The sequence below is a fragment of the Centrocercus urophasianus genome, unplaced genomic scaffold (genome assembly GCF_019232065.1).
Source record: "Centrocercus urophasianus isolate 14NV4802_14NV808 unplaced genomic scaffold, USGS_Curo_1.0 seq_16, whole genome shotgun sequence".
Classification (NCBI taxonomy): Eukaryota; Metazoa; Chordata; class Aves; order Galliformes; family Phasianidae; genus Centrocercus; species Centrocercus urophasianus.
Window position 1 is genome coordinate 42,193,625 of NW_024884711.1, and position 144,179 is coordinate 42,337,803.

General features: G+C 43.8%; 2 protein-coding genes across 2 annotated transcripts; both read left to right on the forward strand.

Annotated features, from left to right (window-relative positions):
* Positions 1-37,830: 37,830 nt before the first annotated feature.
* ACVR2B (activin A receptor type 2B) lies at positions 37,831-58,494 on the forward strand. The gene is made up of 11 exons (XM_042817432.1): positions 37,831-37,872; positions 38,600-38,826; positions 42,443-42,552; positions 43,851-44,002; positions 45,814-45,957; positions 46,994-47,137; positions 47,995-48,143; positions 52,885-52,999; positions 54,167-54,305; positions 55,948-56,078; positions 57,528-58,494. Exons 1-11 carry the CDS (start codon positions 37,831-37,833, stop codon positions 57,720-57,722), a joined length of 1,548 nt encoding a protein of 515 aa, XP_042673366.1. The 3' UTR covers positions 57,723-58,494.
* A 9,083-nt stretch (positions 58,495-67,577) lies between these two features.
* On the forward strand, positions 67,578-87,626 carry EXOG (exo/endonuclease G). The gene is made up of 6 exons (XM_042817250.1): positions 67,578-67,767; positions 67,910-68,059; positions 70,334-70,473; positions 71,808-71,884; positions 74,736-74,850; positions 86,101-87,626. Exons 1-6 carry the CDS (start codon positions 67,578-67,580, stop codon positions 86,560-86,562), a joined length of 1,134 nt encoding a protein of 377 aa, XP_042673184.1. The 3' UTR covers positions 86,563-87,626.
* The last annotated feature ends 56,553 nt before the right edge of the window (positions 87,627-144,179 follow it).

Here is a 144,179-nt window from a genome sequence, read left to right on the forward strand (position 1 = left end):
ACTAGGAGTGCTTTAGCAAAATCTGTTTCTAAAAGCAGAGCAAAACCAAAAGTGTAAAACAACAACGACCACAACAACAAAAAAAAACCAACCAAGGAGTGGCATCACTATCCCTTATTTTCTTTTCTGGCTGCTCCAAAATGGGAGTGTAGAATCATAGAATCATAGAATCACCAAGGTTGGAAAAGACCTAAAAGATCACCCAGTCCAACCGTTCACCTATTCCCAACAGCTCCTACTAAACCATGTCCCTCAACACAACATCCAGCCTTTCCTTGAACACCCCCAGGGTCGGTGATTCCACCACCTCCCTGGGCAGTCCATTCCAGTGCCTGACCACCCTTTCTGAAAAGTAATACTTCCTCATGTCCAGCCTGAATCTCCCCTGCCGTAGCTTGAAACCATTCCCCCTGGTCCTATCACTGATGACACGAGAGAAGAGGCCGACCCCTCTGTGTACGACAGCATGATGGTGCACAGAGTTCACGATTCACAGAGTAGCACCCAGGTGGAGGAGGAGATGTAAGTGCATGCAGAAAGAGTGGGATTATTTTGAGCTTTTCAAAGAAAGAGGCCATCTGGGTTGATGGTGTGATTGGTTCTTTCTGCCATGTGCATATGAAGCCATTTTGTTTGGCTCTTGGTGTGACTTTTCCTTTGGCACCCAATGGGGTTTGTCCTTTGTGGCTCTGTGGACCTTTCCAGACTTTTGCTGCAGATTTACAGATCTCATGGAACATCTTTAATTATGTTGACAACATATTATTAACTTGTTTCCTTCCATCAGTAGTCCCTGCTTCCTTCAGAGACCATGCATCAACAGTTTGAAACTCCTGATTCTGTGAGATAACTCAAAGGTGGTGTCTCAGATGGGTTCATGCTGCAATTTTTCCTTTAAATGCAGAGGAAAACTGGAAACTTTATTTTGTTACAGAGGAGTCGTGGCAACTTTCAGCATGACTTCTTATCTCACAGTGGGAGCAAAGATGCTGGACCATGTAAGAGAAGTCTGAGGGCAAAGTGGGTTCTCAGGTGCCTCGGCTGGATAAAGGTCCTGGTTGTTTGCTTGCTGTTGGCTCTTCTGCCTATCTTCTCTGTGTATTAAGAAAAACTATTAGGAGGTGGTTCAAGACTTTGCAATAACCACGCTGTTTAGAGAAAGTGAGAAAATTAGATAGTAAGTAAGAAGGTGAAAGACAGTGTAATGAAGCACTGGGCACAGCATGGCCTGATGGAAGACTAAATCCTTCCTTGCTCATTGCTTTAATTACAAATATCTTGCCAATTCTCTTGTTTACATGGGGGCAGGTCTCTATCAGGAGCCTTTTGACCATATGTTGGAATGAACAAGAAATGTGACCTACCATCACCTTTTGTTCTCAAAGATATTTTCAGCGAGTGTAGGTTTTGATTGCACCATGTCTCAAAAACCCCTGCAGCAGTCTCAACTGGTGGGCTCCTGGAGGATGGGAAGGCCTTATAACCATTTCCTCTATTTTATTTTCTATAAAACTGCAAGCATTTTAAAGAGAAAACCTGACAAGTCATTTCCTATCATGCATTGTAATTATCTATTATAATAGGGAATAAAGGATTAATTAGTTTTCAAGCTGCAGATATGATTTAATTAGTTTTCAAGCTGTATCTGAAACACCTGTCTTGGTAAAATCAAAGTGATTTCAGTTAGGAGAATAAAAAAATAAGGGGAAAAGGAGAGAAAGAGAGGGGAAGTCCAAGTCTGGCAGCACTCACCCACTGCAGTGCTGACCACAGCTCCATCGTGGGCAGTACTTTTCCACTAGGATTAAATATTACTTGGGAGAAGAATGGATATAAAAGGGAGGTGGGTTTTACCATGGCGTCACTGTGAGCATCTGACCCTTGGGGGGAAAATTACTGCCCTGCTGCAGCTTTGCTCTGCACTGAGTGCAGTTGCATCTTTCTTCCAGAATAATAATAATGCAATTATCCTGCAAGAAAATAAGGTACTTATAGAATTATAGAATCATTAAGATTGGAAAGACCTCTAAGACTATCTTAGTCCTACCATCAGCCTATCCCCAACATGCCCACTAACCGTGTCACTCAGTGCCACGTCTCCAGTTTTCTTGCGCACTTGATGGTGACTCCTCTGCCTCCTTGGGCAGCCTGTGCCACTGCATTACCAACTCTATCTGAGAAGGATTTTTTCCTATTATCCAACCTACTTCTTCCCATTCTCTCCCCAAAAAATCAAATTTCTGGAAGAGATTTCCAAAGGAACAAGACTTGCATCCTTGGGATGAGAAGAAATGGACCGGTCTTATTTTGGGGGCAATATCAAAAGACTTTTCATGCACGTTTTTTTTTCTCCTGTTTCTCCCCTATGCATTTATTCTGAATCCTGCCTCGCTGAGCTGCGGGCTGTGCTGCAGCACGCTCTCTTCCTGTAGTAGTAGTAAAGGTCGCTCTTCCCCACGGTGATTTTTATTTTTTGGCCAGGTTATTTTTATCTGGGAGCAGCCCAGCCGTGTTTCTCCCCTCCCTGCAGTCGCACCCGCACACCACGCGGCCGATGAGAGCCGAACCACAGCCCAGCTCCGTTTATTTTGCTCTTGTTGTTGTTGTTGTTATTATTATTATTATTATTTTATTTATTCCTCTGGAACCGCTGGGGCTCTGCGGTGGAGTTGTGCCTGGTTGCTCGCCAGCAGCTATAAATAGCGTTGTGTACAAGCAAGAAGCGCCTGAATGAGGTTGAGCGGCAGGAAAGGAAAAGCCCCTTTTGGCTTCCAGCTGGCTGCCGGCCAAGCAGAGCATTGCTTCAGCAGCAGAGCGCTCCGAGGTAGCGTGGGAAGGAGAGAGATGGTCGTTCTCCGGTTCGAGGTGCTGGGCTCCATTTAGGAATGGCACAGCATTGGGAGGAGGGGGGAAGGGGGGGAGCTGGGGGGTCCCGTTTTCCACTCAGCTGGAAGTCCTGAAGGTTTTGGGAATGGTGGGGAGGGTTTCCGACGTGGCAGTGCTGGGAGGATGCTGGTGTGAGTGGGACTGTGCAAATGCACAAACCCTAAGTATTTGTATGTATTTGCTTTAAAGCATAGATATTTCTTACTTTAGAAATCTCCTATATATGCATATATTTAAAAGAAAAAGGTACCTTTAAGTGCATAGATTAAATGACACTGTTACTGTAACTGAGAGAGCTGGGCTTTTTCAGCTGGAGAAGAGATGGCTCTGGGGATACCTCATTGCAGCCTTCTGATACTTAAAGGGAGCTTATCAACAGGAGGCACATCAACTTTTTACATGGGTAGATAGTGATAGGACAAGGGGGAATGGCTTTAAACTGGAAGAGGGGAAATTTAGGTTATGTGTTAGAATGTCTTTTTAGGTTCTCTTTACTCCGAGGGCAATAAGGCAGTGGCACAGGCTGCCTAGAGAGCTGTGGGTGCCCCAGGAGGAGCTCAAGACCAGGTTGGATGGGGCCTTGGGCAGCCTAAACTGGCTCCTGATGTAGTAATTGGCAACCCTGCCTGCAGCAGGGGGGGTGGAACTCGATGATATTTGAGGTCCCTTCCAACCTGAGCTATTCTATAATTCTGTGATTATAAGGTGAGTGTGTACCAGAATGCTCACATACACTTTTTCAGTGGAAAATGACCTGGTCTGGGTAAATCCTGACTTTCTCGTGTGCCATTCTTACAGACATCCCAATGGGCTTTCTAGGAATGATTGCCATCAGTAATGGGTAGATTCATGGGAGGGAGCAGCTGAGAGAAGAGGTTGCTGACTTCTAAGCTATTACAAATAGTGATGAGAAGTAGAAATACCTAGGGAATTTATTCATTCTTCCTTCTCCCTATTATCTCCTTATTATCAGCAAACATAATGAGGAATGTTGAGAAAAAAAATACATCCTTCAGGAAGTATGGCCAGTGGTTTATTTGACTGGGTAAGATTTCTTAAAACTTCAAAAATGATGAATTAGCACTGCAAGGAAGCTATCAGGACACGAGGGGATCAGCTGCTATGCTGATGAAGGCAGCGTTAGCTTTTAATAGCACTGGTAATGCATTAATAACTGCTTCTGTGGTGGCCCAGTCCATTGCAATGTTTGTGGTCATCTTTGCTGTGCGATGACAGAGCTGTCACTGGAACTGTCCCTGCTCCAAATATTCCCAGATCCTGCAGAGTCTGCTTCAGTAGAGCCATGTGCTGCGTGTTGTTCTGTCGTGGGGACTTTTTCCTTTTGAGTGCTTCATGCTATTACATCGACGATCCCACAGTGCAGATAGCGCAGCGGTAATTTAGTTAATAAATAAATCTCCTTCTTTCTGGTTTCATACCTATTCACTTGCTATCGCTGCATTATAGTGCTGGATAATTTTTTCTTCTATAATTGAATAGTCTCAAAACGCAGAAATGGCATGCTATTTATTTGAAATGTTTAGAGGGAAATTAATCGGCCTGTTTTTACGACTGGCCCTTTGTGTCACAGTCATATTTTTAATGGGCTGATTTATGAAGCTAGAGTAAGTGGACCAAAAAATGTCTCCCTCGCATGGATTGCTGAGGCTTCTTTTATGGAGTTCTAGGTTTGAGTTTTGTAGTTTCTGCTTTTGTATCAGAAGGCAGAAAGCTCTAGAAGCGCTGTAGCCATATCTGCATGTTCTGGTTGGCAGAATGCAAAATATCCTTGTTTTCCCTTGTGCTGCTGTAACCTGCTTTGTCCTCCTATGGTGAAACATGAGATGCTGCAAGAGGAAGGGATACTTGGGAGACAAAGAGGCTTCTCCAGCCCCTTGCATTCCTTGGGGTGACCATTTCAGAGGGGACCTTCTGGAGGTAGGGGCTGGGTTTGGAGCTGCAGCTGGAAATGCCATTAGGGGCATGGGAGTGATGGAGAGCAGCGGAGCTGCAGGAGCCTTCCAGGATGACACTGAGAAGTGTGGACGGGGATTTTTCCCTTGTTCAAAGCAGGTAATTTGTTATACTTGGTGGGATTTGCTCTTTGAGGTTAGAGACCAAATGCGAAGGGGCTCTGAAAGCGATAGTTCAGGGTGCCTGCAAAGAAGTGAAGGTGGAAGCACTGCTTGCTGTCCCAAGGCAGCTTCGAAGACTTGTGAGCTGTGGTTTCTGGCACCGTGTGTGGCTATGGGAGTTTTCCACCCATGCTGCGGAGGAGCTTCTCCACGCCAAGACCTTGCTACCCAGGGAAATGCTCTTATCTCTGTGATAAAATTCTGCTTCTGTTGTTTTTGGCAAGCAGCCCTCTCTCCCCTGACCGTCACCATGACTGCACCAGTTAAACTGTTTGGAGCAGGACAGATGTTTTCAGGATCCTGAGCAAAGCAAGGTGATTGGAGTGCTGCTGCTCTACTCCCTGGGCTCTCCCTCCTTGGGGCATCTGCATGTTTGTGGCAGCATGGGCTGTTGATGGGGAGGTGTTGTCCTCTAATAACTGAGAGATAACGGATAAGGACGTTTAAGTGGTGGAAGGTGCTGCATGAGAAACCAGCACCGAAAGCACTCTGGCTTCATGCAGAGCTCAGGGCACTCCTGGACTGTGCAGTTGGAAAATGTGGGTTAGTAGGAGTTAGTGCTAGCTCTGAGGCTGGAATTTGGCTTATTATGTTGCAACACCTCTACATTTTACACTTTTTTTTTTCTGACTGTATGGAGAGCTCCCAGTTTGTATGCATAGAAAGCGCTGCACTGGGAAGCTGAAAATAATACAGTGTTTGTAAGATATTCAGACTGTAACATGGAGATTATGTGTGCATCCAGCAGGTGCTACCTGAAATTAGCTCCTGGTTATGTGAACAAGAAATTGCCATTGTGCTACAAACACATGTATATAAGGTGCTCATTTCCCTAAGTGATCAGATTGCATCACTTTGGGCAGGGCTGAAGGACTGCCAGGTCATGACAAGCATGTTCAGTATGCAAAGAACAAGATTCATCATCCCTGATCAGCAAGTCTTCATTAGTACTGTTTTTCTACCATACTACTGTACTTCTTGTGTATATTTATACGTACGTGCATTGCAATCCTGGAAAGGGTGCTAGAGGAAGTTCTTCACACAGTTTTTTGGGGTTATTTCAGGAACAGAATACTGTAAGTTCACATAAGAACTCCTATAGTCACTGGAGAGACTGGGCTGCAAGCATTCCTACAGCATGTTTGCTTTCACTATTTGAAATTCATACCATAGTGTGAGATGTACTGAGTTGTCTTTCTGAGAGATGCACAGCAGTGTATTTAGGTGTGCAGCGTAATTAGCAGTGTAATTACCCTCCTAATTAATGGTTTTGACATCAGAAATAGTGGTTGGAAAGAGTATGTGTCAGTGTGCTGGGTTCACAGTGTCCCTGCTGCCTGCTCTGAGCTCTGATGGCTTTGGGGACTGGGGCTGAGCTGATGTGAATCCCCGATGAGATGTGTGGGGCAGGGCCAGCAGCCATTAGGAGGGTGGAAGTGGAGGTGAAAGCACGGTGGCCTCATGCAGATTGACACTAAACCTTGCCAGATTAAATGTTCAACCTCTCCTCTGTCAGGGGTTGCATTAACCAGTGGTGTAATTAAGAAAAAAACCAGTAATTTTGCTTTGAGAGACAGTTGAGAGGGGTCTTGTGCCTTGAGTTGCAAAAGCGAGTCACAGTGATGCCAGTCGGATTCAAGAGCTCGTACTACCAGAAATGAGGCAGTAGGGAGTTAATTCCATTGCTAAGCAGAATTCAAGTTCCTGCTGCAAAAAAAGAAATATATATAAAATAAAAAAGAAGTGGAGAAGATGGAGTATGGTTAAAAGGAAAAGGAAAGACACTTTCCATTAGTGGAATGGCAATAAAAATCGGTTGCTCACTGCTGGTCAGAGCTTTGGCTGTATTAAATGGGCACAGGTTCAGACTGTGCCTTCTTGTTATTTGTTTTTACAAATTATAACAAAAAGCCCCCGCACAAATTAGCACAGCACACATTTTGATAAACAGAATCACAGAATGGCTTTAGCTTGGAATGGACCTTAAAGATCGTCCAGTTCCAACCTGCTGGTGCAAGCGGACCCTCCTTTAGTTAGGAAAAACAGATATTGATGCCTTGCAGGGTGGTCTCCTGTGTGGGCTTCCCGTGGTCTGCAGCTCTTGAGGAATTGCTCTAACATGGGCTTGTACCATGGGGCCCATCCTTCAGGAGCTGCTCCACAGGCGTCCATTGTCAGCAGCTGCTCCAGCCCTCCTGCCCCACTGTGGGCTCCTCCCCAAGGGCTGCAGCTCTGGCCTGAGGCTGCTGCATGAGGGGCACTCCATGGGCTGTGCCTCCTCCAGGCCACCTCCATTGCTGCACCATGGGCTCCTCCATAGCTGCAAGCGGAGATCTGCTCTGTGTAGTGCCCATGGGCTGCATGGGGACTACCTGCTCCTTTATGGGACTCTCCTGGGCTGCAGCCTCTTTCTTCAGTCTGCTCTCCCAGAGGTGTGTCACTCATGGCTCAGCTCTGTCCAGCAGTGGATCCTTTTTGGGATATCTGGAGCTGGCTCTGATCTGACCTGGAGCAGTAACCCAGTAGGATTTTGCTTACAGAGACCACCCTGCAGCACCTCACTACTGAAACCTTGTATTTTAAGCTTGATTCACGCAGTCACAAGTCTCCAGATATTTCAGTCCCCTAGTTTAGCATCTCAAGTGCTGTGTTCAGTGTCACTACAAGAAGACATTGAGGCCCTGGACTGTGTCCAGAGATGGGCAATGGAACTGTGAAGGGTCTGGAGCACAAGTGTGATGGGGAATGGCTGAGGGAGCTGGGGTTGTTCAGTCTGGAGAAGAGGAGGCTCAAAGAGACCCCATTGCTCTCTACCTCTCCTGAGAGGAGGTTGTGGTGAGGTGGGGGTCAGCCTCTGCTCCCAGGTTACAGCAATAGAATGAGAGGTGATGCCTTAAGACGTGTTGGGGGAGGTTTAGATTGGATGTTACGAAAATCTTTGAAAGAGTGGTGATGCAGTGGCACAGACTGCCCAGGGAGGTGGTGGTGTCACTGTCCCTGGTAGTATTCTCAAGGGTGAAGATGCTGCGCAGGGTTAGTAGGCATGTTGGGACGGGTTGACGGTTGGCATTGGTGATCTCAGTGGTCTTCTCCAGTCTTAATGTTTCTGTGATTCTATGATAAGGCCACAGCACTCAGCAGGGCCTTTCCATGAACAGCCCAGCAGTGCTGAGCCACTTGCGAGGAGCCAAAGTCACTCCCTGTAGCGCTGCTGCATCACGATTCACTTGCAGCAAGCAGAAAGTGTCAGCAGTTCTGTTTACGAGCCACTGTCCTTCCTCTGTAAGTCATTCCTGACAAAAGGAAGTTTAAACGCTCGCATTGATTCCTGGCTGGGAGTGCAAAACATCCGCACACAGCAGCGGCGCTGAGATTTTTCAAAGCAGTTTGAAGGATTTAAAGTGTTTTTAACATCTCCGGCACAGTGCTCCCAGGCCTTGGACCTTTGCTTTTAAGCATCTGTAAGTCACAAGTAGACTTAGGAGATAAAATGCTGGAGGCTGTTAGTCATCGCAGTGCGTATTTTTGTTATTATTTCTTATAAGGAGAGCAGGTGTACTAAATTTATCCTTCTTAATGTTTGGAGATTGATAGTTACAGATTTGGCCTTTCTAAAAGCATGTTGAGTTTTGTCAACAACGCGATGACTTAGAAGCGAGATTTCTGGAGACTTTTTCATAAGTCTCCTCTTTGGCACTGAATAAACTAACCAAGATGTAGTCCTTCTGGTTTAACACATGCAAGACACCGAGATGCTTTTAACAATTTCTACTGAACCTGTTTTATATGTCAGATATTTTGGCATTACTTATCTTCTGTTAGCATGTTCATCTGCAGAACACCTACTCAGATAATGATTGCTGCTCTGCCAGGTTGTTACCTGGCTCCATGCAATGCCCCCATGTCATGCTGCTGTGAAAGAGCTCATGGGAGATTTCTCGTGGGTCAGCTCTGTTGCGTGTTACCAGCTTGTCAAGGATTTGCTTGACAAATTGAAAATTAGCCGAGTGCTTTTCCAAGCCAAAAGTAGCCTGAGATGATGTGTATGCTTCATACCAAAGAGCTGGTTTTAGTTCTTTAGGTGATTGACTCCAATACACATCAGATTATTAATTGGGCCCTAATAAACCTGGACAACGATCCTATAAATTTCTACATGTTAGGGGTCAAGGAGCGAAGTCAATATTAATTAATAGTCAAATGCAGTGTTTTATTTCGTGTAATCAGCCTCCTGACAGCCTGAGCATCCTCAGAGGTTCGTTATGCTTGAAGGATGGGAGCGGTGCCAGAGCATCCCATTCTCCATTGTTATAAAACAGTAGATGATCTCAAACTGTTCGATGTAATTGCTGCAGATTTAATATATCACCTCTGTGGTGTGTGCCTCTAGGCCCCTTCATAAGGGGAGATGTTCTGGCAGACCTCATGGAGGCTTTTCCTTGCCCTTTCACCAGCTTGCACCTCACCTACTCAAAGCCACAGACCAGCACAATGGAGCAAAGTGACATAAGGTATCACTGAAAGCTCTCATACAGTGACTGCAGAATGTTGCTGTAGAGGTTGCATCGGCACGTTGGGCAGTTGAGGAAGCAATAGGGTCGTACTGGAGAGACTAAGAGGGAGAAGCAGGCTTGTGTTCTTGGGCATAAGGATGGACTGGAGAGGATGGTGGGCTAGCAGGCATAAGCTAAGAATGTTTTTTATACCTTTTTTTTCCCCTGATTTCCTGCCTCATTTTCTCATGGAAGACACCAAAATTTCTGAGGAGAAAGCAGTAGGGGCAGGAGGAAAGAGAAAAGCAAGGAGTGGCTAGGATCAAGTGGGACAGAGCAACCACAAAACGTTGGCTTTACCAGGATGGGAAAGGAGTGCAAAGATCTGGGTGTCAGGTTGGGTGGTTGCTGGCGTCAGTGACTTTGTGGTGGCAACTCCAGGACAGAAGGTTGCAGGAAGAAATAAAGGGTGTATGGAGAAGCACTGGAGGAAGAGGAGAGGGTCTCCAGAGAGAGCAAAGGGAATGCCCCTTATGGAAACACACCAGTTTCCAGAACAAACTAAATGGCTTCAAAATGGTTGAACATCCACTGTAGAAGATAAGTAGAGGATTTAAGGTCTTTTTAAGGAGGAGTGGTGCTGCTTTTGTACCAGCATTATCAGACCACTGAGCTCAAAAGTAAATCTCTTTATTTGGAGGAGCAATATATAGATTTCTCTGCCTTTCAGTAGTTTATCTGCAGCTCCTGGACATTCCCTATAAACTTTCCTCCTGTAAAAATACCCATAGTGTACCTCACATGCACACTTTCATCCCCTCCTCATCCCCATCAAAAGAAAGGGTGAGTGGAAAGAAAAAGGAATAGAAAAGGCAGAATAGTTTCCAGGCAGATGTGCAGATGCCTCTCAGCAAAAGATGTTTGACAGCGCCAAGATTAAGGTTTCATGCAGGTATTTGTGTTTTCTCTCTAATCCATTATTACAGTGAATTAGGATACCTTTTGGCTGCCATCTCTTCTCTAAGTGGCAGGCTTCTTATAAGTTATTTATGTGGGATATGTCACCTTACTAATTGTGTTCCTATATAACCTTATGGTGCTGATGCAAAGCATTCCCCCAGTGAGAAAGATGCGTGTGTGATGGAGCCAGGCTGGATCCACAGCCCTTGTCTCTGAACGTGCACCATACTTCATTCATGCTAAAGAAAAGTAAAAATTTGAAGAGATTTGTGGCCAGTTACCCAGAGCAATGCTTCATTTTACTTGAAGAAAAAAAGAGATTTGTGGCTGCCTAAAGGTATACTATTGGATTTTAAAAAGATTGCGTATATACACATGTACACATAAATACAATATGTGAATATAAAATAAACACATTCTCACTGCCAGCGCTACTTATGGTACATTAGCGTTTTAATTCAGCTGAAATATGTTGTGTCTGTCATGCTGCTGCAGTCAGAGTTGCATTTTTGGGATCACAGCATCCTCAGTGAGGGATGGATGATCCTTCCCTGCAGGGCTGCCTGGTGCTACGTCCTCCAAGGAGCCAAGCATTTTGCTTTTTCCAAGACAAAATTTCTTTCTTTACCTTTTTTTTTTTTTTTTCCTCCCCACCATTGAAGCCAATTGTTTCATTCAAAGAAGATGAGATTTTGATTGAAAACTTCCAGTGTCCCAGTTTTGGGCCCAGTTCAGTGGAGCACATCTTGCGATTCTAGTTTATACCCATCGTATACTTATATATATTGTCCAAATGTCATGTTTAAAGCCTTTACCTGAAAGATATGGACTAACACACATCTGAATGTTCTTCTGAATCTGAGTATTTAATAACATCAGCCAGATGTTCAGCAGGCTGTTTCTGAGGTGCATGTGCAGATGGAGTGTAGGAGGGAAAGCTCTTCCTATCGTTCTCTGCTTTTCTAATGCTTACAGACATGGTTTTTCATCTTCCACATTTGTGTATCCAGATGCAGATGACAATAAAGGTTCTGAAAAATCACAGGGTTTTTTTTGACAAAGTTGTTGAAATAATTTCTTGATAGTTTGAGGTTTCGCTCCATGACTGTTTCTTATCCCAAGAGGTTTCCTAGAGGCATGTTGGATGGTAGTGCTGTGTGTCCACCTGCTCTGGTCCCGGTGGATGAATTTTATGAAGGCACCATGTCTTTCTACATTAACCCTGAGGAAGCAAAAAAAAAAAAAAAACCCAAAAATTGCTGAGTTGAATGAGTTGTGCTCTTGCCATAATTTGGTCAAATAGTTTCTCCTATCTGGATGTTTTGAATTGTAAACCCTACTGTAAGCGGACAGATCAGGAGACCTCTTGCTGATGGGATGCCAGCACTGTTGCAATGCCACTGGCCTTTACACGATGCCTTTTTCTGTGTGTTTGGTTTGCTTTTTTTTATTATATCCTGTTGTGACTCCATCTCTGGGCATACTGGGTTTTGTGTGTTTTAGGAGACAAATGGATGAGGTTCACCTGAAGGTGCCCACTATGGGCTTTTCCCCATGCCAGCGGTGCTTTCTGCCTCTGAGCTGGGTGATGTTTAGCTGCAGCATACAGCTTATGAGTGTATTTTGTTGAGCATGTTGAAAATGTTTCTGGCTGGCAAAACGTGTGTGCCTGCAGTATGAATTCCCCAGCACTGCAGTGGATTTTCTTTTTTAGCCAACTGCATCAAAAAGAGCTTGGCTGCGACTCTTCTTGCTGCATTAGTGTAAAAGCAGGAGAAAATATCCTTAGATTGTTTGGGAGACTGGTTTGGGCATTGCTCTGTGTTTTTTTATTTGGTTTGTTTTTTTTTTTTAAGTTGTTTGATGGTTTTCTTTTAGTCCATGGGGCCAAAAATTGCACTCGTATTCAGAAAGATGTGTTCCTGCAGCATGGCTTTAGCTTCAGCTGCAATCTGGTATGTCTTTCCCTAATAGGAAAGCTGTCTGCCTCCTCTCCCCCATAGCATTTCTTGCTCTGTTTCTTGTTGGTTTTGCTCTCTTTAAGTGTGCTCCTTCTACTAAGCCCAGCAGCTGAGCGTCTCTGAGTCTCAGTTAAGCATGTGCTTATGTTGCCTTGGAGGGGAGGATTTTGCTCCTTCTGAACTGTCATGTCACTTCCCACACTACGCTGATGTTCCTGGAATTTCACTTGTAGCAGACATGTAAACCTTTCTGCTCCATCTGTGCTTACATGGCCAAGGAGTTGTACTGTGTCGTTAGCAAGCTGCACAAATTCAGTTGATTAAGTAGCTGCTTTATGAACTTATTCCTTTATTGTGCGGTATGTCTGAACGGATGGAAGTGAACTGATGCCTGTTCTTCTGTTTGGGTGTTTGTGCCTACTCGTTTTTATGAAAGAACTGTCTTTAACTGGTGATGTGTTGAGGTTGGGTAACAGCAAGAAGCAGAGTGACTGGGGCCCAGGGTTCTCCCTTCAGTTGCGCCCTGTCCTCCACAGTGGGAAAGATGCTGTGGACCTCCATCCCCAAATAATCATGTGAATGTCGTGTTGTCTTGGCGGATGTGAGCCTTCCAGCTGGCTTTTCAGAGGGTGTTGCTGAGCATTGGCTTTGATGATATCTGCCAAGGTATATCCACATTTGAGCTTGGTCCTCCATCTAGCTGTAGATGTCCCTGTTCTTTGCAGGGCAGTTGGACTAGATAACCTTTAAAGGTTCCTTCCAACTCGAATGATCCTATGATTCTTTGATGGCCATGCTTGCTTTTTACTGAGTGCTAAGAGGCTTGGGATGTGACATGTCTCCATGTGGGTTTGTATTGTATCTGCAGAAGGGAGCTCTGCAGTCATACAGGCAGAGACGGGATTCAAGTGACCTGTCCTAAATACAAATGGGGCTCACTGGACTGCTCAGCTTTCTATTTTTTATGGCAGAGCAATGGAGATGTCTTGCCCTACTTTGAAGTGAGAGAAAGGGAATGTGTGAGGGGAAGCAGGAGCTGAAGTTGCTAAGGAAACACGAGCAGGAATGCTTCCAGGGCTCTCACCTGATCCCTGCTGCAGTCGCTCCTCGGTGCAGGTTGCTTTTTATGCAAGTGTCATGTAGCCTCCTGGGTGAATTCACAGTCACACAGCCTGCTGCAGGTGTCCTCCCTAGGGCTATCGGGGCAGCCCAGCACCCAGCAGGATCCCAGGAAGATGTGGTCAGCACCTGGGGTATCATGAGGATGCAATGCCTTCATGCAGCATTCTGGTACCCGCTGGGCTTCTCCCCAAGGGCTGCCTGGGGAATGAGACAAGGGGGGATATTTTCCTCCTGGCATGGCTTCAGGGGAATCGTCAGCTTTTCTTCCATAGGAAAAAGTGCAACAGGTTGGATGGTTTCCATTGTTGTTCCTATAGCATGGGACAGGGGACACTGCTAGACCCATCCCAGTTGTCCCTGCTTCCATTGCTCTCACAGTTGTAGTTCCCACGTCTCTCTCCAGACTACAAATCCCAAGGTATTCTGCTATTTGAATAATCTCTGCCTGGTGGCCTGCCTGATGCTTAGCACCATCCATAACAAGAAAGATGACTTTCATCGAATTTATCATTATGCAGGTATTTTCCTTCCTGCAAGTGTTTTATTTATTGCAGTGATTATTGATAGCTGCACTTAGCAATTCTGGTGAGGCAAAACAACCTTCTGCAGCTTGGTTTTTTGTTTTTTTGTTTGTGCAGAATAAAAATCAATCCTGGCTAAATTTGAATATCTGGATTCCTCTCAGATTGTTTTATTTTTTCCTTCCCTGTAAAATTTAACAATGCCGTGTAAACGTGTTCATCAGCTTCTCCCGTGTTCTTTAATTGAGCTCAGATGAATCTCGAATGACTGGGTTCTGTGCGGCTGTGGTGCTCGCGTTTCAGCAGCAATCCATTCAGTTTGAGCACGGAGCACTTTTGGATGGTGGATGGGGGACTGTTTGCAGTGTGATCATTTTCTTACATTTAGAATTAAGCAGTTGAGGAGTGCAGCAATTGAAACTTTCTCATAGCGTCTGGCTGCTCGGGAAGCAGTTTGCTCCGTGTAGGAATTGGAAGCAGCTGGCTTTGCTTTATAATTAATCAAGGGAGTGATTATCTTGTGATAATCGTGCCCCCTTCATCTCCTGTTGCATAAGTAAACAGAACTTCAGCTTGTATAAATTGAGTTTTGGCCTTCCACCTTTTGCTACTAGGGGCAAAAATTGAGGCATGCTGAGCAGCCCTGCCCAGCAGCCCTCCAGCAGCCCTGCCCAGCTGTGCCCATCTCGGTATCCACACTGTGCTGGGGCAGAGCAGGGCTCTGCCAGGAGCATGCAGTTAAGCAGGGACCACATGTCACAGCCTAGGAGGCACATGGGATAGGTGTGCATAGTTACTGTGAGAGCTGGGCTTTCCAAAGCATCCAGGGTGCTTTTTTTTTTTTTTTTTTTTTTTTTTTTGGTAGAGGCTTTGAGATGCATCTGCTCTGCATGGGACAGAGCCCTGGTACAAGCTGCCCAGAGATGGTATGGGGTCTCCTCCTTGGAGATCTCCAGAAGCCACATGGATGTGGGCCTGGGCACTCTGCTCTGGGTCACCCTGCTGGGGTGAGGTAGGACCACAAGGAGCCATAGGTCCTGCCAGCCTCAGCCAGTCATTGTGATGCTGTGCCCTGTGCTTGGATGCTTCAGCGTCTCATTCAGCTTGCCTGTAGGTTGAGTTCATTAGGGTGGCTCTGGGCGAGATGAGCTTGGATTAGCTGAACTTGTGTCCTTAAGAGCCTTGGCTACAGCTGAATTCCAAGCACAGCTGGCACGCAAGTGGCTGTCAGGCTCTGCCTGGAGCAGCCCTTTGGCTGGCTGGCCCTGATGCTGCAGGGGACATGTGATACCAGGCGTGGCATTGACACGATTACCAGCATTCCCATTCCCATGCTATGGCCCTTCCAGATTGCTTTCATAGAATCACAGAATTATTAAAGTTGAAAAGACCATTAAGACCATCTAGTCCAACTGTCAGCCCATGCCGACCTTGCCCACTAGCCGTGTGCCTAAGTGCCATATCTACCCTTTTCTCATAAACCTTTAGGGATGGTGATTCTGCAACCTGCCTAAGCAGGCTGTTCCAGCCTGTTCAGGTCCTGTTTGAAGGGAGAGAAAAGGCATATCTAAATAACAAACAGAAAGCTCATTTCTGCTTTTACTCCTTGCCTTTCTCTGCTGTATCATCCCGGGGATAAGTGAAACCATGAGCTGGAAGGAAGCAGCTCCATGCTGGTTACTCAGCAGCACTGGCACAGCCTGTGTGCTGGCCCAGAGATGCTCACAGCTCACTCCTGTTCAAACACACTTGGTTTCTAAATTAAGAGAGGGATTCTGCAGAAATACTTGGCATAAGTGAGTTGGAAAAAGGTTTTAAGGGTAAGCAGGTTATTTATACTCTGCCTTGCGTGCCCAGCCTGCATTTGCACTGCTAAGTCATTTGCGTGTATTTTATGGAGGAAAATCTCTGCCATAAATACTCCTTAACCATCATCGACTGCAGGGCATGGTGGGCAGCTGAGACACTGGAGAGGCTGGGGAAGAAGCTGACATGGGATGCAGCCCGTTCCCAAGGGACTGCATAGAAACATACAATCATTAAAGTTGGAAAAGATCACTAAAACAATCCAGTCCAACCATCAGCCCATCCCCACCATGCCCACTAACCTTGTCCCTCCATGCCATACCTGCATGTTTTTGGAATACATCCGAGGACAGTGACTCCACCACTCCCTGGGCAGCCTGTGCCAATGCATTACCACTCTTTTGAGAAGAAATTTTTTCCAACCTAAACAAGTGCAACCTCCACTGTTCCCATCCCTGCAGCAGCTAGGAGAGCTGGGCCGAGTTGGTTTATGGATGGGAAACCTGGAGCAGGGTTAGACCTAAGGGCATCTTTGTGTTGCCCCCAGCCTTCTCTGACCCATTCTAACTTAAGTTTGAAGAGTGCTGTTTAGTACAGATGTACCTCCTAGGGGCACAGGGATGAATGGCCAATTGGGCACTGAAACAAGTGAAAGGGGTTTGGAGGTACTTGTCGGTTAAGGATGGAGGAAAAGGGATTACAAGAGCTGAACCTTGTGAGGCATTAAAGGAAATCCCTATCTTCCCATTAAATGTCTGCAGTGATATTTATCCTCACATTTGTTTCATGAAAAGTGTTAAATACCAGCTTAAATATCCGCTGCTGCAAAACTCCATTGTGAAAGGCAAGCAGAGGAATCTCTTCAAGGCTTCTTACGCCTGCAGGTAATTTCAGCTTAGTGTTTCCTTTATTCTCCTTAAATCTATAGTGGGGGCTTATTGCTGTCATGACAGAGAGAAAATTCATCCCTCATTTGTCTCATTGAGGCAGTGCAAAGTTGTATGCGAGGATGGGGATGCCGTGTGCTAGCTGCTCCCAGTCGCAGACAGATATTTTAAACAGTGCTTTGCATTGTGAAAGTAACCCTCCTCTCCTCTCTTTTCTTTCTTTTTCCCATTTTCTTTCATTTTCTTCCTTCTTTTTTTTTTTTTTTTTCCTTTTTGCATTGCTGGCTGGTCATTCGCCCACCGCCCCATTCCCAATTGAGACCTGGTGCAGAGGGGCAGATGAGGCAGTGAATGCATTGAGCCCGATGATTTCCACATGAGAAGGGCTCTGTGCTGGTGAAAGACGTGAACTCATTGCAGAAACCTCCCAAGGACAAAGCTTTGGAGAAAGGATCAACCTTATTAGCACATTTCAGGAGAAAGGGGGTTTGTCACTGTATCAGTTTATGCTTCAGCACATTAGAGCTGTAAATCTCTTTGTGGAAGGATTGATTTAAAAAAAAAAAAAAAAAGGCCAACCCGTATTTGCTTTACTCCCTAAAAACCCAGGAAGGAAAAAAAAAAAAAAAATGAAATCCTCATCACCTTAGTTGCTGTAAATCTTTTAAACAAAGTTTATGGGGTTTGATGGTTTGAAGCCTCCTGCAGTTAAAGTGATTTTTTATTTTTTTTTTTTTTCAAGGGATCTTTTGGTTTCCCAAGTATTCTTCTGGCCTTTTCACTTGAAAAGGAAAGGCAAACTTTCATGAATTGAGCAGGGGCACTCTTTGAATGAAGCCTGGGTCAGTGCTTCTCCGGGCTTTTCTTTCCATTGTTTGAAGAATACACTGAGGATGGTAGGAGCAGATGTGCTGCTTCTATCCAGGCTTATTCTACTGCTGTTATGGGTATGAGCTGCCTTTGCATTAATTCCTCCAATACTTGCTGCAGTTTAATCTACCTTACCGATGCGTTGAGGCTGTTTGTAAGCAAGGATTGGAGCAATTCTGGTGGGAGTCAGTGCTTCCCTTTGACACCATCCCGTTTTTAAATAGTGACAAAAATAGGATGACAAGTATTTATAGAAGCAAAAAGGAGCAGACAAACCTCTCGGTTCGTCAGTGTATGCTGCTGGGTGTATACCCTGCACGTGTGACCTGTCCTGGTGAGGTGTGTCTGCATATTGTCCTGGCACAGCTGGAATGGGAAAACAGCCAGCTGTGTTAGTGCTGAGAGCTGAGCTAATGCAGCATGCAGACATTGACTACTGAACCCGAAATACTCATAGTACCTGCCACTGGCATTTAGTTACAGAAAAAAAAAAAAAAAAAAAAAAACAAACCCCCAAAAAACAAAAATCCAACGTGGAAGGTGAAGGAGGTTGCTTTTAAAATAAGTCTACAGGAATGATTTCTCTGTGTTTTATGATATATAGAAAGATTAGCTCTGCCAGCGCTTTGAACGCTGGTCTGTTAATGGCTTTTGTTTGGCTAGTGTCTCTAAGTGTGCTTTAAATGAAATGGAGAATGAATGCTTGTGATCACAAACGTTTGATTCTTAGTGAAAAAAAAGATGTTTTTGTTTTTGTTTTTTTATTTGGGTGGAGGTAAAGCAGAGTCTGGCTTTGGAGCATCCAATGCAGGCTGCCAGCAACCTGGAAGGTTTTTTGCTTTTGGCTTGAAATCTCCCATTAGGGTGAGAGCCTATGAACATAACGCCCCTTGTAGTGAATAAAAAAGCCTCCTGAAGTAGACCCCAACCACCAGATGCCCTTTATTGGGTCCTGAATTTTAACCCTCACCCTCTCAACTGGTCATGGTTGTTTTTCATAGGCAGATCTTTGCAGTCTATCCATTTCTTAACATAGAGGGCAGCTCTCCCACTCCTCTGGTCTTGCCCACCCATTATAAAAAGCTTGTAACACTGTCATAGTATTCCAGCTGTGTGATTCATCCCCACCATGTTTCTGTGATAACAATTAAATCATAGTTTTCTAATTGCAGCACATTTTCAGTCTCCTCCTGCTTTTTTCCCATGCATTCATTGGAGTAGACTCAACTTCTCCTGGTCAACTGCATCCCATTCAACATCAACATGCCCAGTCTCTCGAAAGTTCATCTTTGATCATGTAACCTAAAGCCTTGAGCATGACACCATCAATGCTTCTGTTCATTCAGCTGGTCTATAGTATTCCTTCTGCCTGATTCCCATTCTCCGATCAGGTGGATCAAGGAGAACACTACCTGTGCTCCTGATCCCTTCGACATTTTCCCTAGGGATGTAAAATCTTTTAAAGTCTTTTATAATTTCCTTGTGTGACTCAGCTTAAAAGAGATGGAGCAGGCAGTAGTCCTCTGGTTTTATCATACCTGTAGCCTCCTCTGATGTTCCAAATGCAGTCCCCAGGCAGGCAGCAAACTCCTAGAGAGGTCATTGGGTTGCGGATGGGTACCTTGATACTCCTCAGCATAGAGCCCTCAATTGGACCATCTTAGCACAGTTGTCCTTTTGTCAGTGCATGGCGGTGTCTGGATTTCTGCTGTTACAATATCCCTCAAGGTAGGTTTTGTCTCACAGACACACATCATTGCAGCCATCGTTTCAAGGACTGTATCTCTTTCACAAGGACTGTATCTCTTTCACCCTCTGCATCTCTCATCCTCTTGAAATTGAGCAGTTGTTCGGGTGAGAATGTAGAGTACATGCTCATCCTTCCCTGCCAGTAGTGATGGAGGTGGATTATTCTGGTTGGAAAAAAAGGACAGAAAGAATAAAGATTACTCATCTACTCCCTTTCTGCTCCTTTCTCTTTCTTTGTTCATGCTCACAGTGGGATGTGCCCTCACTTGGGAGAGAAGGATGTGTATTTCTCACTTACTTTGTGGTAAGTACATTTTAAAAACAGAGCTAAAATGCAAGTGATCAAGCTTACTCCATTCTCTGGCCAACCTCAGTAAGAAAGATCTTAAGATCTGTGTGCTTGGAAGACTCCATGGCCATCCTAAGCCATAGGTCGACCGTTTGGGGAAGCATTCAGATGACAAAAGGAGAAGCTTAGTACAACAGACTTGAGATTTTGTAGACTTAAGGTTGTTGAGGAGGGCTGTGATGTATTAATTGAACCTTCTACATAGCATGAAGGATTTTATCATTGGATACCTCAGCCTGCCTGTTTTCTGCACAGTATTCTTCAGGTTTTAAAATCTGTTCCAAGATAGCAATCTTCTTAAGCCTCTAAGATTGCTTAGCATTCTGTAGAGCTACAAACAGCACGGTTGGCTGAGGAGCAAAATGATACTTGGTGTATCAGTTCCAAATCCCGTGGGGATACCCATGGTGTGGCAGAGGCAGTTGTTGCTGAGGCGAAGCTGTGCTGAAGGAGTAGGACCAAGAAATCTGACTGCAGTGAAATCTAATATCCGCGCTGGCGTTTGAGTTAAAAACAGTCTGGTTGAGCTCTCCTGCTATTCCAGCAAGATAAACCTGTGTGCTTCCAAGAGGAACCGTGCAGGAGTTGTGTCGTGCATCTATAAATGGAGAATGGAAACAAGGATCAGGAGGTAGCAGTTTTAGGGTAATGGGGCTAAGATGAGTGTTGCTGCTGGAGGAGATGCCTGAAAGGCACATCTGGCTGCTGCATATGACTTCTTTAGGATGAAAAGAAAAGGCAATTCCTAATCTCCTACTGAGGATGCACTGAGTTTGGGATTCCTGCGGTGCTGTAGAAATCACACTGTGCCTTCATCGAGCTTTACTGAGCATTGAAATGCATGAGGAAGAGTCCCTTGCTTTCAAGCACTGCTGTGCAGTGCTCGGTTCTCGCTGTCCCTTAGGCTGATGACTTGCAAGGCGGGATTTCCTTAAAGCGCTCGGGATTGAGTCAGCCCTGCTTCCAGCAGCCAGGGGAGATAGCTGCTGAGGGCCATGGGAAACCCCTCCCAGAACTGCTCAGGTCTGCAGGGATGTGCATGCACGCTTTGATCAAGCTGCACGCTGCTCTTTGAAACCACAATTTTGTGTGTAGCAGCAGAGAGGCGGGATTCCTGGGGGCTTTGTGCTTCAGTTCTGCAGCAGCCTGTTTGTTATCCTGCTGCAGTGATGATGGCTAGGAATGAAAGACCTTGACTCAGTGCAACTTGGACACCATCTTGTTTGGCTGTATGGTGGAAAGATGCAGTCAGCATCCCTGGAACTGGGGTTGGGGTTTCCTATACAGATAAGCTCTGGGGAGCAGTGGGTGTTTGTATGCTCAAAGCTGGTGACCTGACATGCTCTGTGTAATTTGTTGTGATGCCTGGAAAGGCAGTAGGGTGAGTCACAAAGAGTGCCTTAACCCAGGGAAACAGCACTGGTAGAAGTGTTTGGAAGACTCAGGAAAATAAAAGCCCAAGAGCTGTGTGCTTTGTTCTTAATTGGCTCTGGCCTTGATTTAGCTCAGCCTAGCTATGGCAGATAGCCTCGAGTGATGTGCTCTATGGTGTCTCTGTGGGAGCACCACTGCTGCAGTGAGACCAGGCTGCTGCAGCCTCATTGTGAGCTGCCCTCAGATTTCACCAATGAACTGATACTGCTTCCCTTCTCCCCATCCCACCTTGGCTTTGCTCCTGGAAGGAAAAACTTGAGCATGTTACGTGTGTCACATAACGTGTTGCTGCCAGAAATGCTTTGGATGCTGCCCTAGGAAGAGCTCTTTGGACTGCTGTTGTAATGTCTCATTCATGTTTGCCTACCTGGTTTAAAATGTTACTAGTTCCTGAATGCAGAAACTATTAGCAGGAACTTGTTCCCTTCCCTGCTCTTGAGCACTGAAGCCAATGATTCGATCAGATGTGCTATTGAAAATAAAATGCAATATGAAATAAATGGGTAAGCTACTCCTAAATGACTATGCAAATGTGGGCTTTCTATTTTTAATCTGCATTATTTCATTGCAATCTATCCACGGGGGTAAACTGCAACAAAACAGCGTTGTTCTAAAATAAGCATGTTTGCTAGTGGATATTCTGCTCCTGCTGCAGCCCCACGTGCACAGAAGCTGCCGAGTGATTGCAACCAGCAATTGTGGGCTGCAATTTGGAGAGGGAGTCCGTGATATGGAAAATCCCTTGCAGCTGATGTGTCAGTCATATCTGAGGACTTGGAGGGAGGGATAATAGCACCTTTGCTTTCCAGTTGAGGGCAAGCAGCTTGCAAAACACCAGTGATTTCTACATCCAGCTGGGAGTTACCCGAGCTCAGAGCTGCAGTATTTTTCTCGTGGCTATGTAAGGTGGCACATAGGCTGGGTGCTAAGGAGTATCCGTCCCAGTGCACACAGCAGAGGTCACAGCTGGAACCAGCTGAGAATGAGGTGGCACTTCTTTTCTTTTCTTGGGGGATTTTGTATAAATTGCTTTTACAAATTGGAAGAACCCCAAGAGCTTGTTCTTCAAAGCCACAACCTCACTGCAGAAGGGTGCAGTTACCCAGGCTTTGCTGCCCTGGAGAGGAAAGATTTCAGATGTCCATCCATCACAGTGTGAGTAGTGGGGAACGAGCAGAACTGGAGGAGGTGGAAATAGAATCCAAGAATAATAAGAGTCATCACAAACCCCTGTGACATGTCCCTGCTGTAGGGGAATGGCTAATTTTGGCTTAGTAAAACCTGCTGGGTGCTTTCGCTGAGAGCTGCCTGGCTGGGCAGAGTGGCACCACGGTGGTGGGATGATGCTGGTGGCCCACCAGGTGTATTCTTTATTTCAGTACTGAGCTGCTTCACATCCTATAGAAATCCTTGCTTTTCATCTGGCCTCAACACGATGTGCACTAAAACAACTGCTGATCAATGTGACTTTCCCCTGAATTCAGGGAAATCTCAGCAGAAGGCTGAAGCCCAGCAGGAAGCAGCAGCAAATGCCATCTCTCCTGCTAGAGAAAGAGCCTCCTCCTTCCTCGTTAAAAAAAAAAAATTAATAGTCCTGAAATAACTCCTTTGTACTCATAGCTGGTCAGAAATAACTCAAGCATCTCAGGAGTCCCCTCATGCATTGCTGAAAGCTTTGCTCAGGATGCAGAGCTCACTCTGTTCTGCAGTAAGGAAAGTGTTCTTTGTTGGGAATGATGTTGTAATGACCTATTGCTCAGAGTGGGAAAGAGGTCCAGGTGTAGTGGCTTTGTCTGACCCTGGAGGAATTTAGGAGATGTGTGAACATAGTGGTAAGAGATGCAGTTTGGGATCAGGTAGCCCAGGCTGATGGTTGGTCATCTTGAAGGTCTTTTCCATCGTAGGTGATTCTGTGCTTCTATGATTCCGTGTCAAACTCTGCAGCAGGTTTACCTGGTTTACTTGGTTTAATGTGCACTGTGCCTCGACCAAGTGGCTGAGGCATCTTCCCTCTGCTAGCAGCTTATCCCACATGAGGTGGAAAGGAAAAATTCCGTGTGAGAACAGAACAAATTCTGTCTGCACCTGGGAGAGCTATGGGGCCATGCTTCCCCATAACCCTTGTGAGCTCCCAGGTCCATGCTTTGGCAGCAGGTATCTGCTTCCTTGCTAAAGCCACGGTGGGCATGTGTGCATACAGCATTACAAAGAGCCTGGGGCTGTGTTTCTGTAAAGCTGCAGCTGCTCAGTTTGGGAGGATCTGAAATGAAAGTGAAGAGATTTGGGTGTAGGTAGCGTGCTGGTCCAAGGGTGATGGGAACCAGCACTGAAATGTTATGGAGGGTGATTCACGATCTCAGGCAAATGAGAAGTGAAGGTAAAAGTTCCTCAAAGGTGTGTGCTTAAACAAATTAAGTAAAAGCTCACAGAAGTGTAGTGCATACCTGAAAGGTCTGAGGATTTAAAGGAAGAAAATATGCTTAAAAAAACCCCTCGAATTGTTTGAAAGGCAGGAGATTTAGAAGAGCCATTGGCATGTGTGGTATGTTCTGAAATTGCTTAGGAGAGAACACTGAATTATGGGGGGAGGGGAGAGGAGAAGGAATGGAAAGAGAGACTAATTATATATAATCTTAAAATGAATTAGGTGATATAAATGTAATGAAAGCAAATCCTGTTCCTGGAGAGAGTTTTCAGTTTGCATTTTGCTATCCTAGGGCAATGGCATGTTGCGCTCTGACAGACAACCATTTGATTTGGAAATATGTGAATAATTGGGAAGTGGAACCTCTTTGAATTTGTTACTTTCCCCTCTAGCATCTGAAGGACTAATTATAGGAAGAGCTGCAGAATGCCCTATGCGGGCATGCATGCAGCCAATTTTATACTTTGCCGGTTGCATGAGTCATTGCACTGCATCCTGTGCTCTTTGATATGTGTCCTTGCTTAGAATATTATATATTTATTTTAAAGATGGAGAGATGACGGCATTACATCCTATGTTGCTGAGCCCCTGCAAAACTCCTTACAAACACATGAAGTTCTCTCCCAGCAGAGATGATGCTCACCACATTCATGGGGCGACGCAAGGGCAATTATAACGAGGGATGGATATAAAGCCATAAATCTGTGGGCGACAGCTGTACTTCCCAAGCCATGTTAAAGTGTCTTAAGTTAAGCTTTTGTTGACTGGATAGCATGGAAAGTTTGGGATCTTCTGACACTGACAGGTCAAATGTTCCTACTGGCTCATTCCTGATCCGATGCGTAACATTGGGCTTGGAGCTGCGCCGCCTCCTCCCGTTCTCCGCACCCGTGACAGCAGCGTAAGGACACATGCTGCCCTTTGTAAAGCAGTGCTGGGACAGAGAGCTGCAAGGGGAGCACGGAGGTTCAGATGGGGATGCAGGAGGCAGTGCTCGATAGTGCTCCAGGCTGCGAGATATGTGGAGGATCCTTTGTCTCACCCTGTTCCAGCTATAGCCTCTTTGGAAGAGACTAACACAGTGAGGACCAGATGTACGTTAAGCCCTTGGGGCCATATTGAAATGCAAATGGAACTGGAATAGTGTATTACATCCAAAAGCAGCCGTGATGGTGCAAAGAGGAGAACCCTGTGTTGTCAAAAGGGGAAAGCTAGGGATTAGCCCTGACAATGCTTTGTGCTGTTGGGAAACCTGCATATAATGCAATGTTGTATTTGGGGTTCTGAGGTCATTGTTACACAGATTATTTAAGCCTGGATGCATTTTTAGCTGGACTTTGTCTAAAGAATAAACATAGCCAGGGCTGTTTTCCAGTCATCAGCTAAACAGCTAGATTGAGGGCTTGAGTCAGCTATCCTTGCAAAACATTTCTGGCTGTCTTCAAAAACATTTCCTAACACTTTTTTTTTCTTTTGAAATTATAATTGTACAGTGTAAACGGTTGCACATGTTATTCTGCTGCCTGGGCTTTGTATGCATCTTGCTTCTGCTTCTCACACGTATGCATGGGGCTCTGCTTCATACCTGCATCCATGTGTGTCTGAGGATATAGCTTAAAGATGGGACTAGTCCTCTTCTAAGAAGAGAGATCTTACTTATCTCCTTCCTAAAAAACAGTGGCACCGTAAATTTGCACTAAATGTGTGGCGCATATCAGCACAACTAACATGTAGTCCTCATCCTACTGGAAAGAAAGTCAGATGGACACTATCCAGTCTGAGACATTCTGAGCTTTTTTAGTCCCCCTCAAGAGTCAGACACCTTTTTGAGACAGCTGAGGCTGGCTACCCTGCACAAGCATCTTTACTCCCTTTCAAACTCTTGGCCAGCAACCTGACCAACTCTTGGCCAGCATCTTCTTCCAGGATGCATTCAGGTGGGCACAGGTAGCTTCCTCAGCTTCAAGGTAAAGGTCATTTATGATGTGATGTTAATGTATATTGCACTGTTGTTGATCACTCTTGCACGCTTTCCTCTTTAAAGGAGGAAGGACCATCCTGCCGCATAGAACATTAAAAAATGTTTAAGAAGAAAAATGCCAGTGAGCAGTTGAAAATCCCATGCAAAAGCTCTGCCCACTGAGAAGCTGCCCCAAGCCTTGGTCTGAAGGGGAGCGGAACAAACTATGTAAGGCAGCTCGTGTCCTTACTTCAGCAACTGGTGTTTTTCAGTTAGAGGACTTTGAGTAAGGCCAAATTTATGTTGGCCAGAATGGACTGGAACAAAAACCCACCCAGCCCAGTGGCCTGTTCCCATCTTATTGCCATAAAGTTTGTCCAGTGCTCCCCTGAGCTCATGTAAACCTGCAGCAGTGCATCCTCTAGGAAGGGGTTCACCACGTCACCTGCCCTTTTCCTGAAGAACAACTTCTCCTGATCTGTTTTGAACCTGAATCCCACCAACTTTTACTGCAGCTTTGTTGGCTGCTTCAGCCTTACAAAATAAGAGCCAACTCTGAGACGGAGGAGGTCAGTAAGAAATGTTATTCTCCAGTCTTTATTCCACATTAAGAAAAGAGCATATCTTTGAACTCACATGAAGCCCTAGGATAGCTGTAAGAATTAGATTATGTTTTGCTGTGGCTGTAGTACTAAATAGTGTAAATCATGTGCTACAGTATTTACATTGAAATATTTGGAGTGTGATGGATACCCATGGGAAATGACCGCATGTGTCAATGGGCTGAAACTCTCCCATGGTACTATCTTTCCTCTGACCTTAGAAAGAAAGATATGGAAAGATGCAGAGCTTTCCATATGCTGCAGTGCCCGGAGCTGCTTGCTTGGGTCAGATACATTCACCTGCTTGTCCATGTGAAACAGATGCACAGTGCTGCTCTCTCTGGAAAGTTATCTAATGCTTTGTTTGCTTTTCTTGGGTAGCTGTAGCGCATTACCAAAGTTCACAAAAATTGGCTGAAAAACCATATGTTCAAACCTAGTAACTGTCTGCTTTTATTGCTCAACTGGCCGTTGTTGCAGGTCAACTTTTGGCGTTTCCTTGGAATTTTATTTTATTTTTTTGTAATTTAGAGAAAATTGAATTTATTGGCGCTGTGTCTTCCATTTCGTTTCCCTCTGAGTGCACAGCAATGTCTCGTACTGTGTCTTTGTATTAGAGAAGTGGGAACATTATGCATGTGTGTGTCCCTGGGTGTGTGTGAGCTTGGGGAGGCAGTGAGGTGTTCAGGGTTGGAGTTCTCTCATCTACACGTGGCTGCCAGACCTGTGTGTACATACTCCTGCAGGCGCCTTTCCCATTCATGAGAAATCAATGAGTGATGATTGCATTTTGCTGATGATGCTGTTAAGGAGAAAGGAAAGGATTGAGCTGCACCCTAATACGAACATCTTGCATGTTCTGGAGGGAGTAATGATTTTTGTGGTATAGTTTAAACAGGAAGGAATTGGCCCTTGGTTCCCTTCGTATTGAATTCTGGAGAATTGAGAGGGAAGAAAATGTCAAATATCTTCAAGTTTGGAAATAGTTTGCCTTGTTAAGGTGTGACCTGCTCTCTGATAGCAGGAAAGGTCTTTCCACTGACTATTCAGTTTAGAGGGAAGATTTGTGTGCAAAACAGTAGTTTGGAAATCAAGCCACATCTTATGTAGTGCTTCACAGATTAATGCTAGTTGATGTATATACAGGTAAACCAAGGCATGGCAGGAAGATGGCTTAGGGCAGCTGATGCTTTGGTGGAACTTGGCAGCAGAGCAGTGCCAGTAAAGCTGAATGTAAGGTGAATCACAAGAGATGAAACCTTGTCATTTCACAACTACAGCAGTTGTGCAATGAAGACTGCCAACTTTGTTATTTTCCTCTCAGAGACCCAGCTATCTGTACCACCTGGGTTCTCATTGCATTTTCAGTGCTGAACCCTTCCAAATACTCATGGTATTCCTTTAAGTGCCCAGACAAGACCACCTCCATTTCCTTTTTCTCATATGTCATCATCTGAATATGTAGGAGCAGCTTCAGAGATCGTAGAGGCTCACAAATCTACCTGTGGTTTGAAAGTCATCTGGGACTGCAGTGTTGCATTGTCTTTTATTGTAATTTTGGGGCTTAGTCACCTTGGGAAGGGGCAACCTGGGGGAAGACATCTCCAGTTTCCAGGGTGGAGCTGTAGAGCTCACATCATCCAGAAAGATTGGCCGCAGATGGAAGGTGAATGTTCCTTCTTCCATGCCATGCCATCACATGCACTGTGATCCAAAGTGTTTCAATCTTTCCTACGACTTGAAAACACCGTAAAACAACTGGGAAGGAAAGTAACTGTTCAAGAGTACAGTTATTTTATTGCTTTCTGTCTCTGGAACAGGCAGAGTTTCAGCTCTCTAGGACAACTCTGCTCAGAAATGTATTTATTTCAGAGTGCAATCCAGATGCTGGTGAGTGTGTAATCAAGATAAAAGCTAATAAGGTGATTTATTTTTTTTTTTTCTCTTCACATAACAACTCTTCAGCATTTCTTGTATAACTTGTCTTCAGAGAATCTGAAGTTATCCAGCCGTTTCTACTGTGCCTTTCATTATTGTAACAGAAACAATCAGTGGAAATTGCATGATGCTATTGGATTGTGCTACATTCCTTCCTCAGGTCATTTGATGGTTGCTTTTTTTTTTTGTTTTTTAATAGACACAAAGGAGAAAGGTACATTTCTGTAAACACGAGACAAGTCCTAGATGTGCTGTAGTCACTCGGGAGATACTGCATTGTAAAAGAGGCTTTTGAAACTGCTCATGTGGGATTTGCCATTAGGAGTATAAAGACTGGAGAAACCGACTTCTAATTCAGCTGACAACTGGCTTCTCATCCTGTGAAGAATTTTAGGAATGTCTTTACTTCCTTTTGGAGGGCTTAAGGCTAGTGTGTGATTGCTAAGGCTAGAGAGTCACTTTTCTTCCTGCCTCCCTTTTTTTCCTCACTAGGCTCAGCCTTCTCCTTCTTCACTTGAAGCTTGTTAACTCTTCAAATACCAGTGCACTCTGGAAAAGAGGCTTTCAAAAGACAGTGCGTTTGTGTTCTGTTTGTTTCTTTGTTTTGCTTCGGGTTTATTCATTTTATTTATTTTATTTAATTTTGCAAAACCTGAACGACATGAGCATCTAGGAAGTAATGTAAAAGATATCTTTTGCTTCAAGGAGCTGTCAAGTGCTTTCATACGTACTGTTGTGAGCTGTACTGAGGAAAGTCTGATTGGGATGTGGTAATGAATTGTTTTCCTTTCTTCCTTGTAACACCAGTTATAAATCGAGCTATTGCTTTGTGTCATTTTTTTAACCTTTGAGATAAAGTGTAGGAGGTCATTGGAGCATCGGTGATTGTTCACTCACTGGTGGTTGCAGGTTGACCAGCACCTAAAACTCTGAAACATAAGTATGAATGCAGGAATTTAGTTGTCCTATATGTCTTATGAGAATACTCTTTGCCCCAGAGAGCTTAATTACCCATTAAAGCACTGACCATGCAGATCCAAGCAGGCTGAGGGAGATGTGGGCTTAGCTGCGACCAATGGCTCTACATAAAGATCCTCTGCGTGATCCTGCAGCATTTCTTCTTTCTGAATCCCTTTGTGTCTCTGAAAAAGAAGTCAGGGATCATCTTAGGAATAAAGTGGAGACTCCAGGTGAGATCAGCCTACCAGTGTTCATCATCAGAGTAGAATAGAGGCTGGACGTTATGCACTGGAAAGGGAGAGACCTAGTAAGACTTTTACTCTTGCCATTCCCTGCCCTTCACCCGGCTGGTAAGGAGAAGCTAAATACCAGTAAGTAAAGCCAAGGAGAGCAGGAAGGCAACCTTAGAAACCAGATTTCTAGATAAATCATAGAATGGCTTAGGTGGAAGGGACCTTAAGGATCATTCATTTCCAACGCTCCTGCAGTGGGCAGCCAGCTCAGGCTGCCCAGGACCCCATCCAGCCTGACCTTGAATGCCTCCAGGGATGGGGCATCCACAACCAATGCGGACAGTAGTCCCAGTGCCTCACCACCCTAAAATGAATCTAGTAACAAAGAATTATGAAACTGATTATTTCATTAATTCAACACTCACTCGTCATCTGCTGACAAAGCGAGTCATCTCTACAGTGCATTTGGATTTTGGTTGGTGATGGAGCTTAAAACTGATTTTGAACTCTGTCCTGGCAGCTTAGAAAGATTGTAGTATTTTATTTTCTTTCTTCTTCCATCCTGCTGAGAAAACTTCCCAGCTCCAAGCTTTTGATTATTCAAGTGGAAGAGGGTGACAAGAAGACAAACAAACATCATTTAGTTCTTGGGGGCATGCTTTCCTGATGTCTGACCTTTTGGACTTCCCACATCATCTTGTCCATTTACATGCATTACAGTTTTTCCAATTACCAGTGAATTAAATTTGGAATTGTGGTATTTGGAAATGTCAAGCAGAATCAATAGAAAAGCACTTGGGGCCCAATCTTAGTAGACTCAGCACATTTTAAAGCATATTTGAAATGTCCCTGCTGCTAAATCTTAGAGGGCCACATGTAGATGATGAATCGAGGTGCTGCTGGTTGAGGACCAAAATTCTTAGCAGGTATGATGTTCCACCATTGTATTAGGTGTATGTGGCATGTTAGACACATCAGCCCCTGTCTGCATGAGACCTTAGAAATAAGGAGCTCTGAAAGGGCATTTCCACAGATGACAGCGCTCTCAGATGTTTGGTCTGATTTTGGGTAGTCCTGTGTGGAGCCAGGAGTTGAACTCGATGATCCTTATGGGTCCATTCCAACTCAGCATATTCTGTGATTTTATTAATCTGAGGGAGGATGAAGATGGTGGGATGGAGCAGGCACATGTGAAATGGCTTGGAAAGAAGTGGTTGTGGTTATTGCTGCTCCTGATGTCTCTGTGCTCCACAAGGAGATGCTCCCATATCTTCATCCCTTTGCCTTGAAGAAAATGGCTTGAGCAGGTCTTGCTTTGTAAGCTTTTCAAAACTTCAGTGTGTTGGGAGAACATATTTATGAACATACATGATTTCACTTCCTTCTCCCATGCTCTTTCGAGACCTCACACTGTCTCCCCAGGAACATGGAAGAGAACAAATGATTGTGTTTTAAATGACATTTCAGAATTTACTGCATATTTTACTTAGTGATTTGTGCATCTGGCCAAAATCTTATCAGGGGTATAGTTGGAAATATCGTTATCTTGTCACTGAAAGTCTAATATTTTCTCACTTAGGCTGAAAAGTTTGAGGGCTGAGACAATGTTCTCACTAGGTTATTTGCACAGTGCATACCCCATGAGCTTCCTTTTTCATGCCAGAGAGTAGTTGTCACTACCCTAAGCCAAATAAACGGGCTGCTTAATGCACAAATTAACGCATTAATGCTTAATGTGCAAATCTATGGGGAAAAAAATACCCAAAAAACAATGTGCTTGTTCAAAATGTCACGGTCTGGAGGGAAAAATGGAACTAACCACAATGGAAATCCTATAGGGAGCAAAGGATTTCCTTGGTGTGGTTGTATGGAGGTAGCAAGGAGGTGTCTCCTAATGAGAAGGGTCAGTGTAGGAACAGTCTGCATTCACCAGGTAGGATTTGTGATGAGGATCTTGCACATATATTTGTTTTGAGGTGGTGACATGCTGGGGACAAGTGGCTTCATACCTAGTCATGCCCAGCAGGGACTTGAGGCCAATTTTGGTGCAAAGCTTTGTGTCGATGATGATGATGTTGATTGAGGCTGGCTTCATTTGCATCAATGATGGAGCTGTAGGTATCCCTGTTCATTGCAAGGGAGTTGACTTACATGGCCTTTAAGGGTCCCTTCCAACTCAAGTGATCCTGTGATTTTATCTTCCTGGGCATAGCACAGCAATGTGTGCATGTCTCTCTCTCTCTCTCTCTCTCTCTCTCTCTCTCTCTCTCTCTCTCTATTTTTTTTAAAGGGCCTTTTTTATATATTGTTACTAATCCAATTTGAGCACTGCTGCCCAAATTACCTCATTTGTGACCCAGAGTGCATTTAAACATGAAATACAGAAACACCATGGCATTAAATGCTTCTGATTGATCTCCCTGATGGCTTTATTAAAGAACTAAAACATTTTTGGGGAGACAAACGCAGTTAGCAATGCAAAGGAAGAAATCTAATTACATTTTGGCTTTGTCCTTAACTGAGATGATACAAAATAGGATTTTTCTAATGGCTAACTAAAATATCTATCCTTTAGATAAAATATAAGAATGACCAGCTAAGTTCAAGTAAAAAAAAAAACAAAAACACTGCTTCCAAAAATTGATTAACTGCTGGCAATGTTTCTGTCCTGCTGCATGCCAACCCCGCCTCTGGCCTGGCCAAACCTCCTCGGATCCCTCTTGGCCAGAGAAATGATTTACAAAACCTTTTCCTGAGCAATCCTCCCCTTTTGGGCCAAGAGATTCATCTCATCATCTGCACACGTGTGTGTGCATGCTCTGTATCTCAGAGAACTGAGTAACACTCATCTCACTCAGTTCCACCCCTGCACGAGAACCTGTCTGGTGTTGCGGGCTTGTGCAGAGCTGGGCTCTGTGTGTCCTTCTCCAGATCCTTTTTCTATCCATTCCATTCAATCTAAAGTACCAGGGAAACTATTTAGAAGAATTAAATATGTACTGCATTCTTTCCCCGAGTTGGTGGTAATGACTCGTAAAGCATGCTTCTATCATAGAATCATAGAATCTCCAAGGTTGGAAAAGACGCACAAGACCATCCAAGTCCAACCATCCTCCCATCACCAATAGCTCTTCCTAAATCATGTCCCTCGACACATCCTCTATGCATTCCTTGAACATTTCCAGGGTTGGTGACTCCACCACCTCCTTATGTTTTACAGTGCTAGCAGTCTGGGGGAAAATTGCAGTAAAGACCTAATTCTTTGAAATAATTTCCTTGTTATCTTTTAACCGACTTAAGCCCAAGTTAAAAAAGAGATAGATGGGAAGGGGATTGCTACACAGATGTCCGTGGAAGCTGTGAAGCGTGAGTCATGGTGTGAATATAGAAGCCCTGAGCTGTCATCCCTGGTGAGCAGGAGGATGTATTTCTTAATATTAAAGTTCCTTTTTTAATTTTAAAAGAAAATGACTTAAATCCTCCTGTCCTTTTGAGACTGGTTGTCAATGGCATCATTGCAGGTTACCATGGCAATAGATGCTGAGATAATAGATTAACAACCATTGATTGACTAGAAAACTCCAAGCTCTTTTATCGTGGGATATGCCAAATCTATTGACAGAAAACAGAATTCAAAGTAATATCCTCCCTTGGCGTGATGTTCTCAGTGCTTCATGGACTGGTTTTACCTGATCGGGCTTAAGAGCCAAAACATTTTGGAAAAAGTTGTGGGTTTTTTTTTTTCTTACCAGGATATTTAATTAGCCGAGGGGCTGCCCTTTCCTGCCCTACAGGATCTCCCACACCCGTGTGGCCAGGAGAGGTGAGCCTGAGGTTTGTGCCTGAGTGTCCACAGTGATGTGGATGGGCTGCCAGCCCAAAGGTACAGTGAAGTTTTGGCCGGAGCAGCTCATTTCTGGTACGCGGGGCTGTGCTGCTTCAAAGCTTTGTGAAAGAGCCAGGGATATAAGCAGTGAGTTTTTAAATCCTCATTCACAGTTATGTACTTAACCACAGATGTCATCGCTGGTTTGATGCCTTGCCTAAAAACGTATTTAGGCTTATTGTTTAAGTACAGCAGGAATGAAATCATTGTGCTCAGGGAATAAGTGCTGGAGCAACGCGTACTAATTGTGGATTCATTATAGGCTCTGCAGAGATACAACTGGGTGGTCTCTCTAGAGCAACGTTTCCCAAACTTTCCCAGTTGCGAGCCTTCCTCTGGCTTGATTTTGTGATCTGAAATGTTATCAGCAACAACTTGAATCTCTTTAAGCTGCAGTCTTGCATTTAACTTTTGGGTCAGTGAGGTGGGGACGCGCTGAGCATCCCTGCAGGCATGTGGCCGGTGGGTGCTGCTTGGCCAGGTGAGCACCAGCTGCATTTCCTTCCCCAGCCTATCCAAATGCTGCTGTGGTTTGAGGGATAGTTCTTGAAAACAAAACCAAACCTCAAACAAAGGGCCCGACTTTCATAATCACACATGCAAGAATGCATCTGCAGTTGCTTAATTGCTACATGCAATTACCCTCCAAATTAGAGGGCAATTACCCCAATTCAGTGTACAATCTCTGTCATTTTATATTATAAAATTACATGTACAAATAGCTATATAGGGACATAACCAAGTGTTTGCAAATAACTTCAGTTGCATACACAGTTTTGTGTATAAAGCCCGGTGGTTTTGACAGTTAGGCAAACAGGCTGTCTGGGAAATCACTCTGTGTTTGTGCAGACTATTTTGACACATCCCATCTTCTCGTATATACTTTCATTTTAGTTTTTAAAAAGGGGACAGGCAGAGATAAAGAGCTGAGATTTATAGCAGCCTTCAGCCTTGGGGAAGATATTCCCTGCGTGTCTAATTATGAGCTAGGAGCTCAGCAACTGCTAACACCTAGACCCAGAGCTGCTACCTTGGATCCTGGCTATAATTTAGCAGATGTCGGATAATGACACAGCCCCGCTGATCTGTTGGCAGCTCCACGTTCAGAGAGCAGAGTTTGAGTCTCGGATCAACAGCAAGGTCCCAAGGCTGGAGTCCTGGGGTTCAAGAGGACCCTTTTTAATGAGCTCCCTCTGTGCTTGCAGCTCCCATGTGCAGGAGTGGTTGCACAGTGCTTCAGTCCTCTTCCCATCATTACCTGCCTTGATGGGTGCTGGTCTTATTCAGAAAAACCCTTGTGATGCTGCACTCTTTTGAAGCAGACTTGAACCCAAGGGAACCAACCTCACAACAGCTTCTCAGGGCTGCATTCAAGAAGTTGGTGGTGGGTGGCTTCCCTCTGTCATCATAATGTTGGGATGCTGAGTGTTGTTTTGGTTTGGTGGTACATCATCATCCCCACTCCGCAGCATCCCTAAAGCTCCTCCTTCATGCAATGGGATGTCAGAAGCACAGCTGCTATAGTGAAGCCTTAATTCTTCCTTGATTTCAGGAAGGATTTAGAACCATAGAATATCCTGAATTGGAAGGGACCCATAAAGATCAAGTCCACCTCCTGACTCCACACAGGATCACAAAGAAATCAGACTACTTGAGACTTTATTCCTGAAATGAGTGAGTCATGGGATTAGAACCAGTTGTTGCTGCTGTGCATGGGGGGACGCCCAGCCTGCTCCAAGCCAACCCTTGTTGCATTTATTCATTAGATGTGTGTGAGTGGAAGGTCAAAAATGCTTCCCGTGCCCGTTTTGAGGCAGTCCCATCCAGTTCTTCTTGTAGACCTCTTGGGGCGCTGCTGTAATGGATACAGATGTCCCCATGACCCAGTGAGGGAAGAGGAGGCAAGCAGAGCCCTGCTCTTTCCTGCTGAGACCATTTGAGCAGAAGCAGAAGAGTTTCCTGCAGCTCTGGGCACCCAGCAGACTGGGGATGCTCACCAAAAGATGCGTTAAAAACTGGGTAAGAAACACACAGGCTCTTCAAGTGTCTCCTGAAGGCAAGCATCCTTGGGAGTGGTGTTAAGGAAACAGACATGTACTAATCATCCAAAACTTTGTGCTTGCTTTTGTTCAACTTTGATAGTGGGGAAAAAACTGTGAAAGGCCGTTTTCTTGGCGCAGTTGCTGTTTGCAGAGTTGGGTTTTTGTGTGTTTGCAAGCAGATCTTACTCTTAATCTGAAACTTGTTCCAGAAAAGACAACTGTCTTGGGGGAGGGGAGCCTGGGCTGAGCTCAGGATTTAGCAGGCTGGAATTTCTTTTTTCAAAGCACAGTGGAAACCTCAATTCTCCCCGCAGCTTTGTGCATTGCATCAGCCCTCATCTCAGGTGAAGAAAGCAGAGACTGCCTGATATTGCTTGAGGTTACAGACAGAGGTAGCTGAGCCGGGATTAGATCTTGGGGCTGCTTCCCAGGCAAACGGTTCATTAAATCCCCTCCTTTCTGGGAGATTTGGTTGGGAGAGAGGAGAGGAAATTTCCATCTAGTGCTGAAGCAGGATTTGGTTTGCGCTGATGGAAATGATATTAGAAAATGTGCTTCGAGGAATGAACCAGAAGGTGATAGTGAGTGTTAGCTATCAGCTGGAAGCCATGTTAAGTATTACATTGAAGCTAAGATATTTGCTTATTCCTTTATAAATAAAAAGATACCACCTCCTCACACACACAAGACAATGCTCCCTTGCTTTCCTGCTGATTTGACTCTTATTTAGCAAAAACCCCTAATCTGCCCTAACAAAGCATGGTGTAAGTATCAGCAGAACAAATATCAAGGCTTTAACAAGGAGTGTCAATATTGACACTGTTCCGTGTTGAGGGATATTGGTAGGTTGTTTTTATTATAGTAAGCAACTTGTCAGAGGAAAACTCAGATGGAGCTTTGCGAGCGCCGATAAAACCTGCAGGTGCTATTGAAATTGAGCTCTTGTTCGTGTGTGCTTTGAATATAATTTCCAGTTTCTGAAACCAGCTTTATGACTTGCTCCTACCCCTCCTCCCTTCCAGTCTCTCCCACGATGCAGATGAAACATTCTTCCTGAAAAAGAGTTATTGAGGAATCAAACACCTCTTCAAAAGGCAAAGAGATCTTTCTAGTCTGATGTCTTTGCTCCATACCATAAGCTACCCATCGCTGAGGCCCAGTGTTGGCAGCTGGAGCAGGTTGGGCACATCACCCCCAGCCCGTGCAGTAACTGCGATGGCAGTTCTTGTGATGCTCCTGCTCTGTGCTGGGTCATCTTTCCTCAAGTGACAGGACATGACGAAGGGGTTCCAAGTTGCACCAAGGGAGGTTTAGATTGGATATCAGGAAGAATTTTGTCATGGAGAGGGTGAGCAGGCATTGGAATGGGCTGCCCAGGGAAGAGGTGGAGTCTCCATCCCTGGAAGTATTTAAGAGGTGTGTGGACTTGGTGCGAAGGGACATAATTAAGTGGTGGGACTCAGTAGCTTAGGTTGGTGGTTGGACTTGATGGTCTTGAAGGTGTTTTCAACTTAAAGGATCCTGTGATGATGCACACTCTTTACTAGCTGCCTCTTGAGAGCTAAAAACTGGTGCAGTAGATGGGACTGCATGCAGTAGCTTGAGTGCATTCTCCAGCTCAAATGGCATCTCCTTGCTGCTTTACACACTTCTGATCCCTGCAAAATTGAAAGCTGATTCTGGGAACAGTTTGGAGATGTAGCAGCTTCAGAAGGTGCAGACAGGTCAGGCTTCCTCCCTGTTCACTTAGAACAAGTCCTTTAGTCCTCATGCTTCAGCTCTTGGGATTAGAGTAGTGCTTCCTTCTCTGGCTGGGTGTTGTGAGTACACTTAAATTGGTGGTAGATGAGTGTTCAGATAGGGCAACTGATGCTACAGGAAGCCAGGATCTGGTGCCCAGACCTAGGCAGAGTGTTCTCTCTGCTGGCTGTAAGCCACTCATTGCTTAGTGTTTCCTGAAGGCCAAACTGAATCACCTTTTAGAGACCTTTCAGAAGTGCCTTATTTGCTGTGTTGAGCAGTAATCACAGACAAGTTTGCATTTAGATTGTCCAGACATGGCTCTGACTGCTTTAATCTCAACATTAGACCTTGCATACCTTTGGAGAAAGCACAGTCAAGAAAGCACTACAAAATTATCCTGCCAGTGGAGTACTGTGTTTTGCAGAGGTCTGGCTTTTCTGAGGGCTCAGCACTTTCATTTTGCCATCCTGATGGAGCCATTCAAGCTTTTTACCCACTCAACACATTCCATTGAGATACTTATGTTTTCTGTGACTGCAATCCATCAATATAATGGCCAGCTCTGACCTCGCCTTGGGTTGGGCAATCCCAAGGAGAGATGGCTGCAGGGCATCTCAGGATTCACAAAGTCTTGAACTTCCTGGTGATGTTTCAGGGTATCCTATTCCAACTCATGTGTTTGGTTCCCTTCCTTTCATTTTAAACAAATCATCAAAATGTCACAGAGCAGAGTATTTCCAAATGAAGAGAGAATTTCTAAGACTTAAGACAAAATATTTCACATGGAGATACCAGTGTTCCCTTGCTTGATTCCTTTTTCAAGCTGATAATACCTATAGTTGTGTTTGTGCTGTGCGGTCTGGTGGCCATGAAGGAATTCCTTCACCTGGGAGACCTGCAGAACTTCTTGGTAAAAAGTTAGTATGAGGAAAAGGTTATGGAGAGTCCCTGGTTCGTGGTGGCCAAAGGTCCATTTGGTGTGGCTGCAGTTGTTCAGCGAATAGAGTTGCTTTTGCTTAAGATGTTTGTTGGGTAGAAAGGGGCACGAAACACGGCAACCACAACATAAAATGTGGCATTTAGCAGCACCTTACCAAAATAAGCTTGAAACGGGATCTAAGTGAGATGAGGCTGGTCTGGCTCTCATCTACAGGTTGAATATTATCTATTCCCTGTTACGTCCTATCCGCATAATAAACTGTTTATTTTTAGACAGTGCTTCCTGAAATAGTGATGGAGAGGGAGTGTGTAACTGCATTGTGTGACAGCCCAGCGAGCAGCACGCTCGGAGATTGTTGTTCCTAAACAGGATTTCTGTGGTTGAAAAACACCAGGAATGGGTTATCTTGTACCCTCCTGTGCTACGGTTGTGTGCGTTGCTTGGGCCAGAGGAGACCTGTGGGTCTCTGTTGGACTCTTGGCTTTTCCACAAGCTCCTGGTGTGAACTAAGTCAAACCTGATCTCTGTTCTTCACATCCACTGGCAAAGGAAAACACCCTGTGCTGAAGCTTACATCTGTGATATGCTTATTTTATCTATGGTAGAGAGCGATACTAACGCCTGCATCACCCAAAGCCAAGCCCCATGGAGCTGTGCCTCCTGAGATCTGTTAATGATGTTGCTTGAACGTACTTAGGCTTTGAATTTTGCTTCAGGACCAGGTCACGGGGAGGCAGAGACGAGGGAATGTATTTACTACAACGCCAACTGGGAGCTGGAGAAGACCAACCAGAGCGGCGTGGAGCGCTGCGAGGGGGAGAAGGACAAGCGGCTCCACTGCTACGCCTCCTGGAGAAACAACTCGGGATCCATCGAGCTGGTGAAGAAAGGCTGCTGGTTAGATGACTTCAACTGTTATGACAGGTAATAGCCTAACTGGTTATCTGAATGCAGGTTTAATCGTTCCTCTAAGTGCAAAGGCTCATGGTTTTTGCATGGAGGAAAAGAAAGCGAGTCCAAGTCAATTGGCCCATTCATCCCCAGTAATTACCTCTGTTGCTAAAGCAGCTCTCAAAATTGTCACATTACTTTCTAAATAAAAGCTGCAAAATGCAGTTTTAGTTTTGTTGTGGTTTTTTTCCTTTTTTTTTTTTTTTTTTCCTTTAGCAAGGCTTTGATAATTCTGGCATGCTTTGAAAAACGTGTCCTGTACCATCAAATGAAGACCAATATGTTCTTCCAAGAGCATTTGGCGATACAAAGGAAAACTTGGAATCATTTGGAGCTCTCTAGAAAAAAAAAAAAAAGAAAAAAACACGGATATCTGGGGGCATTTAGAGGTTGAGATATTCTGGCATTTGTGATGTTGCAAAAAGTTTTGCTGTTTTTCAGCTGAGTTGAGACGAGCTGGGAGAAAGAGTGAGGCAGTGAAAGCAAAGCGTGTTTGAGTGTTGTTGCCTGTAGTGAGCTGAGAAGTAAAGAAGCTTTGTAGTGGGAGGGCTCCAGCCTCATTAAATAGCTGGGAGAATAAACCAGTCTTTTCTCGCTCCCCTTGATGCAGTTCTACAGAGGGGAAATAACTGCACTATAGAAAATGGCCTTCTGAAGTTTTGCAGTTCAAAAGGACAATGCTTGGTGGTTCTGGGCTCAGGCAGGGGTTTCTGCTAAAAGAAAAACAAAACAACAAACACCAACCAACCAAAACCCAGCCCCATCAGTAAGGATTAATAGAACGTAACATTCAAAGGTTTACCTTTGTGTCACACCAATATAAGATGCTGTCACCTTTGTCCAATCACAGCATCCTTCCCAATCAGTCAGTCACCGCTGCACATTCTGATTCCAGAAGTTTTTAGGACATCAAGTCTTAAGCCACGGGGCTTAAGCTGAAACCAGCTTTGTCCGAAGGCTGGAAGCTTCCGTTAGTCATTGTGCACCAGCCCTGGTTCTGTGTCTGTTGGCTTGTCCTGGCTGTGAGTAGTTCCTCCTCTTCCTTCTCTTATTAGCGCTGAGGTTACTTTCCCACCACACCTATTCCCTTGCCAGTTGTATGCGCTCTATATATAGTGAAATTTTTATTCTTTCCTGATAAATCAATCCTTCTTGGCCTATTAGTCATCTTAACACCGATCCTTCTGAGAACAGAAGGTCACTCCAGTTCCCTACTTACAAGCAGAAGTGTTTACTGTAAACAGATTTCTCCTTTCATTGCCTGCTCTCATACACAGTGACACTTGTATTGTCACTGAGTGTCTCTGCACGGGGATGTAGTGCTTCTTAATCTTTGTCATAACGTGTTGCTCTGTTACAATGGTGCAAAATTTCCAGGGCTCCTCACCAGCCTTTTCACAACTGCGAGGTTGAGCATCCATTATCCCACAGCCTGATTCTTCGAAGTCGCAGTTCAGGGCGGAGCAAAAAGATCTGAGAATTAGGAAACGATGTGAGTGTTGAAAGCAGCATTTGAATTAAAGGTTAGCCTTAATTAAATAAAGGCAGTTTAAAATGAGTCTCTTCTTTCTTTTCTTTCTTTTCTTTTTTTTTTTTTTTTCCCTTGAGTGCCCTCTTCAGTCTTTCATGCAGGTAGCGTATCTCGAGAAGGTAAAAATGGTTTAAAAGTTGATTGTTGCAGCCAGCAGTGTTGTGTTGATGCCTTTTATCCAGAGTACCACTGTGTGGGATGCTGAGCTCCTTGGGTGATGCTCCTGGAGCTGTCAGGACACGGCCCTGCCCTGTCTTCCCGTAACTCTGCTGGGTTGAGCGCATCGGCAGCACTCGGTGTGATGTGCCAACTGCTCCATCTTTGTCACGGAAAGGTGACGCATGCAGGAATGCAACAGTTGGGATGCTGAGGGTAATGACTCCTTCCTCTGCTGTCTATCTTAAGGTAACAAGAACATGGCGTGTGAGCGTTGAAGGCTACAGGGAGAAAGGACTGTTTAAAAATCAACCATGCGCTGTTCGTTTATTTACACAGCAGAGGTTGTGCTCACGTTCCCTTCAAGACCACATGAACTGCTCCAAAACCTGCACTCTGCTACCATGGAATAATGTGTCTTTCTCTCCCACCGCATCGTTTTTAATATTTGCTAAGTATAACGTGTCATACGTACCTGGATGGCTGCCCTGAGCACACACCAACTGGGATAATGAACTGCAGATGCGGAGCAGGCTGTTTTCATTCATTAGCTTGATTTCTGAACCGACAGATTTAGCAAAGGATGTCTTTGCTATTGAAGATTCTGATACTGATGTGGTGAAATCTGAAGGGCTTGTTATCTGATTTCAGGGAAAAGCATCTGGAAGCGTTGCTTAACTTGTTGAAATATCTTTGTCCATTTGAATGACTCAAATAGCTGCTTTCTTCTTTGAAATTGAAGCAGAAAAAGCTCTCCAAGCCCACCAAGTGCTTCCATGAGCCATTTTATCTAAAGCTGCTTTTTTTCCCCCCCCCAAAAAAGGTCCTGACAGAGACCCTGCGCGATGATTGGAGAGAGAGCCCTTTCCATTCTTCTCGTGGCATTATGTCAGTGATAGCACAGAAAGGGAGGCTTGGCGTGGGTTCATAAATGAGTAATAATGTCAAACACATATGATTGTTTTGCTGCTTCCTCCGAGTGGTTGAAGGAAGGAAGTCATGCATATAATTTAGCCGGTCTTCAGGAAATAGTTTGATACAGCTCTCTGCGGAGGGAACAAAATAACTAAAAGCAGAGGGCAACCTGGCAAAAAGTGGCAGGGAAGGGAAGCAGGTATTTAAGAAGTAGAAAGAAATTTCTGCCAGGGCACTGAAGATATCACTGCATCGATCTGTGGGAGAGGGAGGACGTGTGGAAGTACAGAGGGAAACCTCAGTGCTAAGAGGGCTACCTGGAGAACGGGCAAATGAGAAACAGGAGAGCTGCAGCCTGAATTCCTTTCAGGCTTTTGTGCGGGTATGGGATTCTTTTAAAGGAGAAGGAGGTGGCACTGCAGATTAAACTCAGAAGGAAAAATAAAAACCAAAACAAAAAGCCCTGCAGCTTCCCACCTGCTTTCGGCAGTCAGAGGCGCTGCTGGTGACTGGTACCCTTGTAATATGTAGAGTTAGGGAGCTGGGGATGCTTCTGCCTGTGAGAGCAGCCTTCATGCAGCCCTCTTTGTATGTGCTTTATAGCATCAGCTTTACAGCATGCCTAAATTCCTTTCACCCTCGGCAGCATACGTGCAGGCTGCAGGAACAACACTTCTCAGGGAACGAGGCATCTCTTCATTGCTTTTCTGTTTCTCATTCACTTAGCGGAGCCTGCTGTTATTTATTACTTGCCATCTAATGCTTTCAGTACATATGGAAGCATTTGTTTCCTTTATGGCCTTTTTGAGGGTCCTTGCTATTCACTGGGGTATTTGAGTGCCAAGTTTCCTGCAAGCAGAGCCTGTGGAGCTGTGCTGGTGGAAGGGGACACGAGAAGACAATCTGGGGGAAGCTCTGCATTAGCTCCCAAACATGAGTTGACTGACGTTGTTTTTTCTCTCCCCTTCGCTGCTGTGTGTGATGCAGGCAGGAGTGCGTAGCTACAGAAGAAAACCCTCAAGTGTTTTTCTGCTGCTGCGAGGGCAACTACTGCAATGAGAAATTTACCCACTTGCCTGAAGTAACCGGCCCAGAAGGTGAGGTGTGCTGTGGATGATGTGTTGATGGGGGTTTCTTCATCTTGACCTGATTCGGGTTGCTGGATGTTGATCACAAACACATATCTGAGAGCACACATGTGGTCAGTTGGTTACAAGCCCAAATACTGGGGTTCCTTAAGAACAGTTTTTTAATGTCATTTTGCTTTGGTTGAAGTGTATTGTACCACCATCTCATGTGTCAGCAGAGAGGATTCGGTTCCCTTGGTTTGCAGTAGGCTCTTAGCAAAAGCAAGCATGCAAGGTAGAGAGCAGTGTGACTCACACAAGGTAGATCAAGACACAAATTCATAAAGGCATTCTGACACCTTCAATAATTTTCATTTCACAAACACCCGAAACCTTGTTTTATTGGCTAAGATGCAGCATTTTTTTGGTCTGGGAATTAAAAGGAAATGGGTATTTTTGGATATATTTCAAGAAATAAATAGTCACAGCAGGTTCTTCTTTTGAGGCTAATAGAAAAATGATTATTCCTTTTGCTGTAGGCTCACAAAGGTATCCTTCAATGAAAATTACTAAAGCAGGTGTATCTTTTCTTAGCATGGTTTCTTTTACTATCAACTACCTGCATATACTGAGATATCCCCACAGACCATTATCAGATTTTCCTAGGCTTTCCTGTTGGGTTTTTAATTGTTTACATGATTTTTATTATCTCCTGTTATTAACGTACCCGTAGCAACCTAGTAGCAAATATTCTTTCTCTCACAGTTTTTTGTTTTATTTGGCAAGTCTTGCTATTTTTTCCTTCCCTGTCTCCAACATAGCAACATGGCTCCATTTAGTATTCCCATTGTTTGTATCTCAACTGCACTGATGTAATTTGGAACAAGAGCTACTGTGGGAATAGTGCATTTGATTGTGGCTCTTGCAGCATTTTGCTAAAAACTGACATCTTGTCAATCACTGTACAAGGCAAAGCAGCACTGAGAGGGGTTTCGTGTTTGCTTAATATCTTCAGAAGGGTTAAGAGAAGGAAATTTTCTGTCTTTACGTATCTCAGAAAAAATGCCCATCTTAAATAAAGATCAGAGGGGAGCTCAATCCAAAGAGTATGATTTGGACCACTGGATCATTCGTAACAGCAACGTGGAAAAGAGTAGATGATGGAGTCTTACAAATTCTGCTGGATGCAGTGAGACATACCACTGTGCCTTATAGACTCCGGAGTAGAGGAAAAGAGGGGTGTTTAATTATATTTGGACAAGTAGCTGATGGTGTGTTTGCACGTCTAAGAAGTCCTTCCCCTCGTTTACCCTTTTCTTTCCTTACAGTCATATATGAGCCACCACCACCAACGCCCTCCCTGCTTAACATCCTGGTGTACTCTCTGCTGCCCATTGCTGTCCTGTCAGTGGCCATCCTCTTGGCCTTCTGGATGTATCGGCACCGCAAGCCTCCCTACGGGCACGTTGACATCAATGAGGTAATGAGCTCTGGGTTCTCCAAGTTGATCCCCTCTGTTTGGACTTTATGGAGAAGTTTATCACAGAATTATGAGGCAGTATGGTTTGGAAATGATGCTGAAGATCATCTACTTGCCATAGACAGAGACTTCCACTAGACTGTGTTGCCTAAAGCCTCATCCAACCTGACCTTGAGAAGATCAATAGCCTCTCTGGGCAGCCTGTCCCACTGCCTCACCAACCCCCTAAGGATAAATTCCTTTACATTTAACGTTTTCCAAGTGGCCTAACTGTTCTTCTCCATCTTTTTCAAGTCAGCACTACAGTAGGCCCCATGGCAGTGCTGTGAGGCTGTTGGGTTTTGACCAGGTTATCATGATTTCCAAAATTCCAAAGGGATGAGTTACACAACCCTGCTTGGTCATTATTCTTTCCTCAAAACTGTCAAACCCATTGCCTAATTTCAGCTAACTTTGCAGAGGAGTAGAAATTGTAGAGATAAGTAAGTTCCTACCAGTTTTATGGGGTGAGAGGAGATGTTTTCCCTGCTGAAGCTCAGCTTTTATGAGCCATCAGAGAATGCATGCAGAAGGTCATCCTCACAGCCCAGAGCCATAGAGAACTGGTCTTTGCTGGCTCTGCTGTGCCCTGAACCTTCTGATCTCTTAAAAGGAGACCAGCAGCTACCTCTGCCTTCCTCCTCCACCTTGTAGGGACCATACTGTGAGCTTTGCAAATTGCAAGCAGATAGGAGAGAGCTCCAGAATCAGGTGTAGGTGGGACTTAAGTTGTTCTCCCATTCAAATGCGGAGTTTAAACAGATGCTATCTTTATTACCCTGATAGACCTGTTTACTGCCCATTGCTAGGGCTATGGGAAGCATCCTAGATGAAGTGCAAAGCAGCTGGAGGTTTTAGGTGTATTTTGCTGTTGAATCGCAAAGATGAAAAAGTTCCTACTTTTGGCAGGAGGCAGCCTTGAGGTCATCAATGTTTTACAGCCTAAAATAGCTCTTGCTTTGAAAACAGTAGAAAGTTCAGGTTTTGCCAGAGGATGACAGGCAGAAGTTTGACACACAAAGTGACTCTTGAAGGCATAGACTGTTATATATGTTCCATACAAATATCTCACAAAGCAAAATAGGGAATTTTGTGCTGCTCTGGCTGTGAACAGCACATCAGTAATTTGTAATAAACAGTATGGTGACCTTGTTCCCTTCCTTGAAGGATATGCAGTGCACACTCAGATTTTGGTTTGGATTTTGGTTTGTCAGGCATGGAGCCAGGAGCTGGACTTGGTGATCTTGTTGGTCTCACCCAACTTGGGATATTCTATAATCCTTTGCACATTTTGCCACACACCACCTCTCCATTCCCCTACAAAGACAGGCTGAGGGCTTGTTCAGCCTGGAGAAGAGAAGGCTGCAAAGTGACTTCATTGCAGCCTTCCAGTACCTAAAGGGAGCCTATAAATAGGAGGGGAGTCATTATCTACAAGTGTAGATAATGGCAGGACAAGGGAAAATGGTTTTAAGTTGAAGGGGGGAAGATTAAGTCAGATATCATGGGGAAATTCTTTACAGAGAGAGTGGTGAGGTGCTGGAACAGCTGCCCAGAGAGGCTGTGGATGCCCCATCCCTGGAGGTGTTCAAGGCCAGGTTGGATGGGGCCCTGGGCAGCCTGGTCTAGCATTAAATATGGAGGTTGGCAGGGGAGTTGGAGCTTGATGATCCTTGAGGTCCCTTTCAACCCAAGTCATTCTGGGATTCTGTGATTCCCCTGCTTTGTTTTATGCCCCTGCTACAGCTTGTGACTGTTGTTTTCCTGTGCAGGACCCCGGCCCACCACCTCCTTCTCCCCTGGTTGGCCTAAAACCTCTACAGCTCCTGGAGATCAAAGCCAGGGGACGCTTCGGCTGCGTGTGGAAGGCTCAGCTGATGAATGACTACGTAGCAGTGAAAATCTTCCCAATTCAGGTGAGAAGGGCATCACCCTTGAGCTCACCCACAGGTCTGCCGTGCCAGTGTTGAGATGCTCTGAGTATCCGTGGAGGTGTTGTCACTACCATTACAAAGGCTGGAGGAAATAGTTCAAGGACCTCGCCTATACTTTCCCCTGTGATATCTCATTACCAAATGCTTCCTGAAGTAGTTGTTGCAAGAAGGGCAAACAAGCACATTTTGAATCTTCAGGTTCTTAATACTACTGCAAAAAGTCCATGTTGTCAGAAGTTGGACTGCAGTGCTTGAAGTGCACATGAAGGACCAAATGCTTAGCTTTGTGTGTCCTATCCAGGAAGGCTGTAAACCCAGACCCCAAGCTAGCAAACAGTTTGTAGCTTACAGAGACACAACCCCAGTGCTGTGCAAGTTCACTGCACTGCAATGTGTCTGTCAGCTCACTTCTTCCACTTCAGGAAACCTTTGAATGCTCCTGGCTTGACTATTAGGAATTGCAAATAGAATGAGTAGAGCAATCAAAAGTCAAATGAAAGAGGAATGACTGAAACGTCTTTGTGCTCTTTCGCTGTCTCCTTATTCATTAATTTTTTTCTCCCTGTATTTGTTGTCATAGCATTGCTAAAGGAGATTTGCACATCTTCTGTCCATGCCAGCTGTGACCTACTAGTAAATATTCAATACAGTCTAGATTGGATTTGCAGTTGTAACAATTACAGCTACAATGCAGAGCTGGGTGCTGTGTGCACAGGCTTTATTCCTTACTGCTTTCTTAGAAAATCTTGAGAAGTCTTATTTCTCAGTGAGGTTGGGTTTGGATCCCACCCCCCTGCCCAAACATGAGAATTTTGGAGAAGAGTGATTGGGAACAATGATTTCCATTCTTCTTCCAGCATCTACCCTGTAGGAAAATAGCCTCATTTCAAAGGGGTGCATCACATCCTAATGCTGAGGGATGTATTGAGAGGGACATGAGCAGCTCTGACTGGGCTAAAGAAGCTGTTTGCTTTAAAGGGAAGTGTGATCTTCGATGGTATGTTTCTCTCTGCTTTAGGATAAGCAATCTTGGCAGAGTGAGAGGGAGATTTTCAATACTCCTGGCATGAAGCATGAAAACCTTTTGCAATTTATCGCAGCAGAGAAAAGAGGGACAAACCTAGAGACAGAGCTCTGGCTGATCACAGCGTTCCACGACAAGGTAACGTATCGTTGTGCATTCATTTGGGGATAGCACAGGGGTGGCTGGCCTTGAAGTAGTGTTTGATGGCTGATATTCTCCCAGAAGCTCCCCCAGTTGGTCTCCCCTTCTGCAAAGGCCCTTCCTTTAGCCTTCAAGACTTTCCTGCACAAACATCAGATTAAGAAAGGTGGGACCTGAGGAGAGGGAGGTGGCACAATAGGCTGCACACAGCTCACGTATGCAGTGTCTGCCATCTCATAACATGTGGAGATGAGCCAGGGAGAGCTGGGGGTTGGGGCCATTGCATTCCCAACCCAGCAATTGCAGACAGGCTCTGTGTTTGCTTTTGAAGCTGAGGGCATACCTCCTCTTTCTTGAATTGCTTTAGTTATCAAACATGACTAACACTTAAAATAAAACAAACACACACAAACCAAGGGTTGAGCCAGCAGCATTATCCCTCTGTTTAATCCAAGGTCTTCTGAGTCAATCATTTCCACCACCAGTTGATACGATGCAACATCTTCTATTGCATGCAGATGTTTTCTCTTTCCTAGCCTGTATGACTTGTTCTTTTTGCAATTACTTCGTCCCTTCCTTCATCAATCTCCCAAGCAGATGAATAGATTTGGGACACATTTTAGATATCCATATACTTTTTGTGCTTTCATGAGCCAGGGACTCGTGAATGCTTCTGGATTTTATTTCTTCTTCTTCTTTTCTTTTTTTTAACATTTGCTAGTTTTATTTTTTGCCTGTTAAATGAAGGTTCACATTTCTCAGGCACTCATTAAAACTAAATGAAACCGATGAGTCTGCACATCTGTCACATAGCAATGGCTGTGATTAAGAACGTACGATGTCCTGTTTCTCAGGGCTCTCTCACGGATTATCTGAAGGGCAATATCATCAGCTGGAACGAGCTCTGCCATGTTGCAGAAACCATGGCCCGTGGCTTGTCTTATCTCCATGAGGACGTCCCGTGGTGCAAGGGTGAAGGACACAAACCTGCTATAGCACACAGGTACAGCCTCTTTCATTAATGCTTTTCAGGTGCTGTGTTCAGATGTTTGTGACCTTGTTGAAACGATGCTGTTGAATAGAGGAGGAGATTGTGGTTTGGGGAAGTAAATGCCTTTTATCCCAGCAAATCCTGTGCTAAGACAGGAGGTTTTTTTACCCACATCTCAAATGGGAAAGAGCTAGTAATCAGCGTCTTGTCTGCTAAATAGTAAGTGTGGCTGGTGGTGGTTTGTGGCACACGTCTGAAGGGTGGGGGCTTCTCTCTGCCTTCACCTTGTCTTGATATATGGTGAAAAGGAGCCTGGTTGCTGCAGAACCTCCCTTGGAAGGCGCTGTGCTTCATAAATCACATCATAGAATCATAGAACGACTTCGGTTGGAAAGAACCTTTAAGATCATCCAGTTCCATCCCCACCGCCATGGACAGGGTTGCCACCCACCAGATCAGGGCCCAGGGCCCCATCCAACCTGACCTTGAGTACCACCAGGGAGGGGGCATCCACAGCTTCTTTGGGTGACCTGACAACTTCTCTGGGCAACCAGCACTTGTATTTATGGAGTGTATTCTTTCCTATGTATGTACGACTGATAACTCCTCTTCATGTCTTCCCACAGTTTCTGAACGTGGGTTCCAATAGAGAAAATGCAGAAAAAAGCTGTTGTTTGTTTTTGTGGTAGTTCTGTGGTGCCAGGGTGCTGATGAGAGAAAGCAGGGGAAGGGGCTGTCATCTGAGACCTCCTGGCTCACATGTGGGGACAACAGAATCCTAGACGGAGCAACGAAACCATCTTCACTGCAATAGTGCTTGTTGTAGCCCTCTGTAACCCTGCATCCTTCTCCTGCCTTGGCTGAACATTGCTGTTTGCTGGTGGCACGGCAGGAGGGGAGTTTTCCAGAAGGGATTTGCACGGGTTGTGTGGCAGCGTGCGTAATCCGCTGCTCTTCATTGAGGAGGGACTTAAACCCGGTGCCCAGCTGCAGCAATTTGCATCTGATCAAGTGGGGCCATCTTCCTATAAGGCGAGATAATCTCTGTTTTTGCAAGGGTGGCTCTGTGCACGCTCCCCCCCAAGATCTTGAGGTTGGTGGGAGCTGCGGGCTGGTGAAAGCCTGCAGCTGCCTCTGTGCTGCTCCTGGGGCTGACCCTGTGCCCCTGACATTTGTTCCCCACGAAATAAAGGCAGCGGTGTATGCAGGAAAATTCCTGAGGGTGGGGAGTGGTGAAAAGCTGCAGGAAGGCTTTAAAGCAACAGATCGTGCTCGTTAGTGTTCCCATCCATTTAGCAAATGACAAAAGATAGAGAATGCGCTGCTAGGGTGAGCTGAGTCCATACCTACAGAAGGGGGATTTCAGGACATAGCAGATTTCCCTTGGATTACCCCACTCTTTTGCATTAAAAAAAAAAAAAAAAAAACAAACAAACAAACAAAAAAAAAAAAACAAAGCCAAAAGCACAACATACTTTTTATAGCCAGAGATATCATTGAATGGGTTAATAAAATATGTGCAAAGCTGCTGGAAGGCCAGGTGGGACTCCCTGAGTCGCAGCTCTGCAGACTTTGAGCAAACTCGTAGGACTGTGGTCCCGGCACAGCAGGAGGTTATGGGATCGCTCCTCGGTGCTAAAGTGCCCCCACGTGGAAGCTGGAAATAAGATCTCTCGTGTCAAAATGGGGTTAATGCACAAACTACTTGTTTGCTCGCCCCTTGATTGAAGCATGACGCTGAAAAGGATATTTTCTCATTTTCAGGGCACTTTCCTTTATCAGTGGCTGTTTTAGGAACCTTTCTAACGAGTGATGGTGTTAGTGGGAACTGTTGTGGGTGTGGGTTGGATTAAGGCTTTCTCCCATTGCTTGAGACATTTGCGTTGAGATCACGCTTGCCAGCTTCAAGTGGTTGTGGAAGAAAGGAAAACAGGGGAAAATGGGGAAATTTGTAGATATGAAGCTCGAAATTTGGAAAAAATGTCTTCTCAGAAAGAGTGGTGATGCACTGGCACAGCCTGCCCAAGGAGGTGATGGAGTGGAACACCAGGAAGGCCTTCCAGACACATGTAGATGTGGCACATGTAGATGAGGGTCAACGGGCATGGTGGGGTTGGGCTGATGGACTTGGTGATCATAGTGGTCTTTTCCAGACTTACTGATTCTATGTTTCTATGATGGGAAAAATAGAAGCACAAAGGGAAATCGCCACATTCTGTGTCAGTATGTAAATAACTGCAGTGCAGGTAGACAGGAGCAGCAAGCGCTCATGCAGTGATTCTGGCTTGCATTTCACTTCACCTGGGAAAGGTGTGGTTCAGGCAGTGCCGTGTCATTTCTGTGAGGTCCTGGCTGAGCCACAGCTTTGCAAGAATCTCATGTGCAATCTGTACCATCCTGGAGGGTGTAATCCCCTAATGCCGATCGAGCAAAGTCGTTTATCCGTGTCATTAGGTGATGGCTGCTTTCTGAGCCTGTGGGGAAACTGCTGTAGCATGGAAGCTGTCAGTCTCTAAGATAGCATGTATTAGGTCATACATACGTAGTGGTGTTTTTATGTGCAACAGAGATCTGCAAATGTTTTACAGGCTCTAAAAGGCCAGCTGTTTCCCTAGAAACCCCATGTCCCTAGGAGGCAGTTTGCTAGGGTTCCCTTCACAGCTGTAAAGGGGAATAACCCATTTCCCCTATGCTAAGCCCCAAGCCACAACTGCCCATCGTGCCACGTTTAGCCAACTGTGAGCAAATCCTTTCTTCTGATGTTGTAAGCTAAGAATGAGGCTTGGGTGACATGAGATGACTTTAGCACATGGTGCTTTGCACTGGTGTGCTGATATCCAAGGCCACAGCCAGCAGTCCTTCTCTCTGGTCCAGCAGTTTCTCTCTTCCCAAGGAATTTTGACAGGTCGCTCTGGTGCAGAACAATTGTATCTGCCCTCGTTAATTATTTTATGCAGGCCTGCAATGTCCTGCAATCAGCAGGGTCACTGAGTGAATTGATGATAGGGAAATTATAATGCTGAGCATACAGGACAATTGCCATATGCTGTCTAAGGTCTGTAATTTAATTATATCACCAAACATTCCTTTTCAGATGAAAATGCAGGAAGCCTCAGGAACAAGGCTGGCCTGGTCAGGCAACTCAGTGGGATCCTATCCCCCCTCACTGGCTCCTGCAGGCTCACTTGAGCTGCCCTGAAACGGCAGTGCTGTAGCACAGGGCTGACACGAATGTCCCTTTATAGTCATCTTCAAGCTCAGAACCACCATCTCCACTTGCAGAGGAATAATTCTGAAAAATTCTGATCTTGGCAGCTCATCTCAGTGTGGGTTTACCCCTTCCCCTGCTTGCTTTCCAGCTCAGGGGAGATCGATCCAGCAATTAAAACATAAGTATAATAGATGACAATGGTAAAAGTCTGCAGAAGCAGTGACCAGAGTGTCACTGGCACCTGATGATTTCTAGGAAGATGTCATAGAATCATAGAATGGCTTGGGTTGGAAGGGACCTCAAGGATCTCCAACCCCCCTGCCACATGCAGGGCCGCCAATGTCCCCATTTAATACCAGACCAGGCTGCCCAGGGCCCCATCCAACCTGGCCCTGAACACCTCCAGGGATGAGGCATCCACAACCTCACTGTGCAGCTGTTCCAGCATCTCACCACTCTCTCTGTAAAGAATTTCCCCCTGATATCCAACTTAAATCTTCCCTCCTTCAACTTCAAACCATTTTCCCTTGTCCTGCCATTATCTACCCTTGTAAAGAGTTGACTTCCCTCACAGAATCACAAAATGGCCAGGGTTGGAAGGGACCTCAAGGACCATGAATCTCCAACCCCTCTGCCACAGGCAGGGCCACTGACCTCCCCTCCTGTTTGTAGGCTCTTTTTAGGTACTGGAAGACTGCAATGAGGTCACTTCACAGCCTTTTCTTCTCCAGGCTGAAGAAGTCCAACTCCCTCAGCCTTTGTTTGTAGGAGAGATGCTCCAGCCCAGTCTGTGCTTAGTAGAGGCATTTGGATCATGCTTTTAGTCTTGTTTTAACTTTGGGTGAGCCCCAAGCAGTCTGACAGTTGGATTTGGTAATCTTTGTAGGTCCCTTCCAATGGGCTGTATATTCATCCCATTTGGAATGGAATGGGATGTATATATAGGCCTTTTTTTTTTTTTTTTTTTAGCATGTGCTTCTTTCGAGACCTTTTGGTGGGGATGGGAGGGATACAGAGTTATCCAGTAGTGTGAAATCTTACTCAGAGTGCAGGTGAGAAAGTCACTGATCATCCATCTTATCATCTGTATTTTGTTTTGAGAGTAATTTACCCAGGACTTCTGCTGTCTCTTTGTCCCTCCTGAGGCTCTGCTTTCTTTCCCTCCTTTGCCCTTTTGCCATCCCTGTGTGCTGTTCTCTGAGAGAGGGGCAGCTCAACAGGATTGGAATGCATTCCATTGGTGGGCAGGGCTTGAGGATGCTTGGGGTTATGTGCCTGAAGTGCAGTGTGAGCTCCTGCAGGGAGCAGGAGCACAGACCTTCACATCACACATGGCTCCTAACCCTCCTAACCCAGCAGCACAGGGTTGTCCACTTGCATCTTACAGACACCAACAGCAGGAAGCAGCTGGAGAAGGAAAGAAAAAAAGAGCAGATCCACCCAGAGCTGTTATACCTAGAGGTTACAGCGTGGTGCGTTGCACTCTGATTCAGCCCCATGCCATAATAAACGCTCCCAAACCTGCCTCTTATCTCTCTGTAGGGACTTCAAGAGTAAAAACGTCTTGCTGAAGAACGACTTAACGGCAGTGCTAGCTGATTTTGGCCTTGCTGTACGGTTTGAACCTGGAAAACCTCCAGGGGACACTCATGGACAGGTAATCATTATCTTTCAAAATCAGATTGTAAAAAGTCAGGCCAGCCACAGCTCCACCTGTCTGGGAGTGGTTTGTACAGGTGCAGACTGGAGGCTGAGAGATCACCTTCATTGCAGGTTAGCTCCGTATAGCTTTCCTTATTTTTGCTCCCTTTCTTTAGATTTTTCTAGCATTTTCCATGCTTTTTCACATCTAGGCTTCCCCTTATCCCCACTTCACCAGGTAATAGCAAAATCATGATGAAAAATCCCTAAAGAAAAGCTTTAAAAGACATTTCAGTTCCCATGTTTAAAAAAGTGTTTTCTGCCACATTCTGCTCTTCCTTCTCTACATCACAGCCTACAGTTCTGCCATCTACATCACCATGGGTATCCAAGGAGTTCTGTATGGCTTTTCAGCTAGAATGAATGCACCTAGATGTGCACAATGGTGAGGAGAGGGCATCCTTTCCAAACCGGGGCTGAGTGGACTTCAGTTCTGCCATCTACATCACCATGGGTATCCAAGGAGTTCTGTATGGCTTTTCAGCTAGAATGAATGCACCTAGATGTGCACGATGGTGAGGAGAGGGCATCCTTTCCAAACCGGGGCTGAGTGGACTTCACAGGGTCTGTGCTTTACCATTCCTGTGGATGTAGGAGGTTGGTTTTATCCAGGGCACTCATGCCTATACTTTTTCCTACCACTTCAGAATACATCGATTTTACTCTTCTTTTATATATTTTTAGTGAAAGGGGCTTGAACTTTCCATGACTTCAATAACCGAGTCTGCCTTGACCTCAAGGTGTCGTGCCTGTCTCCAAGGGCAGTGTTTTCTCATGCAGCGTGTGCTGCTGGAGCGAGATGCAGTGGGATGCAGAGGATTTCATCTGCACTCACCATGCCTCGCTGCATCTGAATCAGACCAATAGCACACACTGAATGTATATCACACACGTAGTCATCGTGCACGTTGGCTTTTTCCTTCAGGTAGCTTATGTAGACTGAAGTGAACCTATCATGAATCGATGTTAGAAGGCACAGCCCACTTTTGGTTGTTTTCCAAGCGAGGTGCAAATTTAGCAGAAGTAGCCTACAGGCTAATGAAGGCAGCTGTCATTCATCTCTGACCAACAGAGGCTGACGGGTCCAACTGGAATTTAACTCGTGCTGTTTCTTTCTCTGCAGGTGGGAACAAGGAGGTATATGGCTCCTGAAGTGTTAGAGGGAGCAATCAACTTCCAACGGGACGCTTTCCTGAGAATAGACATGTATGCAATGGGACTGGTATTATGGGAGTTAGTCTCCAGATGTAGAGCAGTTGATGGTAAGAATAAAGATCTCCTCTGCCCCGGGGAATGGCTTTGTTTCAGCACGGTTTGCTGGCCCACAGAACGGCCTGGCTCTGTTCAAAATAAATTAAAAATCAATGCCATGTTTTCATTAGACAGCTAAGTTGTTTTTCATTTGCTTGTTTCTTAATGTAAGCTGTTATTCTCTGTGGTTAAGAATCTTTTGTGATGTTCAAGTCTGAAAGTGCTTCTTTTAATACCACGCTGTTCCCTTTCTCAGGGTTTTTATCCTAAAATGATGCTGCAAAATGGGATTCATTTTCTGTCCGAGTAGCGCATCGGTTCTCTGGTGCATCCTTGCCATTTGCAGGACCTTGTTCTTGGTCAGGGAAGCTGCAACTCCTTGTGACAATATGGGTGCTCCATGCTGAATATCAAGCTCATGAATTAATAGTACCTTACCTGGACTTTAAACATGAATGTTAATATTGTAATAGCACTAAGGTCCTTGTTTATAATCAGGATGTGTACCTAGGTATGTGTTTTTTCAAAAAGTTCTTGTGGATCATATAAAATACCAGAGGAGCAGGGATGAAGGGGAGTTAAGCTTAACCTCACAAACTCTTTTAATTCAGAAGTGATACTGTGCAAATTGCATCACTTCACTGTGCAGGTCTGTTGCATCGTTATGGTCAGAATTGTGTCTGCTGGCTTCAGTGACAAATAGTCCCTATCTTGCAGTGAGTGTGATTTCTGAAACAGTGTTGTCAATTTGTTAGGATAGGTTGTGAGTGTGTGTGACTAACAGCAGGTTTGTCTTGGTGATCACTAGCACAACTTCTTATAGCTTTGATTCCTCTTTGAAGATGAGGAATGGAAGGTCACAAACATTATTGTGTTGTCTGTTGGAACAAGCATTTCAGTTTGTTTCGCTGACGGGCATCGCGTCAACAGGAACTATGATAAGATATTTTAGTGATTGGCGTTTTTGTTGTTGACTTGTCTGTTTGTTTGCTTGTTTTAAGTACCTAAACATAATTTTCTAGGTGTCCCAGTTCGTGACCAGCTAAGGTGGTTGGCTCTTTGATTTTAGTCTGGGAAAGCCCTCTCGAATTATCTTTGCTATTGAAAGAGATCACTCTTTGCTTCTGGGAAACCATAAGTAATGCAACCAAGCATCCTGAGAAAGTTCATCAGTTAAGCTGGGCTGTGCTTTTTGAGAGGGCATCTGCACATTGCCAAAGGCCAAATGACGTTTAGATGAGCAGAAGTTATTGCTGCAGTCTGGAGTCTGCTCTGATACTTCATAACAGTTCTCTCATTCTCTTGGCCCAGAGCATTTCACAGCCATAACTGGTAGAACTAAAGCATTCCAAAATCATTTTGCACTTTGGAGCTAGCACCTGGGACAAGTGCATCTGGCTCTACCTGGTAAGAGCTGACTTAAATCTAAGAACAAGCCAGGTCAAAAAAGGGATTGCAAGTGCTGTGTACGCTTGACCTTGCTACTCAGTGCCTAAAGTGAAATTATGCTCATGCTGAAACCTTTCTCTAGGTTGTTTTGCTGCGATGGGTTGAGGAGCCATGTCTTGTGCATGGGGAGGGTGCAGCTCTGCAGAGACTGTGGCTCCACACAGGCCGTTTCTGTACTAACCCAATTCTCCACCTGCACTGTAGGTCCAGTGGATGAATACATGCTGCCTTTTGAAGAAGAAATAGGTCAGCACCCATCCCTCGAGGACCTGCAAGAAGTGGTCGTTCACAAGAAGATGCGCCCCATCTTCAAGGATCATTGGCTGAAACACCCTGTATGTCCCCCTTGGTCGATGGGCAAATGTTTTTTCCTGCATGATGGGAATGAGAGATGTGGTTATGTGTTAGCTTCAAAGGGAAAAAATGCGGGAAAATGGTGTTCTGGGAATCTGGTAGCCTCGAGGCACAAACTAAACTGCAGGTGACCTTCATGTCCTCACCACTGCCTGGTACTGTCCTAGCACAACCTTTGGCAGAGAACGCTTCCCCTTTCCCTTTGTTCCTTTTTGTGTTTAGAGGATAAACCAGCTGATTAAAATCAGCAAATGAACATGGAACGTATCGTGGAGTGTTTGTTTAGCAGGACTCATTTAATATGGTGAAATAATGGAAAGTTCCCATTCATTGAGAAAGAGAGAATGGTGCATACCAGCAGAGACGTATTCCTCGCAAGCTAGATAGCATGCAAGACTTGAAGCATTTTTACGGGAAAAATTAATTAGATGTGAAGGCAAACAGACAATGAAATAAAGTGCAGTGTGGGTTTCCCAGAGGTAGATCATTTCAGATGAGCGTTTTTAATAAGCGCGCTGATTTTTTCAGACTGGGAAAGGAGGGAGCAGGTTATGAAATCTCACAGGGCTTCAGTAAGAAGCTAAATGCCTCCATTTGGGCCAAACTGCTGCTGTTTTGGCTGGGCTCAGGTGTACTAATGCATTGCCTGGAAGTTAGGGAGAGCTGCTGAGTGTAAGTAAAGACAAGTGTGGTGGTTTCTGGGTGAGTGGGATTCAAACAGAGCCGTACTCTTCCAGCAACATTCATTGAATCATAGAATCACAGAATGGTTTGGGCTGGAAGGGACCTTTAAGATCATCCAGTTCCAACCCTCTGCTATAAGCAGGGACACCTCCCTCTAGACCAGGTTGCTCACAGCCCCATCCAGCTTGGCCTTGAGTGCTTCCAGAGAGGGGATGTCCAGAGTCTCACTGGGCAACCAGTTCAGTGTCTCCCCACCCTTACAGCAAAGAATTTCTTCCTAACATGTACTCTAAGTGTTGTATTCAGTTATTTTGAGGATTGTACAGAAGCGATTGCAAACAAAGCTATCATTTCGTAGTAACTGATACAGTGCTGCCAGCACTGGTGGTTTTATCATGGGAATTGTAACACTTCATATCTTGTCTTCTGAAGCTTTAAATGCTCAATTTCATGATGTACTTTGATGTGGGGAAAAAAAGTACTTTCAGGTCTATGAAAAAAGGCAGATGTGAGCAAAGCCCTCAGTCCTAGAAACTGAAAGTTCAAAAAAACCTGATAACACACGTGTTGAGAGTGCTTTGTAAAACGAATCTCATGATAGAATCACAGAATCATTTGAGTTGGATCTTTAAGGTCCGTCCGGTCCCAACTCGCCCGCCACCAACAGGGAGACCCGCAGCTCCGTGCTCAGAGCGCTGATTTGCGCGTCGTGGGGAGACGTTTATCTTTCCTTTCTCTCTCCTCAGGGCTTGGCGCAGCTCTGCGTGACCATCGAAGAGTGCTGGGACCACGACGCAGAGGCTCGGCTCTCGGCAGGCTGCGTCGAGGAGCGCATTGCTCAGATCCGCAAATCCGTCAACGGCACTACCTCGGACTGCCTCGTCTCCATCGTGACGTCCGTCACCAACGTGGACTTGCCGCCCAAAGAGTCCAGTATCTAAGTCCTGGTTCGCTTTTGTCTTTCCAGACTCAGTGGATTTGAAAAAAGTTTAAAAAAAAAAAAAAAAAAAAAAAAAAAAAAAAGAAAACACACGAAGAAAGAAAAAAAAAATACCATAAAAATCCAACAAACACGTGAATGCAGCTGCTATTTTATCTTGACTTTTTATTATTATTGTTATTATTATTATTATTATTATTTTTGGATTGGATCAATTTTACCAGCACATTGCTCTACTGTATTAACAAATGGACATTTCAGCAAGCATTCAGGTGCCGACTAATGAATGCAGAAAAGGTGCAGGTACCTCAGAACCTCAACAAACTCACTTCAGTTGTTTTGTTGTTGTTGTTGTTTTTTAAATTGAGTTTTCTGGGTTTCTCTTTATCAGTCTGTCTTCTGAGCAGAACATCTGTGACATAAAGGAAAACCACCTATCATCTTAGAAAACGCAATGCTGCAAACTTTGGAGGAAACTTAAGACTGTTACATAAGATTACACCTTCCTCAAAAGGATTTTTTCCCCATTTTGTTTCGTTCCTGGGTTCTGTTCCGTGTTGGGTTATTTTATTTGGAAGTGAGCTTCAAAAAAAAAAAAAAAAAAAAAAAAAAAAAAAAAAAAAAAAACAAACACAGCAGATGTGTCTTTTACGGATCTAACGGGTGTCATTGTAACATGGAAAAAAGTAACCGGGCGGCGAATGTTAATTCTTGGTGGTAGAATTGAAGGGGGGAGCGTAGAATGGGGGTGGGGAGAGCGACGTTGGACTTGGCAGCATTTGGGGAAACATCATTTGCTATGGAGCTACTTCTCAGGTAACCATTAGAGGAGGGGAAGGACATTTCTGGGCAGAGTATTAACAGCTGCAGTGTGTGGAGAAAGCAGAATTAAAGAGCCAGTGGTTTCAAGCAAGGCACTGGTTACTTCTTCCTCCAGTATCTGGCTCTTGGGTGGTAAGAGAACAAAGCAGAACTGTAATTACCTTCTATTTTTCAAATCTGGATAGTAACAGGAAGATTGCTTTTTAAGAAGTGTAATTGGAAGAGGTGGGAAAATGTGTTCTTAGAAGAAAATACTGGAAGATAAGAAGATGTTTGCATCTCTCTTAAAGTGTGAGTCAGTGCAAGAAATGTTGCCCTCGGGTTTGATTATCTGCCAGCCCAGCCACTGGCACAGATGGTGCAGGGCGGAGAAGTGTGAACGCTGGCTCTGTAATTTTTCTTTGTTCTTTAATTTGGGGTTGTAGGGAGGTGGAAATTACCTGAACCAGTGGCAGATGGCTCCTGTAGCACCCGAGAAGCCCATGAGCTGTACATTTACAGAGTGCAGAGGTAGCTGAGCAGCAGCAGTGATCCTCAGCATCCCTCAGCCTGGTTTCTTTGACGCTGCTTTCTCCGTACTCTGCGACTAAACTCTTTTCGTCTTAAAGTGGTGCATATTCTGAAATACCATTACTCTTATTATGCCATAAACTTGCTCTAGTCAGTGAATGTTCCTAATGCTGCTGATTCAACATTGAGATATTTTTTTAATTTGCAAAAACATGCAATGTTTAAAAAAAGGAAAAAGAAAAAAAAAAAATAAGAACACAAAACACACACATACACACGTTACGTGGCTTCCGAGGCTTAAACTGAAAAAAAAAAAAGAATTAAAAACTTCATGACCACAGACCACCTCAAACCAGAAATACCTCAGAATTTTCTACTTGTATGAGTTTTATTATATATTTTGTTAGTTGTGTTGTCTTGTAGTAAGTATATTTTAATGTAAGTTGGCTTTTATGACAAGGGAGTTTTAAAAAAAGAAAAAAAAGAAAAAAAGTTCCAAAATCTTTTAGGAAGTGCTACCGTTGTTTTTATTTTGTTGTCGTCGTTGTTGTTTGTTTTATAAAGCACCATTGTAAATAACTATACAGTTGTAGAATAACTGCCTGTATAAGGTACCTGGGCATTATTCACACTTATTTGTGAAGGCTGTTTCCATTCTGTGTTTTGTTTTCATTCTTGTCTGTTTTAGCGAAAGGACAGTACATCTTTTTCTTTTTTCTTTTTTTTAGTGTTATTTTGTTTCATTTTTTGATCTTTGAATCTAACATGAATTCTATGTCTTGCTAGACTGACAAAGTTATATCCATTGGATGGCCAGAACATTCAGATTTCTCCTTCTATTAAGCCAAAATGCAGTCCTGAGCTAATCATCCTTTGAGAAGGAAAAAAACAAACAGAAAAATCAAAAGTCTGTACATGAATTGGACTTCTTGTCGCTGCCGAGCTGTCAGCGTGGACCCTTGCACAAATGGAATTTATTAAGCAAACAAAAATCACTAATTGGAGAAAATGTGGAGACAATATAGAGTAAATTGAAATATATCTCTTAAAAATATATATATATAGCTTTAAAACCTAGAGATCACAAATGAGGACGCGGTCCTTTCTCTTGAAGAGACATTAAGATAGTTGCCTTAATTTGTCTATCTGAATAAAGTCTTAACCTATTCTTTCAAGTTATTGAATGTATATTGCATATTAGTGTGTACACACATGTAACTGTATTTCTGTGTGTAGGTTTGGAAGTTTCTGTTTCTTAATGTAATTCTGTTCAGAACACAGTGACAAAAGCAGACAGGATGGTACCAGTTGGGCTCAGATGATGGTGCTGGAGGGGCTGATGTCTTCGAGCTGATGCTGCAGCCTTGCCCATGCTGAACATGAAGTGTGTAGGGAGCTCTTCTGGTGTCGTGACATAAGTCCCCCGCTTCATGTTAAGCACGGTCATAAACGTTTGCAAGGATCAGCATTTTTCACATTCTAATACATTTCTGCACTGAGATTTATATAAAAATGTGACTATGTTTTAGAAGTGAAGTGATGTAAGGGTGGGGTGGAGGCTAGAACGGAATTAATGCTGAGCGAATACTTGTTTCGAGGTGGGCGTGCTCTGTGTTCCCCAGGAATGGGAGCTGGCTCACTTTGCTGCAGAAAGAAAAAAGCTGTACTGTCTTTTAACTATCAGTATCTGTTTGCTGTTCTGGATTTTTTTTCCTTCGGCATTCTGTATAATGGCTAAAACAGGCTTATTACAGCAGTTGCTTTTTTATCGTGATTTCTTTAAGAAGCTTTAAAGTATTTATTGAAAGTGCCATATGATTTTAATAGCCTATTAGACAGTCTCATAAACCTTCTCTTTTGAGAAAGCATGCACAGAAAGTCTCGCGTGTAGCGTATCTGATTGTGGGGAGCTGTGCCAACGTACAAAGCCTGACCGAATGTTGATTGTAAGTGTTCCCAACTTCCCTGGTCTACTGCTTCCTTATAGATCATCTTGTCAACAGGATTCAGCAACTGACTTTTAAGAGAATTTCCAAAACGCACGTGTGCTCAGATAGAAATTTTAAATGTGTGTTGAGTTTTGTGTCTTGCTGCCACAGCAGAGAGGGGTATTCTGAATTTTTGCCTATGTACAAAATCCTGTCAGTTTATCTGAAGTGGTCCTTTCAGTTGGTATTTATTTTATTAATGAAGGAAAGCTCTGATGAACTTACTGGTCTTTCAATACTTGAGCTGTCAAGCAAATAGTTTCCTCACTGCCAACGTAGCATTTGAACTCACAATGACAATACGATCTTGGTTTTGTTCAGTATCACGGAGGCTTTTTCCTAGCCAGCATTGGGCACATCCATTGGTGTAGCTGTAATAAGCAGTTGTGACTCTTTCCCCTTTAACACTCCCATGAACGTGATGGGTACAACGTATGTTATAAATTTCACTCCCTCTTCAAATTTTATTGATGTACGATTTTGTTGTTGACCTTCTTCTCTCGTGTAGTGGTTTAGGTAAATATTAACCTTGAATATTGCAGGCAGTTCTGTCAATGTTAAAAATTTTCCATGACTTCAGGAGCCAGCATTCCCTTCTCTCTGGTCTAATCATAGAATCATAGAATATAGAATCATATCTACATAATAGAGGAAATCTAATGACCCTTAAGAACTTACTGCGCTGGCTGTGTTGGTTTCCCGGGTGGAGGAAGCTCACATTTTGAGGTTGGAAATAGCTAAAATTGCATTCTTGAGATGACAGAGCTGTGACTTGCTAATACGGTTGCATTAGTACAGCAAGGTTCATATTGAAATTTATGTGCATGAGAGAAGGCTATAAACCAGTCTAACCATCAGTGCAATGACATCTGCCTTACTCTTCTGTTGAAGGATTTTAGCTAGTCCTGATCGTGGAGTTTTCTCTAGTGAAGACAAAAAGAAAAACACTTTTTATTTTGCCTCATTCTTTTGCTGAAATTCTCATACAGCATAAGCTATGTTAGGTCAAGTTACACCTATGGCAATGCCAAGGTCTTTGTGTTTACGTTTGTTTCAAAACAAAAAAAAAAGGATGTGAGTATCCCCCAGTAACTCCATTGCATTACTTAGGTCCTTGTGATTCACTGCTGTTTCTGTTGAAGTTATTCATTTCAGTAGGAGCAGCATTGGGACCGCTCAGCAGTGTTGCTGGTGGGTACTTCCAGGTTGGCTGGATAGGCCTTTCCCATCAGGAACACTGATCTCCCTTAATATCACCCCACAGAAACTGGAGAGCTCAAATTCTGTTCCTCCTGTGCTGCTTTCTGGGCAGGCTGTCAGGATTTTCCTGTTTTGCAGGTGAAAGATGTGGTTTCACTTAGTATGGAAGAAACTCCTATTGCAGAGGAAGGAGCTGGTTGATAGCATTGTGACAGTGCTGTTGTTGCAGTCCTCTACAAGCCACGCTCCCCTTGAGAAGTATATAAGCAGGAAGTGTCCCACAAACTATTATCACTTTTACATTCAGAATATTGTTTGGTAACATTGTAAATAAAATAGACTATATAATAGAGGAAAATAAGGACATTTTGACTTTTTTACTTTTGGAAATATATATATATATATTTTAGTTACATATACAAACAAAAAATTCTACATTGTGTGAGAATTCTTTTATACCACAAATTATTTTTGTAACGTCTAATATGTTTCTGCAGGGAAAAGGGAGAATGGCATGTGTATGCACAGCGAATAAATATATATATATAAAATGTTTAAATTAAATGTGCACTACATCAAAGTCTAGAGGATAGAACAAGTTTAGTGTGAGGAGCAAGTCTGGATGTACTTGGACACGCTTTGAGGGCGGCACTGACTGTTTAACAGGTTATCTTGCATGTTGCATCCCTTCTGCTAGAGATGCTTGTTGCTTTTCTATGACCATCTTCAGTTGAACCAGGAAGAGTGTTTTCATGCATTCGTGCAAGTATCCGTGTGTGAGCAGTGTGTCTTGACATATGCTGTGATGCTGCAGTGAGTTGTGAAGGCAGGGTGTTAGGAATTTGTGGAGACCAAACGGGCAGATCTCGCTCACTGCCGTATCCGTTTATAGCAGCTGCGTCTGCTGCATTGACAATATGATCTGTAAGGAGCTGTTGCCAGCAAAGTCTTGATAAAAGCATTTCCTAGAAGTTCCTTCTCTCTGAAGTGACACAAATAATCAGACTTCACCAGGACACTCAGATGTGTTTCCAATGGTAGATTTCACTGTTTGGGTTGGCAGCACTAAAAAAAAAAAAAAAGAGCACTGTCATGTCCGGAGTCCTACTTAGAAAAAGAGCATTCCTAATTTGTGTAGCCAAACTAAGGTATACTAAAAATATTAAAGAAAAATGCTGCAAATGTTTTCACGTGAGCTGACTTTTCCTGTTGGACCTAAAAATCACTCCAGTCTTTAGCTTTCCTAGTCTTGACAATACGGTGTCAGCAGGGTAAGAGTTACCGAAGAAAACTTAAAGCCAAGCAATGCACTGTGCTGCTTGGAAGCTTTTTTTGACAGTGTGCCTCTGAAATTGGTGCTGAATGATTGAGAGCAGGCTCCTGCCATTGCTGAATCCTACTTCTGTGTCCTTGGTGAAGTCCTGGCCCTGTGGAAGCTTCCATCTAATTCAGTGGGACCATAAGTGTGTTTGTGTTCCTGGTCATTACCCTCATTCACTCACTCACATGGGACTTCTTTTCTAATACAGTAGTTTTAGGATGAAGCTCTGTTCCCTGACTGAAGTAATAACCTCTGGGTAATCCTTTTTGTCGGGACACATCCACAGAAAGAGATCATGCTTGTGTTACATCCATCCAGCTGTTCTGAAATGTAATGCTATTCTGTTGTGCCTTTATTTTTCCATGTAAAAGCAACTGCTGTAAGATGTTTTTTTTTTTTCTCCTTTAACTAGTTTTTATGTTTCTTTTTCTGTCTAACAAACAAACAAACAAACAAGCAAACCAGTTTTCATTGCCCAGCTGTTATTTCTGGATGCAGTCTGTGATCCAGGTATTTCAAGAACCAATTACCTCAAACCTCATGTTAAACAGTGTTGCTATCTGGATTCTCCTTGATACTACAATATTGTAACATAACAAACAGGAACCTTGCTATGTATGGGTGTTTATATATATGTATCATATACATATATGCGTGTATGTGTTAGATATATATAAATGGAAAGTGATCCCCAAGGACTGAAGGAAAAAAGCAAAGCTTTTGTTTTCCAACATTGAAACCAAAAGGGAGCTTCCCTGAAGCTCTATAATGGCATTGTGCTGGATATGTATTGAAAAAGTGTTTTCTGGAAAGTGCTTCCTTTGTCAGCCTTTTTATTTCAGTATTTTAATGGGGCAGACGATGTGATTGGCCAGTTTTGAAGCAGAGGCTTTTTAATCTTTCCAATTGTTAAAAACCAATCAAACTCGGTATATAATATTCCAGTAAGGTTAGTATTGCAAAACCTGAGTATATTCTGGGAAGACTTTATTAGCTTTTGTTTTGGTGAAAGGGAGGGAACTGGCCAAACTTTACTCAACTTTTCCAACGTTCTGAGGAACTGAAGTGTAACCAGAACCATCCTGGTCATTTAAAATCCTAATTCAGTAGTCACCGGCATTTCTGGAGTGGCCCCCTCATTAAAAAATAAATACCAAATAAAAACCAACAGCCGGGAGCAGGAGGAAGTTGGAGGAGTTGTAGCTTCTGAATGTGTGCTAAGCACCAGCACAATCTATTGGATAGCAGGAAACACGCTGGCAAGACCTGGGACCTATCTCGGCCCTTTCCTTTTTCCATCCCCCCTTCTCCCAGTAACCTTCTCATAAAAGCAGGCCTTCAACAGCAATGACTTGCTTAGACGAAACCTTCTAAAGCTTTTACAGCTGCTGGTGGTTTATGATTACCTTTGGAAAATTATGTACAAAAATATTAAGATCTCCCAGAAGAAGACCTTTTGCAATGCTGTTGGCCTTCCAGTGGAATAATACTGTGATGCAAAAGTTGATCTGTTAGTGATCAGAGTTGAAGGAGGTGGTTACTGCAAACTAAGTAACATTCTTGACCTCTATTCTATGCCATAAGTCCGCACAATGCCATTGTCAATCTACTCAAACTATCTGCTTATGAATTCTGCATGATCCTCATGATAGAGTTGAAAGCCTGATCTTTCACCTGTTAATATTTTCACATTTGTCCTTAAGTTTGACAAATTTTATACTGTAAAGCTGACCTGAGTACAGTTTGATGTCAATTCTTGTGGAAAGAGCTTTCTGCATGTAACATTAGACACATACAGTTAAACAACACAGCATAGTACAAAACTCACAAGATAATGTTTTGGCACCAGCAGAAAGAAATCTCACCCTGACCATTTGTCATTTTAAACCATCTTATTGTAAGTTTTACCAGCTACTTCTAAATTTGTGCTTTATTTAAAGAAATAAAATAAAAATCCTAAGACTTGTCTAGCGTAGTGAAATATGTGTATATCAGTTTTAGGATAAATAGCTAAGTCTTATTACGCTGTGTTACTTAACTTGTATATATAGAGTATACATAAGAGTTTGCAGTAACCTGTTTCTCCAGGATTTCCAGTTTGAATGGGTTTAAACTCAAACTATGAGATTACGTCAATGATTTAGAAGATTGCAGAATAAACTGAGTGTAAAATACAGGAAGCTCTATCAGATGGTGAAATAATTTTTAAAGAGTCTTTTGGTCCTTGGCTCAAATTCAATAAGTACTGTTTGTATACCAAGATATGTGAAATGTAAATGTTGTAGGTTATATTTCACTCTTGTAGCTATGAAAACGTAGAACAGAGATAGCTTGTACTACTGAGTTAACAAAAGTTATACTAAAGTATCCTGTTAAAAAAGTATACAGAGAGGTAAGCTCATTGCTGTAACCCCTTTTGGACTGAAGTGTGCTGATTTTTATACGTATATTATATATATATATTCTGCAAAATAATATGTGTGTGTGTGTATATATATACAATGTACGTATAAAATGGCCTAATGCAGACATCCATTGTATTGCAGTTATGAAGTGAAGACATTTCGGAAAGAACATTGTATCATAGTTCATGAATTTGCAGTGGATCTTTGTTCCTTTTTACTGTGGTATTTTAGAAATGAGTCTCAAGTTTGAAATTAGATCTGCCAAGTTGGAGTTTCGCTGCTTCAGCTTTGCACTGGGCGTCCGAATAAACCAGTATGAATGTAGTATTTGCCCTGTGTGAAGCAGCTACACCCCAACAGATAGGAGGAAAAAAAAAAAAAAAAAAAAAAAAAAAAAAAAAAAAGGAAAAAAAAAAAAAACTAGAAAGAACTATTTCAAGTTTATCTTTTTGTATATGAAAATAAACAATAAATTACAAACAATTGCTTCTGTTGTCACTGCGACGTTAAAGAATCATTGCTGTTTGGTAATAGCATTGACGTCAAGCTGAAGTATTTCCTTCTTATAGAAGGACTTCTCGATGTTTCAGTGGTGTCTGCTGCTAAATCACTGTAGAGGTCTCAGCCTCTCCTCGTGGTTTGCAAACCGCTCTGACGGGCAGAAGGAATTAGCTTGGATAGCTGCTGCCTCTTGTAGCACTATAACAGTGCTTGCCATACCCAGGGAAGAGCAGTTCAAACTGTATTGTCTGCATGCTAAGCTGTACTGATAGCAAGCCCGTTCAACTACAGCTGGCAGTGATGGGAGTTAAGCTCAATGCCAGGACTTTGAATTCTAGTGCCTTCTGCTCAGCTAAGGGAGCTGGGACTGGAGCAGAGCTTCCACTCACCACCTCTAGGTATCCAAGAAGTTTCAGTTAGACAGAGGTGTCTAGATTTCGAAAAATATTGCAAGAAGTAATTCCAATTGAAGCCCAGCTGGCCTTCCCCCAGCCCAAGAAAGACATGGAGCTGTTTTATGGGTTCAGAGGAGGCCACAAGGATGCTCAGTGGCTGGAACACCTCTGCTATGAAGGAAGTTTGGGGAAGCTGGGCTTGTTCAACATGGAGAAGACAAAGACATTGCGGCCTTCCAGTACTTGAAGGGAGTTGATGAGCAGGAGGGGAAGTAACTTTTCACAGTCTGATTGGGACAGAACAAGGGGGAATGGCATTAAACAGAAAGAGGGGGAAATGCTTTGCTCGGGGCAGTGAGGCGCTGCTGCCCTGCCCAGACACTGGAGGTACTTGGAGCCAGGCAGCCTGAGCTGGTGGCAGGCAACAGGGGTTGGAACTGGGTGGCTTTCAAGATCCCTTCCAACCAAACCATTCTATGATCCTTCAGGCAACTGATGGTGGGAGGTCCGAGCCATCATATATCAGCGGCTTCCATCGCTAAACTGGTCAGGTTTTTGGTGGGGAGGGATAGGGTGCTCATAGAAGAGGAAAACCTAGCACTAATCTAATTTCCTGCTGCGTTATTCTTTCGCGTTGTTTACAGCTCTCGAGGAGCTCCTTCCCCTCGTTAGCAGCGCACTGCTGTGGCAGAGCGGAGCTGAGCTGACGCTGCCATGGCGGGCAGACAGAGGGCGCTACAGCGCAGCACCGCCTCCCTCCGTCCCTCCGACATGGCGGCCGTGCCCCGCCACCGCCGCTTCCTGGGCGGCTTCATCTGCGGGGCTGCGGCGGGCGCCGCCGCTTCGTGCTGGGCAGCGTGGCGGCTCCTGCGGAGCCAGAGCCAAGCGGAGCCGAGCCCCGAGGGTAAGAGGTGTGGAGCGGCGATCCTCGGCTGGTGGGGCTCGCCTCCCCTATCGGCGTTGCAGAGCCGTAGGGATGTGGCACGGAGGGACGTGGGCCCGGTGGGGTGGATTGGGTTTAAGTTTCTGTTTATTTTTCTCCTTAGAACCAGTAGAAGAGTCTCTGCTGGAAAAATACGGATTCCCTGAAGCTGGAACAGAGACCAGATGTTACACAAATCATGCGCTGTCTTATGACCAGGCAAAGCGGGTGCCTAGATGGGTGATTGAACATATTTCAAAACAGAAGATGCTGGGTACGTGGGTCTTTATTTCCTTTCACTTACAGAGGCTGGAATGAGATTTGCACTCTATGAAAGATGGACCCAGGAACATGCTGGGAGAAAAAAAACCTGTAGTGATCTCTAGACACGGATTTTTACGTCCACTCAGGGTCCTACGAGGGGCAGTGGGCCTCTGGATGGGTGTCAGCTCCTTTACAGTGTTAAGGTTGATGTATATAGTGAAATTAAAAGAGATATAGCACTTTGTTTGCTTGTTTGCATTAGTCTGGTATTGCACATCAGTGTCCCGAGGCCTGCAAGACACATTCAGCCCAAGGGTTGCATGTGAAAGGGAGTAATGAAGAAGAGATGGCAGTCAGTCTCAGGTGATGGCTTCAAGTTATGCCAGGGGATGTGCAGGCTGGAGATCATGAAATGTTTCTTCCCAGGAAGAGTAGTGCTGCAGTGGCACAGGCTGCCCAGGGTGGTGGTGGAATCACTGTCCCTGGAGGTGTTCCAAAACCAAAGAGATGTGGTACTGAGGAGCATGGACCAGTGAGCATGGTGAGAATGAGTAGATAGATAGATGAGATGATCTCGGTGGTCTCTTTCCACCTGAATGATTTTATGATTCTAGGAACTCCAGCTTTCAGTGAGAATTTCTGTGAAAGTCAGAAAGCACCAGATCAACATAGCTGTATGTATCAGCATAAACACTTTAAGACATGTTGCTGGAATGAAGCTTCCATCTGTTCAAAATGAATGCAAAGAAAATAAAGCTGAAAATTAAACTTTTCTCATATGATTCAGACCTGCAAAGTTCAGCCTTGTTGCTTAACTCCACAGAATTGCTCTCTTCCTTAGCTCATGTAGTTAGTTCAGTGGGCCAGTCTGTGTCAACTGAGGTACTGCCCCACATGAGTCAATGCCTCTAATAGCTAGACAGTTTTGCCTATAGATCTTGAAGAGGTTTTCTCAGAATGGAAAGAAGAGATGAATGTGTGTTTGAGATGAAAATGGAGCAGAGGGCACCAACAGTTACAATTGTTCAAAGCCAGATAATGCATACCTGCTCCCTGCAGTCATTACCTACTTCCCTGCAGTTCTGCTATGTTTTCTTATGTGCATTATCTAATACACTCTCCCTTGTTCTTTATGCAAGACTCAGTGATTTTTGCTGTCAGAGCTGAATGAAATATGAATAGCATGCAGTCATTATAAATTAAGTTTATAGCATTAGTTCAGTCTTTATGCAGCAAATATTAATAATGGAGATAACTGTGTAATTGTAAAATGTTTTATGAAAGCAGTAGCTCTCTAAATATATCTTAATCATTGTCTTCAAATTACCTTTCAAAATTAAAATGGTGAGCCTGAAAATATTTATGGCCAACCCCTAAGTAGCATCGATTCCACTTCTTTCTGAGAATAAAGCAGTAATTCCAGGCTTACTTTCAAGCAGGACTTAACAGTTGAATTGTTAAAATGCTTTCCAAGTGATCAGATGCAGCAAACAGCAAATTGAAGTTAAACATCATAAGGCATTCATCTCGAGATTTATATTTGATAACTATTGAATCTGAGATTTAGGGCATAACTCAATTTTGTATTTGCCACAAAAACATTCTGCTTTTAGATTATATGATGGAAAAAAAGAGAAGGAAAAAAAAAAAAGAGAAGTGGGAGCTTCCTTCTATCTCAAAAGATAGATGGCTTCAAAAGACTCGGGCATAGTCATTTTTGTGCATTTTATCCAACTATCTGGAGAGGCATCACAGGAATCCTGGAGAGGAACAGGAGAGCTCTTCTGTGTATGTGAAGAAGAAATAACCTACTCAAAAGAACATTGTTAATTTCTTCAACTGTAACTTTCTTGAAACACAGCCATTTTCCTTCCTGGCTAGACTTGGAAGAAGAAGAAATGCTTGTAGTTTGCTCAGACATTGAAATGAAACTGGTGAGGGTCTGTGTATCTTTGTGCTCCTAAAGAGAGTTTCTATGTTGGTTTGTATCTTTAATGGTCTCACCTTTAATGTTCATCTACCTTTATGATAAGGCTAAAGTATTTTGCTTTTGTTTATCTCTGTAAAACAGAAAGCATGTTAGTGAGTCTGTAGCAGGGAAAAAAGGGAAGAGAATGTAGAACTGGAGCAGAGGTCCGTGAGGAGAATCCTTCTCTTCAGTGTTTGAGGAGAAAAATACTTCATTTAGAATCAGTTCAAACTGGGTTGAGTCCTTAAATGTGGGTGGTGTGGGGAGATGTTTGTTGTTAACCTAATGATAACAATTGAGTGTGTTCTTCCTTAGGCAATGCAGACCGAAGGCACTGTAAATTCAGACCAGATCCTAACATCCCTCTGATGTTCAGTGCTGTCAATGAAGACTACCTTGGGAGCGGATGGTCACGAGGACACATGGCACCAGCAGGAGATAACAAATTTTCAACAGTAGGAATTTTGTATTATTTTTTTTAAACCATGTTTGGTTTTTTTCTCTCAGAAAGGGTCAAATGACCCTTAGAAGTGATGGATCGTGTTCTGTTTGCTGTTTGTTGTGAGTTGGAATATGGTCTCTGTTGAAACACAGGTCTCAACTTGGACTCTTCATAACCTGAGTGCTGTAGGATGCTCTTGTTGTACTTTGGGGGTCTAAATTGAGTGCCCTGATTGTCCTGTGTTGATGTACCTCTCTGCATTGAATCAGACCTAGGTTAGCGTGTCTGGCAGAGATGATAAATGTTTAGTACTGTGTTGAACAACTCTCCTCATCCTCTTGTATGTCACTTTGTCAGTGTAACAAATGTGAGAATGTTCACCAGCCAAACCACAGAGGTATCCTCTGAAACTCAGGTTAAAGGGAGACGAGGAAAGATGACTTCATTCTGGCCAGCAGGTTTTGAAGCATTTAAGACTAGATTGGGCAAAGCAAATGTACTGTTAAGTACTATCCCACATTGGCAAGAGGATTGACTGGATGATTTACAAAGCTTTTTCCTTTCTGGCAGTGTGCACAAGGTAAATTAGAACCTTCTTTTGCCATAGTTCTTTCAGTCTATAAAATGTCTTCACCTGCCGTTTGTTTGAGATGTAAGAAAGGCATGCCCTAATGCCTTGGCTGCCAAACAAAGCAGCTTGGATTTATTGGATCCTCTTGTGAAATGTGCCTAATGCAGGCAATTTGTCAATTAAGTAGCAGTTTGAATTTGTATTTCTGCTCTGCACTCTGGGGCACAGCAGCAGCACAGTGGCACGGGGTGAATGAAAGAACCACTCATTTTATTCCTCCTGGAAGTGTCCTTGTGTGGTTGTTTGTGATACCTGGGGAGTTCTAGCAGGTGAGCTGACTGCACAGAATGATCCTTCTCCTGGTTTGAAGTGCACTGACATAATACAGTCTTCCCAATACAAGCAGGGTTATAAAACCTTAATTCCACAGCTCAGTCAATGCAGATAGTGTTTGCCTGTTCTGTCGGCCCCTTTGCTTTGATGAAGAATATCTGAAAAGCATTGACAAGCACAGAACCTATGAAGATTCTGGGTTAAGGTTGTGCATTGTTTTCTCCCATATTTTCTCATGTGTGTGTAGTTGAGCGCTCTTTTTTTGCTCTTAGGTTATGCACCTCTTAGTCCAAATCTGTTTTTCGAGTTATTTTGACTTAGGTTTTTTTATGTTGATGTTAAGAATGAACTGCATAGAAATGGTTTGTGATCCAGAAGCTTCTGAGATGTATTTGTAGCTCAGATGTTTGAATGAAATGATACTGTTTTCTTTCTTTACGCAGAGAGCCATGGCTGAAACATTTTATCTCTCTAACATTGTGCCTCAGAACTATGAAAATAATGCTGGATTTTGGAACAGGTGAGAAGTTGCTTATAAGAGAAATAAGGGAAAAGCATCAGGCCAAAATGTTGTGTTTATAAAGCTTCCTCATATCAGAGTATTCTAAAACATTTTATGGGCTATCTGGAGGGATCATGACAACCATCTCTGTGCATTCGGAATAAAATTTATTCTGTCTGATGTGGGTGAAGTTATCAGGCAAGTTAAGCCTGGTAACTTAAGCTTTCCTTAAGGAAAGCTCAGTGAAAGTGAGGAAGGGGTTTAGATGCTTAGATTTAGTTTTAATCTCTCTCCCCTCCCATGCCCCCCTCAAAAGAAGCACTTCCAGTATCAGACTACAAGGACATTTGTTGACTTTGAATAGAAGAACTGAGTGCACCCTCCTGAGCTGTGACTGCTTGAGGTCACAGCTCAGGTGTTTGTTGGAATGCTGGCTTCCAAGTGGTGGTCAGGCAAAGTTCTCTGTGTCTCATGAACTCTGGCTGAATCAACTTTGGAATGCAGTGAGTGGAAGATGCATCTTTCTTTGTGTAAGATTTTTTTCTTTTCTTCCCCAGTGCAGAGACATTCGCACTCTAATAGAACTAGAAGTCATTCTGTGCTTCTCGTGTAGGACTTAGATAATAGTGAAGACTTGGAAACAGGAGGGAAAAATGATGAATTTTACAAGGTTTGCTCAAGGGAAGGTTAGCAAAATTATGTACAGCATTGTACTAAAAGTCTATTAAAAATGCATCACCGTTAACAACACGCTGCATTCTGATTCTACAAGAATGCATATAAAATCATATGAGGCATTCAGTAGGGTTATACTCTTTTATGGACAAATAAAATGCAATAGCATTTTCAGAGATGTTTTTGTATTATTTTAACACCCCAAATATTTGAGCATAACGTTTCCTTATACCAAAGCTGGGTGCTTGAACCAATCTAGGGCTGGAGTCACTCTGTTTCTCGTGAGCAAAATCGGTGCCTGATCAGGAAATAATGGGAAGCATTTCAGACTCTCCCCTGGCACTGTCATCCCCACAATTTAATCTGCTTCTAGCACCTTCTGCCAACACCGGTGCCTCATCCCCATGGTTTAAATCCACAAAGCAGGTATTTGTGCTGTTTGTTTTGCCAGTTGCTTTTTTTAATGCTGTATGGTTTTAAGAATACTGTGTGTCACGTGCTGCATCCTTCCTGGCTTTAGTACTCTCTTCCTTTCTCTATTTTTAATTCCTTGCTTCTTGAATTGTCTTCTGAGGTGCAGACAGCTTAGTTAATCAGTCTGTTGCTTTTTGAAGTGGTGTGTGCCCTCCAGCCATGTGTTTTTGCTGCTTTTCCCCATTCCAGCTGTGATTCTTCTCTGAGTCTACGGTGAGTTGACTCTATTTACTAACCCAGTTAAGCTGAATCACTTTTGGTTGGTTACCTTTCTACAAGCTTAGAAGATTGGATCAACTGGTGTGATGAATGCCACAGCAAATACGGAAGATGTGTTAGGACTGTTTAGGTGGGGCATGCAAGGGAAGCAGTAAGAAAGAGAGAGAGCAGGACTTTGAGGAAGCTATCAGATAAGTGAGCTGTTTGATGATGTGGTCTAACTGCACCTTAGTATTTACTCCTCATTCTTTTCTTACCAGTAGCAGATTTCTTTCTATTGTAGTGTTTCAATGTCATTTCCTGTCTTGAGTGCATTTTCGTGATCACTGTTGTCTGATCTCTGTCCCTGCTGCTGCTAACACAGTCTGTTCCCTTGTTGCATTTATTCCTTCTTCCCTTGTGCCAGGTGGTGTTTGTATTGCCACGTGGTCAGGCAGCCAGGAGAGCTGGGTGCTTGGAAGCAAAGCTGATAACAGCAGAAAGATGTAGCTTGTGGTCAGTGCTTTGGCTCATCATATGGCAGTTCCCTATCACCGAGGAAGGAGGGTGTCATTCCTGCTCATTCTGCTTTGTGTGAATTCAGTTAACTCACTATCTGGTTTTACTCAGAGTTATGAAGAGATGAGGAGTGCTGAAGGTGGCCCAAGTGATAGGTATGAAGAACAGGAGGGAGAAGGAGATGAAACTCTCTTAACGTGACTTCTGTGGTGTTTAGGATGTTAGATCAAAGTGAGGCTATAATCTCCCATTTTATAAAATACAGTGGGATCTAGAAGCACCTTTTTATTTGGAGGATAAATTATAATACAAATTAGCTAGTTTAGAAAACAATAACGATGTTACTGTTTCAGGAAAAACTAATTTTTAATCAGTTTTATGCAAAAAGCATTAAGTAGACTTAGCAAAAAATATCAGGTGGGAATTTTCATAAGTGCTTTGGAGTGGGTCCAGAGGAGGGCCTCTAAGATGATCAGAGGGCTGGGGCATCTCTCCTATGATGAAAGGTTGAACTGAGCTTGTTTAGCTTGGAGAAGAGAAGGCTCCAGGGAGACCTCATTGTGGCTGTTCAGTACTTGAAGGGAGAGTATAAATAGGAGGAGGAACAGCTGTTCACAAGGGTAGATGGTGATAGGACAAGGGGGAATGGTTTTAAACTGAGACAGGGGAGGTTTAAGTTAGATATTAGGAGGAAGTTTTTCACACAGAGGGTGGTGAGGCACTGGCACAGGTTGCCCAAGGAGGCTGTGGATGCCCCGTCCCTGCAGGCATTGAAGGCCAGGCTGGATGTGGCTCTGGGCAGCCTGGTCTGCTGGTTGGTGACCCTGCACACAGCAGGGGGTTGGATGAGCATCGTGGTCCTTTTCAACCCAGGCCATTCTATGAGTCTACAGAAAGAACTGTCTGTGGCAGGGCATTGATTCCTTAAGGGGATCGCACCAATCCAGTAATGTGGTAGAACCATTTGAACTAAGAATCTCACGATTTAACAAATGTGTTTCAGAATGGAAATGTATTGTCGGGAATTGACGGAAAGATTTGAGGATGTTTGGGTGGTTTCTGGACCTCTGACCTTGCCTCAAACTAATGACGATGGGAAGAAGCGTGTTACATACCAGGTAGGTACATATGCTGCTGGGTTGACAGTGATTACAAAACACATGTGACCCACAAAAAACAGTTTCAGAAACAGCTGCTTGCTGATACCCCATATGCATCACTTTAAATCTCAGCTGCAAAGACCCATCTAGGAATATCAGCATCAATTACAAGACCTCATTCATTTGGGAGGCATTAGGTGAATACGGTGTAACTGCTGATCCTGAATATTAGTACCTTCCCATTTTTATTACTTGCTTTGAATACTCTGAAGATCTGCATTTCATCATGCACAGACTCTAGAAACCATCGCTGACAGACAAATAGGAGAAGCTATCATGTTGAGAGGTGAATTTATTGTTACTTGTCTTGATTTAATCCTTATAAGCATGTGTTCACACATCTGAGGGATCTGAGCATAGTAAGGTTTTAAAAGGACCTTACTACACTCTTCTGCCCCTATGTAATGACATATTGTTGTTTTCAGTTGTTAGATGCTAGCTAGCATAATGCAAATAATAAATACAGTATTTTGCACCTCTTGAAGAAACACTTTGCCTTGAAAATAAGTATTCAGATTAACCTCAGCTTCAGCTTGCAAGTGATACATCTGTCCAGCCCATTCCCTAAGGAGTAGCTTGCTTCTATAACAAAAAACAAAAAAAGCAAAAAATAACAACCCTGTTTCAAAGGCAAGTGAGAGTTGCAAAAGGGAGAGATGTTGATATTTTAATAGTGGCTTGTTAAGCTCTAAGATTTAGGCATTGTTTCTCCAGTATAAGTGTACAGCTGATTTCTGTTTGACTGAGCTTGGAACACAGTTGGGCAAGAATCTAATTTTTAATGCTCATTTTTATGTTTTTCTTTTTTTTTTTTTTTTTTAATTTAATCTATCCCATATATCACCCACACGTCTATAACCTTGACTGTGATGAAATCACAACTTTGGTTTTTGTTTTGTTGCAGTGGTTGTCTATTTATTTATTTTTTGGCTGGCTGGCTTGCTTGTTTCTTTCCCAAGCAGTCGTATGTTATGCACATAAAAGTACAGTGGTGATAATGCATCTTTTTCATACCTGGTGGCAGTTCCAAACTCCAGCTCTTGCTGCAGCCATGTGAGGAAAATGACAACTGTGCTCACTATCAGGTGGATAGTAAGTAGTAGTTAGGGGTCATGTTGTAAGTTAGTGGCAAAGCTGATTTCAGTCTGGCTTTGGTTCCTTGCCACCTGAAGGAGAGAATGTTGATTTTGCTACTGCCTATGATACTTAGCAGTCCTTGACCTTGTCTGCACACGTTGGTTGTCAGATCCTTCCAGAAGGTGCTTGATTAACTAGTGCAACAGAGAACCATCCTTATCCAATTTTTTTCTTTGGGTTTTGGCCTTTTTTTTTCTACTGCTGTTGAAAGATGCATCAGTGCACAAAGGAGCTGAGTGCATGCTGGTAACAGAACGTGGCAGAAGCACACGAGGGAGATGTTCTCTTTCAGCAACATTGAGCTGAGCATTTGGTTAGGTGTTGCATGGAATGGTACCCTAAGAATTCCCCAGAGTTATGCAGGGCTTGCTGGAATTGTCTCCCTTGAAGTTGTCAGGGTATTGCATTTATTTTTATCCTTAAAAATGCATATTAGTGTTACACTGAGCTGAAAATCCTGAGCTGACTTGGAAATGTTATAGCTGAAAATGATTTTCCAGGAAGCAGTTGAATCATTTATCACCTGCACCTATGTACTGATTCGATTTAATCTCAGTCATCTTCCTCTAATTTTTCTCTGTAGAAAGTGTTTACTGAGGTTACATTCTCTGAAAAATGATCGTGGCTCCACATTTTGGTTTTGAAATGTAAATGTTAGTGTTCTGCAGGTAGAAATAAGGGCAAGCACTGCATCTTACTGCCTTTATTCAAAGTAACCTGATACTGTGATTCCAGAGGCACAAAATGTCCTTGCTGCTTTGATTATCGTACCGTTCTGTTCTTGTCTTCATCATCTCTGGGTTTGATGACAACTCTGATCTTTTATGAATGTTTTATCAGTTTTGGTTTTAATATAAACTACAAAGTGAAGTTCAGCGTGGAATTGAAATCGGTGGAATGATCAGATTTGTGTTTTCATTCCGCCATTTGGCCACGTTCATAAATCCTTCAGTCATCTCCCTAGGATGAAATTCATTCTTTAGAATGACTTGTGTTTGAGCTGTATTTAAGAACAGACAGTGCTGTCCACAGGTGGAATAGTAAAATGTTAGATTTTTTTTTGGGGGGGTGTTATGTGTGTGTGTGGGCTGTTGTATTAAAGGCTCCATTATTTGGGTTGGACCCTCTTGGAGTACACTCCTAAGCATAAATAAATAGACTGAGAATTGTTTTGTTACTTTGAAATCTCTTCATGGCATAACTTCCTTTGTTTGCCAGAGGAGTTCTCTTTTAGGAAGAGTTCAGAGTAGAAAGGTATGTTTTGGTGGGTTTTTTTCCTCTCTGTATCATCATACACTCTAAGAAGAGCGAGCGTAACCTGTCAGAGCACTGGAGAGAAGTTCTTTTCAAACATATCTCAGGTGTAATTGTCATTGATTTTGGTAGTCTGCCCCAAACCAAGAATCCTTGAGTGTTTCAGCAGAACAGGAAGGGAACACAGCTCTTAAACATCATTCAGGAGTGAACTGTATTGGATTTGAACAAAGGACTTAGAAAAGGAAGGCTTTTAGTCCTCATTCTTTCAGCTTATGAAGCTGACGTGAAGGTGTCCTTCTTCTTTGTATGTGCTGTTTAAGGAAAGTGCTGTGGTGTACGTGAAAGTGCTGAAATTCACAACGTATAATCTGTTGATGTAACTTAAGGCTGAGCTCCTTTCTGATGTTTTTCTCCTCCTTCAGGACCAGACCTGTGGAAAAAAGAAAACTACAGTGAATGTTTGCATTGATTTGTTTCAGATCCTCTGTTCAATTGCAGTTTCCTTGTTTTTGGCTAAAGAAGTGAGGAAATATGTATCCGTGGCTTTACAGGCTGGTGTTTTTCTCATCAGACATCCAAAAAAGTTATTTTTAGATCACTATAGAGGAAAAACAGAGCATCGGCCATGGCACTGTTCCCAGTTCCTGCTTGGACTCTGGTACCATTTGCTGTTTTAATTCCAGAAAGGGAATTAACCTTGAACTCCTTAGATGCCAGCGTTGTTCTATCTATTGGCTGAACTTGCTGTATCCTCAGATATGTTCTGTCATTTCATCTGTCATTTCATCTGTCTCCAGCAGTGGCTTTTATTGCATAGAGTAGATTGATGACCGTGCTTGGTATCTGAAAAATACATTTTTGAGAATATATGTAAAATAGAATGCCAACAGGAAAAATCTGTTCTGTGTCATTCGAGAGGCAGATGCAGGTTTTTTTTTATCTTTGTCCGGATCAAAATCAAAACGACAGCTTCTCATTTTATACATTATTCTTCCCCAGTGACTGTCAGTTCAGTGATTTTTCTCTGTCAGCAGATTTGGAGTTTGAAATACAGATTTTTGCAGTAATTCTACTGGGTCATGCTCAACTCCTTACCCTCTTCTCCCCCTGTGCCATCATAGTAAACAGTAAGAAAGGTTTTGCGATGCTTGACGAGGGAAAGTACTGTTCATGTGTTTATTGTTTGAAGAAGACATTTTCTCCTACTTAGTGATATCCTGAGCTCGTGTTAATTTTCAAAATGGAATAATTGCTTTCCTAGGCTGGGCAGGGGTTGCACAGCAGCTGTACCAGAAGGCACACGTACTTGTCACCTACTGCTGTAGCAAGTAAGTCCCTGGGAAACACAGTGCTGCTCTCAAGTAGAAGGTGGTACTTGATGGTTTTCCCTAGTGAGGAAGTAGCAGAGATTCTCTCCTAGCTGACACAGCATGAGAGAAGCAATTTTTGTTAAAGCTGGAAATAAGCCTGGGGACTGTTGTATCTGTTGGCTGATCCAAATGGACTCAGGGCTGCACAGACCCCCTGTGTATGTAGGCCTGGTACAAACATCCCATAAAACTTAAAGGCCTAGATCTTAGATCAGCTGGTGTCAGTGACTAGAGCTCTGTCAGCCCTAAATTTAGACATGATGTACAAGTGAAAATAATAGACACTGGGTTAAGATGGGAGGAGCAGAGACACCAAAGGTGCAGGATATATTTACGGGCTTGCTTTTATTTAGCACTGTACCCCTCCTGAAGGTTCTTTGGTTATAGGAAGAGCATGGTGATAGGGGCTACAGTGGGTTGGGTATTAATTCGTGTTAAGTATAACCTAAATGGAGTGCGTGGGAGCAGTAGTCTGTCATCATGTAAATATGGCATTGGAATGCCTATATACACACTCTGTTTAAAAAAGGAAAAAAGTGGAGATGTCTTTCAATGTTGTTATTAGGCACAGCTTTTCTTTTCCTTCCAATCTCTTGTCTCTTTTTCCTTCCTTTTTGAGATTGCTGAGTGATTTGGCAGTGGCAGTCAGAGCAGCCATAACAAGTTTTCCTGAAATGCATTTGGGGAACTTGGCTGTGAATTTCTGTAGCAGTTTGTTAATGTCTTTTTTTTTTTTTTTTTTTAATGTGTGTTTTCCGTATTACTGGGACTGCTTTCATACCTCTCAATTCTTCTCAATGCTATCTGATGAAGTTTCATCACATATTGAGGAAAAAACACTTATCAACAGAATCAGTGCTGCCTAACACAAATCCAGAATGAATCAGACTGAAGGCAGTTAATGCCGCAGCAACAATCAACTAAGCAGAATTACACTGTTAGCAAAGGGATTTTTTTTTATATTGCTTGATAGTCAATCTGTCTCTATACAGAATTTAATAGCAATTTTTAGTAAAGCTCCTGTTCGTCAAAACTGAGGTGGTATCAGCAGCAATGATACTTCACCTACAGCAAAACATGTGATGGGTCTGGTCAGTATCATGCCGTAAGTTACAGCTGAAACAGAGCAAATCTTTATTCAGAGAGAGCTGCAGTTTTATTTGGGATGATGGAAAGATGCCCTTGAAATTTTACTCCAAGGAATGTGACAGAATCTTAATTTTGTTAATGGCCAGGTGCAGTGTTCTGTGGGGAAGTGGGTGTTTGCTTGTTTCCAGCCTTGTGGTATGGTGGCTTTGTTCTCTGGTCATTATGCAGAGAGTTTAGAGTGCAGAGGGAATTTTTGGAGCTATCACTTCAATGCATTTGATGTTGGGATGCTCTGATGCAACTCCTCTTCCGTGTGTGCTGGCAGTTAAATCATGATTGAGTGTGATTTCTGTTTACCAGGTTCTACAGGAATCTCAGATAATTGCCAACCCAGTGCTGGCACTCACTGATAAAAGACAAATCCCTTTGGCTAATTTTCTTCGTGGCTGATTTTCGTTCTGTAGTCGCTAGGTGGCAAAATACTACTTGGAAATTCGTGAGTCCTTTCTTTTAAAAGAAGATAGCTGCCCAGAGTGGTAAGAAACCTGTCACAAGTGCAGTATGAATGGAAAATGAGGTAACTTTTGTTTTAGGATTTCTGATAAGAGCAACAATTCTGCTCTTCTTATAAGTATTCTGTTATTAAACTGTTTATGTAAAATGGAAGTTACTTTCCCATAAAACCCAAACTATCACTTTTAGGGACTGCTTCCTCCTGTCTGATTGCCCCCGTGAAAGTGACATTATTTAGTGCCCTAAGCTTAAATTATGTCATTGGCAAATGACTTTATGCTTCATTGTGTTACCTTAGCACTTTGCAAATATCAGATTTGTCCTTCCAGTTTAAAAAACACAGGCCTGAACAGTTAAATGGTTTGGTCAAAATTATGCAGAAAGCCAGTCTTAGGAAGAATCCCCATCGAGAGACTGAAGCGTGAGACTGAATTTGCCAAAGCTTACTGAATTCTCTCTGTTCTGAGAAATCTTGTTGCTTCTGTCTTAATCTTTGTCGGTCCCTGCGAGCTCCTTAAGTCTGCAGAACTTCTAACCAACACGTTCCTTGTTTTAGCAATGTGCAAACATCTCCAGATGTCAGGAATTGCACGCATTTTAATGGCCCATCCTTGTGACTGTTGTCCACACTTAATTGGGAATAACATTGAGCATAACAAATTTTTTATACACTTGTGGAATGTCAGTAATAGAAAAGAAAGAAGCGCTGTGCCAAATATGACATTATGATAATGTTGCAGTGTTAGATGACACCGATTCAGTGGGAGAGCTTCAGCCAGCACGAGATCACCAAGGAAAACAAGAGCAAAGCAAAACCAAAGGGAACGAGCAGAGTGGCTCCAAGAGGTTAGGACAGTAAACAAATAGAAAACAAAAAAAGAAAAGTAGTATCTGAAATCTCACTTTGGTATCCCAAATGATGATGGGGAAGGAATATGTTTAAAAGAGAACTCAAACTAAGAGTGCTTTTTTGTTTTTTCTTGTCTTGAGGCAAAATAAAAGATTTAGCAAAGTGAGATGATCAGAGGGCTGGAGCACCTCTCCTGTTAAGAAGGGTTTAGGGAACTGGGCTTGTTTAGCTTGGAGAAGAGAAGGCTCCAGGGAGATCTCATTGTGGCCTTCCAGTTCTTGAAGGGAGCGTATAAACAGGAGGGGGAACGGCTGTTTATGAGGGTGGATGGTGATAGGACAAGGGGGAATGGTTTTAAACTGAGACAGGGGAGGTTTAGGTTGGATATTAGGAGGAAGTTCTTCACACAGTGAGTGGAACAGGTTGTCCAAGCAGGTTGTGGATGCCCCATCCCTGGAGGCATTCAAGGCCAGGCTGGATGTGGCTCTGGGCAGCCTGGGCTGGTGGTTGGTGACCCTGCACATAGCAGGGGGTTGAAACTGATGATCATTGTGATCCTTTTCAACCCAGGCCATTCTATGATTCTATGAAAGTTTTGCAGGAATAAAGAGAACTCACCTTGTGGCTTGTTCTCAGTGTAGAGTGAAAGCTTGTGGCACAGCATTGTTTTTCAGTATGCCATAGCTGTATTTTTCTAGGCAGTATTACCTCGTGAAGTGTTTTTGAGTCAAATATACTATTAAAAACTTGCTCTTTTCCAGCTGGAACAGATAGCTGTTGTGGGCATTGATTGCTGAAAGATCATGTGCTGCCTGTGGGTAGACTGGCACAAATCAAAGTCAACATCTGTGCATGGGTAACCTAAACCTATTTTCTCTTCTGTTACAATAGGGGTATAAGCTCTCTGCCTCTGTTTGGCATGCATCAAGATAAATGAGTGGTGCAGGTTAAAGAAGTGATTCAGACTATTGTAGTTCAGTAGGAAAATCCTCTAGGTGGCAATAGCAAATGATTTGTTGAGTTTGTTTTTCTTACCTGTTGCTTCAGCTGCAAACTTCACTTCTCTGGAATCACACTGTTGGGCTGTGTATGGGGGGCATCTCTGTACTCCTCTGCACCTTCTGTGTCTACTCCAAAGGAAGAGCAGTTTGTGATTTATTACAGAGCATGATGATGTAAATACTGCCACGTGCTCAACATTTATTTTTTTAACAGGAATCATTAACAGCATAGATTATTGGGAGTGCATCTGTGTGCAGTTCACCTATGTGTTAAACTTCAGGAAAAAGAAACCAACCAACACAATTATTCTTTGTCAGGCACCCTCTGTTTCCTTTCTTGATGGTATTCCCTATCAGCAGAATGAACTGGGGGCAGAGCTACACTCGTTTGGGTAAGGAAAGGATGAAATTGTGGACTCCAGCCTTTGGCAGACTGGAGTTCATCTTAATCACTTTTATAGTATCAGAACTTAGCAAAGTAATGGCAAGAGTAGTTTATTGCTATTCAGAAGATTGGGATAAATCTTGTGCAGTGCACTATTTAAATTTTATTTAAATTCTTAAAAGAGAACTTGCATGAAACTGACATAGTACATAAATTACATGTATGGCTCTTGCCTGTACAGTACAACTAAATAGATCTGTATATATCTGTATACAGCAGAGTTGTATTTAGAGCTGCTTTTCTCCAAATGCCAACACTGCCTTTTTCTCAAACTAGTTCTCTTTCCTTCTTTTCATCCTTTCTTCATATACTATGCATAAATGTGCATTATTTTCCATAGAATATATATATTTGCATAATATTACATAAGCACAGGGTCTCTTTTTCCCTTAACACCCACTCCAGGCATTCAGCATTTCCATTTCATACCTAAGTATTCTACATGCAGCTCTATTCATTCCCCAGCCTTTCTATCCACCCACTCAGTCCTCAGACTCAATCCCCTGTTCCCTCTTCTAGTTTCACTCAACACACTCACCTGTTTGTTTTACACATGCCACATACCCCCTAATTGGAGATGCTCATTGCGGCTCCATCTGCATGTTCTCACTTCCTCTTGTCTTTTATACAACAGGCAGAGGATGCTGGTGTGTATATGAAGTTTTGAAAAGGGGAAAGGGGTCAGCTAAAGAGGACCTAGGATGTATATTTGTATTCATACTGGGGGGGGGAATACGTGGGAGCCCTGGGAAAGAATGTGCCACACTACACAGGAGTGCTGCTGAGGAGGAGGTGGTTGGCCCAGGGAAGCCTGGGGAGCAGGATTTAACCTCTGTGTGCTCTTTTCTCCCAGGGAGCTGCAGCAGCTTGAGGGAACAGTGCAGCTTAACAGCTTCTTCCTTCTCCTCTGCCCTGCCCTGGGTGTGAGCAGCAGGTGGGAGTGCAGCACAGGCTCTGCCAGCTCCCATACTCCAGGGAGAGAAAAGAAACCCCTGCCTTCAGCACCATCACCCACTGCTGCTCTTGGGTGAATAGGGAAAAATGAATCCCCTCCTCCTCACACCCCTTGGGGCTTTTCATGCTGCTTAGCTCCCTTCTTCCCACCCTCTGTACATGGCATGCATCCTCCTAGTTTGAACACCCGCTCTCTCAAGTAAGTTACACTCCAGCACCATTCATTTTTATAATTCAGTTTTAACCCACCAGGTATAGCAGTGGGTTGATGCTGACTTTTCAGTGTATTTTAAAACTACCAGTACGTCAGTCAGTTTTGATTACTTAGGCAGTTGATCCTGAGGAGCTGTAACCCTGGTTTCACCCACACTGAATGCTAAATGCAAAGTGCTTTGACACTCAGGAGCTCTCATTTCCCTATCAAGACTTCTGTCATCGTTGAAAAGGAAAGTAGGTTTAGCATAAGGCATTTATTTATTGCTTACCAGTTTCAGTGGCTGCTAGATGTCTAAGCAGAGCCTTATTTAGGAAAAGCAAGATCATTGCTGTACGAAAGTATAAACTAGAACAGTGCTGTTAAACAGCCTCATAGAGGGAAGGGGGGAGGAATGCTCAGTTTTCGGTAACAGAGCAGAGAAATCTTAAGAGTGCATTTGCCAATGAAGTTACTACTATGATCATGTACAAGTCATGGAATAAACAGACTTTGTTAGGGCTTTGCCTTTCTCCTGGAGGCTCTTTCTCCAGTTTCAGTCCAATAAGATTTCAGGAGCTGTCACTTACAGAACTGACAGCAGAGGTAGGAGACACTTCAAGCACTAAAATTCGCAGCTGAGATGAATTAACAGTTGGAGCAGACTGCAGGAAACTTTTCAGTACCACAGGCAAATTTCAGTTTGAAAAAATGCATTACCTTTTGCAGAAGTGCTGAACGCTCTCAAAACAAAGTGTACATGGAAAGTGTTTCTTCTGGGGTTGAGTTATACTGAATCTGAATGGACAGAGCATGACTAAACTGATGTACCAGCATAGTTTGCAAAGTACTTCCAATTAATGTGATAGATTCTGGCAGTGAAATAAATTCCTGCTTTCTCTGAAATAGTATTTTAATTGCATCTAACAAAAGCTGTCAAAAGAATAAGCAGTATTTGCCTTTGCAAGTGTTGCAAATAGTACCATATTATGGGATTGCATTTAAAAACACAGTGCCTTTGTAGTTCTTGTACAGAGCCTGCATCTTTTTCTTCTCTTGCCTTTAGAAGAAAAAGTACAGTGTTTAGAAAGATAATTGTACAGAAGGATTATGGATTATGCAAAGCTGAAACTTCCCCTGTGTGAGCCTGTTGTACTTTATCAGCCTAGCAGAATCAGTTCATCAGTATTGCAGAGGGGGGTGGGAAAAAGCCTAATGCAGTGCATGCATGAGCATGCTGGACTCATTTAACTGCTGGAAAAATTACATTTGTCATGAATATGTGTGTAACTATTGAGACAGAGTGGGGGTATATGCATTGTAAATGTGTAAATGCAGCTTTCATGTGAATTCGAAGTCCTCATCATCTGCTTTCGCTTCAGTTAAATTTCTGGATCCCAATGTGAATGACAGTAGGAAATCCAACATGTATGAGCCCTTATGTTAAATCACAGTGAATTTGTGAGAGAAAAAGGTGCATCATATGAAGCATTTGTTTCTCTCTTCCAAAGTATTGCTTCTTACTTAATGTACTTTATATCCAAGTGCCCCCAAAAGAATATTTCTTTGGGTAATGTAGCTGTTAAATACAACCTGTGTAAGGATCATAGAGGGACAAAAGAAGGTAGAAGGTAAGCTGGAGTAAACTTGAAATGGGCATTTAAAAAGTACATGATTTGGAGATGTCAGACCAGGAATTTCAAGTGAAATGTATAGACCCACTGTTACTAAAAACAGCCTTCATAGTGTTAACAGTGTGATGCAGTATGACAGGAACCTCTACCATCCCTTTGTGTCAGTTACACTTACAGATTTGCACCAGAGGATTATAGAGCCGGGGTCTTGGCTGGCTCCCTGTTTCCAAATATGTTTTTCAGATTCGGTTCCAGTTCAGTTTCAGCTATAACTGAAGTTGCTCTGATTTGCAGCTGAGCAAAATAATTAAATTGAACTAATTCTTCTACCAGATCTCCTTGCCGAATACTGATCTTTCCGAACATCTAGACAATGGTTGGATAATCTTTTGGCCTTTTGTCTGCTTTTGTCTTTTGTTGTTTTTAATATTACAGTGTGAGGTCAGTAGCACTACGAGACAGGCTGAGAAACTTCTGGGAATGTCTTCTACCACCAGTGGCCAAACGGCCCTGCAGTGAACCACCCTCTGCTGATTTTCTCCTTGAAAAAGGGATTTGGATACGGAACAGCTAGCTCAGTCCTGACCAGTTGTATGACAAGTCACAATGAAATTGTGCTTTCCATCTCATCTTCTGGTCTCATAACGTTGCATGTGATTTAGATGTGTAATTAGACCTTGTGACTCCTTTTTAGAGGTGGTTGCATTGGTCTCGTGTCTTCGTTTTCCCCTTGACTGATAAGATCTGTATCGTTTCTTTTGACAGGTAATTGGAAAGGATGATGTGGCAGTGCCATCCCACCTCTACAAGGTGATCCTTGCCCGGCGGACCCGAACATCCACGGAGCCTTTGGTACTGGGGGCTTTTGTGGTGCCAAATGATCCCATAGGCTTCAGTCACCAGCTGACTGAATTCCAAGTCAATATTGAAGATCTGGAAAAAATGTCAGGTTTGGTTTTCTTCCCCCAAGTGGACAAAACCAAAGATGTTAAAGATATCTGTGAGGTGGACACCTGTAAACTGATGGGATTCAAGGAGTTTACATTGTACATCGTTACCCGAAAAGTGCAGAGTGCCAGGACATTGCACCGCTTGGAAAAAGCCATGTCAGAGTTAAAGGAGGCAGGAATTGAGCCTGATGAGTATCTTCTAAAGCTTCACAAGAAGAAGGAGGAAGAATTACAGCAGGAAAAACAAATAGCAGCTAGAGAGGGGAGGGCTGGCTGAGTACTTGGTTAGGAAGATGCTTTTTTTTGTACGTGGAGAGGGGAGCCAAGGCATAAAGAAAGGAAGTGTCTTTATAAATTGTCCTTTTCTGAATTAGGAAAACAACAAAGAAACATTTGGCTGTTGTTGGATTTGGAATAATGTTCATTCTTGTGTAACATGATGCCCGCACATGGTTTGCTGCAGTATTTAAATGTGGGAAATGAAAATGACCCCTTTCTGGCATGAATGGATTACAGGACCTCCAGAAAAGGCTTTGTGCTATTTTCCAAGCCAGACGTCAGACTTGGGGGTTGTATGGAATCCCTTCTAGGAATACAATAAAAATAGATGGTGGACACCTTGGGAGTGTAACTGGAACGTGTCTGAATGTAATTCAGCCTGCAATTGCCTTTCGGTATGATGCTATAGAAACAGTAGTTTCTGGAAGTTTATAAATTAAATCAATTAAGAAATATTTTATTGAACTCTTCTGACAGAGGCTTGTAAGGCATAATCTGAATCCCTTGCAATCTTTATATAGTTGTGGCAGACAAAACAGATTGTCCCTTACCTCTCCTGACCTTGCATTCTTTGGATACTTCAGCATGTCAGTAGCTGTCAACTGTTGTCATTTGCGGTGGGCTTCTTCCATTCACGTATAGCCCTCCAAATTTAAAAAAAACACAGAGCAATTAAGGCAGAGTTTACACAGGTTGCTGCTCCTTTAGATTATATCTAATGTATTAGTGTAATTAGTGTGAGCCTGGTGTTTTAATTTCATCACAAAGTTTGGATAAATGCGTGTTGTTTATTGTTTGAGAGGTGAATGCTGCTCTCCTTTGGTTTGTGGTGATCACTCACTGTCTTGGATACATCTTCAAACATAAATCAGTATCCTGTGGGATTGTCTGGAAAGAAAGTGTAAAAATTGACAATGTAAGAATATTTACTAATTATAAGAATCTTTCTGGGAAGAAACTTTTCATAATTCTAAAGGTGAGAACTTACATTTTCTTAGGACGATCTTGTGCTGGGTGGATTGGGTTGTTTTCATAAAGAATGAATCAGGAGCATTATTTGGATGTTGTGAATCACTGGTGTGGATGTTCTAAAAACAGTCTTGTTTCCTTTGTTTCAGCTCAGTGCATTATCCAAAACCAGATCACTTTATAACATGATTATGGTTTCCATGATACTTCTGTGTTTGCAAAGAACACTTTCACAAAATCCAGACATTTTAAAACCAGGGAAGCATTCCCAGCTAAGGCCATCATAGAAGCTTGCTACCCACATAAATTGTGGGAAAATGGGGTAAAATCCTTAGAAAATATTTACTCATTTCAATTTTAGCCCAGAATTTTGGCTGTTAATTTTACCAAGTGTAACAAAACAACCACAAAAAGAACAAGCTAACTCTTGCTTTGCACAACCTAGAGGTCAGTGTGTATTAACTGGTGTCACCTTTTGTGGAACAGCAACTTGGTCATTGCTGTTTGCATTGTCTTTCTCTTTTCCACGTTACATTACTTAGGGTTTTAGTTAAACCTTCCTGCTTCCTCTTTGTCATTCATTTTTTTTCAGCTGAGAGGACAGATGCCCAAACACTCCTAGGTGCAGCTGAAAACAGATCTCTGTACTTCAGATATGTGTCCATCCATAACAAAAACCTGTTGTCGGTAAGGAGCTCCCTATCTTCCCACTACAGCAGCAGCAGAAGTGCCAAGGGTGATTCACCTGATGGAGCCCAGCTATGGAGAGCAGCTGCTCCCTAGCAGTACCTCCTTGGTTTTCTTTGCCCTGCTGACCTTCTGCAAGGCCTGCTTACCATAGTTTTTGTGCTTGGTGAGCCATCTCCACAAGAAATTGCTTCAAGATCCTTCATGAGTGTGGTGCTTGTGACTGTGTGCAACTTGTGTATGCATGCTTGCTTGCATCCTTAGTGACAATATGAACCCTCTGATGCACCTAAGAACCAGGAGTCCTTAAAACTGAGGAGGCTGTCCTTTGTTCCTCTGCTGTTTCAGTGTGTTTTTCCTACATCTGAATAAGCTGACTAGGGAGGGAAGCTGACAACCAAACTGGCCGTGCCCTGATATGGTAATTTTGTGATATTCCATCATCTGCCTACTCCTGATTGTTGCTGCTAGACTTGAATCAGGGTGGATGTGGTGTTGAATGGGACAGTGATGTTTGTAATATCACGGTGAGAGCTGCTGCTATGCCCAGGGGCTCTCAGCTCCTACTTTCACCCTATTTCAGGGCTGCTCATGCTGCAGTCAGTCCCAGCTCAGATGCACTTTTGGGATTTGGCCTTTTGGTGGCAGGCTGCTTCTGCAGTGTCAGACTGGGTGGCCAGAAATAGGAATAAAGAATCTCTGGCCCGTAATAGCTGCCTTTCTGCTTGTGTTACTGAGATACCCATTTAAAATGAATTGTTTCAGGCGTTGTACTGACAACAGGGCAGAATGGAGCAAATCATTTTTCCTGGACAAGGATTTTGGCAGTAATGTTTGAAAGTGCCCATAGATTGACCAGACAAATTGTGTATCTGCACCAGAGATGACTTTGAGTCCAGCTTCTTCATGAATCTCTTGCAAGGTGAGGATTTAACCCTGCAGTGCTGCTGCTTTGCATCTGTAAATGAAACTTCCCGAGGAGCAGTTTTTAGTTGTTAGTTCTTTATTTTTGGTCAGCTCGCTTTGGAGCATCATTTTAAGGTTTTCAATTTGCACATCAGTGGGAAAAATGAGTCTTATTTGCTAGTTGTGCTGTGCTGACTTGTGGGGAAACACTCCCTGTCCTGAGAAAAGTAATACGTGTCAGATACAGCAGGCAACAACTGGAAGGGGAAAAACCTACACACCAAAAACTTGAGGGTTTTGTTCATGAAAGGGTTTCTGAGGTGCTGCAACACCCAGCTTTGCATTCTGTCCATCACTGGCATCATCTCCCTGACATTGACAGTTGGGTGGCCCGTAGAACAACTGGCAGTTTGTAAATGGCAAAGCCCAGGATCTGTAGAAGCTGCCAATTTGTCCAGCAGAGAGGGCATGGGCACTGACTTTCACACAGGTTTTTTTGGTCATGAGCCTTTTTGTGGAACTGATTTTCATGGGCAGATGATCAAATAGAGACCCTGCTGGCAGTACATCACCTAGCTGAGAGAGTGGATAATAAGGGGCAGAGAGGATGAAGCCAAGCTCATGTCAGTGATGCCCAGCACCAGGACAAAAGGCAGTGGGCACAAACTGGAGCACAGAAGGGTCTCCCTGAACACCAGGCAGCACTGTTGCACTACGTGAGTGTGCTGGAACCTCAAAAAGTTGTGGGCTCTCCTTGTCGATGTCCAAAAGCTGCCAGGACATGGGGCTGTTCCTGTGCACTAACATGCCTCTGGTGGGACCAAATGGACCCAGAGGTCCTGCTAACATCACCCAGTCTGTGGTGCTGCGTTTCAACCTGTTGGAAGTAAACCCCAAATCCTTGCATGCCCATCCTGTCCCCTTGTGTTTGTTGCCTGGCAGTGAAACTCTGGAGGAATGATGTATAAACCCCAAAGTACTCCTGCTAGTAGCCTGGCTCAGTGGGGAACTGAAGAGCAATTTTGCTGTTATTTTTGAATCTTGAATTGTCTTCTCCTGCAGTCACACAGGAAAAGCTTTTCTCACCATGCAGCGAAGCAGATCAGCAATCGGCGGCCTTGTGGGAAATGTTCCTTTTTTTTTTTTCTGATTCAGGTCCATCTAATCAGCTCCACCTACGCAGTGGCAGTGGAGCCAGTTCTCTCACACATCCTAACAGCTATCTGCCTGTGCAATTAATGGCTTATCTGCTTTTGCCATGGCTTGGAAGAAAAAGCTGAACAACAGCTGGAAGTATTTGCTTAAAATATCAGAAGTGTCTCTGTGGATGTTCTGGGGTGGATGCTACAAATGTCCCCCCCCTTCCCATGCTGTAAAATATTACAGAGCAATTGGCTGTTCCTGCCGTGCCCTTCAAACAGGGCAGGTTTCCCACCCGCCATGTGAAAAATTAATGGCTGTGGCGACATAATGTTCCCAAAATACTCACTTTGAGGAGCTGAATGTGAGGCTTTTGATGTTGGTTGGAAGGTCTGGTGGTTGGCATCCCAGCTTCCCCGCCGGCGCTTCAGCAGTTGGGGAGAGAAGTGGAAAATGGAATGAAGTGCTTCCAGCTCTGCTTAAGGAGCAGAGTGGAGGTGGTTGCGTGATCACAGAGGTAAGTTTGGTTGTGCCAAGAATAAGTATTTTCTAAGAGAGCAGATACAAACCCTTACATACTTTTCTCGAGCATCTTTCAGCTGCTCATAGTCATAGAATATCCCAAGATGGAAGGGACCCATAAGAATCATTGAGTCCAGCTTCTGTCTCCACACAGGACCATGCAAAAAATCAGGCCATAATAGAATCATATAATGTCCTGTGTTGGAAGGGATCCATTGAGTCCAACAGTGTCAAGTCCCATCCCAGATGCATTGCTTTGGAGGAGATCAGCCTGTCTCCTTGACTGTGAGCCGGGCAGCTTGAATCAGGCCATCCAGCATCTTTGTGGACCAGAGCCTTGGTATCTCATAGATGGTGTGCCTTGATCTCCAGTAGCTGGGTTGGTGTTTGTGGCTTGCTCACTGGGAATGCAACATTGCAGAAGTTACAGAAGTAGAAGGAAGAGCAAATGAGAGCCATGTGTCTCAGTCTTATTAAAGTCACACATAGATTCTGCTTCATAAAATCACAGAATCACAGAATAGCTTGAGTTGGAAGGGACCTTAAAGATCATTGAGCTTCAATCCTCTGCCATGGGCAGGGTTGCCCCCCATCAGATGTCCATGGCCCCATCCAGCCTGGCCTTGAACGTATCCAGGGATGGAGCATCCACAGCTCTCTGGGCAGCAATGCCAGTGTCTTACCACCTTCTTAGTAAAGAATTTTTTCTCAACTTCAAGCCCAAATTCAAAAATAACTATTGTAATCTCCAACCTTACGCATTCCTCCTCACATGGCTGTTTTGTGACCTAGGTGATTCTCTTTCCCAGTGCAGTGTGCAGCCTGGACATGCCTAAGCACCTGTATGGCAGAATTAAACAGTGGCTGAATTAAACAGTCCTGCTGTAAAAGCAGGCTCGGGTTTGAATGCAATACCAGAGTGTTACAAGCTGCAAGATAAACATGGTAAGGTATGACAGTTGGACTAGATGATATTAATTTTACAATCTAATCTTAATGATTCTGTGATTCTAAAACTTCACGCCATGAAAGCAAGGTGAGAAAGCCAACAGACCGTGGTGGTGCTGAAAGGGAAGATGATCTCACACCCTATCTGGGGAACCTGGGAGTCCCCTGATGGCCATCAGGGCTGGCAGATGAGCAGAGCTATTGCCTGCTGCACATTAGCGTGGGTGACAACTTCTGAACCTTTCCTTCCTGCTTTGTCACAGGCACTCCATAACTTGTAGAGCAAATGTAACAGCAGCTGTGAAAGGCTACAACAAAATTTCCCCAGTTCCTTTGGGTGTTTGGTGTCTTCGGGTGTTTTAATGTGTGGAGGGATTCCACAAAGTGTTTTCACACATAACTAGGGTCTGCTCGTGGCTGTGAGAGAAGAGTTTTTCTCCAGGGTTATGTTTCCATGGCGTGAGATCTCTGTTGTATTGAGTAGGTGATTCCCATGCCCTTCGCCATGCTGATCCCTCTGGGCATGGCCTTCTCCATCCCTATGATCTCCCTCACCCCCCAGACACACAGTCCCCGCTTGGCTTTGTTCTCACCCTGTGATGCTCCCCCCTCTGTCGGAAGCTGCCATCACCAAAGTGAGCGCCTTGCTCTTACTAATAGCAGAGTAATCAATTTGAGTCACTGTATACATTAGTAATGACCATGTAATTCTAGTGCAAATTAGGTTTGGGCAGGCTGTGAAGCCCGAGACATCTCGTCTTCCTGAGCAGAGCTTGGATTTACAGTCCTCTGGGGAAGGCCGTGGTGAACACCCCCCACCCCCTCGCAAATCCTTCCTTGATTGGATACAGTATGGTCGTCTGATTAAAATTGTGCAGTGGTTCAGAAAATGATTTTCAGCCAGTGCTTCACAGTAAATTACTTTTTTTTTTTTCCTTTCTTTTTTTCTTTCTTTTTTTTTTTTCCCCTCCCTGGACAACAAATTTTTACCTTGAGGACAGCTGGATGCTGAAATTCAAAGCTCGAGAGAGGCAGATCAGCAGCGAGATGAAGAGGAAAAGTGGGCAAGGGAAGCACAGTGGTGGTGGCTGCCTGCCGTGGGCCACCTACGGTTTGCAGATGTGAACCTCCCACAAACCCAAAGACTTTGGCTCTCGTATTGATGCCTCCCATTCAAAACCCATTTTCCTTTCTTTTTTCCATCGAAGTTGGCTGCTGTCATGGGTGAGTGAGGAACGAAATTGGCAGTGTTGTATGAAGATGTCCCAGGGACTCGTGTTTTCCATGTTTCCATGTGTTTCCATCCTAATGAAATACGGGAAACTTTCTGTCCTAAGGTCTCACCTGTGCTGGCTCACATGTCCAAAGCACTTCTGATGTTCTTCTATATGGGGTGAGCTCCCTCCCTCTTGTAGTGGGGATTTAGCAGGAAGGATGTATCAAAGCCTGTATGAATCTCCCACATCTTTTTGTATCAGAAATAATGTAGGCAGCATGAGCAGGAAGGTGATCATCCCTCTGTGTTGGCACTGGTAAAGTTGTACCTCAATTGCTGTGTTCAGTGTTGGGCCCCTCACTACAAGAAGATACTGAGTGTGTCCAGAGAAGGGCAATGGAGCTGTGAAGGATCTGGGAGCACAAGTGTGATGGGAGCAGCTGAGGGAGCTGGGGTTGTTCAGTTTGGAGAAGAGGCCCAGGGCAGACCTCATTGCACTTTACAGCTCCCTGAGAGGATGTTGTATCAAGGTGGAGGTTGGCCTCTGCTCCCAAGTGACAGCAATAGGACGAGAGGTAATGGCCTTAAATTGTGCCATAGGAGGATCAGGCTGGATATTTAGAAACGTTTCGTCTCCAAAACAGTGGTGATGCATTAGCACAGGCTGCCCATGGAGGTGGTGGAGTTGCTGTCCCTGAAGGTGTTCAAGAACCATGGAGATGTAGTACTGAGGGACTTGGTCAGTGGGCGCAGTAGGATGGATTGGGGTTGAACTTGGTGGTCTTAGTGGTCTTTTCCAACCTTAATGATTCTGTGATTCTATCATCTTGGGATGCCCAAAAGAACAGTCAGGAGCTGCACTGCCCTGCTAGGGTTTCTGAAACACTTTAAGCCTTCTCCCTGCAGGAAAATGTCTTTGAATGTGACTCTGGTGCTGATGAGTGTCCCACTTTCTATGTGTTTAAGTCTCATGGAACAGCAAGGTGTAAAACCCAGTCTTTCTTCATGGATTTTCACAGCGCCTTGAACGCACCCAACTGATGCCAATCTGGAGCAAGGCACTGGGCATCCAGCACTGTATCCTGTCACTCACCTGGCACCATTTGAGCCTGGCTCCAAGCAGCCCCCATCCCGTGGCAGGGGGCTATGTCTGTGCAAGGAGGTAGGATAAGGAATAACAGCAGCATCATAATGACCCAGATAAATGCTTGAGAAGGAGCTGTTGGTGGAGAGGAGCAAAGATTTTTAAGTTAGAGAAGAGTAACTTATGGGCTGTGGGTTCCTTTGTCATTTGAAGCATCTTTGAATGTGTTTTAAGGCATTTCATCTAGATGGTGGCCACACACTGAGCTGAAGATCTGCATTTAATGTCCTTTCCTTTTCCAAGAGGAACTCCAACAGCCTGCAATGAGTTTAACATACACTGTATTTAGGTTGTATGTTAGCACTTAAATAAATGTAAAACTGATTTCCTCCCTTTGTTTGCATGTGTTGCAGACAAGATTTGTCCCAAACAACATCAGCTCCCTACCTTCCTGCCAACATAGGCTCTCCTCTGCTCTGTGTTGGCTCCATGGGAAAAGGGAAATTGTGTTGGAGGGGAAAGGCTGTTATTTAAATTAAAAAGTCTGTTTTGCAGAGTATTGGCACTGAGACTGGGACGTGGTGGTTGCCCGCTCCTCTCTCGGTCCCCGCAAGTTTGTTCCTCACTGGGGATTATTGGTGCCTTTGTCTGTCCAGTTCAAAATGTCACATTTCCTCCTGCAATTAGAAGGAGCTTTTATCCGCAGGATGGATGTGTGTCTGAGGGGGGTGTTTTCATTCCCGCTAGGTGAATGTTTTAGTAGGCAGTGTCCAACACATCACACAAATACTTGAAACGTTTTAGTAATACTAAAAGGCTGTTATTGCAGCTTGCACGACCTTTCGGAGATCGCTGCGAACTCACAAGATGGAATGAGCTTATAAAAGGAAACGTGGTCTTATTTTTAAGCTAGGCCACGGGAGAGAATTGGTTTAAGTGTGCTCAGTTCTCAAAAGGAACCACTCTTGCTCTTGCAAGGCCAGTGCCATCCCTCCTGAGCTCCCTCTAGGCAGCTGGCAGCAAACCTCCACCACATTTTGGTGGAGAGAAGGCAACAGATGCCAAACGGCGCATGCAGACAAGTATATCAGGCCAGAACTTTTCTTCTTCCATGGGGCAAACAGAACTCCCAAGGGTTGGTGACCAGCTCTAAACAATTCAGGCTTTTGAAGTAGGCTCTGAGTCTGACAATCCCAGTTCTGCATCAAATCCCAATCTGAAAATGAAGAGCATTTCCAAACCACTTGATGTGGCACTGATGTGGCCACCTTTAGTTGGATTTCTGTCAGAACACTGAGCAGAAGTCAGCATCCATTGGACACTGCTGCAGAGCATCTTCAGTGGTGCCATCTCCCAGCAGTTGGCAGTTTGGTGCATCACCTGAAGATTCTCCCTTGCCTGTCTGTAGCAAAGATTCTGTTTCTCTTTTTCCTTGCACTCACTTTTACATTCATGTCCGTGCAATAAAACCCATCAGTGCTTCACTGTGCTCATGCAAACACAGAGGTGAGTCAGTGCTGGTAATGATGCCTTCAAGATAATTACCCCCAGTTTGATTGGGGTGAGGGGAAAATCATGAATATAGCCCTGAATTTAACAAGCATAAAAGAGCGTTTAATTATTCTAGTTATATGGTTATCCCCAGATACTTTCTCATTTGTCCAACAGGATCTGCTCCTCTAGGGCATGAGGTAATTGCTGATATCCTTTCACGCTTCAGCAGCCCATGGCAATGCATCAGCTCCATGTCCAGCTCCAAGGGTGTCAGCACCCCACTGTTGGAAGAAGATGAGCCCATGTAGTAGGGATACTTAAGCTGGGAAATGGGTCCGGAGGATTCTGAGGCAGCAGAGAATGTGCTAGGAAAATGCACAGGCCAAGAACAAGGCTTTATTTATTTAATTTACACCTTTACTTAATTGAACACCCCCCTGAAGCTGTCCAAAGCCAGGTTGGATGCGCCCCTGTGCAACCTGATCTACTGCCTGGTTTAGTGGTTGGCAACCCTGCCAATGGCAGGGGGTTGGAACTGGGTGATCTTTGAGGTCTCTTCCAACCCAAGCCATTCTATGATTTCTGACAGAAACACCTGAATGTGCCTTGAAGTTCATGAAAGAGCAGCCTTGCTCAAGGATTTTACACCTTTCTATCTGATTCTGATTTGACAATATATCTGCAAGCACAGCATGACATTTACAGTTCTTACTAATGTCTTACTAGTGCAATATTAACTATGGAGTAGACACACTCTTCTTAATGGAGCAAGGTGTAGCTCCAAAGGAGCCCACATGGCAAAGCAGAGGCCTTGACTATAGTTTTTGATTTCACAGGATTATAAGCTCACTTATTGCCTTTTGTGTCTGTGTGAGAAGATGGGGCTCCAACCCAAATGACTTACAATATCAAGGCATGATCCAACAAGCCTTTATTCACACAGGTAGTCTCAATTAATTCAAAGGGGGCTCTTCATAGAAAGGAAATTTGCCTCCTTAGATGTGAGAAGGCAGGAAATGAAAACACTGAGTCAGTCATGGTGCACCACCTATGTAATTTAGGGTAGACATTTAACAATATAAGTACTAATATATCGGGCTTGATGGCCAAGTCTGGAAAATTAGAGTGCTAATACTAGCTCTCTTCAGCTATATTTGGACTCAAAAAGCCCTGAAGCATCTGGATGCAACAGCATATACCCGACATTAGGCACGTAAAAGGCATACTGACTTTCAGGGCATTATTTGGGCTGAAAGTTCAGTATTCTGTGAAACGGGAGGGGTCTGAGAAAGTGCACTGTTTTTCATCTGTGCCATATTTCTGGCTGCTGCTGTTACTGTTTTCTGTGTAGCTTGGCGCATTTAAGCACTTTGTGTGGAGTAAAATGGATCTGCACCTTTAGTCATAGAGGTCAGGAAACACGGGCAGAGAAGACACTGTATGGGTTGGGGTTAGATGCTGTTGGGCTAGCAGGGGAGGGGTGCAGTTTCTATAGGAGTGTCCACGTGGCTCATGCCAGTGGCCAGGGGATGGTGCAGCTCTTGGCACATGGATCCTTGGCTCAGTCAAAGCTAAAACAGGAAGCCTCCCATAGTCTGCTGCATTTAGATGGAAACCCCAATTTACGTGGCTTCTGCGTATCCCTCTGTGAGACCAGCTCCCCACTCTCCTACTTTGTACAAAAAAAACGGTTGGAAACCACCTTATGTGGGCAGCATTGATTTGCCTTCAGTATTAGTGATAACGGGGCCCAAAGTGGATCTGCAGTTGACCTGATATTTGTAAGTGTGCTAATTTTAAGTACTGGCACGTGAAAACTCTGTCTTTTATTTCCAGAATAAAGTCAAGGCAGAAGAGGATGAGGGAGAACATGACAAGAAAGGAATCTGTGAGAGGAGAACAGGCGAGAAAAGGGTCCAAATATCATGGGTCTACTGGCAGATGTAATTGTCTCACTTTATCACCACTTCAGTTCAGAGCATGGGACAAAAGTTCAAAACTCAAAAGCGGTGACTTTTGTTTTCAGGTTAGCATCTTTCCTACATCACTCATTTCATGTTGCCTGGTGTGTCTGTGTGTCCTACTGCAATGTTTGATTGCACCTTGGGGTACAAGTTGCCACTTCACTTCTGGGGTGATTTTGCACACGTCTAAAGCAAGGCAATGGCCTGAGCTGCTTGTGGCTTCCAAGTATTTCCCCCAAACACACACACATCTCCTTCTATTTTGTTATTTTTTCATATAGTTTTCCTTCTCTTGCTCTCATTTAATTTGCTCTTTGCTTGTTCCTTGATGTTCTGGCAGTGCTTTCACCACACATCTCACGAGGTTTTGTACAGTTCTGACAGGGCTGTTCTTCAGGGAAATATAACAAGATTTTGAATATACAAAAGAAAAAGCATGAAGCCAGACGTGTTAGTAAGGGGCAGGTTTTAATTACCTAGCCATTATTGGATTACTCCAGAGTAGAGGAAATATGACTAATGTCTGTGCTTCTGGCAAACAACTGCTGTCAAATTCAATAAGGACTTATTAAACATCACAGAGGTGTGACTAAAGAAAACGATGAACAGAATGTGGAAAATAGCAATCATGGTCCTATTGTGTGCACTATGAATTTCTAATCTAGGAGGTGGGATTGTCTATGGGGGAAGATCCGGGGAAATTGCTACATTTTATCAGCAAAGCAAAATAAAGTTAGGCTTTGTGGAAGGGAATCCTAACTGTAAAAGGGTGAGCGGTCATAGAATTACAGAATCGTTTGAGTTGGAAGGCCCTTAAAGGCTATCTGGTCCAATCCCCCTGCGATGAACAGGGACATCTACAGCTCCATCAGCTTAGAGCCCCTCCATCCTGATCTTGAATGCCTCCAGGGATGGGACATCCACTACCTCTCCGGACAACCTGTTCCGGAGTTTCACCACCCTTACTGTAAAGTGATGCTCTGACCCCGGTGGCCATGGAGTGCAGCTGAGTCTCATCTCATAGCCTTCATGGATGCTGATCCCTCCTTCAAGCAGGACTTATTCCTTTTAGATGACATAATTGTTGGCTTAAAAACTCAGAAATACTCTTGAGATGAAAGACCAGGGCAGGTCTGTCCTACTGTAGCTGTATGGCTAGCACTTCAGTGTGATGCATCCTGGGCATCCCAACTCCAGCTGCAGACTGGACATGGAGAAAGTCCAGCTTTTGGCATAGCCATGGCCTGTGGGAGGGCTTTCTCTTGCCCAGCTGTCAGTGCTTGGACCTGGTACAACCCAGAGTATGGTTGGCATACCAGTATCTGTCAGGACACGCTGCTGACTTAGATTCAACTTGCCATCAACCAGAAGCCCTATCTTGATCTATCAACACTCAGCACCAAAATACACCTAACCTGTGCAGGCTGGATGGTGGCTCACTGGTGGCATATTGGAGAGCTGGAGCTCCACTTTGATAACGTGTGAGTGTGAAGAGGCTGAAGATTTCCAATGGGAAACCTGTGCTCCAGGAGATGCAGGACTTCAGGTACGTGTCTCTGCCTGGTGTTGCCTACAAACCTGTGACTCCTGTTGGATCATCCTCAGCTTTCCATCTTCATCCTACAGAGGTGTTTCTCTTCCCACTGAAGGCATGAGGCAGTTCCCAGTGCCAGCAGCCTGAATCATCCGAGGATGGCAAGGCGCATGGTATTTTTGCTGTCTCTGTGCTTATTCTAAAAGCCTAAGCTCACTTAGGCTCTCCTCTTCATCATGCCTGGATCCTCCCAAATCCAGCTCCTCCAAGATGCAGTTTTATGTAGGCACTGGTACAGAAATCTGCTCTGTAGAGGCAGTACCTGATATAAGGTATGTAATTCACTCCTCAGAAAGTGAAGGAGTTGCAGAGCTAGACTCACTGCTGATGTAATAACTGTGGTGACCTCATCAGAAGCTTGCCAGCCCACACCACAGCAGCCAACTTGTCCTCGCCCCATCTCCCCTTGCATTACCAGCCCTATCTTTGAAACAAAGATATAATTGACAAGTGTTTGTCCATTTTTGTGGACAAAACAATTAGCACAGCTCATACAGACTTTGCAATTGGGTGTACGATGAGACAGGTAATTGGTCAAGTGCTGGCCACCAATGTCCCCATATTAATAAAATGATCAATGGAGATGCTACAGACTTAGAAATGGAATAATAATGGGGCTTGAACTGGATGGTTATTCGGTGTAATGGGCAGAGCTGTTGGAGTGGGTCCAGGAGAGGGCCATGAGGATGCTTAGAGGGCTGGAGCACTTCTCCTTTGGAGAAAAGCTGAGGGAGCCAAACTTGTTCGGTCTGGAAAAGGCTCCTGGGGAGACCTCAGTGTGGCCTTTAAAGAGAATTTATATACAGAAGGGACACTGAGTTCTTGCACAGTCTGATAGTGATAGGACAAGGGGGAATGACTTTAAACTAAAAGAGGGGAAATTTAGGTTAGATGCTAGGAAGAAATTCTTTACGCAGAGGGTGGTGAGGCCGTGGCACTGCTGCCCAGAGAGATGTGGGTGCCCTGAATGGAGCCCTGGGCAGCCTGAGCTGGTGGTGGGCAGCCCTGCCGATGGCAGAGGGGTGGAAATGGATGATCTTTAAGGTCCCTCCCAACCAAAACCATTCTATGATTCCATGATTTCCCTGTATATAATGCTACAAACCCTGTTTGTTATGTGCGGGGGATACCATGCATCAGATGCTCTTTGTGGACTTCTTAGAACAGCACATTTGCAGCTGTAATGCAGGTTGTAATTAGGAAGGCAAATGGACAGACAGACACATCTGCCTGTCACATGTTGGGTCAATGAAACGTGGAAATCCTGGCCATGTTTTGCAGGCTCAGTCACTTGATCAAATTATTGCACTGGTTTTCTTTTCCTGCTTTTCCTGTTGTAATGATATTATTGTCTACTTAATAAACTGCACATATTAATGATCCATTAGCAGCTAACAGAGAAACAGAATGAATTGGAAATTTCAATCTCTTGAAACTTTAACCAGAAACCTAAAATTAAAAACCTTAAAGACTCAAATTCCAACATAACAGAGGCTCTCTAAGCTATAACTCAGTTGCCAGCTAATCTGTAGGTACCCACAGTGGTCTGTTTCTTTTGGCCTGTATTTATCCCTTCTTTCTGAATTTATATTGAACAGGATGTATTGCTTGAGCCCATCAGAAAAATAAAGTCTTATAGCAAAATATTTTGTTTCAGATTATTTCATGCGTTGCAACACAATTGATCTGGAACTGTTCCCATCAGCTTGGATGATAGAAGTGTGAAGATGTCTATCAGGTTTCTTTTTACTGCATTATCACTGCTGATCAGTGACAATTCTCTTACAAAGAACCCGGTGATGGGCTGTAAAGCTGTTGTAAAACGTCCAAGAACCAGAAAAAAAAAGCAACACCCAAAACCTACAACAAAGAACCAAATTTCTTTCAGCTAAGCCCAGGAAGTGCATTACACCCCGCTGTAAGGAAGAGCTGTATTGACTGAATCATTGCCATCAATGCGCCCACAGCTCAGACTCTTATTTTAGGTGTTACACTTCTCAGCTAAATACACTCTAAATACATCAGAGAGAGTGAGAGCAGGAGCACAAAGCTCAGCTCCGGAAAGTCTACTTTTCTTGTATGGCAGCAGGTGTGCTTAAGAGATTTTGCACATATTCAAGCCAAATTTTTTGAATGGAAAAGAAGCGAATCAGGCACCTGTAATATAAAGAGATCTAGGTCAAGGTGTACCTGAAATTCATGGCTGAGTCAAGGGAAGAACTTACAGAACAGCATGACAACATCCAGAGGTAAAAGAGGCATTCATCTGAGTACCACACTTCCCTCTGATAGCGTCTTGCTGGCAGCTGTTGTAAATTAAATTCTTTTTGGTCAGTGGGAGGACACCATCCATTGTTAGTTATTTCGTACAGTTTGTGCAAAAATTTCAGTAAAATTATCCTCATTTATCCCCAGCTTGTTTAGGGGAGCCAGTGTGATTGTACATCATTTTTCTTGTTTCCAAACCTGAGTTTCCTTACTGTTTTGAAGATATTTGACAGTGGAGTGTTGAAAAAAGATCATAGTACCAAGCTAAATGAAGAAGTGTCCTTTGCTTTAGCGATCTTAAGATTTCAGGATCTGTTGAGTTTAGGCTAACACACTGAAATGAATAATTCCCACAGCGATATTATAAATCAGGATTCATGCAGATATATAATATATATATATATATATTCATGCAGATGGGTATGCTTGGAGGCTAATACACCTTAGCACAGATTCACAAATCTGAGAGGTTGTGGCTGCCCCGTCCCTGGAGGCATTCAAGGCCAGGCTGGATGTGGCTCTGGGCAGCCTGGTCTGCTGGTTGGTGACCCTGCACACAGCAGGGGGTTGGAACTAGATGATCATTACGCTCCCTTTCAACCCAGGCCATTCTATGAGTCTATGAAATCTGGCCTAATGTCTTGAAATATTTAGGGCTCCAATCTTGAGTTTGTCAAGGAAACTTCACTTCCCACAACGCCATCCGCGGGAAGAGATAAAGTTTCTCCTGCTTTCCCAGCCTGTTTTCCCCTTTCTTTTTCATACTTACACAACTTTGAATACAGGTCTACCATCTCACAAGGGGTCTCTCACAACTTGCTATGAGGTTTTCAGCAACTGGGAGTTGGCAGCCCACTTGTTTTGTGCTCTGGGAAGCAAACAGTTTAAATCCTTCCTAAAGAAATGTGAGATGAAAGGGTCAGCAGCCTGCATCTTTCTTTCTTATAAATACCCCCTGACTTCTGGCATTGTGGAGGGAGGAAAAAAACAAGCTGCTTGCCATGCTGGCCCTCTTCAGACATCAGTTCACAGACTTGAGGAGTAGCCTGAGAAGGAAAGAGAGATTTCTGAAGTGAAAAGTGCCCTGTGATGAGATACTGGAGCCAAAGAGACACAGACTGCTCCCGGACTCCCTGCCTGTGGATAAGAAACTCCAGTTGACACTTATGAGTGAGTGGGGAAAAAATGCCTTAAACCCATGTGACAATTATATAACTTCAGGCCCGGGATGTTTTTCTCACAAAGGAAGGACAAATATTGCCAGGGGCAGCTTTCATGATAAAAGCAAGCCAATAATCTCTGAAAATGGAGAGTTACTAAAAAAATAGCCTTCAAGAGAAGCCAGGACATTCCGTGTCAGTCTTGTGTCCCTCTTGACTGTAGTAGGGCAGTGAGTTTGGGCAGCTGCTGGTGAGTCTTGAAAGTGCCATAAGTCTATGATCACAAGTATTTTGGAGGATAAAAGAGATGGAAAAGCAGGATTTCACAGAATCATAGAATGGCTTGGGATGGAAGGGACCTCAAAGATCATCTAATGCCAAGTCCTGCACCATGGGCAGGTTTGCCAACAACTAAATCAGACAGTAGATCACGTTGCCCAGGTACCCATCCAACCTGGCCTTGAACACCTCCAGGGATGAGTGTTGCTGGGGAGGATGCTGAAGACTAGACGTACATGAAAAGGAGGAGAGGAAGGTGCCATGCTAGGAATGGGGGCTGACACCTTATCTCCAGAGCAAAAGAGTCCTCACTTTGCTGAGTGATGTGAGCCTACGGTGGTAGTTTTGTGGGAGCTTCCTAAGAACATCAGGTCTGTACTTCTTGCATAGCTTTTGCTTGACCTCAAGAAGCAGACTGGGAGAGCACAGGAGGACTGGAGCAGGCAACATCCTGAGGTCCTGACTTATCTTGTTTCTATCAGCGTGATGTAAAGAAGTAGATGCTTAGGTGCAGTCATTGATGGCACACGTTTGTAGCTCTGAAATACATGACAAATACAATGAGATGGGGAGGATGTTAGACATGGGCCATCATACTGAATGCAGACCATGAAAATAAACTTATCTGCAAGTCTTTTGCCAGATGATCCTTTCAAAACTGCTGGTGATGGCCCTTGGAATGATGATGATGACGACTTATATCTGACACATTGCACTCAAGGGTAACTACTGGATTGAGACCAACCTTATTTAGTCAAATTTAGGCATTTTGGGACAGATGTCAACAATTGAGAGATTGTTCAGAGCAACCACCTCCACTAGATGTTTACTCCCTGCCTAGTTTTGGAAGGGCAGTAGATGCCTCCAGAGGACTGATACATCTTACCAGACGTAGGCAAATTCCTGCTTTGGACTTTGTCTTCCAGGATCTCCCAGTCTTCAATCTCCCTGATTTCTTGGGTGATTGGTCAGTTGCTGTCTACATGCCACAGGTTGGTGTCTGGAGGCAAAATAAGTGGCTATGGAAGTTAAAATGCTGAAAAAGAATGAACCTTCATGCTTTCAGAAAAGAGTGCATTATGTCCCCCATGAAAACATTTCTCTACTGCTGTTTAATACTAGTGAGCCCCAGCTTGCTCCAGGGCCAAGAGACTTCATAGAATCATAGAATGTCACAAGTTGGAAGGGACACATAAGGATCATCAAGTCCAACTCCTTGAGCTGAGTCTAGGAGTTCTACAAGACTCACCTCAAAGACACGTTTCCATCTCAGCACTAAGGTCCTACATACATGCTTTCAGCTGCTTTGCGACTGTTTTCCTGCCATATTACTATGTATGCTATCCTACATGGAAACCCATACAAGGTGGCAGGAAACCACGCATCATGCGTGAGTCCTGCACAGTCACAGCTCCCTTCCTTGACAAGCTGCAGGCTGCCTCAGCCTGGCATCTGTATTTGAATCACTCTTCTATTCCTCCTCTAAATCCCCACCTGAGGTCAAGCTTTGAAAGAAAGGTCAGTGCTATTTGGAAGCTGCTCAGAGAGAGACTGAATCACGTAGTGATGAGTCATGTGAAAATTAAATTGATGCAAATGTTAATTTGACGACTTGAAAGTCTGGAGAGGATTCCGGCTGGACAATGAGTTTGGTGCTCACACAGCTGTGCTTCTGTCGGTGTGGAGGTTTTGCAGTAGGTAAAAACAGGGTGGGAGAGGTGTTGTTAAGCCAGAACCATCTCTTTTTTCCCCCTCTGAGTCTGACTCATCACAGGTTTCTTGCAGGAGGGGAAGCTCTACAAAGAGCCTCTGGCATCCCCATGTCACTGCTAGATGTGTGGGCTCAGTTCTGGGTGTGTGACCGTAATTCTGGGATTTGGGTTTTTGTTATCAGTATCCAAGGTGCTGGGCATGATGCTGCTGGCTGGGCACTTCCAGCTCTCCTCATAAATCATTAACTACTCCAGAGTGATTGCTGAAGCGTGAAAGGATATCAGCAATTACCTCATGCCCTAGAGGAGCAGATCCTGTTGGACAAATGAGAAAGTATCTGGGGATAACCATATAACTAGAATAATTAAACGCTCTTTTATGCTTGTTAAATTCAGGGCTATATTCATGATTTTCCCCTCACCCCAATCAAACTGGGGGTAATTATCTTGAAGGCATCATTACCAGCACTGACTCACCTCTGTGTTTGCATGAGCACAGTGAAGCACTGATGGGTTTTATTGCACGGACATGAATGTAAAAGTGAGTGCAAGGAAAAAGAGAAACAGAATCTTTGCTACAGACAGGCAAGGGAGAATCTTCAGGTGATGCACCAAACTGCCAACTGCTGGGAGATGGCACCACTGAAGATGCTCTGCAGCAGTGTCCAATGGATGCTGACTTCTGCTCAGTGTTCTGACAGAAATCCAACTAAAGGTGGCCACATCAGTGCCACATCAAGTGGTTTGGAAATGCTCTTCATTTTCAGATTGGGATTTGATGCAGAACTGGGATTGTCAGACTCAGAGCCTACTTCAAAAGCCTGAATTGTTTAGAGCTGGTCACCAACCCTTGGGAGTTCTGTTTGCCCCATGGAAGAAGAAAAGTTCTGGCCTGCTGTACTTGTCTGAATTGTCTTCTATTTCTTCTTCTTCTTTTTTAATTATTATTCTTTATTGTCTCACAGCTCAGAAAGCAGATGGAAAATACTTTCCGATAAGATTTATTATATTACTTGTATACCTAATTAGGCAATTGCTATGCATTTCTTAATCACGTATATTACATTATTTCAGCACTCTGAATACCATTCACTCCGAATACCATTTCTGGGCATCATTACAGGCCTCCAATTAGCAAACAGGAGTTGAGAACTTAATGGGTTACATTCATAATCAAATGCTAAGTGAAGCACACACAGCTTCCTTAAAGAGGACACAGCTGTAACAACAGTGTCTTCATTTTATATGTAAAGTTTGTCTCCATTGGTATAAGTAAGCACAGAGGGCTTTGTAAAAGCTTTATAGATTTCCTACATTCTCAATTTCTACTTTTTCCAACTGATCCAGACTGTTGTTAACCATGTTATTACTTCATTTAGGAACTGACAGAGTGGCGCGGGCTCAACGCAAGTAGTTCTAAATCTTGGCAATCAAAAACTGATCTTTCTGGTGGCCTCAGTGCTCTTGCAGACCTCCTCCCCGGTCTGTTTCTCTGTTTAAGCCGATTTCTTTGCTCTAGAGGAGGCTGTGTGGTGTTTTCAGGCTGAAGCAGAAGCCCTGGGATTCCCATGGGAGAGGATGAACTCAACACATTTTCCAGCCAAGGAATGTTCAAGCCAAATAATTTGGACAAAACTGGAAGTACTGAGATAGAACTGAAATCTCTGATAATCAGCCAAAGCTGGGGGAGCTGTTAAGTACCGAGGGACAAGTTCTGCTTGTCCAACATCATCTCACTCTGCAAATAGCTCCCCTAACATTCCTGCAGGGAGGGTATGATGGGAACGGCTACAATTTAAAATAATTGTTTTGCTTAAGCAGGAAAACAGGATGAAACAAAAGTTTCTTGGGCTAAGCAGGCCTTGTCAGTCTGATTTTGTCCTAGAAATAAATAAAAAATAAAAAAGATATCCTAAACAGATGTAACGACAAGAGTGGAGATTTTCCTTTTTCCATCTTTTCCACCCAAGAAGGGAAATTTTCTGGGCTCACCCAGTTTATCAGGTCCCATTCAGTAACAAGCCGTATTGCCAGGTACCAGGAGTTTACTGTACATTGCAAATAAGCTGATGTGTGGCTTGGTGCTTCCAGTCCCAGAAGTGCAGAGCTTGGCTTTCATCATGAACCCTGGTGATGGAGGTGGAATGTAAGGATGTTGGGCTTTGCCAAAACCCGAGTTCCCATCAGCTAGGGGACAAAGAACTACACATGAAGAGCACATAGTCTCAGCACTGAGATATTGGTGGTTGAGGAGCCTGTGTTGGTAAGGGCTGGGATAGGAAGGATGGAGTGGGTATGGGGTGGGAGCAAGAGCAGGGTTGGGAAAACGTGCGGAAGCACGGAGCATCCAGCAACTGTGAGCACTTAGGTGTGCTTTATCATCCCTGCCACTCTCTGCCTTTTAGCTTCCTTTTTTTTTTTTTTTTTTTTTTTTTTGCTTTTATTTTGTCTTATTGGCTCTTGCTGAGCCTTTGTAAGTGAAGGGAAATGCGTGTGGGAGGAGTGAGGGGGAGGTTACAGCAAGGCTGCTGCTCAACACAGGGCTAATGGGCCCAGAGATTTGATAAATAATTCTGTTTAATTTAAGCCTCAGGAGTTTCTAATCGAATTGTATCACCTGTGGTTCTACTGCTTTTTTCCAAGTCAGAGAGAAGGAAGGAAAAAAACCTGGTAGAAAAGGCTGACCTTTGCTACCAGCAGTGGTGAATGGAGCATTTCCAAGCCTGCACGAGCCTTGGTGAAGCTGAAGGGACATGCAGTGTCCATAATAATGTTTTGCCCTGGAAAGCCCAGAGGATGGATGCTGCAGCCAAGGTGCTGTGGGAAGGATCCAGAGCAGCTGGTGAGGTTATCATGGAACCAAGGCAGTCAAATGCACTGTAGGGGGATGGAGGGCAGCAGCTCAGTATTCTCCCCAAAACTCAGCCCAATAGCATGTCCCAGCTTTTGCTTTTCTTTCCATCAGCTCAGCAGGAATGTAAAGCTAAAGGTGAAAGGGTGAGCCTTTATGCTGCTGACATGTACTGTAACGTGGATAGGCAAATAACAGCCTGTCCTGTCATGATAAGGGCTGCCCAGTATCAGAGTGTAGTAGTTCCAGTGCTTTTAAAAGGAAAAGCAGGGATTTCAGCCAAAACACTGATTTCTTAAAGGTTTGCTTCTTTACACAGATTGAAACTGGGATCTGTGTCCCAGGAGTTACCTTTTAGACACGCTTTGAAAACACCTGGGGCCTCAGGCAGGGGATGCAAAGCCTGAAGGCTGCTAATGACCTGGAAGAGGACAGAGATTTATCCTCACTGGACTTGCAGTACATCTGAAAGGAATAATTGCATCTCTATTTTAGGATCTTAGTGCAAATTCTGCAGATGTACAGCTCTGTATCACAGGGTTCAATCTGTGGGCAAGCACCTTTTTTCCCACTCTCCTTTATTCAGAGCTCTGCTAAGGCGGGAAAGGGCAGGATGCAGTGGTCCCAGAAGCAGCCTTAGTCTCTGCTGCTCACAGCACCCGTCAGAGAGTTACCACTCTTTTAAAACTGAAATGCAGCCAGGAACAAAGCAGGCTGCAAGCACTATGAGCTAAGCTAGAGAAAGGCATCCTTATTTTGAGTTAAAAATAAAAAAAAGGGAAAGAAAGAGAAGTCATCAGGGGGCTAACAGCTAGTCCTATCCCTTCAGAGTCCCTTTGAGGGATGTTCTTCCTCTGATGAGACCAAAGAGTGGGGAAGCCCTTAAAAACAAACCTACCCCATGCAGCTTCACACACAGCTGTCTGCTGCGATCAGATCAGGACAGGCAAAAGCCTGCATCCAAACTGTGATGCATGAGCTTTTGAAGATGCCATGTGAGAGCAGGCATCTGCCTTCAGGAGCCAGTCACAGGGTGAGGAGCAGGGTGACTTTTATTTTAGCAAGGGCAGTGACAAGGAGAGACCACAGAGATCATCTGATTTGCCTTTCTGCGCAGAGGGAGGCCATGAGAATGCATCCAGCTGCCTCTGCAGCCATCCTGTGCTTTTTGGGTGCAGTGATGGGCACTGGGGACACCATTTTTAATTGCTTCCCACCTCCACAAGTGTGCATCTTCAGATTTCAGAAGAAGATCACCATACAGAGCATCGCACCAGAGATGTACAGCTTGCATGGCTGCACCTGGGATGTGACACATTTTGGGGAGGCTGAGCACATACTCATGCAATGCTGACCACTTCATTTGTCTGCTATCAATATTTTAGAGTCACAGAATATCCCAAGTTGGGAGGGGCCCATAAGGATCACTGAGTTCAACCCCAGCTCCATTCAGCAGCACCCAATCCCAACCTCTGAGAGTGGCACTCGGGGCTGTGCCCGCTGTCCTGGGCAGCCCATTCCATGCCCATTGCCCTCTGGGGCACAGCCTTCTCCTCACCCCCAGCTGTCCCTCCCCTCACAGCTCCATGCAGTTCCCTCAGGCCCTTTTGCACCTCTACATCACAAGCACTGCCTATTCATTTTGGTGCTGGTGAATAATTTTAAAAATGCAGCCCTGGTTATACCTACTGGACTTCCCCAAGAATATTCTGCTCATAAATATCCCCTGAGGCCAACTATGCCAGCCATACACAGCCTTCAATTTGAAGCTAAATTTACTTTCCTTTCTTGTATGTCAGCCTATTTGAATTACTGAAACTATCAAGGAGGCGGATGATTAGTGCAGCGTATGCACCCATATTTCAGTTGCAGTTAGTTAGTTTCACAAAGCAAGCCACTCTTTCTGAAGCAAAACAACCCTAAGTTTATTTAATGAAGCCAAGCACTCTATTTAAAAAAAAAAAAAAAAAAGGACTGCGAATGTAATCGTTATAATCCAATTCTGGAAGAACTAGGACAAAGATCAATCCAGGAATTCATTAAAATCCTTCTGTGTCAGGATGACCTTTAAGGTTTGCTACTCATCTACATTTTCAAATTTTTAAGCCTTTTTTAATACAGTATCTTGGAATGGACATAGAAGCACAAATCCTACCTGTTGCTTAGCAAATGGGGAAATTCTGACTGCTTTACGTCTACATACTTTATTGGGTATCATGTTAACACCTATGGGATCTGAACTGCAGGATAAAATATATACACTAGAAACGCAGGTGTCATGAGCTCTTCTTGTAGAAGGGAGGAAGAGCTGCTCCAAATGAAGCATCAGGGTTCATGTCTGCCATCCAAAGCCCTACAAAAAATATGCACCATGTTTTCTCCCCCTTTTGCCCAGAGACTGTTGTAACTGGGCAACCAACACTCTGTCACATGTGTGGTATTTCCTGTGTATCCCAATCCTGCAGTTTTTCAGGCTAAGATATTATTTTGCCAACCTGACCAAGACCCTGGGTTTCTTGACATGATCACTGCTAACAACTCCTATGAACAGCAATTGGTAAGAAGGGATAATTGGCATTTGCTTATCAAACACGTGAAATGAGAAGGATTTGCCCACCATCACCTAAAACATCTGGAAAGCCACCCCACTTACCCCTCCTACCCACTCCCATTTTCTGTGATGGAGACTTTTGCTGTCAGAGAGAAAGCATCTGATCGATAGCACCAAGGGGTGAGCTCTTGCATCCCCCTGCAGAGCAGGTACGGCCCTCTTACAAAAGGACCAACTGCTAAACCCTCACACCCCCCCACTATGGCTATTAATAACCACTTCCTGTGATTTTCATAGCTTTCTGATGTGGACATTTGACCTCTTATAATTGCGTTCATCTTCCCTGCTCACGTTACACAGGATATCCAGCAGCACAGGCACTGGGGACAGGCTGAGCATCCCCTCCTTTCTGCTCATCCTGCAGCCCGCGTGCTTTCACCACTGTCCCCACTTTCAACTGAACGCACTTGACGTGCTGCCTCTCTCGCGGCTGCGCTGACAGCTCTCTGTTATTCCAATTTAAACACCAGGCTGCACCTGTTAGCTTAGCTCTTCATTGAGAGGAACTGAAGCAGAAAGTGACCTCTCATGTCCGTCAAAGCAATCCCTTGCTGCTAATGGAAAAGAGCTGGGTTCACTAAAGCCAGCGGCGTGTTCCTCCGGGTTATTTGTATCGCTGGTGTTTCTGCCTTATTGACTGCCTCCTTGGAAAATAATTCTGTTGCTTAATTGATTGTAACATTTCTTTATATTTCCCCTTCCCCCACGCCAGTCCCTCAGGACTTTGTTTCTCACTGGTGTTTGGTTGCTGCTGTGCAGCAGTAGCTGTGGTCAGCATGGTAGGAAGCATGCATCTGTGCTTCCCAACCATACACTGGGAATTTTGACCTTCCAGCACAGCCTTTTTCCTTGGAGTTGTAGAATCACAGAATCATTTGAATCATAGAATCTCAGAAAAACCAAAGTTGGAAAATGCCTACAAGACCATCCAGTCCAACTGTCCACCCATCACCAATAGCTCTCATTAAATCATGTCCCTAAATATTCCTTAAACACCTCCAGGGACAGTGACTCCACAGACTACCTAGGCAGCCCATTCCAGTGCCTGACCACTCTTTCAGAGAAGTATTTTCCTAAGTTGGAAGGGACCCTTAAAGGCCATCTGGTCCAGCTCCTTTAGTGAGCAGGGACACCCACAGCTCCATAGGTGCTCAGAGCCCCGTTCAGCCTGACCTTGAGTGTCTCCAACAATAGTGAATCCTGAAAACCAAGTAGTTTTCACACAGCTTGGGCTTTCCAGGTCACTGCTATCCTCTACTTCTCACAAAGTCTTGTGTTTTCCAAAATTTTTTCCTGATTGTGCAGTTTCCTCTGTAACTATGGGTGGATCCCAGAGTAAGGGGCTTTAGAATGGAAGGATGCGAAAGGAACGCTGTCTGGGGGCATTCACTCATGCAACACATACAGCAAGAGGCCCACATCAACACAAAAAGTGGATCCTCCCAGGTGAGAATAGCTACCAGCCTACTGGAGAGAGCGGAATCTTTCCACAAGCACTTGAGGGGGAAGAAAGAACAATGCATTTTTCTTTCCTTCTACCATTAAAAACCAGTGATCTCTGAAAGTTTATACCAGTGATCTCTAAAAGTTTATAAGCAAGCCCTTGGATCATCCTCTTGCAGCCTATATCTGGATAACTCACAACATCCAGTAAGGAGCTTTCAGAGAACCCTCAAGCAAGCCTTTGCCTATCTCTCATCAGCCAGCACCTTCTCGGAGTAGCTCAGCTCAGATAAGAGATACTCTTATTTCCTTTGGGTTTGCAGTGTGACATACGTATTCCTCACAGTCATGCTGAAGAGGGATGATAACATGTATAGTAGGCAATGAGGAAAGTGGAGAGGGACGGCAAAACAGCTTCGACAGCTGCTGCTCAAGTAGACCATCAACAGCTATCTGACAGCAAATTTAAAATAAATCAGGGGAGAATTGTGATTTATAATTTTCCCCCATTTTTCTACTGGCTAGCAGGGAGGCTTTTGCATCCAACAAAGTAACAAGCATTTCTATGGGCTGCTTATTTGAAAGGACATTGGAGGAAGGTGAATGATTACGTCTTCAGGGTGCTAATGGGGTCATTTCATGCTGTGGTTATTGGTGGACTGATAGAATGGATTATGTGCCTATAATTATCATTTTTTGCTGCTGGGTGGTCACCATTTCCCATTGTAAATCTGCTTGTCAAGGCACCAAGACATTTTTCTGTGGGCGTTTCTCATTGTTATTTAAAGGTAAGGAAATAATTTCAGAAGTGCAAATTAAGCTTGGTTGCCAACAGGAAGGAGATGAATTTGGCTGGGGAATAAAATCAAGCAATCCCCTGGGAATCCAACAATCCTTCCCACGTGCAGGCACGCTCCTGTGGGACAGGGGATGTGGGGGCTGCTGCTGGCCCCCGCATTTGACTCTGATGCAGAGAGCTGGGAATCAATCACTTTGATGTCTTGTCTTATCTCTACAGATAGATGGGGGGGGTGGGTATGGTGGCTGCTGCAGCACCACTTCAACAGGCCCTTTTGAAGTACTGGAGCTCTAGTGGCTGTTGCAAGAGTGGAAAAGCTGACACCAAGGTTGCTCTGGGACTCACTGGGGACACTGAGTGAGTGATGGTGCTGAGTGTTGTCTTTCCTCGTTACCCACAGATGTCACAGCTATGATGTTGGATGGGTGGGTGGCTTTGTGTGCACATCTTGTGTGCCTCCACAGTGTTTGCTCTAGGGGAGGTGGATGGAATTTCTGAGCATGAAAATGGTGGCAAAAAGCTGGAGGGTTTGCATGATGCTTTCCTCCCTTTCATGGGGCTTAGGTATCTCATCAGCAGTTCGGATATCCAAGCTGAGCTACTATCTTGCAGAATCCAACTGCTTGAGATTGGCAGGAGCTCTGGGTCCAACTGGTCCCACCAGAGCTACCCAGTGCAGTGTGCCCAGCCCCACATTCAGGCAGATTTTGGACATCTCCAAGGAGGAGACCCCACAGCCTCTGGGTCCCTGTGCCAGGGCTCTGGCACCCGCATGGCACAGAAGTCACAAAATCATAGAGTGGCTTGGGTTGGAAAGGACCTCAAAGATCATGAGGTTCCAATCCTCTTGCTGCAGACAGGGTTGCCAACTGCTCGGTCAGGTGTTCAGTGCCTCTTGATGCCTCTACCCCTGCCAAGTATCTGTGGACAACATGAACTGGGCTATCAGTGCTCCCAGTGACACTCACCTTCTGTCCTTCCAACCTCTCTTCACACAGACTATTTGTTTTACATACAGTTTGTTCTTCCTACCACCTGGGAGGTACAGTACAGTTGGCCCTTTGCTCTCACAGTGCTAAAAGCCAAAACTTTGTTCTAAGCTTACATTACTTAAATTTGCAACAACTCAGGGAGGGCGAGCACAAATCTGTTCACAGCATTTTCCCAACCTTTAGTCTGGCAAGCACATCTGTGTGGTTTTATCTTTCCACTCCTTTGCCTTATTAATTGCATCAGTTATAGGAGTCTGAATTTTCAAGGCTTCTTTGGCCTGTCCTTTGTCATCGCTAATTCTCATATCTGCCCTACACCATCCTCTACTGGCATGATTTTCAAACAAGCACCTTTGTGTTTTCTGGTGGACATCTAGAGACTGTCTGCAAAGTGCTTTCATCACCCTCTTTTGAACAGGCCTTTGGTGCAGGATCCCCTTTGGTAGTTGCTGAGGTACTGATGGATGTATTTCACGGTCATCATGCTGATGGACATCAATTCATCCTTCCATAGTCATCTATCACACCTAAAACTTTTCTTCCTTAGGTTGGAAACATTTGAGATCACTTTTTATTCTGTTTTTACAGTGAAGTCCTAATCAGGGCTGGGACTCTCTCAAGAGCTGTAGGAATTCAGGTGATGAATAGGATAATAGTAATTTGAAGCTGACCACTTTTATTTTGCTTGGTGATGAGCTCTGGCTCTGGAGCCAGTATGCTGAGATGTGACCAAGCCTCATTCACAAGGTATTAATTCTTGCTATTTGCCACAAAAAAAAAAAAAAAAAAAAAAAAAAAAGTTTTGAATGCAGTTTACTTCCTTTCATTGAAACATACTGTTGTGAGACACATTTATCCAGATCTCAGTTTTGCCTGGCAATAGTATTTGCTTGTGAATCACTTCTGAGAAGGGCTTTTCTCGGTTATTTTGCATTGCAAAGAAAAGTGATTTTGTGGCAGGATCCCCTTGGCTGCCTAGACAGGACTGATTGTATTTTTTTCTAAATTACTGTTTAGAAATCCAAAGACATTCTCTGCTATTTGCTGGCGTGTGAAAAGGCATGCTAAGCAACACTTGGGGGTTAATTTTCATGACCCTGACTCTACCTCTCAACAAGATAGATTACATTTTCAATTCTATTCCTCGGTGTATAAGAGTGAATCATTTTGTAGAAAATGAGAATTGATCCAAATCTTCACCCTAAAGTCAAACTGCAGCTTTATTGACCAGAGGAGAAAAAAATAAAAGAAAAAGAAGAAGAAAAAAGGATGCGTTTCTTTAGAATACAGCATCCCCCTTGATATCCCTGGTGCCAAAACACCACCTAGAGAGGGGCAGGCCATGCCTGGAGAGACAAAGCTCAGCAAAACCTTCACCTCTTCTCCTTGCAACTTCTTGTCTCATTGTCTTCCTGCCTTCCTACCCGTTTGAGCATCAGTCAGAGACTGTGTGGCCCAGTGAAGACAAAAGGCCAATGGGATATTCCAAGGTGCCCATGGGAGCTGAAAGTCCCACTGAAAGAGCCACTGAAAAACCACAGGAGCTGGTGGCCGCACTGTCCTTCATGAGCAATATCCCATGGGGACCAACTGTTGATCTCCTCCTTCTCTGGAGAAAATATACAGAAACAAACCAAAACAAAAAAAACACCAAAATGTTCCCAACCTTTACACTGGTTTTGAAAATGTGAACCTACACGGTGAAACAAGCCTACACAGCTTCCTAGCTTAAGACACCAAAGTAAAGCCTAAAGCCCTGGGTTTTACTTCCTGTAGGGTTAAACACTTGTGCTCACCCCTGGCCGTGAACACTGAGTTGAGTGTCTCCAACAACAGTGAATCCTTGCTGAAAGCCAAGTAGTTTTCACACAGCTTGGGCTTTCCAGGTCACTGCTATCCTCTACTTCTCACAAAGTCTTGTGTTTTCCAAAGTTTTTTCCTGACTGGGTTGGCACTACCAGTGCTGAACAGAGCATGCCAGTGTTTCACTGTTCTGCCAGGCTTGAAGGATACCATCTTATCATCCTGCTTCACAGGAAAGGAAAAAGCCTGCAACCAACAAATCGCATGGATGAGAACAAAGCCTTTCTCCAGGAGGCAGAGGGCAGTGTTTGCACACACATAGTAATTACAAGACAAACGGGTCAAGTTTGTCCCTGCTGTTCTCCCCACCGGAGTGAAGGTGGTGGCACGCTGGGTTTGAGGAAGATGACTGTTGGATTTATATCTGGGCATGTATAACTGTGTTCAGAGAACCTCACTGAGGTGTTTGCCTGTTCCAAAAAAACCCACTACAGCTGGTCTGAAAGCATGGGGAGTGCTGCTCCTCCCTGGGGTCAGAGGTGGGAAGGACTCCTGGGCGGTGGGATTTTTTTCCTGCTGTGGCAATTGCCTGCACCTGAACATGAATTTCATGGATCACAAACCTAGTGTGTGATTTTGTCTCCACAGCAGTCAGCAGTTTGCAAGTTTAGCTCTTTGGTCCCGTGCCAGAGGCACCCATGGGATAGGAGAGGGGGAAAGGTTAACCCCCACCCTATTCTGCTTGTTGCACAAACTCTTGTTTTAATATTAGTGGTGGGAATAATGTATGAGGACAGTATTTTTTTTTTTACACCCTCTGCACTGAGCAGAAAAGGGGTAATGTGCCTATGTGCACCTGTGTATTTGTACCCTCCTGCTGTTTTTCCAGCCAGCAGATGGAATCCAATTTCCCCCCTGCCTTCTCCATCCACACCACCTTGTAACAAACTTTAACGCTGCTGTGTGCCTTAAAGATGAGTAAAGACACAGAGCAGAGCACTCACAGCCCGGAACATCCATTTGGCAGCATGGTGTATGCCTGATCCCATCACTCTCATTGCCTCAATCAGCTGATTCCCCTTGCTACTGGCTCCTGCTCCTCCCCCCCAGGAACTGAAGGCTGTTCCAGGATCACAGCCAAACTAGGGGAAAGACTGGCCATTGAGATTACCCCTCTGGAGATGCTGCCTCTAAAGGAAAACGTGCTGGAGAGCTGAATTAAAACTTTTTCCAAGCCGAACTAAGTTTGCATTTACAAATTGGGCTGCTTTAGAAAAACTAATCCATTTCACATCTTCCTGCTGATGCTCTCAGGAGGGAAGTATCTGAAGCCCCGTTCCCACAGGAAGAATCATAGAATCATCTAAGTTGGAAAAGCCTTTTAAGATCATCAGATCCAGCCACTGACCAGGAAGCTGTGCTAAGGCACATGGAAGACAGGGAGGTGATAGTGGTCAATCAGCAAAGCTTCACCAAGGGCAGGTCCTAATTGACCAACCTAATGGCCTTCTATGGTGTCAAAGCTGCATCAGTGGAGAAGGGAAGAGGTGCTGATGTCACAGAACCTTGTGAAGAGAATCTCATAAGGTTCAACAAAGCGAAGTCTGGCTCTTGCACCTGGGTCATGACAACATCCACTATCAATGCAAGCTGGGAGATGAAAGAATTGAGCACAGCCATGTCTACTTGAGGCTACGGGTGGATGGAAAGCTGGACATGAGTCAGCAACATGCCCTTGCAGCCCAGAAAGCCAGCCATATGCTGGGCTGCATCAAAAGCAGCATGGCCAGCACGCTGAGGGAGGTGATCCTGCCTCTCTACTCTGCGCTGGTGAGGCCTCACCTGGAATACTGCATCCAGATGTGGAATCCTCAATACAGGAGAGACATGGACCTGTTCGAGTGCATTCAGAGGAGGGCCACAGAAATGATCTAAGAGATGGAACACTGATCCTATGAGGACAGGCTGAGAGAGCTGGGGCTGTGCAGCCTGGAGAAGAGAAGGCTCTAAGGACATCTGGTAACAGCCTTTAAGTATCTAAAGAGGGACTATAAGAAAGAAGTTTTCAGAGTATTTAGCAGGATGTGTTGTAATAGGATGAGAGGAAATGGTTTCAGAATAAAAGAGGGTAGATTTGGGCTATACATATGAACAAAGTTTTTTACAGTAAGACTGAAGAGCTGGAACAGGTTGTGCAGAGAGGTGATGGATGCCCCTTCCCTGAAGACATTCAATGTCAGGCTGGATGGAGCTCTGAGCACCTGATAGAGCTGTTGGTGTTCACTGCAGGTGATTGGACTGGATGTCCTTTAGGGGTCCATTCCCACTCAAAGGATTCTATAATTCTATGATTCTAGTGAGTGCCATCACTAAATACATATTTCTGTGATGCATTCACTGATGAACACATCCCTTAAATTCCCCCAGGAATGGTGACTCTACTAACTCCCTGGGCAGCCTGTTCCAATTCCTGACCAATCTCTCCAAGAAGAAATTCTTTCTGATATCCAATCTAAACCTCCCTTGTTTCCTCATGTCCAATCTCTTGTCACATTGGTTTACACCTACAGACACAATTATAGTTTGTATTCATCTTTACACAGCGTACATAACATTCTCCTTAGCTGCTCTTTTATGTCACCTGCAGCCTCCGTGACAAGCAGTATCCTTCCCTCTATGGTGGCAGCTGGACTTCATGTTATGGCAAAAACAGTGAGATTATTCTGCCAATGAACACCAACCATCCCCTGATTCAATTCATCCTTACTTCAGCCTCATGGTGCCACTGGAGCTGTATCAAAGGTTAATTTGTCCTGCACTGTTTATGAGTCCTTGAGAGTTTATGGCAGAAGAGAGATACCCTATATGCCAGCTGTACACTTCAAGAGATATTGGAAAGTCCAGCATACTTTTAGTCTGGCTCTAACTGAAGGAACTGTAGTAGGAGAATGCTGCATTGGTGATATTTAAAAAGATGTGTAACACAGCCATGTCTTACTGGTTGTTAAATCGCACACTTGAGAAATGCCTCATTAGCTTTGAGATAACATTTCATATCCATCAGAGACATGGCGTTGCTCTCATTTAAGTGACAGAATTACTGTTCTCCATTTTGAGACACATAACTATCAGATATCCAGAGATCCTTGAGTCACTTCCATTGACGACAGAAACCAGTGATAATCAGGTATTTCTGTGATGCATTGTCCAATGCACACTGAACGTGCTGGTATTCTCAGCTCTTTTGCAACCAAAATATGGATACTCCTACTCCAAGCTCTCTATAGCCAACACTTCAATCTTCATCTGTTACTTTTTACTATGAATCCTTCTAGACTCTTCACTATGAGCGTGGTGAGGCCCTGGCCAGGCTGCCCAGAGAAGCTGTGGATGCCCCATTCCTGGAGGTGATCAAGGCCAGGTTGGATGAGGCTCTGGACAGTGGGAGGTGTCCCTACCTACAGCAAGGGGTTGGAACTAGATGGACTTGAGGCCCCTTCCGCCCCAAACCATTCTATGATTCCATGAACTCCTCTCCAAAATTGTATCACTATAGCAGAAACGCTAAGTCATGGCTTCAAACAGTGACTGAGCACCTGGTGGGAAGGCAGAGCCAAGCCAGGTGAGCTCAGGTGCATGTAATGCATCTGAGTGACTGGAAGGGTTGGAGGGAGGATCCACCCCTTCCCAGACCACATTTAAGGGTAAGCAGTGGAGATAAGAGTATCTTGCTGGAGATCTCTGCTTACTTGAGGCTTTCAAAAGGTAAGTGGAGTCTGTCTGTTGTTTCTGTGCCTGCAGCTGTTGCATTTGAGTAAGTCCTCACTTGCTGCAGCCTAGGACCTTGCTGCTCTGCTATCACTGCTGCACTTTCCATTACGTTGCAGTCACCTTCACATCTATTTGGATGTCCCATAGTAATAGGTCAGAATACAGACTTGAGCCCAGTCACTCTGTGCCTAGCTATTCACTTGTTCAGGTAGCACTCTCCCACAATTCATCTACCTTAGGATTTCTACTTTCCCTTCTTCCAGGGTCGTGGAAGCAAATGTTGTCTTTGATTTTAAGCATTTCATCATTTTAGTTGTCTTGCTATGCAATTACTTTAGCAAAACTAGAAATCCTTGAAGCCCTCTGTAAGCATTTGGAGAGGGTTGAAGACAGGGAGAGCCTTACTGTAGGGTTTTGCTGTAAATCAGGGAGGGAAATAAGTGGCGTGTTCTCAGGACAAAAGCAGTATTTTGAAAAGTACCAATCATGCCAACGGGAGGCTTGAGAGGGATCAGTGAGGTAGGAGTGGAGATCAAACATCTTGGAGGTGATGGAGGACCTGAGAACAAATGAATTGACTGCTCCTTCTCCACTGGCATTTTCTGAAGAGAAGAAGGAGAGAAGGGGGTAGAAGCTGGTAGTGGTGGCTGGGGTTTGTCCATGCTGATTTATATTCCTCCTCTATTCTACAGTGCCTGTAGAAAACAATCCAGGTAGGAAGCAAACAAGGGACAACAATGAAGAACAACAGGACCACTCATCCTAGACTCCTCTGCCATCCCCTAAACAGGCAGTTTGCTTCTTTAGGTAAGTGCTTGTTTAAAGCATGTCAGTATTTCTGATCCATTGTGCTTTCTGTTTTAAGTACCTCAAAGCTCTAGCAAAGCTTCAGGTGAGGTAATTCTGGAGGAACAAGTCAATTTCAAAAAACATCCCCTACTTATTTTGTGCATCTGTAACATCTGGCCCAGTGCTCATACCAGGACACACCAACTTTGAAGCAGTCTATCTCCATTCTTGGCTCTGTGTCTCCAGGGATGTTCTATGCCAATATCTGCATTGTGTATATTTGCATCTGCTCAATAAGGACAATAGCTTTTGTTGTTGATGTTGTATAAATAAGGCAGATTTCAACATGCAGTCTTCTGTATTTAAAATATGATGGCACTTCATAAATAAGGCACTATAGCTCCCAGAAGGCATTTGGAAGTATTTTATTAGGTGTCACAAGTGTACTCCATGTTGCAGCCACTGTCCAGAACTATAATCCAGTTGCACTGTAAGTAGTCACTAACGAGGGATGCTGTTATGGAGAGACAATGCCATGCAACTACACTGCAGAAAAACTGGAGTGATTCCAGTGAAATCAGTGCAGGCAAATGGATTTGCCCCTATAAAATGAAAAGCAAAGTCAATTTAGTCAAACAAAGTTTTGGAAGATGATTGTGAGCTTTGTGAAATGAAGCGTGATGAAATCCTAAATTCTTTTCTGCCCTTCTCTGTTCGCCTCTCTCATCTGTCACTCACATATTGAGTATCCTGACAGCTCTGCCTGACGATTAATGCTCCTATTCTGTGGGTTTGCATAGTGCCTCCTGAGTACTTAACAGGTCTTACAGAGTTCAGTTCACTAAGCTCTCAGATTGTCTGACAGTCCCCAATGGCTTAATAATGTAAAATCATAAACTGGACTGCAACTGATTCCTCTTCTGTCTATCCTTTTATCAAGGACTGCTATGCAGGATCTGGAGGACAGAAAAATAATTAGATGTGTGCTGAGTGGGATTTCCCTTTAGTAAGCACAGTTCTGACCTCTAGCTCAAGATATAACTGGGGATTTGGAGGAGATGGATTTTCTGGAGATAATAGCCCTTCCTTTACTACAGGATGAAGTTCATAAAACAGCTTTTTATGCACACAAATTTCTAGTCTTTTTCCTATAATACTGCTTACTTAGATATAGCACTCTCAACTTTGTTCCAAGGGTATGTGTTTTCATAGCATATAATTTGGGATGCAATGTCTGCATGATGTAATCTAAAAATGCCTTCATCCTCCTTAAAATCTGTATTATTCAACCAGCTTCAAGCTGATAGATTTATTCTTAGCCCAGAATGACATTATCTCCCATAGTAGGCTAAGAGACTTGTTTCTGATCTTTGCTGATTAATAGAGTGTGTTTCCAGAGGCCAAGCTTGCTGTGCATGGGAGGGTAGGTCTCTCCATGAGAGTGCGTGTGTGCTTGTCCTTGTTGACTGCACACCAATCCTGCTAGCAAGGCACAAGCAAATATTCTGTTTCATTTCAACTGGGTCAACATCGTTACCTCCTGCTGAAGTTGTTGGGAAGGATGAGGTGATTCTGGGTTGCTGGCCACTAGTTGTGAAGCCAGAACCGAAGTGTGTATGAGAACCAGGGGCATGTGATTTCCTTTTGCAAGGCAGAGGGACACTATATCCCAGCCATGACACTGGAATGATGATGGAACTGAATCAGTGAAGTGTAAATATGCCACACTAAAACCATACTTAACTCAGAAGTGCTATGAGGGAGCAGAGACAGCCAGCAGCAGGACATCCATCCAAACCTGCCTTTAAGTTATGGCTTCTGCAGTCTGAAGCAAATGGACCTCAGTTCAGCAAAACATAAGTGAAATGAACTGGGCTTCTTTAGGGCTGCCCAGGGAGTTGTGATACCTCCATGCATCCTCCAGAGACGGATGGTCAATGTTGGGCTGGTTGGCACCCAGCTGGGTTCACAAACTGGTACCAAAGATGGACAAAAAGAATGAGGTGGAAGAGCTGTATATTCTGGAGGCACTCAGAGTAACACAGAATAAAGTATTTTCTTTAAAGTTAAGCATTGACATACTCAGTGCACTGGAAGCCAGCTATCCTTGCTCCCACAGGAGAGCCCTAACCATGAAGCTATGGGTTCACACTTCAACTCTTCTTTCCAGCCTGTCCTGATAATTATTTAATTATTTCAGGGGTTTGGAACAGCTCCAGGGATTGAAGCACACATCACTGCTTCAGCAAGCTCTGTGCTTTTGTGATCCAGAAAATGGTTTAAATCCCTATATGCAGAGAGAGAAGAGTAATATTGTTTCCCATAAATCAATTTTCTCAGTAGCTACCCTACAGGAAAATAGGGAGGAAGCATCAATTTTAGAGGGGACAGAGCCTGGTCTTGAGAGTGTGCTCTGAGCATAATAGCAGCCCTGACTCCACCAGGGAGCTCCCACTTGGTGCAATGGGATAAGGCTGAAGAACCAGCTGGGCACTGGGAAGTGTGGTCCTCCAAAAACTGTGGAGTGCTATTGGCAGACTACCTGAAAATGTTAATGCTAAAAGACATTTGCAGATCTGAACGTTGGAGACCTCCTGAACCCTGCAGAGTAGTTTTTCATTCTGGAGCCCCAAGCACTTCTAAGGCAGCCAGCAGCCCAGTGCAGAAGTGGAGCTGTGTGCTTGCATTTGTAAAACAGGTGTGATGAGGTGAAAAATGCTACAAGTGTGAAGTGCTTCATATTGTGGCAGTAGGAGCAACTGAATAACATAGACAAGCAGAAATTTAAGAAAAAAAAAAAAAAAAAAAAAAACCTTGGGTTGTGCTCCAGCAACAAAAACAACAAGAAATCAGACATCTAAGGTCCCAGCCTTTTCAGTACCTAATGGGGGAGCTGTAAGAAAGGAGGCAGACTCCTTGGCAGGGTAGTGAAGGAGATACAGATAAGGGTAGCAGTGGTACAGGCTGCCCAGAGAGTTGGTAGGTGCTCCTGACCCAAGGTCAGGATGGATGGGGCTCTGAGCACCTGATGGAGCTGTAGGTGTCCCTGTTCAATGCAGGGGAGTTGGACTAGGTGGCCAGTAAGGGTCCTTTCCATCTCAAATGACTCTGTTTCTATGAATTCCCAATGCTGAATGTGAAATCAGACTCCTTTTCCCTTTACTGTACAGATGTATTCAACTTCCACCTTTTCTACAGAAGAGCTTACTACATCGCATTTTAAAAACACTACCGTGTTTTCACACAGGTTTTTGTTTTGCAGCTGAACTGTACTATTTGCATAAAATATCTTCTTTTTCAGGTAGTTTGTACAAGGTCTATTTGCTACCAGTCTCCTCCCACTTGGCGCAGTGAATCACTGTTCACACAATGCTGAATGAAGCCACTAATTAAACATGTGATCTTTATTAGGCTCTAGGCAGGTTACGCTTACAATCCTGTGCAGTAAATGACTTGTTTGTACAACTCTTTAACGCATCTCCTGCCACTTTCCAACTGCTTTGAGTGCAAACAGGTCTGTGCTCACAAGGCATGTTGGCCAATTCTCTGTGGATTCACGGTTTTGTACACAGATCCAAATCCTTGAGTAAAGAAGCCTGGAAAAGTAATTACTTGGCTGCTTGTGACTCATTTGGTTACCCTGATGTAGCTCTGAGGCTTGAAAGGTTTCTCTGTGCTCACGCTGAGCTGTTTGCTGACTTTGCAAGGAGTTCATTTAAGTGAATGCTGCATGCTCACTCCTGTGGTCACATCTATGGGCAGAAAAAAGTTGGGGTGGAAGCATTGCTAAGAGCATAGCCTGATGCAGGTCCTTATCAGCCAAACTTTTGGCTCCCTGTAAAACAAACTGGGTATGATGAGACCTCAGAATCATAGAATTGAGTTGAAAAGGACCCATAAATGCCAATTTATGCCAATTTTCTGCCTGCAATGCACGGAGACGCCCACAGCTCCGTTAGGAGTTCAGAGCCCCATTCAGCCTGACTTTGAGTGTCTCCATGGATGGTCAATCCTTGATGAAAACCAAGTGAATTTCACAAAGCCTGGGCTTTCCAGCCTGACCTTAGGTGTCTCCAGGGATGGAGCATCCACCACATCTCTAGGTAGCCTGCGCCAGTGCCTCACCACCCTTTTGGCAAAAATTTTTTTTTCCTTATATCCAGTCTAAATCTCCCTTCTGTTAGTTTGAAAATATTTCCCCTTGTCACAACAGATCCCGCTAAGGTGTCTGTTCCCTTCTTTCTTCCAGCCCCTTAAATACTAAGGTTCTCAGGGGTTTTCTTACAGTTGGGAAGAAAGGGTGAAGACAGGAAAAGAAAAACATCACTGTCCCTTGTGTCTGAACAAATTAAATATGCAAAAAGATGGCATCACAAATTGCTGTATGACTTCTTTGTTTTGTGTGTTTTGTTTGTTTGTTTTTTAATAAGCCATAAAGCCATACAATGATGAGACAGAGAGAGTTTGGAGGGAAAAGGAAAAAATAAAAAAAGCAAAACAGCAACGAAAAAAAAAACCCAGCTTCTATTTCTCAGACAAATGCTACTTTATGATGTGGATGTGTGCTATTTTCTTATGGCTTTTAAATTGGTTCCTTGATTTGTTTCTTTATCTGCTCCCTGAGACTTTCCTGATTAGTTGAGATTTTTGCACTCACTAGTTGATTAAATAATGAATACATTTGTTTGATTTGCAGCTCCTTACTTAATTAAAATTTCTTTTCAGTGCCCCAATTTTCATTATGATTTCAATTTTGCATTTAATCACTGTGTTGTTCTTCGCAGCCACCTCTCTTAATAGAGGTCTACTCTCCTGTCAGCCTCATTGCAAAACTTGGCTCTGGGCTATGTATGGGCACACGATAGAGAGAAACCTCTGCTGGTGAGGTTGGTTTAGATATGGGGGAGTTACGGGGAGGTTGAGTTGTTGGGAATAACCAAAGGGGGTTGATGTGTTTTAGGCTAAGAACTAGAGCTAGACCCTTTCTAACATTGTCTGGTCCAGGAGCATCATGTTTGTCTGAGGAAGAAGTTGAATTTTAACAGTATAAAGACAGGTCTCTGTTCCACGGTGCTGACGTAACGGTCTCTAATGCCAGTGGGCATTGCAGTGCTAGAACACATCCCTCAGCAAAAGGGATCCACTGAGAGATGTGTTCAGTGCTTCACTGCTACTTCATCTCAGGATACTGGAAGTTATGACATTATTTTTTAATTCTTACATTTTTTTCCTCATCTGATCCTGCTCTTTCTTCTGTATTCTTTTTTTCTTTTGTCTGTGTTTTTTTTTTGTTAGCCCGAGTCTTCTATTCACCAGTGGGGCCCGTGATGGTTGATGTCCCACCATCAGATTTTAATGCTAAAAATCACAATGTGATTAATGAGAGTAAGAGAGATTTGTGCTCTTTGATTCTGGTGCTGATTGCAGACTTACACACGTATCCCTGCACTGGTTCACACTTAGATGACACATGAGCTAGAAATGTAGCCTTGGATTTTCAGAAGAGAATGGCATTTAGCATCCTATCTACTGAAAGACAAGTAGAATCTTTTAGTGCTAGGCAAAGCAGAAACACCACATGATGAACCCATTCTCAGGCACATGATAACACTTAGAGAATCACAGAATCATAAAAGTTGGAAAAGGCCATTGAGATTCCAAAGTCCAACCCAACCCACCGTGCCCACTGACCATGTCCCTCAAAGCCACATCTCCATGGAACAACGACTCCACCACCCCGCTGGGCAGCATGTGCATTATCACTCTTTTGAAGAAGAAATATTTCCTAATATCCAACCTGAACCTTCTGACGGAGTTCTTGGAGAATAAATTATTTACTGTATGTTCTGTCTTCTGAACGAGTGTTACTGTAAGAGTCATCAAAATAGTCTTGTCTGAAGAGGATGCAGCTCAGTAGGGTTGAAGGAGATAGGCTCCAAGGGCAGCAGGTACTTTGGGAAGCTGGGAGAAGGGAATGACCCAGGTTAGTTGCTTAAATCCTCATCCATCTGGGAAATCTCTTTAATTTCACTGAAGTGCTCGTATGTTAGCTTAGAAATCACAAGCATGTCTGGTTTACATATTGGAAGAAGTGAGGTTTTTTTAAGGGTCCAAATTTTGCTATGCTTCTGTGTATGCAGTTTTTATCCAGGAGGAAATATGAAAGCATCCTCTAAGGCAGTCCACAAATAACAATGACTCCTCTGGTTTTACGAATTATTTGCGCTAACACCAAAAGCAGTAGGAACAGTTCTTGTAATCTTGACAACTGTGCACAATAAGCCTGTGACAAATGTGCCTTTTCATAGAAATGAGAAATCAGCCTTTCATAAAAAAATGGAGCTGGAAGAAACCTTGAAAACTCATTTTCTCCAAGTGTAGGACTTTTGGGAGCCAGAATCTGAGCAAAAGCCTTCCCTTAGGAGAACACTGCAACCATTATGTCTGCACAATCATGCCACTAAATGCTTTCTTGTTTTTAAAGTAAGAGATACAGAATAAATGAGCAAAAGAAAGCAGCTTATCCATCACCTGTTCAACAAGTGACTACAGTGCACTGACTCTGCAGCAACATCATGAGGATGTTTTTGGAAGGTACACAGTGTAACATGGACATAAATACGTAACATCAGCTACCCTAGCCTAGTGCAAGCAGCTATGTTTCCTTGTTCTGGACATCTCAATAGCTCTGTGAACCAGAATCAAAGAACAGCTCTCTTGTTTGAGGAGCAGCAGCTCAGAGCTTTCCTGCTCCGGTCTGTGGTTTTGATCGTCTGTATGGATGGACCAAGCAATACACAAACAGTTCTTACTGCTTGGAGTAAGACTGCCACATGCAGCATGGAAGACAGGAGCAACACCCAGTTGCACAGACTGAACGAGGCACTGTCTCTTGTCTCATTCAGTCTTTCTGGATGGAGTTTCCTGTAATGCTGTTTTGTCTGAAGCTAGATGCTGAAGGATCTGTTAGCAGTCAATGTTGAGAGGAAGATGTCTTACAAAGGACAGTTCATCTCCTGATTCAGTTATCTCAGGATGAATCAGACTCTACAGGAATTTATCCCTTTCCACTGGTTGTTCATTAAGTGCTATTGATAAAGTAGTCTGAAAGTTTAGCCTTTCTGAGTAATAACAACGGCAGTATGAAACTTCTGGCATCTAAGGCTTTGACTTAAGATGCTGGCAGACACTTTGTTATAACCGCTTCCATAAATCTGAGAGCTAAAATGCAAGGAAAGGAAATCAATATGATGTGTGATTTGATTGTCTTTTAATTCCCTCTGCATTCCCATTGCCATGTGTAGCAGCTTCTTCTGGAATAACGATCCATAAAAATACAAATTCCTTTTTGTGAAGAATAGGCTTGTTCCCTTATATACATCCATGGAGCAGCTGAACAGATGCTGATGTTCCCAGGAATGCCTTTTTTGACTTTGTATTTATCAAAGTCCAAAGCACTGGCAGCCTTAACCTCTAAAATTTAATTACCTCTTCTTAACACAGTTCATAATTCAGATGGTTTTGTTGTACATCAACCGCACATAATAATCTAAGTCACTTATAAACTCTTACTGGAACATATGTTCTATGCTTTGATAAGTATTGATAGAAGTTTCAAGTTATAGACCAAGATGCAATTTTATCTAGGACTAGTATGGTCTCAGGTATTCCTGATCAGTACATTCATTATGGAACAAAATATTTATAAATATATTGTTTAGTGAAAGGGGATGTGTCATCATCTAATCTGATCAGTGAAAACACAATGAAAAAACATGACCCCTGTTGAAGATGTTTCATTTGGAAAATACCTGGAGGTTTTTGTACAGCAGCATGCCTTTCCACATGGAGGGAACATTGTCCTAACCCCGTTATCTGGATGCACAACTCATCCCTCATATGTTAGGGTCGACCTGGATCAGTGCAAGTATTCATGGAACGAGGTGATCTGCAACCTGATGGAGCTGTAGGTGTCCCTGTTCATTGCAGGGGAGTTGGAAGGGACCTTTAAAGGCCATCTAATTCAACTCAAATGATTCTATGATTCTGTGATTTCTAACAAAAGGATGGTTGATATGAGTTGGGCCTTTGGTTATATTGACAGCGCCTGGAAGCTGCTTGGTTTTGAGGCTGTTCTTTGCACTGGAGCCCAGATGCACTACAGTGCAGACAACTTCTGAGAGGTAGCTGATGGCTTTTGTTGATGGCTTTTGAGGAGCTGAACCAAGAAACTGAGGTGTGACAGACAGTTGTGTTGTTACGGATTCCCACAAGCCGAGAGGTGGGGAAATATGGAGGGAAAGCCCAAGCACTGTGAAGGAAATGAAGAGCAGCTTTTGGCAAGAACAGATGTCTATAAAGTGCTTGAAATCCATGTGTGAGCACATCCCTTAAATAGGCATTTTGGCTTATGTTTACACATGGTGGTTAACAATAAAGGAAACAGAGACTAGCACTCTAATGAGCTTTTGTTCCCTGAGGCATACGCTGCCTTTCTTCAGGTAACAGCACCCTTTCCAGTGCTAATGATTTTCTTCTGTGTACCAAGCATGAATTTTGTGCCGTTACCATCCACCTGTGCATGACAGATGGTGCGATGCACAGTTTTGGGAGCTGGTCTAGGGTGCATAAGCTGATATGCATTAGGCTCACAAATTCAATTGTGTCTTACCTGTCTGCCCAAGGAATCCATCTACTAGAAGAAGTGAAGAGCCGTAAAAAGGCAGCAGCTTATGTTTGCTTGCTGTGTTTTTCTTTGAGAAAACAAACAAACAAACAAACAAAAATAAAACACAACAAACTGCCTTTCTGCCAGAACTTTAAATCACTTTTCAACAGAATATGTCGAGGGCTTAAGGTCATCCTCTTATGAAAGCATAGACTGAGCGTCTGGGAAGCTTCAAGATGAAATAAGGGTTTCTGGTCTTGACAAATTCAGGGAATGCAGCAAGAAGCTTTGCTCTTATGGATTTAGGCCCAAAGCCTGCAAGCTCTGAAGTACTTAACTTTACGAGTACGATCAGATGAAGACTGTGCTTCCATTTCTAAGAGACAGGCTGGATGCATGCATAAGTAACAGTAAATCAGGTACAAATCAATGCTTTCCAGCCTCTTAAGGAGGTTGTGCCTGCTCATTTAGTTATTATAATGATAGTTCTAGTTGGTGCTCATAAACTCCTGATTTTACCCCTGATGGAGAACACGTGGCTGAGGCTTGAGGCAATCTGTTGACCCACACATGACACACAATTGAACAGAAGACCAGCTATAGCAGCATAGCATTGCTTGTGCACACTCCTTGGCTTGCTGGGTGCAATAATGTTTTTTTTTTGCTCCAGAATGTATGGCTTTCCAGTACTTAAAGGGAGTTTACAAGCAGGAGAGGAACTTTTTACATGGTCTGATAGTGATGGGATGAGGGGGGATGGCTTTAAACTCTTGCTTAATTAGAAAAAGATCAATTAGGGATGATGTCAAGACATGGTGTGTCCCCAAAAAGCAGACCAGAGTAACACGAACCAATGATTCACACTTTGTACAAGACAACCCGAATTATTTTTCTAAAGCAAAGAACCAGACAGTAACCCTCTGATCTCCTCTTGCACCAGCGCAGTGTTGTACTGTTTCACTAAAGGAGTTGCAGTGCAGTGCAGCCATGCAGTAGTACTGCAAGCAAGTTATGGGAAGTCAGACCTTGAGAATCTGGTAATTAGCTTGCAGGACAAATTTCCACAGCAAGCAAAACATTTAAAATATCTCTGTTGGAAAAAGTGTCAAGCTGTGGGTGTCCCTGTTAATTGTAGGGGAGTTGGACTAGATGGTCTTTAAGGGTCCTTTAAATGATTCTATGATTCTGCATAGCATTTAGACGAGCATCAGCAGCTCTTGCTTCGTGTTTATCACCAGCACATATCGGTTTGAAAGCGTGTGTGGAAACAGGTCTCCTGCAGAAAAAAAAAGCCAAAAAACCCAAAAATATTAAATGGGAGTGAAATGGAATTATAAAAATAAAAATTTCTGATTGAAAGTCTTGCAATCTCAAGTTGCACTAGGTCTAACTTCCCTTTTCTACTTTGAGTCAACATGGAGGGAGCAGTCAAAGTCTGGGATGCTCTTTGCTCCAATGTAAAATTTATAGCCAAAAAGTAAGCCTGTTCCTCCTGCTTTCCCTCTCCTGTGCCTTGCAGCAGCTTTTTCAGTGTACTACCAGACATTCCTTTATGGAGAGCAGAGCTGTACACAGATGGACAGCGAAGGAAAAATCCCTGTAATAATTTTTAATGAATAAATAACACAAGATATCAAAATGTCATTGCTTTCAATGAATTTGCAATGCAGCTGCCTAGTTAACTTTCATTGATAGATAAACAAAACAGTAAATTTCTCCTTTTCCCAATTTACTGCATACCAATGGCACAGACCACTCTAGAGACATCATTTTGTTCCACTTTTCTCAAACTATGTTTTCCAACTTTTGGTTAAAAAGGAGATGTTAGTGAAATGAAAATTCTCTATAGACAGTTTTGGCCAGAAGCCAGGTGGGAATTGGTAAATTCATTCATTCATATTGTTGTGTGTATTTTGCTAAAGCAACCAGCGTGTGAGATGTAGACCAAGCCCTGGCCTTTACGGATACTAAACAGATCTGAAAGTACAGGATTGTGATCTTGTGTAAAGCAAAGTGCCACAGTGTCCGTTCCACTGGTGATTAATGAGGTTCTTGGCGACTCAGAGATGTTGTGATGTAAAGTTCCACTCATGTCCAACCCAGTAGTCATCAGGAATGCAATTCTAGTGCAGAGTTTAGCCCAGGATTTCCTGGAAATGAGCTGAGTACAAAGTTTAAGGAATTAGTCACTACAAGATAAAGAACTGAAATGGTGTAGAAGAGAAATTTGTTATAAGATAGAGAAGCCCAGTAGTGATGTCCAGATGTTGTCTTTCTCCATGATCTTCTGATGCAGCCTTAACTCTTAGCATAGATGCCAAATCACAAGTGTTAAAGGTTTATTTTGATCAACCTCCTTGTCCAGGGCATTCTGCATATGCAGAATTATTAAATCTTCTCAATTCTATTCCAAAAAGAATGGAAAGATTTTGTGCATCCTGAAGCTTAGAACAAGAATGAATTTGAATTTGGATCATACTGTTCTCTATGCTGGCATAAGAAGTGGTGCTCCCCCAAATCCTGACCCATTTGTCTAATAGCAGTGAGGAGTGTGACACAACCTAAAGGTCACAGGGGCAAACACAGTACTGAAATAATAAATGTGCTGACCTTTTCTGCCTGCCTGATCTGATGTGACAGCGGAGGTCGAAGGGAAAACCTTTTTCATTTTTCCTCATCCTTTGCTGCTTCGGTGTTCTTGCTCTCTTTCCTGTTCTGCAAGCATGGAGCTTCTCACTTGTTCCCTGCCACTGTCACCCACACCAAAGACACTCTGGGTTTAGCTGCTGTCATTGAGCTGGAGAAACAAAACTTGGCCTTTGAGCAGATGCAGCTCCATGGTGCAGGATGGAGGTGCCAGGGCTGGACATAGGTGCAACACATTGCACCCACATTGCACCAAGTGTTGTGTCAAGACTGTGAAGAGCCTTGCTGAAGGAAAGGGAGTGAGCATGAGGTAGCCAGGAGCAATCCTGTTTTAAGAAGCTGGCCTATCTACAGCATCTAGTTTGCCTTATTGTGCATCTTAAAGCATCACACAGCCTTGTGGGAACAGGCCGGTAATTCAAACCATATTTGTTTTAATTGCCTCTGACTTTCCTTGCCATTTGGCAAATGTACAAAAGGAGGATATAAGAGCTTTTATGGGAGTAAAATTCTATAATGAATCACTTCTATACAAAACAGACCACATATTAATGGGGGTGGGATGAGAAAATTGCTTTGACCGTGGATTGTTTTGTGCCATTCACTTATTAGCAAGCATCCCAGGAATGAGCATGCTTCACAAAGTCTCTTCTTCACTGAGGTACCACATTCTTACCAATAGTTATTGAATTGTAGTGCATACAAAATAATTCAGACAGTGCATTTTCCATATGTCAAATTTCACTGTAGCATTTCCATGACAACCAAATTGACCATACCATTTTGTGGATGGTGATGGCCATGTTTGAGTGATAACTTCTTCCAGCTACTATATACTCCAGAGCCATTTTCATATCCCGGGACCAACCCTTTGGCCTATCTGACAATCAATCAGGCATCTGACAATTATCTGATCCCAGCTACCCATTTTCCAGAGGAATGTTCATGTGAAAGGACTGGAGGGTGGCAAACCACAGAGGGAATGGGTTCCCACACCAACTGTTGCAGCCATTTCAGCATGGGGAGGTTTTGGGGCTGGAGCCAAGTCCTTGCAGGCGCACGCTCCTTTCATCACTCCAAGGCATGAGCAGATTGAGAAGCACAGCCCTTTCCCAGTCCCTTATATGGAACAGATTTCAGTAAAAGAGATAATCCAGTTCGAAGGGGTTAGACAGATAATACCCAACAGGCATCATTCAGGCTCTGCTCTGCTGAAATCCCCTTATATGGTGCAGCTGAATAGACTCAGATCTCCCAAACATCTGATGTATGAGGCAACTCTGCATGAGGTCGCACAGCAAATGGTAAACACAATGCAGTGACAATGTGCATCTTCCAACCACACTGTGTGATGCTGGACCGCAGAGAACCGTGATCTCTCTTCTATACCAGTTCCCTGTGCAGCGAGGGCAGGTGCCCCTGCATCAATGCTTGGAAAACTGCTGTGGGCCAATGGAGCCTCTAATTCACCATGTATGTTTTCTATGGGTAGCACGATGCAGTTGCATTTGGAGGTCATCTTGTCTTAGATGCCTTCCATGCAGACATCTGCAGAAGAGCTAGCCACTTTTTGGAGTCATTGGAAAGAGACACGCCAAAGAATGACTCAGGTTAGAAGAGAACTTGAACAGACACCAGGTCAAACCTTTAACTTATAAGACACTTCTCTACTCTTGTTCAGGCATTCAGATGGAGTCATGTCATGGGCACCACACACACAAATCATTGCTTATTTAATTATGTTATTTCAGCTTTGAATAAATTGACAGAATCTGGTGTATATACTACCAAAACAAAACAACAGTATATCATTATTTTGAGGCATTTTCAGGACATTTGTTTCTGTGAAAGTCTGTTTCCTCTTATTTTTTAAGTCAAAGAATCATTTTGAACAAATGTGAAGTGTTCCTTCCAAATCCGTAACATGCAAACGTGTCAAAATTCCAGTCATGTCAGACTCTATCCAAATTGCCATATTATATTTAATAACAAAGGAAAAAAAAAGTGAAAAGGACCAGTTTCTACTATTTCAGACATGTATATTTTTAATTATATATTATAAACCTCATGCAGCTGTAGAATGGCTCTGAATAAATCTGGATTCGTAAGCTGCATGGTGCTCCAGCCAAGGTTTCTGTTCACATGCCATTCCAAATGGGCCCAGTAATACTTTGCTCCCATAGGGAAATCCTGCTCTTCTCAAAGGAGGGGGGCACTGCTCCCACGGAATCATAGAATCATTGAGGTTGGAAATGATTTCTAAGATGATCAATCCAACTATCAACCCGTCCTCACCAATGCCCACTGAGGCCACAATCTCCATTCCTTCATACGATTTCCAGTGCTCTACTGCTTTTATCGTGCATTGATATAAAGTATCACAGGGTATGGCATCCTGACAACTGGTCGTTTTTAAGCGGGGTCATGACTTGGGCAGTCAGTTTGGGGAGGAAAAAAAAAAGTAATTATCTGAAATAATGTCAAAAAGATATCAGAAATAAGCCTGGTGTATTGCTAACCCCAAGCCTACTCCAGCAGTGCTTTGCTCTTGCAAAACTTGTTCCAGTAGTAAGGATTTGACAACGTATCCTGTTTAATTGATAATCGTTATTTTGGTGTGTCTCGTGAGATGAAAAATTTGAGCTGTTCTGAAACTTCTAAAATTCCCAGACTGACATTTTCCTTCTGGAAAGTGCCATGCAATGGAAGAGGAGCTGCTCCTTGGGGAAAAGTGGGAGAGAACTGTACAGCAAAGGGACTCCATCTGGGGATTCCAAGAGGGAAAAACATGCTGAAACATTTCAGAACAGAGTCGTAAGTGCTATATCTCATTGCTCACTAATTGTATAATTTGCTACTCAGAAACTCAGTGATTTGCACACTCTTGTAGTAGTAGTAGGGTCTCCTTTGCAGGTCCTGTTGCTCAAGCTGTTTGTTTGTTATTGCATTAAGCAGCCAATGCATTAAGCCTGTAAAAATGCCAGGAGCACAGCAACCCATTTCACATAGAGGAGATGGATGGTTCTCCAGCCACCTTCTTTTGGTGTTTCAAAAGTGCCCAAACCTACCTACATCACTTATTGGGGCTGGTCCTAAATAATGTCCCATGCATGTCAGAGTGGCAGCCACACTGCTCCATGATGTACCGTATTCCTCTGAGCACTGCTCTGTATTAATGTTTAAAAGGGTTATATGTGCTTGCAGCTGAATAAACACACAAGGAAATCAGAGATGCAGGCAACATTCACTTGTGTGTGCCATGGGTGCACGGGTTCCCTGTGTGAGCAGTGCTGTGTTTAAAGCAGATGTCATTGCCTCATTGCATGGGTACAAAAGCATGTGTACTGAGCAGCTGCCCCATCTAAAAATGGGTCCGCTCAGTTTTGTTCTTTTCATTTCTGCTTCCTTAATAATTTCACCTGCTAAACAACACACCAGAAATGCACAACACTCTTTGAAGGCTGCCTAGCAACTCAGTGGGATGGGTAAACTCCATTTCACATCAGCATTAAACAATCTGAAGAGCAGTAATTTATCTTACACAAACATTGGAGGGATTAATAACAGGTGCAGCAAAACACAGCATTGGGGTAACAGTGATGATCACAGGATCACAGAATCACAGAATGGCCAGGGTTGGAAGGGACCTCAAGGATCATGAATCTCCAACCCCACTGCCACATGCAGGGCCTCCAACCTCCACATTTAATACCAGACCAGGCTGCCCAGGGCCCCATCCAACCTGGCCTTGAACACCTCCAGGGATGGGGCATCCACAGCCTCTCTGGGCAGCTCTCTCTGTAAAGAACTTCCCCCTGATATCTAACTTAAATCTTCCCTCCCTCAACTTAAAACCATGATGTCCTAATATAATGGAACAGGCTACCCAGGGAGGTGGTGGAGTCCCCATCCCTGGAGGTGTTCAAGAACTGTGGAGATTTGGCACTGAGGAACATGGTCAGTGGGCATGGTGGGATGGGTTGGGGTTGGATTTGTTCATCTCAGTGGTCTTTTCCAACTCAAAAACTCTATGATTCTATGAACTAATATCTGGTATTTTTAAAGTTTGACAAGTTTCCTAAAAGCATATATCTACTGAAAGAAGGGAATTTTTTATGAGGTTGCATGATTCATGCACATGGTAGAGATGTGCAGATAAAGCAGTGACCAGATCACTGCACACAGTGTGCTCACCTGGGGTTCAGGGTGTGATCCACCCACATAACTTTAAGTTCAGCAGATGCTGTTTATGAAAAGAGGAATTTTCATTTGGGAGGCATTTGGCATCAGTTTATTAAATGGTTGATTTGAGACAGTAGACATCCAACCTGGGATTGACAAATGTAGGTTGCCCAGAGATGTGGTGGATGCCCCACCCCTGAAGATACTCAAGGTCAAGCTGATGAGGCTCTGAGCAGCTGATAGAATTGTGGGTGTCCTTGTTCACTGTAGGGGGGTTGGATCAGATGGCCAACTCAAATGATTCTGTGTTTCCATGAATATATGAAAACTGTATGGAAAAGCTAACTAACTCCACTGCAGTCTGTGAGCATCCCCTTCTCATGGATGGCTTAGTAATATTGATTAAAATGAGTCCAGAAAAAGAGAATTGGAATGAAACAGAGTAGACTGATTTTTTTCTCTAATATAAAAATGTATATGAAGAAGGCAGCAAATTCACAGCTTGTGAGACCTGTGAGTGCTTACTTTTGCTCCCGCTCAGCAAGCAGTAGTTTTCTTGGAGGTCACTTGTTGTGCCAGGCTGTGGGGAATGAAGACTTAGGTGGCTGCTATCTTGGGATGCAATCAGTTCAATTCAGGTTGAACGTAATGAACTTGCTACAGCAACCTGGCCATGCAGGACTATGCAGGAGATGTCCCAGTCCTGCATGGCCAGGTTGCTTCAGAGATGTGGTGAACCAGGTGTGCTGTTGGGAAATGCCATTTCCCAGGCACCAGGCATGCTCCCTGGATGAAAACTGGATGTATTGGGTTAAGGTTTACTATTCAACAATCCCTTTTTATCTAGGCATACCCTCCTTCCATCAATTTCTCTATCACTGTCTGCATCATGTGCCATCATGACATATGGTTTGGCTTGGGATACACTGCTGCTCTGGCTTTTTGCACAACACTGCTTATTATTTTCAACATGTGGCAAAACATTGCAACCTTTCAGTGAAGCTTTTGCTTTTCCAAAAGAAATTCAATTAGATGTAATGTATTTCCAACCTGCACTATGTAACCTGTGTATGTTTCCTGTGAGAATAATACTTGCCTTTCTTTTCCAGCTGCTACTAAAATGACAGCAAAATAAGAGGCATATTAAATTGTACCTCATGTGTTTTGGATTCCAGTCTCAGCCTGGACAATAGAAGCTTTTCTGGTTGATTTTGACTTTGAAACAGAACATGTGGGTGCAGCTGAGCACAGCTAGATGTAGAGTGTGACCAGCTGTAAGACCATCAAGAAAGAAAGTGTTAATCATGTTCAACCTCTTTGACTTCCATTTATCTCACTCAAAAAATCCTTTTCTCTGATCCTTATGAAAAAGGCATTCAAGGATTTGAAATCTGTTAAGGTGTATTCAGTTTAATTACAAGATATGTGTGCTTTGACTTAATCTCTGCCTTGGGGTCTGATCCCAAGTACAAGTGCTCAGTTGAGTGTTTTGTGAGTGGCATTTAAGAGGTGTGTTATAGAGCACCTTGCCATCAGACAGGCAGGATGAGGGCTGCCACCTCATATTTTCTTAAAGAAACCCCACATTGACCAGAAATGGGGAACTGAGCACCAAAACTTGTGTAGGGTGCAAGTTGGAACAGGTTGCCCAGGGATGGGATAGTCACTATCCCTGGAGGTTTTCAAGAAATACATAGATGAGACAAGAAGGGACATGGTTAGTGGGCATGATGGTGATGGATTGGTGGTTGAACTAGGTTACCTTAATGGACTTTTCCAACCTTAATGATAACATGACTCTATGATTCTAAGTGAGATGTGAGGTACACTTCTGCTTGCTACCACAAACTCTGATCAGCAGTGACCACACTGTGTGAAGCTGCAACTCACCTCTCCCATTCCCTTTCTTCTATCACCTCTTCCACTCTCTTTTTCAGCCCATAGTTTATCTGAAAAAGAAGAAAACGATGGTTTTGTTCTAGGACCTTTTTTCCTTTCCTCCTCAAATTCCTGCTGCAGTTTGGGACTTCAACTCTTTTTACAGTGAGAGTTGGTGATATCAGAGGCAGAGGACTGTGACCCTCAAGTGTGAACAAGCCAGAGGAAGAGATAAGTTATAAGAAATTTCCATCATGGAATAATTCAGTGACAAGGTGTTTTGAGGGAGAAAATAGACACAAATATATGGACTGTAATTTCGAAGCTGAAAGGGGAGGCCTAAATGATCTTCAAATATGAAAGCATTAGCTAAATGTGGCTTCAAAACCCAGTTATTGTGTTTGTTAGACAAGAAGTATGCTACTTCAGTATGGGGATAATGTGGTGTAGAAGCAATGGCACACTGCAAGCAATGCCGGCACTGCATTTGAAAAGCCTATGCTATGAAAGAGTGAAAATAAAGTCAGATAAGAATACAGGAAATAATATATATAATCAAGACAAGTACTAGGCTGGATGGATTTGTTGAATTTTGCCTATGCTAAAAGCAGAGCACTAGCGTGCTTCAAATTCCACTAACTCTGAAGATACGAGTAGGTGCTCAGTCTCTCTAGAGTGAATCAGAAGACCAAGATGGTCTGAAGATAGCTTTGGATTTATAGCTATATCAGCTTTTTTTTTTTTTTTTTTTTCTTTTTTTTCTATATTCACTGTCCATATTTCAGAGCCAGCTTCTTCACTTTGGTGATCTGGAACTAAGTAAGAGGTAGTGTGTCAAATTTTCATAGGCTTGGCTGAGTGGGATTAGAGTCATCTTGTGACAACATTTTACAAGTCCAGCAAACCTAAACAGAAGAAAGAGACAAGGAAGTGGCAACAGCTCTTCATTAAGGAGGCTCAGGTGTTGGAAGTGATTTCAGAAGGACCAGAGTCAAGTAGTAGATCTATAAGGATGTTTTTATGCTGTTATATCAAAGATTAAGGATGAGAATTAATCATAAAATCAAAACTAGGAAACCTGTGTTCAGCTGCTGTCTTCAGCCCAGACTCCATGGGTACTCTTCAACAAGCCACATGGACTTTACATCTTGCATGTATGCTATTTTAAGACTTAGTGGATAAACTGCCTAGTCATTCACACAGTTTCCCCTTATGAATGTCAAGCAATGTTTACATTTACAGTCATCCATATGGAGTATATGGGTGGGAGAAATGGCTTGCTTTTGGAAAATATATGCTGCCTAACAGAATTGCAAAAAGTCCCATTGTACTCCAGACATGACACCTCTCCTGATCAGTGTCCCACCCTTGCCTACAAACATGAGCAGGTGCCCCACATCTGTTGCCACAAACCCTCTGCCTTGCTTCCTCTGGCCACTTCACATACTGGACTTTGCACCACTGCTTTTTTGAACCCACATTAACATATGCAGTGTCCTGCAGCCCAAGTTCCAAAGCTGAAGTGCACGCGGGGTGTGGAATATCATTTTATTTCCTTCCTACCCACCACATGTTGGCTTGTTTGACACCTCTTAGACCATGGATCAGAGAAATGAGAGCCGCTCTCTATTCATTTTTTTCCAGGCCACTCAGGATTTGATTCTCCTCTATCACATCCTCCTTCAGTTTATCTGCCCTGCAGGCAGAAGACTCCCAATCTCTGTCATCCTTCCCTGTATGAGGGCTGTTTCTCACCTTTGATCCTGTCCTGTCACCCTTCTCCACACCAACAGCATCCCCTTGGGCAAATAGAGCACATTAATAGTCTCCAGACTCTCCCAGTGAGCCTAAGAGCTTTCTTTTCCCCCTGCAATTACCTTTTGAGCTGATACGTTCTTAGAATGCTCATTTCAGCCCCAAGGTTTCCTTCCTGAGGAAAGAATTAAGAAATAAATCATGGTGGTGGTGTGGGCCAGATTCCAGATCAGCAGGGAGAAGGATTAGACACCTCAGCATCTCTGCCCAACACATGGAACAAGGCTGCATGCATATGGAGAAATCAGTGACTGCGTTTGCTGATTAAAACTGCTGCTACTAATGGACACCACATACACAAGTGTAAAGAAAGCAGACAACTCCATGCAGACTCCGGAGCTGGGTTTACATAGGTGGGAACCTGATCCAATGGGGCTTTTTGCTACCTTTCTCGCCAAGGACCTGGGGCATTTATTTCTATTTTCAGCCTGTGGGATGAGGGGGACTTCCAGAAATAGTCCCCAAGTCCGGATTCTCTGCACAGTTTCTCTAGTGCTACCAGCGTCTGGAATTCAAACTGTGGGGCTCTGCGGGCAGCCCTGCTGCCAAGCACATTTCACCACCCTGTAGGGCTGACAAACACTGGGTTCTTGTAGAAAATGCTTTCCCTTCCCATAGCACATGGGTTACCAGAAAGATCCGGGCTGTCAGCAGATGATCGCTACAGCAGCAGGCGGTCTCATTTTTTCTTTGAGAGGTCGAATTCCTTCTTTAAGCAGTCTGGTTTCTTCTTTGAGTTTTCCTGAGCTCTGGAAGGGTTATAGAATGCTTCACCTACCTAAATAAATATCTATTTTCTATTGGTTACTTATTCTTAACTTGGTGGAAGAAATATAAGTTTGCGCTTCTACAGCACCTTTCACACAGGGATATCAGAAGAGCCTAATAAACCTTCACTAATTAAGCCATTAAACTGCACAACATCCCGCTGAGTATGTAAGGATTTATAGGGATGTATACAGTAAGAAGATTAAGTTTTACTCAGTGGTTGGGTTGTTTGGGTTGTTTGGGTTTTTTTTTCAGAGAAAGGAAAAAATAAATCCACAAATGATTTCCCTCCATAAATGGCTTCAGCAGTTTATAATCCAAGTTAATGTCAGCAAATCAGAGACAGGTTGATGGAAGGTGGCAAACCTCAGTGATGATCTCCTCCTCTTGAAAACAATCACTACCCAGTGGCAATTAGAAATGCCTGTTCTTTAAAGAACAGTGATGCCCACCACAGTGGCATCTTCCCCATATCCATCACATTAAGCACATCCATATTGGAATAACACATGCACTCAGAAACTGATGCTGTGTATATCATAGAATCATAGAATCAAAGCATCATTTGAGTCGGAAAGGCCCCTTAAAGGACATCTGCTGCAAACCTCCTGCAAAGAATAGGGACACCTGCAGCTCCACCAGGTGCTCAGAGCCCCATCCAGCCTGACTTTGGGTGTCTGCAGGGATGCGACATCCACCACCTCTCTGAGCAACCTGTGCCAGTGCCTCATCACCCTGATGGTAAAAACCTTTTTCCCTACATCCAGTCTAAATCTCCTCTCTTCTAGTTTGAAATCATTTCCCCTTCTCCTATCACAACAGACACTGCTAGAGAGTCAGTCCCCTTCTTTATGATAGCCCTCTGCTTTAGAAATTCCCACACAAATTGCATCTGACAGCCTGGAAGAGAGGGGTGGATAGGTGGCGCATGGGACCAAAAGTCGCTCCCGATCTCCAGCTGTGGGAGGATGCTGCAGGTCTCAGGGGGGGATGAGTCCCACACTTGTCAAAGGATGCCACCAGAGAGCAGTGGCAGGTCTCAGCAGCCACCACCACATCAGCAGATCTGCCTCAACAGCTCGCTACAAGGTTTTGGGTTCTCAGCCACTTTGGTATCACATCGAGGCACGAAAGCTGTTGGTATCTCGTCTGCCTGTCATCTGCTCTGAATTGGGGTGTCAGGGCTGATGGCCGGGAAACTTTGGAAAGTTTTTCAGCTGGCAGATAAACAGCAGCAAGCATTCTCAGGACAACACATTCTGGAGCCCCAATCTTATCAGGGCACTTAGGAAACAGTCTGTATACATGCTTCAGGCCAGACAGCTACAGCACACAAGGCAGCTACGGAGACCATGTTTGACGGCTGCAGTTTTTGCTTGCTTTTTTCTTTATTTTGTTGCCATCCTGATATAATCATGTCCATGAGGCTGGCAGGAGAGTGCTGATTAAAGCCAGCTATGCAGAGACCTAATGGGGCTGGGTGCCTTGACATCTAGCCATGATTTATTGTGGGAATGGTGGGAGAGAAAAGCATTTCAGATTGTCCATTCAGGTTTAAGGAGGGAACGGGAGACAATTTTGGGTGCTGCACATAGCTAAGAGGGACTACTGCCCAGCAACTGGGGACAGAAGCTCTCTGCACTGCTGGTGTTTCCTGCATAGTCCGGTGTTAGGAATGTGTGTCCATGCCAGTACCAACGTGTCCACGGGGCTTCTTTTATTGTTTTATTATTATGTCATTTTATCTTTTATTATTTGGCTCAGTGTTGGCAAAGCAAGCTCAAATCTGCTTGCAGTGAGTATTGTGAACTCAGCCTTGATCCCCTCTTAGCATGCAACAAGTGGTTGTGTCATCTGTAAAATCTCATCCCACTGCTGTGACTCTGAGAGCTCAAAAACACAAGAGGCAGAACCCAGCTCATATTTTAAAAATATTTCAACAAGAACAAGTCTCTTCTCGTGGCTTTTGTTTGGGTAAGTTCAGGAAGGTATAATTAAAATATGTGCACTGCAATTTGGAACTGGAAAATCAATGTGTTTCACACCTACGTGCACGGTGCTACCTAAAACACCTCCTCCTCCTTTCTGTCTCTGCCTGGAGACTTCCCTGCTGCTCGTTTCCTGCCAGCATATCTCTGTGATCTTCTTCTATCAAAACAAGCTCCCCCGCTAAATTCATTATAGGCAGAGGGATGTGATGGATATGCACCCACACAGCCCGATGAGCTTCTTCTGCACTGAAGTAAGAGGTGGCCCACAGATGAACTGCAAAATTTAGTAGGAGGGAGGGTAGGTCGTGGATGACCCTTGACTCCTATTTTCTGCCCTCTTTTTTGCAATATGAACAGGGCATTGACATGGCCAGGTCTGGGTAACCATGCCCCCACCTCCTCTTCTCTGCTGCTTTGGGATGGAGATGTGGCCAAGATCAGAATGAGCATCAGACTGGTAAGGAGCATGAGGGGTCCTATGCAGCTCACCAGAAAATAGCCTTAGACATTCAAAAGGCCAACAATGCAGTCAAAGCTTACTTTTTTAGGCAAGTAGTAAGGACAGATTGCAAGGGGAAAGGCTACCTCATCCCATTACTCCTCACACCTTATTCCTGCATTGTTTCCCCTAAAGGCAAATATCATTTTTGCTGTATGTTTGTAACTTCCGAGCTGCAAAAGCTTTCCCTTGTCCTGTTTCATTATTGTAGGTAATGAGTGTTTGCCGTGCTCTTTTTGTGGCAATAATGTGAGGTGAGATTGGGCCAGTTGCAGGAAGAAAGCTGAAACTCAATTCACAACTCACCATAAATAAAAGATTGCATTTTAAGGTGATGTTTGTGCTATTCTATTCTGAATTGGATGTAGGCATGACAGCACTTCCTTCAGTGGTGCTGTACTGCTTCTGAGCATTAAATGTGGACCAGGCTTTGATCAACCTGACTGAGCTGTTGGTGTCTCTGCTCACTGCAGGCAGCTAGACTAGATGGCCTTTAAGGGTCCTTTCCAACTCAAATAATTATACGATCCTACGATTAAAGAAGCTGCTAGGGATGCAACTTTTAAATTCGAATTCTGAGCATATAACCCTATTGTATTATTGGCAGCTCTTGATCTAGCTGTGATTTCCATTGTTTTTTTTCTTTCCTTCATTACTTATGTTAAGATATTCTATTTTTTCCAAAAAATCCCTTCCAGTCTTTTCAAGTTAAGACAGATTCTGCTGCAATCTGCTACCCAGTGCACCAGGACAGATACAGGTAGAAAAGGACATGACATAACTCCTCCCTGCACTTGCCTGTTATCTCTACAACATACCTATATGAGCCTATCCTGTAAGCCTGAATTGCCATCTTGCATAAATCAGTCTCATTCCAATTTATTTTTAACTTTTCTGTCTTCTACTTCTTCATGCTTCTCACCATCTACCTTCTCTCCTTCCCTTCCTATTAACTGTTTGCAGAAATCCTTATGTATCCAAAGTCACAAGGGCTTGCTCTTGCTACGACCAAATCTACCTTCTTTGGCCTTCTCTGCCCAGTGGTGGCAGGGCTATGGGATGTTGTTTTCAGATCTTAAATGACTAAAGAATTCATGGACATTGGCAGCTGAATGGGGCCCTGAATATCCTGCATGATATTGAAGGGCAACCTGATCTAGCGCCTGATGTAGGGGTTGGCAACTCTACCCAGGGCAGAGGAATTGGAACTAGGTGATCTTCAAGGACCCTTCCAACCCAAGCCATTCTGTGATTCTGTGATAATCAACAGGGGGTACAGTTCTGTAGTGGACTCTTCACAACATTTTTTATTATTTAATTTGGATCTTTAGCACACCAAGGGCCTTGCATCAGGATCAAAGAACAGCACTGACATTAAGGTTTTTTATGAGGTGATTTGACATCTTTGTTCCAACTTTCCAGTATTATCCAGCATGGGAATGCGTTTAAGATAAACATCTGTCTGAGGCTTATCTGTGGGAAGATTATCTTCACAGACAGCAAGGGAAGAATACAGGCATTTAAAACTTTCCTTCTGTTAAAAATTAGTTTAAACTTTACATAATCCAAAAAAGCAGCACAACAAACTTAATGCAACATTCAACGAAGTCATTTAAGAATTTTCTTCCTGGGGTATGAGCTGACCTTTTCCCAAATAGTCAAATGCCAGTGGCTCCTGTCAGAGGCACTCTTGAAAATGGCAGATAGACGTTTTTAGGCTGTCCCTCCCCACAGCTTTTGTAGGAGCAGGTTTTATTGAGGCCTGATTGTACTTACCCTTATAAAACCCCTGAAGGGATGCAATCATTCCCACTTTGCTGGTTGGAAACCAAGACTTAGAAGGGTAAATCTTGAATTTTGAAGCCATTCCAGAGCAGTTCAGCTGGCTGGGAAGATAACAAAATGCAGGTATGAGTCCAAGCATGCAGTGAGTGAGTGCAGACCCTAAAGTCTTTGGACTTGACCTTGTCCATAGGGTGGCCATATGGCGAATCATCTCATGTGAAAGACACAGTACATATGTCAGTCACATGCACCTGTAACTGCTCCAAGAGCACAAGAGCATGGACAGAGCCAGGATGAGACTCTTCAGCCAAGGGACCTCAGCTGAACTATCACTCCAGGCTGTCTTTAAGTTAATGGAGAGAAATAGGTACCTCTACAGGG

What these genes read in the sequence shown, in the direction of transcription:
- ACVR2B (XM_042817432.1), top strand. Translation starts at nt 37,831, where the DNA reads ATGAAGGAATTCCTTCACCTGGGAGACCTGCAGAACTTCTTG. An exon ending in GGCACGTTGACATCAATGAG is followed by an intron (nt 44,003 to 45,813) that starts GTAATGAGCTCT and finishes TTTCCTGTGCAG; the next exon opens with GACCCCGGCCCACCACCTCC. An exon ending in CAGGGGACACTCATGGACAG is followed by an intron (nt 53,000 to 54,166) that starts GTAATCATTATC and finishes CTTTCTCTGCAG; the next exon opens with GTGGGAACAAGGAGGTATAT.
- EXOG (XM_042817250.1), top strand. Translation starts at nt 67,578, where the DNA reads ATGGCGGGCAGACAGAGGGCGCTACAGCGCAGCACCGCCTCCCTCCGT. An exon ending in AGCGGAGCCGAGCCCCGAGG is followed by an intron (nt 67,768 to 67,909) that starts GTAAGAGGTGTG and finishes TTTTCTCCTTAG; the next exon opens with AACCAGTAGAAGAGTCTCTG. An exon ending in TTCAAAACAGAAGATGCTGG is followed by an intron (nt 68,060 to 70,333) that starts GTACGTGGGTCT and finishes GTTCTTCCTTAG; the next exon opens with GCAATGCAGACCGAAGGCAC.